We start from the raw sequence: 144179 nt of genomic DNA, 5'->3' as shown, positions 1-144179 counted from the left end.
GATGGTGACTGCAGCCATGAAATTAAAAGACATTTGCTCCTTGGAAGAAAAGCTATGACCAACCTAGACAGCATATTAAAAAGCAGAGACATTATTTTACCAACAAAGGTCTGTCTAGTCAAAGCTATGGTTTTTCTAATAGTCATGTATGGAATATATGTTGGAATATAAAGAAAGCTGAGCGCCGAAGAATTGATGCTTTTGAACTGTGGTGTTGGAGAAGACTCTTGAGAATCCCTTGGACTGCAGGAGATCCAACAAGTCCATCCTAAAAGAGATCAGTCCTGAATATTCATTGGAAGAACTGATGCTGAAGCTGAAACTCCAACACTTTGGCCACCTGATGTAAAAAATGGACTCATTGTAAGAGACCCTGATGCTGGGAAAGATTGAAGGCAGGAGGAGAAGGGGAGGACAGAGGATGAGATGGTTGGATGGCATCACCAACATGATGGACAGGAGTTTGAATAGGCTCCAGGAATTGGTGATGGACAGGGAAGCCTGGTGCGTGTGGTACATGGGGTCGCAGAGTCAGACATGTCTGAGCGACTGAACTGAACCGAACTGAAAACTGCATTTTCTTCACTCAATAACTCATCATGGTTATCTCCCCATATCATTGAATATAGACATTCAGTCTTTAACAGCGGCCAAATATCCCATTGTACAGATATCTCTATTTATTTATCCAACCTCCTATTGCTGAACATTTAGATATTTTCCAGTTATTTGCTATTGATTATAAAGTTTTTCTTGAACATTTTTGTATATACATCTTCTCAAAAGATGTCCAGCTATCTTTAGGATGAATTCGTAGAATGGCTCGATCAAAGGACACTGCCCTCCAGAAAAGTGGTGACAATTTACATTCCCACTTCAAGTACTGAGAAAATCCCCAAATCCAGCTGTCTCAGTTCAAACTCATGATGATCAAACTCAGAGGGACAGGCAGCACTACAATCCTTCTACACATCCCTATAGTTTGCTCTTCTGCTTTTTTAAGACAATTTTTAAAAATCTCATGTCTCCTTAAGCTTTCCACATCCCTTTCCTCTCTCACATGCCCAGCTGTTGTCCTGTTTTATGTATGTCCAGTTTCATACCTAAAAAATTAGAAGCTATCTAGGGCAATGGACTTTCCTGGTGGCTCAGATAGTAAAGAATCTGCCTGCAATGCGGGAGACCTGGGGTTGATCCCTGGGTTGGGAAGTACCCTGGAGAAGGGAATGGCTACCCACTCCAATATTCTTGCCTGGAGAATCCCATAGACAGAGGAGCTGGGTAGGCTACAGTCAAGGCACATGAGATCACAAGTATCAGACATGACTGAGCAATTAACACACACTAGGGCAACACTCCCCCACCGCCTTTTTTTTGAGCCACGCTGTGCAGCTCGAAGGATCTTAGTTCCCCAGTCAGAGATCCAGATATTGAACTCAGGCCCATAGAAGCGGAAGTGCAGAGTCCTAGCCACTGGACTGCCAGGGAATTCCTGAGGGCAACAAGCTTATCTGTCTACCCCAGATCAATACAAGCACACACACACACACACACACACACACACACACACACACACCACCATGCACTCTATACTGGAACTTGCTTTCTCTGTCTTCCTCCTTCACCGTGGCAAAGGGTCTACGTGCCTAGCAATGGTTAACACTTTCCTTGAACCACATCAACATAACTACAAGGACTTCTTTCCTGCAATATTTTCTTTCTCTGTTACATCCTCGTTATCATCTCTTTCTTCTCTCTCCTGGATCATTCTCAAAAGCATAAAAAAAATCTTCTCATCCCCCATCTTAAAATACAAACAAGTCAAAAATAATAAAATGAAGGAAACACTCTCTGTTGAGCCCATGTTTCCTTCAGCCTTCACACCATTCTCTCGGGTTCCCTTCACAACAACCTAGAAAGAAAAATAGATACAGATCAATGTCTTACTCATTCAGTAAGTATTCACTGAACATCTACTATTTGCCCAGCACTGACAGAAGAGAAAGGTGCATGAGATAGACAAGGTCTCTATTCTCAGGAAACTTGAAATCCAGTGGCAGAAACAGATAAAACCAGGCAGATTGCAATGGAAGCCAGTTAGAGAGACAGTGATGGGCTTGAGAGCAAGGGAGCTCGGATGGGCCCCTGCTCTAGAGAGGGGGTCAAAGAATGGTGCTCTTAAACAACATATCTGATGCAGCCAACCATGCAAAGATCAAGGAGGAACTTTCCAGGCAGAAAAGAAGAGTGAGCCCTGAAACTGTGAGGCAAGAAAGAACTCTGACATTTGAGGCACTGCAAGGGGACCACGGAGCAAGAGCAGTGCATGAAGGCAGGCGAGAAGGGTCCAGAGGGGCTAAGTGGCAGTTTGGGGTGGGAATGTATTATAAATTCTCTGGGAAAACATTAAAGTGTTTCAAGCAACATGCTTAGAACTTAGTGTTTTGTTTTGTTTTTAATTTTCTTGAGCTAACCTGTAGAAATTGAGTTTTATGGGAATTCAAACAACCAGCTGGAAAATCATCTTTTTTAAAATTGAGTCAATTGAAACTCCAAAAATACAATGGTGTATTCATTTTTAAAAGATCTATCTCAAAATGCAAAAATTCCATACTCATAGCAGAGGTGAGTCTATCATCAAAGTCCTTGAATGGGTTGTTGCATGCGAAGCGTACTTTTTTTTTTTTTAAACAATTTAACTTTATGAGAGTTTTTTTTTTTTTTTTTTTTTTTTAAGGGAAAGGGAAAATCAGGTTTGTGCCTCTGGAAAAAAATTTGGCCTGGGTTCTAAACAAACACACGAAAGATTCTCTAATCTTCTTAGATTCATAAATGAGCTATTTCCTTAAGCACAATTAGGAATGGCTTATTTTCTCAATTTTAAGTGAGTTTCTGAAATATATCACGTGACACAGAGGATACGTGGAAACTAGAAGCTGCTCTTTCTAGGTCATGAATCATACCATCTTGCCTTTCTTCTATAATTTGCTGCTATTAATGTCTGAAATCTAAGACCACCGCCACAAATTGACTTACAATTCCTTACACATGAAAAGGACACAAGGCGACTCAGTACTATGGGTGACTGTTCACATCAATCGCATGGTGATCAGTTGGGAAATGCTTTGTGTATTTAAGATCGTCCTTTCAGAACTTTTGGATATCCATGTAATATACCTTTAGGATAAAAAAAATCTGGGGGTAGGAGCTGATCTGGATTTGTTTTCAGATAGCTCAGTCAGGAAAGAGTCTGCCTGCAATGCAGGAGACCTGGATTCGATTCCTGGGTTGGGAAGATCCCCTGGAAAAGGAAATGGCAATCCACTCCAGTATTCTTGCCTGGAAAATCCCATGGACAGAGGAGCCTGTTGGGCTACAGTCCATGGGGTCGCAAGAGTCGGACATGACTTAGCGACTAAACCACCACCACCACAGCTTAATACACGTTTGTACTAAATGTGTAAAAATATGTCACATAGTCACATGCATAGATGATTGCAACCCGCCTCCCCCAAACAACCACAGGTGAGGAATGTTTTTCATGTATACACACACATTCTACTGGCCTTCTGGCTTCATCTTTCCCTTCCCTTCAGATTTTGTAGAGCTGTTTTGACTCCTGCATTTTCTAGGCTAATTATTCCAGAGGATTTAAACCTTTGGCCATTGAGGTTGTGGCTGGTGCTACTACGATTCCAAGATAAACCTTTTCTCTCATTTCACAATGCTCAAGAGTTTCAAGGAAAAGTTTTAAATCCAAAGAAGTGTCACCAGGGCCCTCGGAACTCAGGGAAGACACTGCTTCTCCCTGTGTGACAAACACCTTGCAAATCATGGAATTCTGCCACCAACTTCTGCTCCTGTTGATGAACAGACATCTTTAGAGCAGACGTGAAGGGGTACCTATGTACTTGGTGTCACAATCATTACAGAAATTGTTGGAGGAGTTTGGGGAGAACAGATACATGTATACATATGGCAGAGTCCCCTTGCTGTCCACCGGAAACTATCACAACATTATTAACTTGTTATACTCCAATAGAAAATAAAAAGTTTTTTAAAAAAGAAATTGTTTGGGGGAGATTATGAGGTCAGCTATCATATAGCCTCCCCACATTTCTGGCTCTTTCCTCTCTTTCATCCCTACCCTTCCTGGACTTGAAAGGTCCCTTCTCAATTCAGAAAGGAAAACGACTGGCTGGCGTTTCCCCAAAGGTGTTCTTTTGCACTTTCATTTCTCTGCTTTGGTCTATTGACCTAAACGCTGGAGACACTTTCCTCTACCACCCACCAGCTTCTAACCACCACTGCCTTCCTTGGTCCCTGGCTTATCTGTGAGAATCAGCTTTGCCTTGTTCATGGTCATTTCTGAGATGTTTTATTAAAAAGTAAAAACCCCTCAACCCTTCTTTTTTCTCTAAGCCAGCATTCCAACTGGGCTGGGAGGGCAAAGGTCAGCATTTAGCCACCTCTCCCCTCTGAGACCTGAGGTTTCATTCCTTTTCCCCCTGGTTCAGGAATGCTGCTCCCCCATGGCACTTGTGGCAGCAAGCAGGTTTTATCTGCTTCGTTTCTCAAGTGTTTATTTAACTTGTCTCAGCCTTCTCTCTCTTCTTACTCGGTGAGAATGTCTTGTAAATTTGCATGGGTCATGCTTATCCCAGTGTTAAAGAAAAAGGACACTAACCACCCTCCAGTGAATTCCCAACCTACTGCCCTCTTGGTCACCAGAAATGACCTCTCCTCCTCTTCTGGCTTTTAGTGAGCTGGGGTCCACTAAAAGTGACTGTGTGCACCAACCACGCAGATTTTTCAAATATCTTTGGTGAGATAATTCACATATTTTAAGAAAAAGGTACCTCTGAGAACACAGTTATCTTGACCTTTGGTTCTTTCACTAGTTTTAAATTTTTAGCAAGATGCTGAGCCTTTTCAATGAACTTGATCCTTTTTTGAAGAAATTGCTCAAAATGTGCAGAATCTTTCCCCGGAAGCACTAAAATCAAAGGTGGATCTCAGAGCCTGTTTCTTTGTTATGTCACTCTTCATGACAGAATTTCTCTGTTTTGATTGTAAAACCTCTGTTGAACTTAAAATCACCTTTCCAACAACATGGCTTTTCCATTTCTCTACTACTATGCTTAAGGCTTCTCTGGTGGCTCAGCAGTAAAGAATCTGCCTACAATGCAGGAGATGCAGATTTGATCCCTGATCCAGGAAGATCCCCTGGAGAAGGAAATGGCAACCCGCTCCAGTATTCTTGCCTGGGAAATCCCAAGAACAGAAGAGCCTGGAGGGCTACAGTCCATGGAGTCGCAAAGAGTCGGACATGACTTAGCGAACTAACCACCACCACCACTGTGTGTAAAGGCTCTGAACCTAAACTTTCTTTCATTAGGTTAATGTTTTGAATCCTCATTCATTTAAAAATGAGAATTTTGTTTTCTGCAAAATCTCTACCTAGTAAAAGAGTAAGGAATTTGTTTTAAATTAGAATTCACGTTTAGTGAGAAAAGACAAATCACACAGAACTTGATGTCTTCAAACAAGACTTTACACCAAAGGCAGCAAAGACCTAGATGCATTCCAGGGTAGGGCAAGTGGAAATGTTCAAAGGAAGTTATGGGGACCTCCCTGGTGGTCCAGTGGTTAAGATTTTGTGCTTCCAATTCAGGGGCATGGGTACTGAGCCCTGGTCAGGGAACTAAGATCCCACATGCTGTGCAGCACGGCCACAAAATTAAATATGTAAGTAAACTGGAGGGGAAAGTAAATTTAAAAAAATAGGAATTTACCATATAAGGGAAGAAGGAGGAGTATAAGCAAATATAGCTAAACCACAATTTTTGTTTTTTAAAGTTTCAGAAGAGCTCCCAAGCAACCTGAGTTGGGTCCTATTTACAAAACAAGCAGACAGGAGGGTCATTCGGCTGGTTCTAAGCCTGGCAAAGGATAAGGGCGTATGTGGCCCCTTTTACCAAGTGAGGCTAGACCAACTTTGCCCATCACCCAAAAGCCAGCTTTCTCCTGGGACCTCCAAGCATCACCCTCAGTCCACAGCCTCCCTCTTTTCACCAGCCTATGTGAGCTTTCATCGGGGTGCGGGTGGGGATCTGCACTGCTCAACCCTGGCTGGCTGTGAACTTCTAACCCAAGGAGCATTCTTATCCCATTAGGATGAAATCCACAGGGTTCAACAACTTAATTCCTCTACGAACACTGAATGTATACCAGGTGCCAGGGGAAGGGAGAGGACAGTGGGGAGGCTGGGCTATACACGTGACCAAGTTCCCGATGATTTCCAGGTCCTGAGGGTCTAGCTGAGCAAAGATATGCTGGATAGGAAACCAAAAATAACACCAGATAGAATAATGTCAATGCAATCACTGTGCAAATAGCTCAAGGGATCCAGAGGGGAAAACAATTCATTCCATGATGGGGAGGGGAGGAAAAGGAAAGAGAATTTTCACAGCAGCAAATGGGAGGGGGCACTTTTGGCTGAGAGAACCGCCTTGTAATGGAGCCTGTGTTTAGAGACCACTTTTTAATAGTCTGGTGTGGCTGTGGGGGAAATTTGATAATTCAATGGAGCATGAGACAGACGCAGAGCCTCCATATGAAATCCTATAGTCGGGAGAGAGGGCAGTAAAGTATCCTCCATAATTTAGGCAAATAAAAGTATTAAAAAAAAAAAGTAAAACAAGATTTTCCTGGCTAGTGAAATCTTTGGAATTATAGAAGGGAATCAGATACTAATAATAATTATAATAATAATGGTGATTATTTTGTCAAGCTGGAAGTGGTTTAGGACATACATAGTCTTTTAGAGCTGAAGAAACTGTAAAGACCGTCGCTGCCAATTCCCTTATTTTAAAAAACAGATGAGGAAATTGATGACCAGAGAAAAGTGCGTGCATGCTCAGTTGTGTCTGACCCTGCGACACCATGGACTGCTGTCCACCAGGCTTCCCTGTCCATGTTATTTTCCGGGCAAGAATACTGGGGTGGATTGACACTTCCTACCACGGGATCGAACCTGCATCTCTTGTGTCTCCTGCATTGGCAGGCAGATTCTTTAACCACTGCACCACCTGAGAAGCCTACAGAAAAGTCCCTTGTCTCAAATCCACAGCTACTTAGGGGTAAAGCAGGGTTGGAACACAGATCTCTTTCTTTCTAGACCTGGTCACTTTCCACTAAAACGTGTCAACCTGCACCCTCCTGGCTATTTTTCAGAGAAGGGAAAACAGTGAAACAGCGGTTGGAGTTTAAGAGGTTTCCTGAAGTCCCATAACCAGTGGTGGCTCAGAGGGAACTCAGACCGAAGACATCTGAGACATCAAGCCAACACTCTCCTGTAAACATTCCTACTAAAATTAAACCCATTCACGAGGGGTGAAGCACAAGACAGAAGAGTGAGTGTGGTGATTAAAGCCCAAGAATGCATGTTTCTCCAATCATGACCTGGGTAAGAAACACAGGGGCTGCAGGAGTCTGCTTTGCCTCAGCTGCCATCCGGCCCCACCACGCACAAGCCAAGCTGCAGGGAGCTCTCTTTCTCCACTGAGAGCTTAGCTGCAATATGGTTTAAATTAGACATTTCTTGCCTGAGTAGAACAAATCACTTAGGTTATACGCTGACACAAAAGGAACAGTCTGCATGCTTGGAAAGCTTAGGGGGAATTAAATTATGCGCTGTCACTTCAGAGTTGTTCCTCTGTCCTCTCCACCACCACCTCTCAATTGCCTGCGGGAGTCCTAGAGCCTTGCGTGCAAGCCGAGCCCTAACCCAGGGCTTAACATAAACTTCGGGCTCTCAGGTCATTGGGAAATAACAGGTATATCCGGTTGGGTCTTTTGTGCTTGTCTGCACGCAAATTAAAAGCTCGTGCAAAGCTGAATTCCTTGGAGCCTCTGGTTAGGGAGAAGGTATGATGCCTTGGAAGAGAATTCTCACACGATCTCTGTTTGCTTTTTCAGGGAATGGGGGTGGAGGGTTGAGCTTGCTTATGAGAAATTCACACCTCTGGGCAGCTGAGCTCAGAAGAGGCGGGATGTGGAGGTGGCCTTGTGCCAGCTGGTCTGCCGGGAGCAGGAGTCAGAAGGACCCCATGTCGGAGCTTTGAAAGGGGGTACATCTTGTAGATTTCAGGCGGGGAATAGAGGTGGCTGGGCCAATGCCTGCGCTTCCTGGCTGGTGTCAACAGTGGCAGGACTCTTGGAAGGCCAGAGTTGTGTGGGGAGGGGCACAGGAGGGGCCCTGTAACTAAGCGAAGGACCCATGCACCAAAAGCTGTCACCACAGCACCCCACCTCCCTCACTGTTGAAGACCCCATTACAGTTCAGTTTTTTAAAAAAGAAAAAAAAAAGATTTTAAAAATGTGGGCCATTTTTCAAGTCTTTATTGAATTTTTTATAATATTGCTTCTGTTCTATGTTTTGTTTTTTTGCTGTTGTTGTTTTTGACTGAGAGGCACGTGGGATCCCATCTCCCCAACCAGGGAACAAACCCCTGAATTGGAAGGTAAAGTCTTGACCACTGGACCACCAGGAAATCCCTACAATTCAGCTCTGAAGCCTCCAAAAGGCTGGTTGGAGTGGGAGAAGGTGTCCACTCTGTCCCTGTGCTTCATCTGATAGGAACCAGTGATGCTCATGTCTCCGGCTCTTATGGTTTTGCTTACCTGGCCTGGAGTGGAGGTTGCAGGGTGCCTCTGGGATCTGGTAGACCAGAATTCACATTTCAGCTCAGCTACCACAGAAGTTGCGTGGCCTTGGTTGATAACGCCAACTCCTCCTGTCTTACTTTATTTGTCTGTAAGAAGGGGATTACAGGTAATAGTTACCTTAGCGGGTTTGTTGTGAAGGATTAATAAAATGATTCATGTCAAGTGCTTGGCACTCCGCCTGGCTCAGAGTGCTCAAGAAATGGTAGTTCTTCCATTATTAGTAGTACATCATTACTATTACCATTGTTATTACTGGCAGAGCTGCTAACGAAAGAGCTGCTGTGATCTCAGGATGTGGCTCGGATGCCCTTCTGGCCCCACAACTGAGCAGGAGCTCCCCACCCCCTTCGTCTGAGCCACACTCTCCCAGTCGCTGACTCAGACATCACCTGGGCTCCGGGCAGCAGAGATGTGGGTACCACTCTGCCTCTTCCTTCTGGCCCTGCTTGGGGGTTAAGCTACACCATCCCCACTAGACCCATCATTTGGGGGTGGTACCTCTGTGATAGCCCAGCTGTTTAGAAGTGCCCACACGTGTCTCAGGGGCTTTCCTCCGAAAATCAGTCACTGGGACATGTTTGCCTCTGAAGTCTACCCTCACTGCCACCAAGTTCCTACATCAAGACCATAGTTCTTTAGATATTAATACTTCTGGATGGATTTTTCTCACAAGAAAAATCATACATTTGAACTGAGACAGTGATTCTCAAAGTGTGGCCCAGAGACTTCTTGGGAGGGTGGGTGGTCCCTGAAATGCTTTCAGGAAATCCACAAGGTTAAAACTATGGTCATAAGGTAGTCTGTGCCCTTCTCCCCATTCTTCTCTAGCAAGATCACCAGGGGTCTTTCAGGGGCTACCTGACATTCGATATCACTACAGATTGGTTACAGCATCAGATATGAGTATTCATCTGTCTTCTATTAAATCAGAAATTAAAGAGATTTGTAAAATATGTAAAACAATGCCACTCCTACTAAATATTTTTTGTTTTAGAAAACAGATACTTTCAAATATGCTATTTCTGTAAACATGTTTTAAGTTTATTATTTTTTAATGAATAAATTTCATTTCTAAAATTGTACATGCGTGCTCAGATGCTCAGACATGTCCGACTCTTTGCAACCCCATGGACTATAGCCCACTAGGCTCCACTATCCATGGAATTTAGATAAAGCTTAGATGAAGCAATAGCTCTTTGGTTTCTGTAACATTTTTTTAAGAGTAGAAAGAGGTCCTGAACACAAAACATTTGAGAAACACTGAGCTAAGATTTTGGCATTGGGACCAATGAAGTCATCACTTTGCTCACTTACTTCTAAATAAAGCTGTCATTTCTGGGAGTCTGGAATAGTGTGAATTTTATAGTAAGTTCAATATAATGCATTTGAATGTAGCAGATCTAGTCGTGAAGCCCATGTGGAGGCTGCATTCCAGCCACTGTTTTAAAGGAAATTTTTTCAAAACCCTCCCAAGACTGGGTTGTAAATTACAGAGACTGAACTGTGCAGGACAGATGGCAATTTTCTCTACTAGGAGAGGAGAAGGCAGGTCTGAATTGCATCTCACACGGGAACCAAGATGGCTTTTCCTATTGGGGTCCTGGCCTCCTGGAGGATGTCGCCTCTCCTGGGGGAGTGGGGAGAGGCTTGGGATCACCCAGGTCATTCACGGGCATGTGGGTGCCAGGGAAATGTATACGCACAGTGTAGAGTCAGAAAGGAGGGGCTGCTGCACAGTTCATGACATTGGCAATCAGTTAACGAGTGTTGACCGCTATGTCCGGGTGGGCTTTGGAGCCTGTAGACCCGAGTACAGATCATGACCCCTACAGACTGTCATACTGAGTGAGTAAGGGAGACAGAGAAAGAGAAATATCATGTGATATCCCTTATATGTGGAATCTAAAAAAAAAATCGATACAAATGAACTTATTTACAAAATAGACTCATAGAGAATGAATTTACGGTTACCAGAGAGGAAGGAAAAGGGGAAGGGATACTTAGGGAGTTTCAGATGGACAGGTACACACTGCTATAGTTAAAGTGGATAACGAACAAGGACATTATTGTATGGCACAGGGACCTCTGCTCAATGTTATGTGGCAGCCTGGATAGGAGGGGAGAATGGATACATGTATATGTATGGTTGAGTCCCTTTCCTGCTCATCTGAAACTATCACAGCACTGTTAACCGGCTATACTCCAACAAAAAATTAAAAAATCACTTGCAACGTGTAAGACTTTTGGCAAATAGTCCATCGTGTCTGAACCTTAATCCTCTTATATGTTAAGAAGGCTAATGATGGCTATACATTCAGGATGATCGGGAGAAGTAAATGAAGTTGTCAAGCACTGAATACAGTGCCCGGCACTTGGAGGGAAAATTAACTCCTTTCCTCTCTCTGTCCTGACTTGCTTTGTGGTGTTCAGCACTCTAACAGACCAGAGGAGAGTGAGCCCTGGCCTGACCTCACAGCTACAACATCGGAGAGGAAGATGATCCTCTCATTTCACTGGGCACAGAGTTCTGCATGTGGCACTCAAAATTACTGTAGTGGTTATTCCGTGTTAAATGAAATGACACTTGTAATCTGATTTTCACCTCTCTGAGCTGCTTCCGGGAGCTGCATGTATGATACCCAGAGCCCAGCAGGAGAAGGGCACAAGGATTCCCACTGGTTCAGAGCCCGTCATGTGTTCTTAAATGGGATGGAGATTTTCATTTTACCCCAGAGCCCCAGGTATTCCATGAGGTAACCCGGCAACCCAGGAGCTCAGGTGAGGGTATCAGACGCTCCCTGAAACCGCGGACGGAGCCCTGGGGGCCTGGTTAGAGGCACCAGCTGCACCTGAAAACAGGTGATGGTGCGTGCTGCCAAGGCTCAGAATCTGAGAAGTCCTGACTTCCTTATGCAATCCAGCCCGTAAGACAAATAAGCCACAGGCTGACTCAGCACAATAGTTCAAGGAAAGAAGGTTAGTCACCATCACAGTACAGATGGCTGAATTCGACTTTCCACTGTGGCCAGGGGAGCGTTTCCTCCCTGGCAGTTAGCAAGGAGGGGTGGAGAGACTCCTTGCCCAGCCTTCTGGTCCGGGCTCCCCAGACGGCCTGAGCTTCTTCAGTGCAGCTGCTCGATGTTCTGGGTGCCGCAGGTCTGAGCCACAGCCCACTTTCACCCAGACCTGTACTGGAAGGAATGTAGGCGGTCTCTTCTGGGGAGCCAGGGAGCATGGCTTCACTCATGCCAATCCCTGGAGGTCCCATGGGTCCTCTCCGGTGTGCACCACATGGACTGTCGTTTTCTTAACTCTGCCTGTCAGTGACGGCCCGAGTGCTGTCCCAGATTCTCCGCTCTGTGGGAGGGACTGGCCCAGAGCCTGGCTTGGAGGAAGGCACCTGGCTCAGCCTCGTCCGGGATTTTTTGGGAGCATGGCATCCTCCTGCCTAAAGAACTGCCTCTGTTCTGAGGGTCCTGAAGTGGAGCGTGTCCATCCGGGCGGGGTGAAACAAGGTGAGGAAGAAGTACTGCATGGCTCCATGTGGGAGCTGGAGGAAAACGCAAATTGGCTGTTGATGCTGAGCCCTTCTGCCAAGAGCAGATGGCTCTGAGGTTGGCCTTTTCAGGCAGCAGCAAATGGCTTCCCTCAGAGTAATGATCATAACTGAGGCATCTGAGCCCCTCCCTGGTACCGGGCACTGTTCTTCTAAAAGCTGTACATGTGTTAGCTCGTTTAGTCCTGAAGTAGGTACTGGCATGGTCTCTGTTTTACCCAAATGTGAACTGGACCCAGAGCGATTTGCAGCAGCTACAGTCACTTGGTTATGAGTGGTGGAGGCAGACTCAGACCCTGGCTGGCTCTGGAGTGGGGGGCTGCTGACCGCTCATGTGCTGCCTCAGAAAGAAAAGGAGGCCGTTGTTGTTGTCACCTTAGGCTTCCAGGAGGTTGCAGGCGGTTGGGTGAGGGTGTGTCACCCCAAAGCGTCACGCTGAACCAAGCAGGCTATGTTTATCTCTGTGAGGTCCAAGTCCTTGCGTGACTCTGATTTTATTGGACAGGAATAAGGGCATAGTACTAGTGGTAACAATAATAAATAACGGCTAACTTTTATTGAGAACTCACTCTTTGCCATCAGCTATGCTGATTGGTATCCTCACAATATCTCATTTAATCCTCACAGTGACCCCCTGTGGTTGGGATATTATGATCCCTCTTGTACAAATGAGGATACTTGGGCTAAGAAGAGTTAACCACCATGGCCAAGGCCACTGCTTATAAGTCAGAGAGCTGGGCCTTACACCCGAGAGTGCCTGGCTCCAGAAGCCAAACTCCGAATGATGTGTTATGCTGGCTTTACTGCTTTTAATCTCCTCTGGAGGATTAGACAAGCCCAGAAGGCTTTTTGGGCCTGTGCCCAGGGGCCTGTAAAGAACTGTCATCATCTTGGAGGGGACATCGAGGCACGCTGAGGTCACTCTCCCACCCTGGCTTCTGTGATATCTTCCATAGAGATATGGAAATCCAGAATGCTCCCCGCTAATGTCTTATCAGCTTTAATCTGGGGATTTCCCTCATGCGTCAAGAAGAGGAGGTGATCTGAGCACAAGCATACCAATTCTTTAAAGTAAAGAATAGGTCTGAAAGACAAGTAATCCTTTTGTTTTGTTTTCATTCTACATTTGCAAAGCTAAATTAAAGCAATCACTCTTTATAGAAGGAAAAGTTTTTTGGCACATGCTACTGGGTACAAAAGAGCCTCTTGATGAAAGTGAAAGAGGAGAGTGAAAAAGTTGGCTTTCAGAAAACTAAGATCATGGCATCTGGTCCCATCACTTCATGGCAAATAGATGGGGAAACAGTGGAAACAGTGGCAGACTTCATTTTTTGGGGCTCCAAAATCACTGCAGATGGTGATTGCAGCCATGAAATTAAAAGACACTTACTCCTTGGAAGGAAAGTTATGACCAACCTAGATAGCATATTAGAAAGCAGAGATATTACTTTGCCAACAAAGGTCCATCTAGTCAAGGTTATGGTTTTTCCAGTGGTCATGTATGGATGTGAGAGTTGGACTGTGAAGAAAGCTGAGTGCCGAAGAATTGATACTTTTGAACTGTGGTGTTGGAGAAGACTCTTGAGAGTCCCTTGGACTGCAAGGAGATCCAACCAGTCCATTCTAAAGGAGATCAGCCCTGGGTGTTCTTTGGAAGGAATGATGCTAAAGCTGATGGAAAAGACCCTGATGCTGGGAGGGATTGGGGGCAGGAGGAGAAGGGGACGACAGAGGATAAGTTGGCTGGATGGCATCACCGACTCGACGGACGTGAGTTTGAGTGAACTCCAGGAGTTGGTGATGGACAGGGAGGCCTGGCGTGCTGCGATTCATGGGGTTGCAAAGAGTTGGACATGACTGAGCGACTGAACTGAACTGAACTGGGTACAAAATCCCAGGTTCCAGATGCAAACTGGCCGTCTTTGTGGAAGACAAGGAGGTGGTAGCAAGACCCTTTAAAATGCATATCCCTTTGGTTCAAGATTCTCTACTGGGAAAACATTTGTGAATGTATAGAGAATAGCACAGAAAAGTGAAGTCACCGCAATGGAGTCTCAAATAAGTTGGAAAGAACACAAATGGTCTTCGAAGAGAAATGGCTAAATAAATTATGTTACAGTCATGTTACACAGTAGTTTAGAAGCATGTGGTAGGTAGATCTATACCTTCTGTTGAAGTTGCCAAGACAATTGCTAAGTTGAAAAAAATCACTGAACAGTAATTTTAGTATGATCTCATTTGTATTAAAAATACATACATATGTACAAGCATATGCTATACATAAGTGGAAGACACACGATTCTTGTGGCTGCATCTGAGAGGGGGTAGTATGGGCTTTCCGATTTCTCTGCATATTCTTATATACTGATTGAATCTTTTGCAACAAGAGCCTATTTATATACTATGCGTGTGTGTTTTAAGAATTTATATTGGTCAAAACTGAAAAACAATATATACAAATTGTATAATATTATAACATGCATGAGTGCTAAGTCGCTTCAGTCGTGTCTGGCTCTGTGTGACCCTATGGACTGCACTGGTCCAGGCTCCTCTGTCCATGGAATATTCCAGGCAAGAATACTGGAATGGGTTGCCATTTCCTACTCCAGGAGATCTTCCCAACACAGAGATTGAACCTGCATCTCTTAAGTCTCCTACATTGGCAGGTGGGTTCTTTACCAATAGTGCCACTTGGGAATCCTTAATATTGTAACATGATATATTAAATATTTATATGTATAAATATATAATATTGTGTATACATAATAATGTAAATATATAATATAAACCAAAGTCCAAAGATTTTTGTCATAGAAGTAGTCCAGAGTGGGCCAGGGGTCACCTGGCCACTAGACTTGCTTTCCCCATATTACTTTCCAGCTTTTGTTCTGATCTCTGGGCCTCAGACGCCATAAGAGTATCAACATGGCCTCCATGGGCTGGAAGCTTCAAAATGTATTTAATGGAAATAAATGTAAAATCTCATTTTTTTTTTAAATCAATTGCACAAGTGCAATGAAAGACTCAGAATGGTATTAAGTCTTAAGATAAAAGATAAAGACCTTAATCTATCACAAGCTTAGATACTTTAAAATAGCCCTAAAACTTAGTTTGCATTAAAAAGAAACACTGCATGATTGGTGGGAAGTAACCACAGCTCTCTGGGTTGGACAAGATCTCATCTTTGGGGTATTGTGTTTAGTTTAAGTACATACCTAGCCATACTGAAGAGCTGCTAAAGCAAAATCCCATGAAGAAAACCAACTTCTATACTGATGACATAAGGGCTGAGCATTCTTGGCTATGGGTTCCAGACAAGAAGCATGTATCTGGGGGCTTCCCTGGTGGCTCAGTGGTAAAGAATCTGCCTGCCAGTGCAGGAGACACAGGTTTGATCCCTAACCCAGGAAGATCCCACATGCCTTGGAGCAACTAAGCCTGTGCACCAGCCACAACTTCTGAACCCACGTGCTGTAACTACTGAAGCCTGGAGCCAGTGTTCTGCAACAAGTCTAGAACCAGGGCTCTGCAATAAGAGAAGCCACAGCAATGAGAAGCCTGTGCATTGCAAGTAGAGAGTCGTCCCTACTTGTTCCAACTAGAGAAAGCACACATAGCAATGAAGACCCAGCACTGCAAAAAATAAATAATTTTTTTTAAAAAAGCATCTATCTCAGTTGCTGATTTATTATTATTATTATTTTGGGTTATCCTTCAACCCAAAATGAAGTGAAGGACAAAAGCAGGATACCTGAGGACAGAAGGGCCTCTTATCTTTTGTTTCCCAGCAGGTTCTCCCTACCCCCATCTCTCTTTTTCTGAAAAGAGACTTACCTCTTTGGCCACAGGGGTGGCCTGATGCCAAGCTGGCACAATGGAGTCCTTCCAGGGGCCTGAATAATGACCCTGAAAAGGACATGTTCTCTTTTTTGGGGGGTGGTAGTTAATTTGAGGCTGCCCATGGCCAGCTTTCCTGCTACATGAACAGAGTATATGGGACGAAGCCCAAGCAGAGACTAGCATACTACACAGTGGGAGAGCAGCCCCAGGTCCTTCCATCCTGTGAGGTATCACCTTTATCCTTTCCTTCATGTAAGCCAGTGCCTTTCTGTCCTGCTTAAACAAACCTAAGCTGGATTTCTCTTCTATGGAATCAATACAATACAAGGTATTTTAAATCTCTTCTTTGAACTATCTCTCTAGCTTCGTTGTTCTTTTGAAAGTTATCTGTACCAAACAATTCAAATGTGAGTTTAGGGGTGGGCAAAATCCCCATATTGTGTCTCATTGACTGAAAGGAGATCCCTGGGCCTTAGACACTGGCTTTAAGAAACTGATAACTTAAGAGTCTGGTATGGATATTCACTAGAGTGAGGGCTCCACCATGAGCTGCGTCAAGGGTACCCGCAGGCTTCTCTGGATTTACCCTGAGTCTTCATCAGGTATTTGATGGGCCTTCCAACAGAGGTCTACACCCAAAAGCCTGGGAGAAGCCAAAGCCCAGTGTTGCCACAGCCAGTCTTTTTGGCTTGTCCTAACTGATAAAGCCCATCTTTCTGACAGCATTTACCCAGCTGGTTCCTCTGCCTTTTAAAGCCTTGTCCTGCAACAGAGCTGAGTCCAGGGCATCATGGTTTGAAGGGTACGTTGAACTATATTCTGTGGCAGGCAGGTATGTATCTAGTTTATCTAAAAGCTATATAGGAGGTCTTAGAAACAGCTCTGTTTTGTAGTTTTTAAGATAGGTATTTAATTGGTTTAAAAGCACCTCCATTCCTCTGATTCTGGTAGAAATACTGTGATAAAAGCTTTCAGGAACGTTGCCAGCTCAAAATTGGTAGTAGCCCAAACACAATTCTTGTCTACTAAGTTTAAGTCTGATGAGAGACTGATACCTGCAGCAGTCTTCAATTATTAGACAAGGGTCTTGCTAAACCTAGATATTATAAGGTTGCTACGAAATTCATTTCAAATGATATATATGCCAGCAGAGCCCTGGGAAACCATCCTATTTACTCAGTTGCTCAAAAACTAATTTTATTACACAACTGAGTACCCCATAATAAAGTGTGAATTCATTTCCAGAGAACCTCTCAAAAGCTACTGAATGGAGAATTTTACAAAAAGGCATTTTGTTATCAAGTAAGATATTTTAATGTTGGTTTCAACCTTTCAAAAAGTCAAACTCTTAGGAAGTCTCTTTATTTTTCTTTAGAATTTAACCAGTTATTTCAAAGTCAGCTATGAAGCACAGTCCACAGGCATCCTTCATTCAAAACCAATTTACCTGCAAAAGATGAGCATACTATTTCTTTAGAATCCTCAAGATTCAGTTCTCTAAAACAAATCTCCCTGCCCTACCCCCGCCAAAAACCCCAGGAATTACTTTTAAAAATTCTTCCAGCTGATTTTTTTTTAAGGCAAGCAGGAAAGAATGCATTTGTGCCTTTTATCTGAGGCTTTTCTTCAGCGTAAATGAGTATGATGGAGCTGGAGTGCAACTTTGCGGGTTCCAATCCTGGGTCCACCTCTTATTAGCTAATAAGAGGGAGAATGGGGGAGTAGAGAACCACCTCACTTTGACCAGGGAAGCATTTCAATCATTTACTTGGAGAAAGAAATTATTTAAGGTTATATCGTATGATTGTAAATGTATGCGTGTGAACTTGGGTAAATCATATAACCTTTCTGAACCCGTTTCCTCATCTGTAAACTGGCGCACAGTAGAGATTTGCCGCGCCGGTAAACCTCAAAGCACACGGCTGTTACTTGGTAAGCGCCCAACCTCTTTACTTATTCCTGATAACCCTCGAGGCTCGGAAGCACACTTCCTACCTGAATAACTACCATTCATCCCCCGGGCTCGCCCTTTCCCCAACCTTTCGGAAAAGATCTTTTCTCTCCAGGGTCTTTAAAATGCTTTGTACCAGCCGGCAGGAAAGGGTGCTGCGCTTTAGGGCTTCCCCCTGGATAGGAGAGTCCCCGTTCAGAGCGCGCGCGCGCGCGCCCAGACCCGGCCTTAAAGTGGTGGCCCGGGAGGGCGCGGTTGTGCGTGCGCCGCGGAGGGTGGTGGCGGTCGGCATCTCGCCCTCGGCCGCCGCCCCCGCCGCCGCCTCGGCGTGTCAGGTGCCGTGAGAAGCGCCGAGGGATATGACTAGAGCCGACTTTCCAGAAGCAGCGCACGCAAGGCACAGCTCCGCACGCAAGGGGGAGGCGACAGCAGAAGAAACTTTTCAACCCAATAAAGTTCGCAGGCTCTCGGAGATTGGCCTCCTCCTTCCCCACCCCCCCCCCTCCCCGCTCCAGGAATCTTCAGAGCGCCCTCCCTCCCCTGCTCTCCGCAGGGTTCGTCCCAGCTCGGCTCTCCGACGCGGCCAGTTTTGCCCCGCGTTCTCCAGTGGGCGGCGCCACCTGGAGGAGTTTCTACGCGGGAAACCTCCAGGCAGCTGCGGCCCGCCAGCGCTGGCCTTTGTATGCCAAGGAAGTCGGGGTTCCGGGGCGGGGGAGCTGTGTCCTTCAGGGCTTCTTGATCTCGCCGCCCAAGGTGGAAGGAGAACTTTGCTCGCCAAAGGGCCTGACCTGATGGGTCGACATGCTTGCGAGAACGTTAAAATACAAATAAAGCAACTCGGGATGCAGTAAAGGCAAACCTTCACCACAACCCAGTTTTCTTTTCCAAGCTGACAGGTTTCCTTTCCCAGTTAGGGCGCCCGAGGATCTCAAGCGATTTTCTCTCGGGGAAGGAAGCCCAGGCCACGGAGAGGGTAGAGAGGTTGTGTTCTCGGGGCGTGGAGCGCGCTCCCACCGAAAGCGCAGGAGTGGTGCGCAGGTGGTGTCCCGAACGCGCGTCCAGAGAAACTGCGGCCTCGATCGGGAGTGGCTGTGAGGAAGGGTGATTTGGGGGAAACGAAAAGTTCTCGCCGCCGCTTCCAGGAAAGCCACCAGCGACTGCTCCAAGGCCGTCGGTGCGCGCAGGGACCTGCTCGCGTGACCACCAGCGCGCGGTGACCCCAGTCGTAGTCCGAGAGGCCTGTTCCAGGGCGCCCCGCCCCCCTGCAAGCCCCGCCCCCGCCAGGTCCGGTTGCCTCCTCCCCACTTACAGACCTTAAAAAAGAGAGGCGGGATGGCGCGCTTTACTTTCCAGAGTGACTGTGCAAACCGACCACGCCTCTGCGACGCCAGCTGTCAGAGCCTTGCAGGGGGGCGTGAGGGCTGGCAATTGACTCCATTCATCGACCCTCAATAGCAACTCTCACGCGGTGAGAAAACCCTGACTTTGCCGAGGCTCAGGTGCAGCGAGGCTCGGCAAAGAAAACTCCTTTCTGCGTCCCTATCCCAGACCGAGCGCCCCCGGCTCTGACGACCCCTAGAGACTCCAGAGTGGGCGCTGAAGTTCCCAGAGCTGGCAACAGGTGTCCAGGGCCGGCTTCCGATTTTCTGGAGACACTGAGATTGCGGTCTTGAACCCCACAAGGGTCCCAGTCCGTTCTCCCAGCCGGCCGTCTGGCGCTGCTCGAAACCGCGCCTCCTGGCAGGTCAGTGTGTCAGCTGAGCCGCTTTCCTGTGGCCTCTTGTGATGCATGGGTTCTCGCAGGTCAGAAGTGGCGGGGGTCGCAGGGGCCGGGGTGGTAGGCATTTAGAGGGAACTGAGCGCCACTCCTTGATGCCCGCTGTGTTGTCCTTGAATTGCGGGAACCGTTACGCGGCTGGGGCGGGGTCGGGGGAATCGGGTCATAGAGAGGCGGAAACAAGACCCTTCCTCTCACTTTTGGGGAATGGGTTTGGGATGGCAAGAGGCGTGTTCAACTGCTTCTTCAGTGAGCTAGCCCTGATCTGACCTACGCGCTACCTCCTGCCTGCCCAACAGTGCACGGTGGCCCGAGGCAGGTGGGTAGGAGCTTGGGGCGCCCTCGTCTTTCTCTGCCTACCCGAGTATCACGCCTTCGCCCTTCTCTCCCCAGCATGGCCACCGGCCTCAGCCCGGACGATCATCTGTCGCCGACCTTTCTGTCAGCCCAGCAGACCATGCTCCTGCTGCTGCTCTCGGTGCTGGCCGCAGTGCACGTGGGCCAATGGCTGTTGAGGCAGCGGCGGCGGCAGCCGGGCTCCGCGCCCCCAGGTCCCTTTGCTTGGCCGCTGATCGGAAATGCGGCATCAATGGGCTCGGCGCCGCACCTCTTGTTCGCACGCCTGGCGCGGCGCTACGGCGACGTCTTCCAGATCCGTCTCGGCAGCTGCCGGGTGGTGGTGCTGAACGGCGAGAGCGCCATCCGCCAGGCGCTGGTGCACCAGAGCGCGGCCTTCGCCGACCGGCCGCCCTTCGCCTCTTTCCGCGTGGTGTCCGGTGGCCGCAGCCTGGCTTTCGGCCAGTACTCGGAGAGCTGGAAGGCGCAGCGGCGCGCGGCGCACAGCACGATGCGAACCTTCTCCACGCGCCAGCAGCGCGGCCGCCAGGTCCTCGAGGGCCACGTGGTAGGCGAGGTGCGGGAGTTGGTAGAGCTGCTGGTGCGCCGCAGCGCGGGCGGCGCCTTCCTAGACCCGCGGCCGCTGACCCTGGTGGCCGTGGCCAACGTCATGAGCGCTGTGTGCTTCGGCTGCCGCTACAGCCACGACGACGCCGAGTTCCTCGAACTGCTCAGCCACAACGAGGAGTTCGGGCGCACTGTGGGCTCGGGCAGCCTGGTGGACGTGCTACCCTGGCTGCAGCGCTTTCCTAACCCGGTGCGCACTGCCTTCCGTGAATTCGAGCAGCTCAATCGCAACTTCAGCAACTTCGTCCTAGACAAGTTCCTGAGGCACCGCGAAAGCCTCCGGCCCGGGGCCGCCCCGCGCGACATGATGGACGCTTTCATCCACTCGGCGGGGGCTGACCCGGGCGATGGTGGCCCGCGCCTGGACGTAGACTACGTGCCGGCCACGATCACAGACATCTTCGGCGCCAGCCAGGATACTCTCTCCACCGCGCTGCAGTGGCTGCTCGTTCTCTTCACCAGGTAAAGCCTCCAGGAGGCTTGGGTCGGCCTTCCTCCCTCCCTCTGTAAAAGGTGGAGTGGAATTAGAATATGCTGAGGTCGCGACTAGCGCTAAAGGAGGGTTTGGGGTTTCGCTGCAGGTCCCCACCTGCCAAAGCTGAGACCGAGCCCAGAAAGCGCGTCTCTGGAAGGCACCGTGCTGGCTGGGATGCGTTGTGCACTCTCAACCCAACCGCGCCGGGACGGCCGGCATCGCTGATCTTGGAGCTCACCGCTCCGAGGGGGGATAAATTTGTGTGAAACCACTTGGAATAGCAAGATTAAGTACCCAAGATCATCCCCCGATCTCCCACATTGGCACGGAAAAGCAAAATTGGAAACGGTCCGAAGGAAAGGTCAGCGTAGTAAAAACTATGTTAAGTAAGCGCGCCTAATCGGCTCGGCTGGTCTTCAGCGCTGACTGGAGGCCGCCTGGCCCCGGAGCCAAAAGCGCGCCCTTCGAGGCTTTGTATCGCGACATAGCTAGTGTTCGCGGCGGAGCCTCAAGGACGGTAATCCAAAGCTTTAGGAAAGCGACCAGAAACCAGCGGATTGTGCTGGGCGTATAAAACCGCAGCTCTAGGCGTAGAGGTGTCGGCGTAAAGAATAGGAGAAGCCGTAACTTTAGCAAATGCTGAGCTGCGTCTCTTATAGAAAGGGAAGCTGAGTATCTGCGAGGCACCTGCTAGCCTCTCGGATCCCTGGGCTCAGCTGGTTTAGTTGATCCTCAGCCGCGGACCTCTGCTAAATTTGTATACGCACGAACTGAACATGTCTCGGTATCCCCAGATTAAGCAAATATAACATAAATTTTACATAGGTCATAGTTATATTAAAAGACAAGCCGTTGATTTACACGGGCGGCCGGTATTTTATCTGGTATCCTTACCCCAGGGGCAAATGTCTCATTCAAGGCAAGTCTTGATTGCTTTGAGAGACCAGAAATCCTGGTTATGCAATCTGGCGCACAGGTAAGGGAAGCTGGAAAGTAAAAACTTCTTTTGTTAGAATCCACTGCATCAGAATCCTGTATTTCCTTAGATACTGCTTTCACAATTGGGGGGGGTGTATTTTTAAAATCACTTTTCAGTATTAATATCATGGAAACACATATGGAGGAGGGGCAGAAATCGCATAATGAGAGTCAATAATAGATCAGGAGGAAGACAATTCCAAAATGGAATCAATAAATCCTTTGCTTCCCCAGATGAGCATGTTATCTTTTGAAACTGCCTTTCCTTTTTTTCACCAGAAACCGAATTGTAAATCGTTTTCCGTGTACTCCTTTGTTGGCAATGAACTGAACTGAACTTTCCGTGTACTCCAATTGGGCAGCAAAAGGGAATAAAACAATTTGGGGGTCACTTTCAGTTCACTATAGCTGATGAAAAGTTCTTCTTTTTAGTGAAAAGACAATATGATGGGGTTGGCAAATTGCATTTCCTACTTTTTATGTAACATATGGAAATACAGCTACACCCATTCATTTATGTATTGTCTATAGCTGCTTCCACCCCATAGCACAAGCTGGGAGGTAAGAGAGCTTGATCCACAAAGCCTAAAATATTTACTATCTGACCCTTTATGAAAAAAGTTTGCAAATCTCTGAAAAATTACCAATAATGTCATCACAGGCACACTTAAATTTTTTTTTCAAAGTTGCAATAATTACACATTTTTTTACTTCTGACATTTCCACTTACTATAATGGCCATTTCCCTGTCTTTTAAACTTTATTTTTGTAATTTTTACTACATAATTTTAGTAATTTTTATGGCTATATAATATTTTGCTATAGTAACAGATCATTATATACAGTCATTTCTCATGTTTGTTTAAACATTTCTTTAAAGACTGAACTATTTTAAATGTTTCTGCTATATTTTAATGTTTCAGCTATATTTAAAATTTTATCTATAATGGTTACTTTTTTTATACCTGCTAAGTTATTGATTTCCTGAAAATAAATTTCCAAACATAGATCACTGGCTTTTAAAAGAATGGGGAGGAATTACCCTTATAGATCTTGCTTTGTAATAAGATTTTGTTTTCCAAAAGGATTATACTAGTTCTATCGGCAACAGTGAATAAATATTGCAGTCTGTACCATAATCTCATGAACATTAGGGATTTGCTTTTAAAGTTAGAAGATATGTACCTTTATCTATCAGGATACCAATGATCTTTGTATAAAATGAGAACATTGTGTTCTCTGGAATTGTCTAGGGAGATGAAGAAGAAAAGAATTCACTTTCAGGGTTACATTTTAATTTTTGTGGGCCCCAAGTGCTTTTGCCTTTGTAGACACCTTACTCCATAAATTTTTTTAAATTAACCTTTATAACTATATTGGTATAAAGATTAGCATGTTAAAATTATAAAACATTTTCACTGGCCTAAAAGCTTTTATTCTTCTGATTTTAAAAGAAATGAGTTTTCATGAGTTCCTAAAAAGTATTGTACTTTCTGCTGTATCCAGTGGAGAGAAGTCGTCTTTACCCTTGTCGTGCTTTTTCAGTCTGAGAAAACTTAGACCCTTTTCTTGATTTATGATGGGGAAGAGAGTTTGAGCTGTGTGAGACTTATTATAGGAAATATAACTGTTATACTCCATCTTGCAATACAGTGATAAATTAGGAAACTTTTAGATTTTTTTTCCTGGAAATGTTAATTCAATTACTGATTCAGGTAGCCAGTTTAAAGAACGGTGGTATAAAAATAAATTGTAATGGGCTTTCCAGATGAAAGAAGGATCAGTGTTCCTCACTGATTTTCTCTCTCTGCCATTAATACCAAACAGGTATTCGGAAGTGCAGGCGCGGGTACAGGCAGAACTGGATCAAGTGGTGGGTAGGCACCGGCTGCCCACCCTGGAGGACCAGCCCCGCTTGCCCTACGTCATGGCCTTTCTTTATGAAGCCATGCGCTTCTCCAGCTTTGTGCCCCTCACCATTCCGCACGCCACCACGGCCAGCGCTTCCGTCTTGGGCTACCACATCCCCAAGGACACGGTGGTGTTTGTTAACCAGTGGTCGGTGAATCATGACCCGGTAAAGTGGTCGAACCCAGAGGACTTTGACCCAACCCGATTCTTGGACAAGGATGGCCTCATCAACAAGGACTTGGCGAGCAGCGTGATGATTTTTTCTGTGGGCAAACGGCGGTGCATCGGGGAAGAGATTTCTAAGATGCAGCTGTTTCTCTTCATCTCCATCCTGGCTCACCAATGCAATTTCAAGGCCAATCCAGACGAGCCTTCGAAAATGGATTTTAATTACGGCCTAACCATTAAACCCAAATCATTTAAAATCAATGTGACTCTCAGAGAGTCTATGGAGCTCCTTGATAGTGCTGTCCAAAAGTTACAAGCGGAGAAAGAGTGCCAGTGAGAAGCAGAAATTTTATAATTATGCAAGTCGGGGGATGGGAGTAAAATTACAGTCCCCCCCACCCCCCCGCCCGCCGCCCCGATCCTCCGCGCCACTTTCTCAATTAGTCTCTAAAATGAGCGTAAACCAACTGACCCACAGATGATGTGCTTTGCACACGTGTCTTCAGAATAGTACCTCATGAGCCCTGGGCTGTGTAGGGGCTCCAGGAGATGTTTTGAGTGAAAGAGCTAAAGGGCCCAAATAATTTTTTTACATATATTGAATGTTGCCAATAATACTTTCTTGAGGGAGCTTTCTTTGGAGTTAAAACACACATGTACATATACACAGAACTACCTAATAAAGAGGCATTTCAGTAACCATGCCTTGCTGGGTGGGATCCAAGGTTATGTTCTGTATGCTCTATAGAAAATTGTATTAAGCAGTTTTAGGAAATATTGTTGCATATGCAAAGATGAATAATTTCAGTGTAAGATTGGATGTGATCTGGGGTCATAAGGGAAAAAATAAAGACCAGAAATTCTCTTCTCACTTTTTCAATAAAATAGCTTAGTTAGGCTCTAATAACTATGGGTGGATTTATCTTTTTTTGCCCACTGATGTGCTTCCTCTTACTTTATGGGATGAGTCATAAAGTTATTTGCTCAGAAGGAAATCAACTGTAGTTGATTTAGTGGGGTTCAGTGATTTCATGAATTTAAAACTATAAATTGTTAAATTGTAAAAAATTCCAAGCTGAAGACATACCTTGTTTGGTTACTAAAGTACAGAATTTCAATTATGAAGAAAAAAATTTATCAGCTCAGCTGAACTTAAAGTTTTGTGATTATAACATACTTACTTCAATAAATCTCATAGGTTAAAAAAAATCACCAAATAGTGTTCAAGATGTATATATATATTACATAATTATTCAGTACCAATATGTATTAGTTATTTTATCACTAAATGGTATTAGTTATTTTGGTCAAGGAAAGGTTCACAATGTCTTTTATAATGTCACAGCAGATAGAAAAGTACAACCAATTTAACCAATTTTGATCCAAATACATAGTATGAGCTTAATTAAATCAACTATGTGTTTTTGACATCATGAAAACCAATTTGAAGCAAAGTCTCCTCTCTCATTGGAAATTTGAATTGAAAAATCTCAAAATTGGATCTGAAAGATGTGTTCCTTTTCACTTTATAGCATGTTTATTAAACTTATATTCACAGTACAGAATATCTTTTCCAAACTGATTTAGTTCATATGTTATACTTCTAAACTCTTGTTGTGCTTAAAATTTTAGTTTAATTTTAAAGCCATTTTGATTATTGAGTTCCAGGAAGTTATTGGAAATCTGGCCATTAGCCTGTGGAAGGCAGGGAGACTGAATCTGTGTCTGCCTGGTGAACAGTGAAAAATGCCACGAAATATCTTGATGGTCTTTATTAAATAACATCGTGGGGAAGTCCCATTATAATGGACCTAGTTTTATTTTTAAATAATTTTTTAGATGGCAGCAGTGTTTGTGTTTTGGAAAGTCAGAATTAGTCTTGGGAGGTTGTTTTGAGGATTGCATTGGATTTCAGTGGTGGCAATCAGATCGGCTGTGCTATTTAAGCCAGCCTAGTGATCTTAAGCAGGAGGTCACTTTGGTAACTGTGAAGACCTAAAGCTTGAACAAAATATATATGTTCAGTTTATGTAAATAACCTGAAAACCTTTTTTCAAAAAGTGATGGAAGGTCGCAAAAGTACAAAGTGAAGTTTAGAGTTTTAACTTTCATTGCTCATAAATGAACAAAGGAAGTTGTGAAGTGTCCTAAAAGCTTACTGCTTGTTACATTTCATTAAGCTTTTTGGAATCTTTTTATCAAAATTATAAAAGAAAGAGTGTATGATCGTTGTATGTGTGTGTGTGGGGGGCGGTGCCGGGGTAGGAGAAAGGCGTGAAAAATACAAAAAGGAAGAAAGATGGCTAAACATTCTCCCATTCATTCAGAATTAATTAATTTGTAGTATGAATATTTAGGAAAAAAAAAAGTGTTTCATGGGATAGTGTTGGATCCCAGGTAGATTTTTAAAAAAATCCACAGCATAGTAGCGCTATTATAATTTGGAATTCTTATTAATAAACATTTTATATAATTTTAATTAATAAAATCTCACAGATGTACCTCTTGAATAAGAAAAAATCTGTGCCAGTATTTCTAAAGGCCCCAAAGTCAACAGTAGAAATCAGGCTTACCCAATACGTTTCAATTTTTTTGGCACTGGCTATTCCAAAACATTGTTATCTACCCTTTCCTGTGCCCTGAGCAGGGCTGAGAGTGTAATTTGGGGCTGCCCTAGCTTACTTACTCTGAGAGACTTGTGGCAGCAGAAGTAATCGTGTACCAATCTGGATGCCTCATTAAGTCAACCAGATCCAGAAGCTCTGTAATCTGTTTTTATGTACGTAGGCTCAATTCATCTGGCGCTTTCAGCGATGAGAGAGCCAGGTTTATGAAGAAGACAGTGAGGTGAGTGCTGGGAGATTTCCTGGTTTATTTAATATGTTTGTAACCCAGTTCAAGGAAGGAAAGCAAAACCAAAAACAGACAAATAAAAATAACCAAATTTGAGGGCTGCCGTAATTAGGTGACAGGCTCAATCAGAAAATCTAATTTTATTTCTGCCAGAGAAAGAATGTATTTGCTGGTCACCATTTCAGTCAGAACGTCTACTCCAGGTTATTGCAATAGTTTAATATACTGTTTATTAAATGCTTCATTTATATATTAAAGCTTTGACTCAGTAAGAAAATTGCTTTTCTTTTTCTTTCCAAAACAAGAGGAAGATATCTCAGGTTTGTTTTATGGATTATCTAGAAGCTTTCATGTCTCAGAACTTAGCCTTTATCTGTGAAATGCTATTACTGCCTTAACACTTTCATGTTAGATCTATATTAGATCAAATAGTTGCATAGCATTATGTATGGATTTGTATGCTTTTTAGCTTTGACACAACTGTATAATACAAAGATATACTTTAGTAGATGTTATAATTCAAGGATAACCTCTTATTTAACCTTTTCTTGCTTTTATATTTTATCATGTATGCTTTCCATCGGTACACAGCAACTATGATACTTGGTTGTAACGAAATAGATTTGTGGGGACATAACATTTGTTTGCTATACCAAATTTTTAAAATTCTATATCTGTAATTACCTATAATAGGACACCACTGCCAAAATAATAAAAATCACTTTCATAATCTTGTCGGGAAGTTTTACTTTATGTTGTAGCAAATACAATCTAATGTGTTTATTCATTTTAACTACTATTTAAAAGTGCTTGACTTAAAATATTGCATTGTAAATATTTTCTTTGGCCTTTTTACATTTTAGGCGGCTTGCCTTTTTCTTTTTAATAGGTTTTCAACATCCAGTTCCCTACCAAATTTTTGTTCTGTCTCTAGTTTTTAGTTGAAATACAGTCGATTTACAATATTATGTAAGTTTCAGGAATATAGCATAGTTCGTAGATTCATTGTTCTTATAGATTCTGCTCCATTTTAAGTTATTACAAAATAATAGCTATATTCCCTGTGTTGTACAATATATCCTTGTAGCTTATTTATTTTATACACAGTAATTTGTACCTCTTAATCTCCAGCCCCTATTTTGGACCCCTTTCCCACTTCCCACTGGTAACCACTAGTTTGTTCTCTGTATCTATCAGTCTGTTTCTATTTTGTTACAATATTCACTTGTTTTATTTTTTTAAATCCTACATATATGACACAAATTTTGAATTTATAAGAACCAACTCAGCAGTTAAATGTTAATGGCAAACACTTGGCAAAGTAGGAATTAATTTCTGATTTTGAGAGGTTGAATAGATTGAGATTTTAAGACTCTGACCTTGTATTTCTACTTCATCTAAAAAATTTGGGACATTTTTCCCCTTCAACAGCACACTGGTCCTTTTCCTTGAGTATTTCATTCATTCATTTTGTTTTCTTTTGTCATGAAAACTTTTGTTTTTAATTTAGATGGTAAACATTCATTCATTCATTTTGTAAGGGACATGTGCATTATTTAATACATGCAATTAATGTCCAATAAAATGGAACAGATGAGAGTTTTCTGTAATATGCTATCTGGAAATATTTTTCTGCCAACTTTTTTACCTGGTAAAGATTTGACTTCCTAGGGCCCTGCTGGAGTTCTCCAGGCTTTCCCTACCCTACCCTCACAGATGGCAGGGTCATGCAATGCCAAGGCCCCTTATTTCTTTCAGACTTAACTCCCATTATTGTGAAATCAGGAAAATTAATTATGAGGTATAATTGCACACAATGTCATTGAACCTTTGACTTGAGAACATCACTTTAGCAGCCCAAAGATATGGTTAGAAGTTGGTTTAAGAGAATACTCGCTTGTTTTCCAGATGTATTAATCTAAGATCATGGAAATTGTCCTAAAGGTTCAGGACAAGTGAAATAAATATTTTCATAGGAAAAAAAAGTCTTTAACAAAGTTGTAAATGGGGTCAGGTGTTTGCAGCAATGTCAAGCAGAGTTGTATTCCACCTAATCAATCTGGCAGAATATAAGACTAGAATGCAGGGTGGGAAATGAATACAGTTTTGGACATAAAGCAGGCATAGTTCTTGCAAACTCATAGAGATTGTTTCTATGACTTCAAAGTCAGTTTTTCTGCACAAGTGCTACAGAAGTTTTGGCTGTTACCTTGCCGTTATTTTGGTTTAGTGACTCATATACTCTCTGCTTTGAAGTTTTAATCTATTATAATTCTTAGAGAAGGAAAGAGAAAGAAAAGAAATTAATATATTCAAAAATATTTGGAAGCAATTATTTTTACTGGGTTTTTTCTTTGGCTGCACTGGGTCTCCATAGAGGTGCATGGACCCTCTCTAGTTGAGGTGCACGGGCTTCTCTTGTCGTGGTACACCGGCTTAGCTGCCCTGCAGCACGTAGAGTCTTAGTTCTCCAACCAGGGATTGAACCAGCGTCCCTTGCATTGGAAGATGGGTTTGTAACCACTGGTCCACTAGGGAAGCCCCTGGAAGCAGTTATTTTTCATGGGAATGATCAGAGGAAAATAATCTAGCTCAAACAGGTAGACACAAGCTGTAGGTAAATAGCAGCTTTGTTTGTTGAGCCTTGATTCACTCACACATAGGCTGTGTGGTCTTCAGTAACACTTTTCAACCAGAGCCAAGTATAGGGAGAAAAAATGAAACTAAAATATGGTGTGAGGGAGACGGTAATGTCATGGGCCAAAATTCTATGTTGAAAAGTGTCAGTGTGCAGATGTTCCCTGGAGATGAACTGACCCAAGAGCTCACTGTCTTTCAACAGGCATGCTTGTCACTTTCCAGCTCCCCCGTGTTTGGGCATACAAGCCAGTCTATTCATTTTTCTGCCCCTGTGATCCTGGGTTTTCACCAGCACTGCTCCTCCTTTGTCTCAGCCACATGCCACACTGACAGTATCCTGTGCTGAGAAGACTCACAACAATCCTCCCTTCTAAGAGAAGCTTCCTCAAGCAAGGAAACTTTAAAAAGGCGAAGGGGGAGGTCATATTTTGTTTTCTAATATTAAAACTTCTTTCCCATAATCTGTGGTCAGGAATTTTTGCCTGAAGTTCATCCATAGGTTGGACTGTGAAGTGGCCTGATTTGAGAACTCTCCCTGATAGGAGTGGAAGGGTGCACCACACTCCACATTGGCTCTTATGACCGATCAGAACCTTTCCTGCTCTCAGAGACATTGGATAGGATTCAAGAGGATAGCAAGACTCTCCAGCCAGAGAAAGTGTGCAAAACCAAGGCATGATTGAGACAGGCATGTTAACAGGAAGCCTGCTTTTGAAGAGTGTGGCTGGAGCGAATGGAATCGGTTTTAGACTGCTTGAGATCCCTTTAAGTGATAAAAAGGCTAAATAAACTAATTAAACATATTATGCTAAATAAACAACACGACATTATACAAATTGCGCAATATTCACACGCACACCTAACAGCCCCTGAGAGGCCTGCTGGTCAGGGCTCAGAGTCTCTACACCAGACTGAAAAATCTTCCAGCTTCTTTAAAAAATGTTTAATTCTGCTTCTATTCCTAGGTGCCTACATTTGTTCCTTTCCCTTTCCATCTCAATACTGTTTAATATGCATTTTTTGTTTGTATGTGTTCCAACAAAGTGTGTGATTGCTTTGTATACATGTGTGCATGCTAAGTCGCTTCAGTGGTGTCCAGCTCTGTGCGACCCTATGGACTGTAGCTCGCCAGGCTCCTCCGCCCATGGAATTTCCCAGGCAAGAGTACTGGAGTGATTTCAGGGACGCTTCCTGACCCAGGGGTTGAACTCGAGTCTTTTAAGTCTCCTGCATTGGCAGGCAGGTCCTTTACCACTAGTGCCACCTGAGAAGTATACATGTGTTTTTAAGGTATACATGTGTTTGTGTGAATTCTGTTCCTATCTTATCCTGTTGCTTAATCTTCTCTTAGCACATCATTTTAAAGACCCATCTCTGCTCTCATGGTTTAACTGCTACCTAAGATTCCGTGGTATTCATCCATCATGTTTTCTCTAGCCACTTTCTTGAGAATGGGCACCTAGATGGCCCCCAAACCCATGCTGCTGCTGCTAAGTCGCTTCAGTCGTGTCCGACTCTGTGCGACCCCGTGGACTGCAGCCTACCAGGGTCCTCCATCCATGGGATTTTCCAGGCAGGAGTACTGGAGTGGGGTGCCATTGCATCCCCAACTAAAGCTTCAAGGGATGAGTTAGTGAAAGGTGTGGAGAAGGAAATGGCAACCCACTCCAGTGTTCTTGCTTGGAGAATCCCAGGGACAGTGAAGCCTGATGGGCTGCCATCTATGGGGTCACACAGAGTCGGACATGACTGAAGTGACTTAGCAGCAGCAGCAGCAGCATACTTATATAGGGGCTTCCCTGTGGCTCAAATGGTAAAGAACCCACCTGCATTGTGGGAGACCTGGGTTCGATCCCTTTGTTGGGAAGATCCCTTGGAAGAAGGCATGGAAACTCATTCCAGTATTCTTGCCTGAAGAATCCCCACGGATAGAGGAGTCTGGTGGGCTACAGTCCATGGGATCGCAAAGAGTTGGACACAGCTGAGTGAATAAGCACAGCATATAGGGCTTCTCAGGTGGTACTAGTGGTAGAGAACCAACCTGCCAGTGCAGGTAGATGTAAGAGATGCAAGTTCGATCCCTGGGTTGGGAAGATCTCTTGGAGATCAGGCATGACAACCCATTCCAGTATTCTTGCCTGGAGAATCCCATGGACAGAGGAGCCTGGCAGGTTGTAGTCCATAGGGTTGCACAGAGTCGGACATGACTGAAGCAACTTAGCATGCATGCATACTTATATAAGATCAGTTTCTAACACTGCTTGCTGTGATGCAGTCTATTTTCAAATCTATTTTATTATTTTTCCTTAAAAAATGCACCACAATGAGATACCACTATAAACCTATTAGAGTGGCTGCTGCTGCTGCTGCTAAGTCACTTCAGTCGTGTCCAACTCTGTGTGACCCCATAGATGGCAGCCCACCAGGCTCTCCCGTCCCTGGGATTCTCCAGGCAAGAACACTGGAGTGGGTTGCCATTTCCTTCTCCAATGCATGAAAGTGAAAAGTAAAAGTGAAGTCACTCAGTCGTGCCCAACTCTTAGCGACCCCTTGGACTGCAGCCCACCAGGCTCCTCCGTCCATGGGATTTTCCAGGCAAGAGTACTGGAGTGGCTAAATTAAAAATAAAAAAATTAAAAAAACACCCGATAATAATAAGTGCTAGAGAAAATGTGTAGCTACTGGAACTTTCAAACATTGCTGGGATTAGTAAGGGTGGGGAATACAAAACAGTACAGAATGACCCAACAATACCAGTCTTAGATAGTCATCCCAGGGAAATGAAAACTTGTTCACATAAAAGCTTTACATAAATATTTGTAGCAATTCTGTTCATAATCACCAAAAACTGGAAGCAACCTAAATGTTCTTCAACAAGTGATTGGCTAAACACATCACGAATATCTTGCATGATTGGCTAAAACATGCATATCCATGCAATGGAATGATACTCAGCAATAAAAGGAATGACATGTTGATCCATGTAGCAACTTAGATGAATCTCAGGAGAGTAATACTGAGTGAAAAAAGCAAAAAACAAAAACCAACCTTGAACAGTTATATGCTATATGAATTCAGTTATATGGCAATCTCAAAAAGTCAAGATTAAAGCAGTTAGAGCAAAAAGTCAAGATTAAAGGCAGATCACTGGTTGCCAAGGGTTAAGGGTGGGAGGAGGGAAGCATGATGGAATTTTGGGGGGTTTTCTGATTGTGATGGTGGTTAGAGGGATGTATACTGAGTTAATATTTATAAAACCTTTTGTTAAAATAGATTGAAAAAATACTTTAAAAGGATAGTTGGTGCAAGTGAGCTTAAATGAAGTTGTTGAGGTTGACAAATCGCACCGAAACTGCTGGCAGACAAAGAAGTACTGAACCAATCAGCTCAAGACCAGATGTGTGAACCACGATGATGGCTGAGGTTGAGTTCCTGTAGGCTGGGAGAGAAGGATGGCACCAGGTTCTCAGGGCAGGACAGGAAAGTAGAATACCAGCCTATGGGATAATGCAGCAAAAGGGGAATTTTAATTCATGCCACAAGTGTTAGTTGCGCACCTCCTAGGTGGAAGGCACTGTAATTAGCACTGGGGATATGCCAATAAAGACACCCAGTCCCTGAGCTCTTGGAGCTGATATTCTAGTAAGGTGGTGTTTTATTTTAGTTGCTAAGTCATGTCCTCTTCTGTTCATGGGATTATCGAGGTAAAAATACTGGAGTGAATTGCCATTTCCTTCTCTGGGGGATCTTCCTGACCCAGGGATTGAAACCGAGCCTTCTGCATTGGCAGGGGGATTCTTCACCACTGAGCCAGCAGGGAAGCCCCTAGAAGGGTGAGTGGAGGGGAAATAAAGATATACGATTGAGTCAATTGAAAGTGCTGTAAACAATAGAAGAGAGAGAGAGAGTGTTTGTGTGTGTTGGGGAAACACTTTAGAATGAGTAGTTAGGGAAGCCTTTTTGAAGGAGCTACCATGAAGGGGTAGGCATTTTGGTCAAGCACCCTATACGCCAAAAAAAAAAAAAAAAAAAAGGCCTGAGTGTGGTATAGACTATTTCCTGCCTCGGACTCTCAAGCTCACGCTCAATCATGTTCCCCTGGAAGCACTAAAACAATGCCTGCAGAATTTACCAGAGAGCAGGCTCTCTGTGTATGTAAGTATGTTGGAACTCACAGACTTGCCAGTGATGCTTTGAACAATACAAGTTATAATGGCCTGCTGATTCTTCAACTTGATGGTCACCAAAGGACTTCCAATTGATTCTTTGGAGCACTCAATGGATCTTCTTCTGGGATATTTCTACCTCTGACCTTTGTGTGAAATTTCTATTATATCTGATCGAGGAGGATTTCCACCCTAATTCCAGTGGACTTGCTGAGAAAAGTGAGAAGCCTCAGGTTACGTTTTCCAGGATCTCACAATCTGATGTTCGGCATGCCCGGTGGTGCTTTCTCTGCTATGCCTGGCTTCACTGTTTAACAACTCTGGCTCATGTCTAAGGCCCAGGAACACCAGGGCTCAGGTCACACCCTGCTGTGAGCGTTCCGTGCGGTTCCCTCCCCACACTTGGAGAAAGCGGCCAGTGTTCCCTGGGTCTGGCAGGCTCTCCACTGGCCCTGCCAATGTCTCCACTGGTGCTCACCTCGCTGTTCGCATTTCACTGCTGCTCCCCTTCTGTAGGGACCTCGGGCTCCCACTTCCCTTCCCAGCAATCACTACTTCAATCTTTAGCCTCTGCCGTTTCCACAGCCCCCAAGCAGATCCAGTTGGCACTCTGGTTTCCTAGCACTTGACCTTGACATTGAGGGTAAAAGTAGGAAAACACAGGCTGGACAAAGAGGTGAAAGAACAAGGCTGAATTTTTACTGCTGCATTTTCCAACATGGTTTCCAGAAACTTATTGCAATGAAGAGCAGAATGAGCCTGCCTGCCACTTAGTTTTAATTCCTTTGGTTCTGGAAACTTCTATGGAGGCTTGGTTAATACAAATCAACAACAAAAAAACTTGTTTTCCTTCCTCTTTGCCCCACTAGGCTCATTTTCTTTGTGACAACGTGTTCAGTTCATAATATAGATCCACTGTTTGCTCTGCAGAGTTTAGTTCCTTTTTCACTTTTTTTTTTTTTTTGCACTCGAACCTCCCATCATCTCCCTGTAGTCAGAGCTCAGATTTCATCTTAATGAAGCCTGTCTGGATCTCTCTGTTTAAAACTCAGTCTGGCCCAGGCACTCAATTCCCTGACTTTGCTCTGCTTTTTTTCTGCTTTTCTTTTTCATAGGACTTATTTCCTGTTAACAGAACATAAAATTAGTCTTTTAATTTCTTTCCTGGTTCATGGTTTATTGTCTCTCTTCACCAGACCCCACTCTCCAGGATGTAAATGCCACAGAGCTGGGCATCTTTATGTTGTTTGAAAAGTGGAATATTCAATCATTCTGCTGCATTTCTTATACAATATTCCCAATGAATGATTTGCATTATATTTTAAATTCAGATGGTGTGATCACTGCCTAAATAATCCACTCACAAAAAGAAATTACTTTTTGTTGTATAGACCTGTGCTACCCAATTAGGTAGCCATTAGTCACATCTGGCAATTTAAATTAAGATTAAATAAAATTAAAAGTTCAGTTCCTCGTTTCCAGCAGCCATATTTCTGGAGCTCAGTAGTCACATGTAGTTAGTGGCTGCTTGTGGACAACACAGATGAAAAACAGGTCCATCAGCAGAAAGTTCTATTGGACTTTCTACTCCTCTATAGCAGTGCTGTGGAGGAATCAATTTGCCAACTTATTTGATTCTTACTTTCACGTAGTTTGTAACTATATATTTAATATCTCCACTGAGTAAGGCACCATGATAACTGCACAGGAACGATTCAGAGACCTTGCTTCTTTCAGCAAGTGAGTCTGAAGATAAATATAATATGAAGATACATATCAAGAGCCTTGAGAAGACACAGATGAAGTGCTGCAGAAATTCAAAGGAGGGAGAGACCTGTATTTTCCAGCTGAGGGTAGAAAATCAAGGAAAGCTTCTTGGAGGAAGTGGGTCTGAAACAGAAAAGTGCCCATTGCCTCAGTCCTGAAGCACAGCACGCTCAACACCACAAAACAGCTAGAGGAGAGAACTCGTACCCAGGAACGTTCTGGTGGAAAAGTTATCACCAAACAAGGAGATTTTTTTTTTAAAGTTTTATTTATTTATTGTATTTATTGCCTGCACTGGGTTTTTGTTGCTGGGCGTAGGCTTTCTCTAACACTGGTGTATACTTCTCTGGTGGTGCAGAGGCTTCCATCGTTGCAGCACGTGGGCGCAGTAGCTGCAGCCCTCAGGCTTTACAGCACGGCTCAGTAGCTGTGACACATGGACTTAGTCGCCCCAAAGCATGTGGAATCTTCCCATACCAGGGGTTGAACCCATGTTCCCTGCAGTGGCAGGCAGATTCTTAACTGCTGGACCACCAGGGAAGTCCCAAACAAGGAGATGAATGACTATGGCTCCAAGACTTTGGAACTCCATTTTTACTTCTCCCTCATCTTCACCTTGGAACAACAAGCCCGCACATTTACAGAAACCTCGACTTCTGGTCCTGATGTCCTCTGCTTGTGCAGAGCTGAGACCAGCTGGTAAGAACTAAAACAATTTGGATGGTTGCTTCTCTAATTTTCCCTTCTGTCTGGTCATTCCAATCCAAAGAGACTCTCCTCAAGCTGCTTCTCCTTGTAGGATGAAGCTCGACATCTTGATCTAAAGAGCTATATTAAGAGGCGATGAATGGTAGATGTGATTTTCACATACCTGAGATTCTCCACTAGGGCTCATGTATCCCTCTCTTTGAACCCATAGGAGCTGACTTGTCTTAACTTGACCTTCACCCATAGTTGGAGAACCCAATACTCCCAGTGGAAAATAAACTCAGGTCAAGGAAACAAGGCATGTGAAAAGCACAATTATTTCTGTAAAAAGACACTGCGTTCCTGAGAGCTGTGAGGCTTTCCAGTGCCACTAATAAAAGTTTAGGATCTCTTGAATGTTTGTTCTGACTGCTCAGATAGCTCCTCCATTGGCCACTGGCCATCTTGGTAATAACTCTTTCGTGGTTCACAGCACAGGCTGCGAACTATGGCCCATAAGCCAAATCTGGCCCCCTGCCTGTTTTTGTGCAGCTGTGTGAGAAGGCAATGGCGCCCCACTCCAGTACTCTTGCCTGAAAAATCCCATGGACGGAGGAGCCTGGTGGGCTGCAGTCCATGGGGTCACTAAGAGTCGGACACTACCTAGCGACTTCACTTTCACTTTTCACTTTCATGCATTGGAGAAGGAAATGGAAACCCACTCTAGTGTTCTTGCCTGGAGAATCCCAGGGACAGGGGAGCCTGGTAGGCTGCCGTCTATGGGATCGCACAGAGTTGGACACGACTGAAGTGGCTTAGCAGCAGCAGCAGCAGCAGTGAGCTATGAATAGTTCCTACATTTTTTAAATTGTTGGCAAAAATCAGAAGACTGATATTTTGTGATACATGAACATGGTATTCAAAGTTCAGGATCCAGAAATAAAGTTACGTAGGAGCACAGCCATGTTTATTTACTGATTGTCTATGGGGTTTCCTGCTGCAATGGCAAAGCTGAGCAGTTGTGACAGAGACTACAGGGCTTGCAAAGCGAAAAATATTTACTCTCTGGCTTTTTACAAGAAAAGTTGGCTAACTTTGGCCTATACCCTCAGCTTCTCAAGCATCAACTAATAGTGATAATAAACTCCTGGCAGGCTGATCCTACCTCACAGAGAGACATGAACTCACAAAACTGAAACCTCAAGTGAAGTCATTAGGGGGTAGAAACAGGTCAGAGGCATCTTTCACGAAGGCAATATTCCAGATTGTTTGGAAATGGAAGCATTTTCTCACAGACTAGAGACACTATAACAAAATCAAAAAACAGGTTGTGGCTTCAAGTGTTGAAGTCTTGACTCAGTTATTTTCTTCTTCCTGAACTATTGGGTCTCTGTAATTTTATATTGTTTGAGAGTGTGCCATAGGGTCACAATTCTTCTGCACAGCCTAAGATAATGCAACAATCAAATAAACAAATTCATCCTCTCAGATAGCCACAGGGAACACTCTGAAATGTGTTTTTGAAGAGTTCTTATACGTTATTAAATGCAGGACACCATAAATCAAGTATAATTTTATATCATTCAGATCAGCCAGATCATCATTTATTCAGCATCTGATTTATGTTTCTTAAACACCGTTTAAGCACTGTTAGGTTGTTATAAAATAAAACTGTTATAAAAACAGACACATTTCCTGATTCAGAGGTGTTCATTTGAGGAAAAACACTTAACTCCCCTGACCCCATGTGACAGACGCTGTAACAGAGATACCTGTCAAGTGCTATGGGAATAAAGATTAGGAAACCCCTGATTCTTCTAGGGAATGTGAGGAGATGAGGATCAGGAAAGGCTCCTCAGAGGAGAAGCCATGTGAGCTGAGCCTAGGCAGGTGATTAGGCATTGATCAGAGAGACAGAGACCTGCAAGAGGGGATGAGAGGATCCCAGAGAAGGCCCTGAGGTACAGAAAGGTGTGGCCATCTGCTTTGTTCCTGCTGGACACCCACGCATGGTCCAGTGCTGCCATCGTATGCTTCTTCCATATGCTTCTTACCAGTCATTCATTATTTCAGATAATGAATGACTGTGATGCAGATGTAAAGAACAGACTTTTGGACTCAGAGGGAGAGGGAGAGGGTGGGATGATTTGGGAGAATGGCATTGAAACATGTATACTATCATGTAAGAAACGAATCGCCAGTCTAGGTTTGATACAGGATACAGGATGCTTGGGGCTGGTGCACGGGGATGACCCAGAGAGATGATATGGGGAGGATGGTGGGGAGGAGGGTTCAGGGTTGGGAACTCATGTACACCTGTGGTGGATTCATGTCAATGTATGGCAAAACCAATACAGTATTGTAAAGTAAAAAAGTAAAATTTAAATAAATTAAAAAAAATTAACTCAAAAAAAAAAAGAATGACTGTGATGTGTTTGGTGATCACTGAGGTAGAGTTGAGGGAGCATGTGTATGTATGCTCTGTATACTCACTGACATGCTATTGGGGAACCATTTCAGGGACTAGACGAGATCGACTTTTAATATTTCATGTATCTGTGGGGATATAAATGGCATTTCTTGGAGCCCCTGGAAATAGCTTGTAGTCTTTCTTAGCAGCATTTCTGAAGCTCTCTCCTGCTCTGGTAGACAATGTGCACATGTTTGACATTCTTGTGAAACCTCTGAAAACTTACCAGGAAATTTCAACTCACAGTTGAAGTGCCCAACTGTTAATGATATGCCATAGTAGCCATTTGCTGTTGAATGTTTGGTCTTAGGTAAGACAGGCTATGGGCCTTTGGCAGTTGGAAGGCATGACTTTTTCTCACACTCAAAAAAGGTATATATCAATTCATGGGGTCACCTTAAATCAGTCACTCTCATTTATTTTTAAGGTACATTATTTGCACTTGTTAGTTCTTTATTTTTGGTAGCAAATGACTTTCAGTCTCACAATTAATTACAATATAAGAACTGGGGTTTAAAAACACTGCTTTGATTCTGTTTTATAAACAAGTTCATTTGTATCTCTTTTTTTGAAGACTCCACATATAAGTGAAATCATACAATATTTCCCTTTCTCTGTCGGATTCACCTTACTCAGCATGGCAATTTCTAGGCCCATCCACGTTGCTGCAAGTGGTGTTATTTAATTCATTTTAATGGCTGAGTAGTATTCCATTATACATATGTACCACACCTTCTTTATCCACTCCTCTGTCGACGGATGGATAACTAACAAGGACCTATTGTATAGCACAGAGAAGTCTGCTAAATACTATGTAACAGCCTAAAAGGGAAAAGAATTTGAAAAAGAATAGATACACGTATGGGTATAACTGAATTACTGTGCTGTATACTTGAAACTAATATAATATTGTTAATCAACTATATTCCAGTATAAAATAAAAAGTTCAAAAACAGAAGCACTGCTTTGAACTAAAACACCTTGACATTTGCGGATTTGGCAACTGCCGGGTTAGTGACTTGGGATCCACCCACATAGTAAATCACTGAGGCACAAATTCGAATCCTGTAGATAACCAAGCCAGAGCACGGGAAGGCAGCCAAGGCAGAGTTAAAGTTTTCTACTTGACTTCAGAGACCCGGTGATTCTTAAGCACAAGTTTTTAAAAAGTTTGTAGAAAATGGTCACAGGGTAAAAAAAGCAACCGCTGGCCATGACCGTAAAAAGGAGTCGTTTCAGAAAGAAGGACCTTATTAGGCAGGCTCGGAGATGCCTGTGGGATCGTTAGGAATATGGAGATCACTGAAATCTTTCACCTCCACTTGACTGCCTTGGAAAGGGGGAATTCACAGTCTCATCAGCATTCACAAGCCCCCGCGGACATATCCCTGTTGTCTATGAAGGGTTGACTGTCTTGAGCACTCCTACAGTTTGGATTTCTCCTGTGAATTTGCATGACCCAGAAAAAAAGGACTGGCAAATCCAAGATAAACATCAAACCAGACTCAGTCTCATGGCATAAACTCCAGGTTAATGAAGCCTGAGCTAATGAGGTTTCATGCCCTCAAGTAAGTCTTAATCCTTGTCACCAGCACTGCTGATGTCTTCCCTGAAGAGACTTGCTCCTGGGGCCAAGCCAGCCGCACGAGGCCACGTTACAGTAGCTTCTCCCCCCTCCACAGCTCTGATCCCGGCACTTAGAAATCATGTGCCCTTCTTGATACTTTCTAGGTAATTTTTTCAGGTGGAAGGTTCTTGAAAGCAAAGGATTACTCACGAGCCTTCTCTGATTGGTGCTTCCCTTTCTCATTTCCTTCTGGTTCTCAGGCATCAACCGCATGGGGCGAGGAGATGGAGGGGGAGCCCAACTTGAGTTTCCAAACTCAGTGAATCTCTCTCATAGCCAGGAAACTAGATACATAAAAGAATTACTAATCAATTTCATTGAGTTCGTTGTAGTGAGGTGGATGAACCTAGAGTCTATCACCATACAGGCTGAAGTAACCCAGAAAGAGAAAGACAAATACCAGATATTAACACATATATAGGGAATCTAGAAAAATAGTACTGAGGAAGCTATTTGCAGGAAAGGAATCTCTATTCCCACAGATACAGAGACTGGACTTGCGGACACAATGGGGGAAGGAGAGGGTGGGACACACTGAGAGAATATCATTGACATATATACACTACCATGTGTAAAAGAGACAGTTAATGGGAAGCTGCTGTACAACACAAGAAGCTCAGCTCAGTGCTCTGTGATGACCTAGAGGGGTAGGATGGGTTGGCTCTATCTTGAGCACTTCCCTACAATTTGGATTTCTCCAAATTGGGGTGGGGGTGTGGGAGACTCAAGATGGAGGGGATATACGTAGACATATGGCTAATTCATGTTGTTGTACAGCAGAAGCCAACATATCATTGTAAAGCAGTTATCCTCCAATTTTTAAAAATGGGGAAAAAAAGAATTACTAATGAATTTCAAGTTGCGATGCTTCTCTTAAAGCACATGAGGAGCAACTCATAAATAAAAATCAGAGGAATAATCATCCCACGTGAAATAAGAACTTATTTCAGTTTCTTAAGCGCATGTCTTTTAAGTAGTATCTTGCCTTCATAGAGTGCTCCCAGATTTTTAGGGTCTTTTTACTTTTATTGCCTGGTTTTCTATTTATGTAGATCCTACAGATAATAACATGTATGCGTGCATGCCAAGTTGCTTCAGTTGCATCCAACTCTTTGCGACCCTATGGACCGTAGCCCACCATGCTCCTCTGTCCATTGGAGTCTCCAGGCAAGAATACTGGAGTGGCTTGCCATGCCTTCCTCCAGACAGATAATAACATTAATCATCATAATCCAACAAAATAACACGTTATTACACCAATTGGATAGATGCGGAGGTTGAAGCAATCATTCAGAGCCGTACTGTGAAATGATTCTTTGTTCTAACATTAAGAAATAAATGTGGATTTCATACAAAATCATGTTTTCTTTTGATCCCAAGTTCTTAATGAGATGATCAGGAGATGATCAATTTTTAGAAATTGATCCGTGGTAGGATATCCTGGGTCAGCTTTTTGCCCAACTGAAAACTAGCTTGCATTTCAGGCAGGCAAGGCATAAGCACTATGGACTTTTTAAGATTCCACAAAAACATCTGAGATCTGAAAATAATGTGCTGGGTGGGTTACATTGCTGGCTTTTTCAGGAACATTCGAGGGGAATCACAGAGATTTGGGCTATGTGAGTGGATACATTTTAGGAGGTGTACAGTCGAGGGAGACATTTTTTCAAAGCAGGTGATTCTTAGGGATGTGTGTTTGCAGGACGCAGGGGTCCAACAGGGAGTGAGGAGAGTGTGAAGCAGGGCAGAAAGGAGCTGGTGTAGGAGTCACTCCCTGAGAAGGCACTGGGAGTTAGGGTGCACGGGACCAGGGATGCTGTGCTAAGTACACAAGGGGGTGTGAGGTGAAGAGGTTTCTTCAAATCTTTTCTCTACCAGTTTGTAGAAATGTGTGGAATCAATGCAAGTTAACATTTGTCAGTGGCTGTTCCCAGATGTGTAAGATGGAAGGAATAAGCTTTCAAATTCAATGAATGTGAATATTCAAGTAAATAATGCAGGCAACCCGTTTAGCACAGTCTTTGGAATAAGGTACCATGTGTAGATGTTAGCTCCAATAGGAAGAGTAGCTATTCTTATTGCTAATATGAGGCTGGGGAAGCAAGACAACAAGATGTATAAATCATGGTGTCTGCCACAAGGAATTAAAATGTTGTGAGAGTTGTGAGAAAAATATACAAACCATGGTAATACAGAGCAGAATTAAGTCATTGTTGCCACAGCCTTCACATTTTGCTCTCATCAGGGATGCAGAGGCCAGGGAGGACTGTGGGGGGGGGCCCGGGTGTCATTCCTGAGGACCCAGGACTGAGTCCTTAGGTGCCCACTTGTTATTCCTCTCCTCTCCTTTGCAGCAGGAGGGGTTGGTCCACTGTTCGGGCTTCATGGCTCTCGCCAGCCTCTAGCCTATGACCCTACCTCGCCCTCTCCCAACCCTTCTTTCCACTACTCTCCGCTTCCTTCCCCACAGAGGGAGAGGGCAGCTGCTCCTAAGAGGCTGACTTTCCAGGTCTGATTTGCTCAAGTCCAGGGCACCAAGTCATAAGCAACAACCCTTCCTGCTGTGAAGGAACTGGCTCCGTTTGATAAGCAGGTTTCTGGATAAGAAGATGAGTCTGTGTTCTCTATATTCCACAGTCTAGGGGAAAAAAAACAAAACACCCGCAAGGTACTCAATGTCAACAAGCAAGCTACTCAAGATCATCTGCTAAATTTTAGTTATTTTATATCCTCCTCACCTAACATCAGACTTCCCTGATAGCTCAGCTGGTAAAGAATCCGCCTGCAATGCAGGAGACCTCAGTTTGATTCCTGGGTCGGGAAGAGCTGCTGGAGAAGGGGTAGGCTACCCACCCCAGTATTCTTAGGCATCCCTTGTGGCTCATCTGGTAAAGAATCTGCTTGCAATGTGGGAGACCTGGGTTTGATCCCTGGGTTGGGAAGATCCCCTGGAGAAGGGAATGGCTACCCATTCCAGTATTCTGGCCTAGAGAATTCCATGGACTGCACAGTCCATGGGGTTGCATAGAGTTGGACATAACTGAGCGACTTTCACTTTCTTCTAACATCATGCCTGAGAGGAAGCAGGTCCTCACTACCTGTTTAATCAGAATGAGTGAATTAATCTTTGTGTTCAGTCGCTGAGTCATGTCTGACTCTCTGACTCCACGGACTGCAGCACGCCAGGTTTCCCTGTCCTTCACTATCTCTCAGAGCTTGCTCAAACTCATGTCCACTGAGTCAGTGATGCCATTCAGCCGTCTCATCTTCTGTTGTCCCCTTCTCCTCCTGCCCTCAATCTTTCCCAGCATCAGGGCCTTTTCTAATGAGCTGGCTCTTTGCATCAGGTGGCCAAAGTATTAGAGCTTCAGCTTCAGCATCAGTCCTTCCAATGAATATTCAGGACTGATTTCCTTTAGGATTGACTGGTTGGATCTCCTTGCTGTCCAAGGGACTCTCAAGAGTCTTCTCCACAGTTCAAAAGCATCAGTTCTTTGGCACTCAGCTTTCTTTATAGTCCAACTCTCACATCCATACATGACTACTGGAAAAACTATAGCTTTGACTAGATGGACCTTTGTTGGCAAAGTAATGTCTCTGCTTTTTAATACGGTGTCCGGGTTTAAGGCCATATATTAAAATTTACCATTGCGCTGCAAATTGATCTCAGGCTCCCAACTCATAGCTTTGTACTTGCCCTTGAATCTTAAGTTGCAATAGATTTGGTGCTAACAAGTTAATATATAACATTTTCTTACATTTTTGTGAAAATTAAATAGCGTAGTACATAAAACATTCTCATTATGAAGCTTTTGACATAGTATGCAATCATAATGGTTACACTAGCTGTGTGACTTCAGCCAATCTGTTCATTAACAAAATGAGAATAATAATACCTCTCTCACAACTGTAAAGCATAAGATCATACAGGCCTAGTGAATTTAAATGAATGGTTCAAGGTCACACAGATGGTTATTAACGGGCCAGAACTCAAGCCCAGACTTAGATTATAAGTGTTCAAAACATGATGACTGTTAATTATAGCTATTATTTCTCTCTCTGTCTCTTCCCACTCACCCACCGGAATCATACACACACACACACACACACACACACACACACACACACACACACACAGAGTTATTCACATGCAGGGAAAAACTAGATCCTCACTCTTCCTACCAGCTTGCCTTCCCATCCCTGGGCTTTAGGACTGGCCTTCTTTGTCTTCCCAGCCGACATTGCCTTTCCCCCAACTTGAAACTGCTTCTTGCTCTTTGTCCACTGGGTGCCAGAGGGCAGGAGTCTTCCTGCTGTCTGGAACATAATTCTGCAGTGAAGAGAAGGGAGCCTGATGGGGAGAATGGCAGGAAGGTCTAGCAGAGAGAGACAAATGCTAAGAAATTGAAAGGGGGACACATGGGGATTGCAGTCTGTGTGATCAGGCACTGTGCTGGGTACCCTCCTGTTCCATTTACTCCTCATAGCAAGGCCTGACCTTTGACATCCTGGGGCGCATGGTGACACTGGAGATGTTAGGTCTGTGGGAGAACAGGACCAGTCCAGCATCCTTTCTTGCTGTCCTTCCTGACCCCTCAGGGAACCTACAGGTCTGCCTCAGACACAGGATGATTTTCTGGCAATGGAGGAAGAGGAAGTCTTCCCTAATCTGTCCTCAAACTTAATTCCTCCCTGCGTGGAGGCCAGGCCTTTTAGTTAACAACAAAAGTAAAAGGGAGGGTGGATGCTTCCATCAAAATGGAAATAGTAATGATATATCAGAGGAGCAGAGCATGTAGATAGGAGGGACGGTGTCTCTTAGAAAAGGAAGTTGTCAGGGCTTCCATCGAAGAAGTGAGAACACGCAGTGCCCCCAGGGGTGCTCAAGAACAACTTAAAAGACCTCATGCCAGCCTCCATATATGGCCAGTCAATGGACTTTGGAACCAGACAGGTCTGAATAAGAATCGCATTTCTGTGATTCTCTTGCTGTGTGACGTTAGGTCAGTTAACTATCCACTCTGGGCAATAGTTTTCTCATTTGTATGATGAGGACATTCTCAAATGACTAAAATTCTAAAAGGCAACTCTAAAATGAAGACTGTCCTTTGCAGGATTAAAGTGATACATATAAAACATTGAATAGCATCTGGCTTTTAACCATTGCAGAAAAAATATAATTATTTCATCATCACTTACGAAGGAAAGTTACACGGCTCAAAATAGCCTGGAGTTAAAACTCCCCTCCAGGGCCTCCCCACCATTTTTTGCAAAACAAAGAACTCTCTCACCCGAAGATAAAAAATGGACATTAAGGTTGATTACACCCAGCTCCCAGCTAGTCCCAGCCTCTGGCCAATTTCCCGAATTCCTTGCCCCAGCCATTTAAGAGATAACTACTCCGAATTACCTTGGAGAAGAACAGGCCCCCTTAAGACAGTAGATTTCCACATATATGCCTATATATACATACTATTTTCTTGTTAGTGCAGCAGCTCACTAATCTAACTGCTGCCCCTTCTCACCTCATTAAAGGTCATCTGTTCCTGTAAAATGCCAGTCTTGTTCTTTTTCTGAACCTCGCCTTCTCTAACTCCCTTACCCTATAACTTATGAAACTGAAGTCAAGCTGAGCTCAGAGGAACTCATGTTCTGTTTGGCATCCAGGGGCTTACCTCAATGGGACCCACGGGCCTGGCCATCCTAGTGCTGAGAAGGGCAGGGTGGGTATGCAAGATGCCAAGGAATGTCCTCAGACATGGACTCTAGAATCTGATTAGGCAAGACCAAGGTGCCTCTGCTTCCACCTGTTCATAGTGTACCTACTGGTACCAACCCTGTGGGCTTATGAGAATCCCACGTGTAATGAACTGCCCCTCCGTACCGATTCCAGAGGACTTGAGGCGCCTGCTATACGGCAGGTTTAATTCTAGAGGCTGTGGGTACAAAGACGTGTGGCTTCTGCTTGGCAGCACCACAGCTCAGGAAGATGAAAGGTGGACACAGACCCTGCTCCCAAACGCTGAGGCTCTGGCACTAAAGGCACAGGCGGCCCTGCAGTACAGACAGTGGTGAGCAGCCCTGAGCCACGCAGGAGACAGCCCGAATTTTCCAGAAAACAGCGTACACAATGCGGGCATCAGTTTTCTTCTCGACTCTTTACCCTAGGTACCGAGACCACTGAACCGGTAACACTGAACTGGGCTTACTTGATTGTTGGGAGACACCAAAAACATCCTGAAGGAGAGAGGGGCAGAGAGCCTCGTGCAAAGAAAGACTCGAATTAGCAACCGCCCTGCCTTGCCTGATGCTCCTGGGGCTGCTGAAGGGTGCCCACCACTAAGGCAGACCCGGCTGAGGCAAGTCCCTAGGGTCCTCCCCTGGGCTTGGGGGCAGGGGTTGAGGGAGAGCAGAGATGGGAAGGAGAGCAGGGAGGCAAAGAGAGTCCTGGGCTATACTTTACTCGGACATGCAAGTAAAGGCAACAGCTGCCAGGTTTCAGGGGCTTCTGAAGCTTACAAACACCTGAAGGCAATACATTTTTAACTTTTCTTAAAATTCCCCTTCTCTCATCATCTCCTGAAAGTGCCGGATGTGACTCTCAGCTTGGGCAGTTCCTATAGCCGTCAGACTGCCTGGGTTATTGACCCTCAGGGCACTCGAGTCTCATCACCTATAAAATGGGCATAGTGATCCCATGCGAGGATGATACAAGCCAAGGGCTGGAAAGCATTTCACCCAGCATCTTCTCCCAGAAACTTCCTTGAGTTTCTGCCAAGCTCTCCAGACCCAACAGGAAATGGAAAACACTATCAGATAAAACAATGTGAATTCAGGAACATCTCACTTGGGTTTGGAACGATCTTTTAAGATCCAGTGAAACCAAGACAACTGGCATGGGTTCACCATCCAGTGTGTGTGCAGCACAGTCCTGGGCCAATAGAACATGTGAAGAAATGGGAAACAGCTCTTCTCCCAGGACTCACAAAACGTCCCCTGCGTGCTGCCATGCACTTCTCTGGGGATTCCGGGCAGTGAGCTCAGGGCTGGGCCTGTTTCTGGAGACAGTCATTAAACAACCAGAATCTTCAGCCAGCACTTAACCAAATTCTTATCTGTGGGCAGTATCAGTGGTGTAACAGGGATGCAGGGATAAAAAGCAATGTGGAAATATCTAGGGAAGATATAGAGAGCTGGAAGATTCCCCCCAGGAGGGAAGCTGAGAGATATTCTCCATTTCTACATGCTTGTTATTTTATGCACATTTATTTAATCTTCCTAACAAAATCCTGCATAGTAGGAATTTTTATCACCATTTTACAACAAAGAAACTAAGGCTCAAAGAGCTTAAGTCACTTGCCAAAGCCTGGATTTGAATCTGAGTCTGAACACAGGACTTTTTTCTCTCTCTTGCTACCTTTCCCAAGAAGCCTGTATTTCTGGGAAATAAATGAACTCCAGGGATAAGGCAGCACTTTCCCCATGTTTTGTTTTGTTTTGTTTGTGCATGACCTCTTCCTCCTTTTTCTCTAGAAATAGATAACAAGGCCACCAGAATCCTAGAGGCAGCCCTTGTCACCCTTGCACTTGGGTCAGCACAGTGGATTTTTGGCTGAGCTGCTTTCCCATCACGCTTTTTCCAGAAAGAGTCTGCATCTGACAGCTCAGTACAAAACATCTCTCAGGCTCTGTTTTCTCCCTACAGGAACCTGAGACTCTATCTCTGTGTGTGTTATCAGACCGCTAAAGAGTTACATATGTCAGCAGAGAAGAGCGTGTGATGTGAGCTCGGCTTCCAGGAAAGCCCTCTCTGCTGCCAGGAAAGCCCTCTCTGCTGCCCTGTTCTGGCTTGAGCTTTGTGTCTTTCATCAAGTTCCGCAGGACACCTCGCTGCCTGCCAAGATCAAGGCAAATGAAGCAGGCTCCTTTCCAGGACCTGAATTTGGACAGCAGCAAAAGATGCTGATTATTCCATGGCCCTTACCCCTCACTTCCTTTGGGAGAGGGTATCTGAATTCTTGCTGGGTCTGATAGTCTGCGGCTCCTTTGGAAATAAAAGGTGACAATCATCACAAGTACCAACGTGAACGATTACCTCCCATCAAAGTTTGCAAACTGTACTCACACTTGCCATTTTACCTCCTTCTTATGTGAACCCTATGAGCTGGGGACAGCAGGCAGAAATGCCCCCTGCAACAGATACTTGGCTTAATCAAGGTCAGGTGGGAGTCACACTGGGCTCCTGGCATGGAGGCCCTAAAGGAGATGAGTGGTGCCGGATGACATAGCAGATCTCTCTGTGATGAGATCTCCACGGTCCTTTAGCATAGACACCTCTCTATCTTCAAGTCGGGTGTCCATCAACAAGGGTCCCCTGGGTGTGTGCCCTGCTAGGCTATTCTTTGCCTCCCTTTTCCTGTCATTTTCTACCTGTCCTTTTCAATTCAGAGCCTTGGTTTCCTTCCTGGTTGGTATATCTTTCTCGGCTGTGGTATTCAGAGCCAAAGAGCATGTGGGCTTTTCACGAAGAGTTACAGTATGTAGCTGCAGATGCCGCTGTGCACACTTGGAAGGTAAGCCTCTGTATAACACAGCTGGTACCCTGAACAGGCTCTGAGTATCATGCTGCTGCGCAAGGGCAGATCTCAAGATGCTGCTGTCTCCTGCAGGTTAAACGAGTTCTAAACCAGCCGCTTAATTTTACAGTCTATCTTCACATCCTCCCTTTTCTTCTGGGGACTCTTTTTTTTTTTTTTTAATTGAGGTAACATTGATTAATAACATAATATTTCTACTTCTGTATACCCTACCACGTGCTTACCACCCAGTGTTTATTTTCCATCCATCACCATGCAGTTGACCCTTTTTACTCAATTTGCTCTCCCTTCCCCTGTCCCTTCACCTCTGGTCACCATCGCTCTGTTCTCTGGGTCGACACGTTTTTGTTCGGCTTGTTCATTTCTTTTATTTATTAGTTTTAAAATATTCAACATATTAGTGAGATCAGGTGGTCTTTCTCCATCTGACTGGTTTCACTTAGCATAACATGTTTAAGGCCCATCTGTGCTGTTGTGAATGCAAGACTGAGTCATTGTTATGGCTGAGCAGTATTCCAGCTTCTTTATCCACTCATCTGCTGATGGCCTGGTGGTCATTTTTGAATGATTCATTTTACACACCACTTTTATCACATGTTAAATTTGAATGTGTATTTGGATGTATTTATGACCTTTCACTTCTGTTTCACTGATCTGTTTACCTATTCATTCACAATATTGCATTAATTATCATAGATTTATAGTACATTTTTCACATCTGCACGGTATGGTTGCCTTTCCTTGACTGTTTCAGAATTTGCACAAAGATGCTTGCTATTTGTTTTTCCATTTGAATCTTAGAACACAAAAAAGAGTCTTGTTGGTGCTTTAATTGGAATTACACTAAATTTGTAGATTTACTGAGGAACCTTTGTTGACTCTTAGGATGCTGTCTCCTTAGTCAAAATACATTCAAACCCTTGGAATGCTTAGACTTTTGCTTATGTGAAAGTGAAAGTCATTCAGTCATGTCCGACTCTTTGTGACTCCATGAACTCTACAGGCCATAGAATTTTCCAGGACAGTATACTGGAGTGGGTGGATAGGTGGTCCCTTCTCCAGGAGATCTTCCCAACCCAGGGATCAAATCCAGGTCTCCCACACTGCAGGCGGAGTCTTTGCTTATGTATCAGGTATGAAACTTATTTATTCCTAGTTATTTGATTTACTGTGGTACTGGTAAATGAGATATTACCTTTTATTCCATCTTCTATCTGCTTTTTATTTGTATTGGTAATGGCTATTGCCTTCTATACCTTAATGTTTTACTGCACTAGTTCAGTAAATTCTCTTATTACTGAAAATACTTTTGAACTTCATTTTCTCACATTTCTCATGCACAAAAGTTTATTTACCTACATAAAGGATGATATTTATTATTCCTTGTTAATATATTAATTTCAAATGTTGTATTATAATTAAAGTATCTTTTCTAATTAGAGATAGTGCTTCCAAAACAATATTAAATAACGTAGTGATAATGTCACCCTTATTTTGGTTGTGGCTTCTGTACAAATGCTTCTAAATTCTGTGTTCATAAGCACGATGTGCTGAGATAACAATCTTTCATCCTGCTAAGAAAGTATTCCTATATTTATGCTTTGCTAACAATTTCTCTTTTAATCAAGAAAGGAGGTAATCTTACCCTTTAAAATGTCCTGTATGCTATGTGCTTTATCATGAACATTTCAGTAGAGCATATATTACATAATTAATTAATTACATAATTCAGTTCAGTTCAGTTGCTTAGTCGTGTCTGACTCTTTGTGACTCCATGGGCTGCAGCACACTATGCTTCCCTGTCCATCACCAACTCCCAGAGCTTGCTCAAACTCATGTCCATCGAGTCGGTGATGTCATTCAGCCATCTCATTCTCTGTCGTCCCGTTCTCCTCCCACCGTCAATCTTTCCCAGCATCAGGGTCTTTTCCAAGCAGTCAGTTCTTCACACCAGATGGTGAAAGTATTGGAGTTTCAGGTTCAGCATCAGTCCTTCCAATGCATATTCAGGACTGATTTCCTTTAGGATGGACTGGTTGGATCTCTTTGCAGTCCAAGAGACTCTCAAGAGTCTTCTCCAGTACCACAGTTCAAAAGCATCAATTCTTCAGTGCTCAACTTTCTTTAGAGTCCAACTCTCACATCCATGCATGACTACTGGCAAAACCATAGCTCTGATTAGACGGGCCTTTGTTGGCAAAGTAATGTCTCTGCTTTTTAATATGTTGTCTAGGTTGGTCATAGCTTTTCTTCCAAGGAGCAAGCGTCTTTTAATTTCACGGCTGCAGTCACCATCTGCAGTGATTTTAGGGCCCCTCAAAATAAAGTCCGTCACTATTTCCACTGTTTCCCCATCTATTTCCCATGAAGGGATGGGCCCATATGCCATGATCTTAGTTTTCTGAATGTCGAGTTTTAAGCCAACTTTTTCACTCTCCTCTTTCACTTTCATCAAGAGATTCTTTAGTTCTTCACTTTCTGCCATAAAGGTGGTGTCATCTGCATATCTAAGGTTACTGATATTTCTCCCAGCAATCTTGATTCCAGCTTGTGCTTCATCCAGTCCAGTATTTCACATAATGTACTCTGCATATAAGTTAAATAAGCAGGGTGACACTATACAGCCTTGACATATTCCTTTCCCAATTTGGAACCAATCCGTTGTTCCATGTCCAGTTCTAACTGTTGCTGCTTGACCTGCATACCGATTTCTGAGGAGGCAAGTCAGGTGGTCTGGTATTCCCATCTCTTTCAGAATTTTCCACAGTTCATTGTGATCTACACAGTCAAAGGCTTTGGGGTAGTCAATAAAGCAGAAATGGATGTTTTTCTGGAACTCTCTTGCTTTTTTGATGATCCAGAGGATGTCAGCAATTTGATCTCTGGTCCCTCTGCCTTTTCTAAATCCAGCTTGAACATCTGAAAGTTCATGGTTCACATACTGTTGAAACCTAGCTTGGAGAATTAGTGTAATTCTTGGAGAATTAATGTAATTTTAAATTATAATTTATATTATATAAGTATACATTAGAAATTATATTTATGTATTTTATATATGGTATAAATAAATGCAAGTATATTGGGAGATGTCAATTTTTAAAAATGTTTCAAACATGATTTTCATTATGCAAGCTTTTATATTAAAATATTAACATTTAACACATATGATTTACTCTTTTATTTACTCTTTCCCTTTTTTTTTTCAGTCTCATCACACAATTTGTGGGATCTTAGTTCCCTGACCAGGGATTGAACTTGGACCCTCAGCAGTGAAAACTCGAGTTCTAATCACTGGACTGCCAGAGAATAAAATATTAACATTTAGCATATATAATTTACTCTTTTATTTACTCTTTTCTCTTTTTTTTTTTTTTTGCCTCAGCACACAAATTGTGAGATCTTAGTTCTCTGACTGGGGACTGAACTTGGACCCTCAGCAGTGAAAGCTCAGAGTCCAAATTCCTGGACTCCCAGTAGTCCAGGGATCACTGGACTACTTTTTCCTTTTAAATGCAGAAGGCACTTCAAGATCTTGAAGGCTTTTTGGATCATTATGGATATTGATGGAGAAGGCGATGGCACCCCACTCCAGTACTCTTGCCTGGAAAATCCCATGGATGGAGGAGCCTGGTAGGCTGCAGTCCATGGGGTTGAGAAGAGTCAGACACGACTGAGCGACTTCCCTTTCATGCTTCACTTTCATGCACTGGAGAAGGAAATGGCAACCCACTCCAGCGTTCTTGCCTGGAGAATCCCAGGGACGGGGGAGCTTGCTGGGCTGCCATCTATGGGATCACACAGAGTCAGACACGACTGAAGTGACTTAGCAGCTTGGATATTGATTATCTTATTGGTTGATGGAAAATCAGTTAACTGAGGCTCAGTGTTTGAAAAGCCTTAGTTCTCCTGTGAAAAAGTCTGATTTTTGTGGCCCTCTCAATGTCCTCCTCTATGTCAGACAGTAACACTATGCCCAAAATCCTTCAAGCTAGGCTTCAGTGGTATGTGAACCAAGAACTTCCAGATGTACAAGCTGGGTTTAGGAAAGGCAGAGGAACCAGAGATCAAATTGCCAGCATTTGTTGGATCATAGAGAAAGCAAGGGAATTTCAGAAAAATATCCACTTCTGTTTCATTAAACTATGAAACTATGCTAAAGCTTTTGACTGTGTGGATCACAACAAACTGTGGAAAATTCTTAAAGAGATGGGAATACCAGACCACCTTTCCTGTCTCTTGAGAAACCTATATGTGGGTCAAAAAGTAACAGTTAGAACTGGACATGTAACAACAGACTGGTTCAAAATTGGGAAAGGAATACAAAAAAGCTGTATATTTTCACTCTGTTTATTTCACTTCTATGCAGAGTACATCATGTGAAATGCTGAGCTAGGTGAATCATGAGCTGGAATCGATATCACCCGGGGAAATAGCAACAATCTTCTATTTGTAGATGATACCCCTCTAATGGTAGAAAGTGAAGAGGAACTAAAGAGCTTCTTGATGAAGGTGAAAGAGGAGAGTGAAACAGCTGGCTTAAAATTCAACATTCAACAAACGAAGATCATGGCATCCAGTCCCATTGCTTCATGGCAAATAGAAGGGGAAAAAGTGGAGACAGTGACAGATTGGATTTTCTTGGGCTTTGAAATCACTGCAGACCATGACTGCAGCCATGAAATTGAAAGATACTTGCTCCTTGGAAGGAAAGCTGACAAACCTAGACAGCGTATTAAAAAGCAGAGACATCACTCTGCTGACAAAGGTCCGTACAGTCAAAGCTATGGTTTTTCCAGTGGTCACCTATGGTTGTTGAGAGTAGGACCATAAAGAAGGCTGAGGGCCAAAGAATGGATGCTTTTGAACTGCAGTGCTGGAGAAGACTCTTGAGAGTCCCCTGGACAGCAAGGAGATCAATCCAGTCAATCCTAAAAGAAATCAGTCCTGAATATTCATTGGAAGGACTGATGCTGAAGCTGAAACTCCAATACTTTGGCCATCTGATGTGAAGAGCCAGCTCCTTGGAAAAGACCCTGATGTTGGGTAAGATCGAGGGCAAGAGGAGAAGGGGGCGACAGAGGACGAGATGGTTAAATGGCATCACCAACTCAATGGACATGAATTTGAGCATACTCCAGGAGATAGTGGAGGACAGAGGAGCCTGGGGTGCTGCAGTCCATGGGGTCACAAAAGGTCAGACATGACTTAGTGACTAAACAATGACAACAAAATGTCAGATGGTGGTCGTGAAGCAGCAGCACACTGGGCCCCCCGGACCCACAGCCCCCATTGTGTAGGCACCACAGAATGACAGAGGCCAGTTTAGAGGGTGAGCTGTGTCTAGGCCCAGCCTCTCTGGCTCACGTGGGACACAGTAATGTTCCAGCTGAAAGATGCTCTTTCTGGCAGCATCTGGGTGGGAGCTGATACACCTATGTGCAGACTGAAGAGTGGGAAGGAATCAGGTCTCAGAATGACCCACAGCTTTAGCACAGCAGGACTTCCTGTCGGAGCCACTGCTAGAAGTCTTCCTGAACAGACGATTCTGAAAAGTAAAGAAACGCTAGTGTTCTCTGTGGTCATAAAAAGGAAAAAGATAGCTGGAGGGATAAACATCTCAACCAACAAATTCTTTTTTATGGGATGTCTGGCTTTCTGCAAATTGTTACTGAACCAAGACATATGTTCTTTTTGAATTAATACATGTGGGGCAAAAACTCAAAACAATATGCTGATTTATTTCATAAAGATAATTTCCAGGCTAACTGGTTTGTTTTACACTGTCAACAAGGGAAGGGAGTGGGTGGGGAGGAATCTCATAAAGTGCTGGAGATAAAAAGCTTGGGTTCACATGAAATCTAGAGTAAGTTCAATCTCTCTGTCTCTCTGTCTCACTCTCTGATGAAAATCTCCAGGGGATCCTCCTGACCCAGGGATTGAACCTGAGTCTCTCGCACTGTAGGTAGATTCTTTACCATCTAAGCCACCAGGGAAGCCCCATGAAAATCTAGTTTACTTTTGAAAGTATTTATTGAGCACCATGGAAACACAAGGGCTTCCCTTGTAGCTCAGTCGGTAAAGAATCTGCCTGCAATGGGCTTGATTCCTGGATTGGGAAGATTCCTAGGAGAAGGAAATGGCAACTCACTCCAGTATTCTTGCCTGGAGAATCCCATGGGCAGAGGAGCCTGGCAGGCTATAGTCCATGGGGTTACAAGGGTCGGACATGACTTACCGGCTAAACCACCACCATGGAAACACAGAAGCAAGATAAGATGTTCATTTCAGTTCAGTCGTTCAGTTGTGTCTGAATCTTTGTGACCCCATGGACTGCAGCATGCCAAGCCTCCTTGTCCATCACCAGCTCCCAGAGTTTGCTCAAACTCACGTCCATTCAGTCAGTGATGCCATCCAACCATCTCATCCTCTGTTGTCCCATTCTCCTTCTGCTTTCAATCTTTCCCAGCATCAGGGTCTTTTCTAAGGAGTCAGTTCTTCATATTAGGTGGCCAAAGTATTGGAGTTTCAGCTTCAACATTAGTCCTTCCAATGCATATTCAGGACTGATTTCCTTCAGGATTGAATGGTTGGATCTCCTTGCAGTCCAAGGGACTCTCAAGAGTCTTCTCCAACACCGAAGTTCAAAAGCATCAATTCTTTGGTGCTCAGCTTTCTTTATAGTCCAACTTTCACATCCATACATGACTACTGGAAAAACTATAGCTTTGACTATACGGACCTTTGTTGGCAAAGTAATGTCTCTGTTTCTTAGTATGCTGTCTTGGTTTGATCATAGCTTTTCTTCCAAGAAGCAAGCATCTTTTAATTTCATGGCTGCAGTCACCATCTGTAGTGATTTTGGAGCCCAAGAAAATAAAGTATCTCACTGTTTCCACTGTTTCTCCATCTATTTGCCATGAAGTGATGGGACCGGATGCCATGATCTTAGTTTTTTGAATGTTGAATTTTAAGCCAACTTTTTCACTTTCATCAAGAGGCTCTTTAGTTCTTCTTCACTTTCTGCCATAAGGGTGGTTTCATCTGCATATCTGAGGATATTGATACTTCTCCCAGCAATCTGGATTCCAGCTTGTGTTTCATCCAGCCTGGCATTTTGCATGATGTACTCTGCATTTAAGTTAAATAAGCAGGGTGACACTATACAGCCTTGACATACTCCTTTCCCAATTTGGAAGCAATCTGTTGTTCCATGTCCAGTTCTAACTGTTGGTTCTTGACCTGCATACAGATTTCTGAGGAGGCAAGTCAGATGGTCTGGTATTCCCATCTGTTTCAGAATTTTCCACAGTTTGTTGTGATCCACACAGTCAAAGGCTTTGGCATAGTCAATAAACGGAAATAGATATTTTTCTGGAACTCTCTTGCTTTTTTAATGACCCCACAGATGTTGGAAATTTTATCTCTGGTTCCCCTGCCTTTTTTTAAATCCAGCTTGAACATCTGAAAGTTTATGGTTCATGCACTGTTGAAGCCTGGCTTGGAGAATTTTGAGCATTACTCTGCTAGCATGTGAGATGAGTGCAATTGTGTGGTCGTTTGAACATTCTTTGGCATTTCCTTTCTTTGGGATTGGAATGAAAACTGACCTTTTCCAGTCCTGTGGCCACTGCTGAGTTTTCCACATTTGCTGGCATATTGAGTGTAGAGCACTTTTACAGCACCATCTTTTAGGATTTGAACTAGCTCAACAGGAATTCCATTACCTCCACTAGCTTTGTTTGTAGTGATGCTTCCTAAGGCCCTCTTGACTTCACATTCCAGGATGTCTGGCCAAACTCCTTATTGCCAAATTCAGACTTAAATTTAAGAAAGTAGGGAAAACCACTAGACCATTCAGGTATGACTAAATCAAATCCCTTATGATTATATAAAGTGGAAGTGACAGATTCAATGGATTAGCTCTGATAGAGAGAGTGCCCAAAGAACTATGGATAGAGGTTCGTGACATTGTACAAGAGGCAGTGATCAAGACCATCCCCAAGGAAAAATGCAAAAAGGCAAAACGATTGTCTGAGGAGGCCTTACAAATAGCTGAGAAAAGAAGAGAAGCTAAAGGCAAAGGAGAAAAGGAAGATATACCCATTTGAATGCAGAGTTTGAAAGAATAGCAAGGAGAGATAAGAAAGCCTTTCTCAGTGATCAATGCAAAGAAATAGAGAAAATAATAGAATGGGAAAGACTAGAGATCTCTTCAAGAAAATTAGAGATACCAAGGGAACATTTCATGCAAAGATGGGCTCAATAATGGACAGAGACGGTATGGACCTAACAGAAACAGAAGATATTAAGAAGAGGTGGCAAGAACACACAAAAAATAAGATGAGGTATATTTTAATTTATTTAGGGAATGAATACATGTGCATATGGAATAGGTAACAATTCAAAAAAATTTAAAATTGAATAACACTATAAGTGGCATAGAGTGTATTGTGAGAGGTCACAGAAATCAGGAGTAGTCATGAGCTTGTATCAACAGTGGTTCCTATAAGCAGAGAAGAGCAATGGAGGAAGAGGGATGAACACATGGTTTATATTTCCCTTTTCCCAGCAACGTTTCAATGCCATAGGCTCAATCTACCTGCTCAATGTTCAATGCAGGGGATTTCTGAAAGTCTGCTTGAATGGTCTCACCCTGGGACAAGAGGGAAATCACAGCTTCTGTCAGATTTATTATGTATTGCCAGCATTAAGGCAAGAAAGAAAAAGTAACAACCTGCCAGCAACTTACAAGGATGCTTTTGGCTACGGTATTATTGAATTTAGTATCATGGAGCTAGTCAGAGTGATTGAGTCACAGAAGGAGATACCCAGTGAGCACAGAATTGCTGCTCAACTCCCTAGTCATAATTAAAACCACAATGAGATGTTGCCACACATCCATTAGAACAGCTAAAATGCCAAGTATTGGTGAGGATGTAGATAACTGGAACTTTCAGATATTTCAATGGGGAATGCAAAATGGTGCAAGTGTCTGAAAAACAGCACAGCAGTCTCCTTTAAAGCTAACACAATGATTCCTATTCTAGCTTTTTACCCCCACCCTCCAACCTAAAACTTCTCTGGTGGCTCAGGCAGTAAAACGTCTGCCTACAATGCGGGAGGCCCAGTTTCTATCCCTGGGTCGGGAAGATTCCCTGGAGAAGGAAATGGCAACCCACTCCAGTACTCTTGCCTGGAGAATCCCATGGACGGAGGAGCCTGGTAGGCTGTAGTTCCTGGGGTTGCAAAGAGTCGGACACGACTGAGCGACTTCACTTTCCAAATAAAAACACATCCTTAGGACTTCTACATGAATATTCAGATCAGGTTCATTCATAATAACCCCAAACTACAAACAACCCCAGACAGGCTACCCACTCCAGTACTCTTGGGTTTCCCTTGTGGCTCACCTGGTAAAGAATCTGCTTGCAATGCAGGAGACCTGGGTTCCATTCCTGGGTTGGGAAGATCCCCTGGAGAAGGGAAAGGCAACCCATTCCAGTATTCAGGCCTGGAGAATTCCATGGACCGTATAGTCCATGGGGTCACAAAGAGTCAGACACAATGGAGTGACTTTCACTTTCAGACCAGTGAATTGATAAACAATTTGCTGCATATTCAAGCTATGCAATATTACAGCAACAAAATGGAATGAACTACTGATATATTCACCCCCCAAAAATATTATAGATGAATCTCAAAAATGTGCTCGATGAAAGAATGAGCTCATTTACTCATTCATTGTTAAGAATAAGTAACCTGTAGTGACAGGAAGCAGATTTGAGGTTCCCTAGTTCTGGGGCAGGTGAGATTGAGTGAGATGGGACACAAGGGAACTGTCTGGAGTGATGCACATATTTTATACTTTGCTTGTGGTAGGAATGACACTTTGTCTAAACTCAGCAAACTGTGCACTTGAAAGACTGCATCTGGTTGTATGTAACTTATACCTCAATAAAGGACTGCAGCTGAATCAGAGGCTGGCAGCAGCAGGGTCACTGTGAGCTTCGTTAGATGATTCTGTTGAGACCTGGCTCCATCCACTGGCTCTTCCCTTGATCTAGAAACTTCAGGTGTGGTCTAGCTAATCAAGTTCAGAAGAGCATTCTCTCCCAGGGCCTGTACATCCCCAAGAGGGTCCCTGCTCTGAGAGCACACCTAGCCCGAGAAGGACGGGGAAGGTTGGGGGGGGATGTGCCCGTAGTCTCTTCCACATCCCAGCGAGCTGGTCTCTTTATAAAGGAACCCAGTGTTAATGGTATCTATCTGAGTTTGGGAAAAATCCAAATAAACTTACCCCTCACATTGAGATTTCTTGGCCATCTCAGTGAGCCAAATAAAGCGGTCCATGTTTAGGGGGGGTTTGCAACTGTGAGATAGGTCATAATCTCCATTAAGTAAGCTATGAAATGTAAATTACAGTTATGGAACAGTGAAAAATCACATATTGACATCAAAATTAAAAGGGAAACAAAGTATGACTATGAGCATCATCTTTTGGAGAAATGACCACAACCAGATGTAAGTAAATTATACCCTAAGGAAAAGAAGGCATCTTTCCAGGCCACTGCCATGAATTTATCTTAGACATTCCCTAAACTCCCTATCCAAAGCCCATCTTAAATAACTGTTTTCCCATCCAATGAACCATCTCCTTCACTGTGGGAAATTCGTGTACATTTTTGGCAAGTTAGCAATTATACAAATTTTAAGAAGTCTATCTTTGTAGACATCTATCTTTTTAGCTGCTTTAATCACTTGGTTGGTAAATGCAAACAAAAGGAAACAGAGTTAGTTCCTGAAGGATGTTAAATCGTACGTGGTTTAAGATGGATTGCATGGCTCCAATTATGATGTCTTTCATCGCTGCACAGGCCCAGGCTGAGGGTCAGGACAGAGGGTTCTGGCCACTGCTCACTCTTGAACTTGGTATGTGACCTCCAGCAAATCTAACCTTTGTTCCAGTTTCTTCTATGGTCAGAGGAGGATGGCAGCATTTTCTCGACAAGTAAAAAGCTTTCATTGAAATATTAGGCATGAGAACACTTAGAAAAATTAAAAGTTTAATATGACTATAAAGCATGGCTTGTTTTGCATTTAAAAGAAAACTTTTAAAATGTTATAAACATGATACGTGTGCTATCATTATACATATATAAGACCAGGTCTCTCAAGCAATAAAAATAATAGGTCATCTTTTTATTTTTCCAATCCATTAGCAACGAGCCCAGGGGCCAAACAGCCTGCAAAACAATAGGTACTTCTGCCCTGCTGTCAGGGATGGTCCTTTAAATCATTTTAAGCTTCACATTGGGGTACTGCAGGAGTCACTTTATTGCTAAAACAACAGACCAGAAACTGAAGTCTAGAAAAAAAATTAAAATAAAAAAAATAATTGGGTCAGAGAAATGCCACAATGCCTAGATCCTAGTATGTGGTCTGTAACTGAATGAAGGTTATGGCAACCAAAAAAAAAAAAGCACTAAAATTAAAAAAAATTCTGTATTGCCTTCAGGGAAGTAAGAGAGCACCTTAAATTTGCAGCAGAAAGGCTGGTCTTGGCATTGCCTCAGGCTTGCTGCCTCTTGTCTGGTCCTTGACCTGCCTCCTCTCTTTGCTGGCTTCTTCTCTCTTTCCCTGCTCTCTCTATGTCACTTCATATCTGAAGGCAGAAATTTTTTCTCTTTTGGGAGCACTTTCTTAACCCATCTCAGCAAGTAAAAAGCTTTCATTGAAATATTAGGCATGAGAACGCTGTGATGGATGTGGTGGGCGGGAGGGTCAATGGGCAAATTTCAGCCTGCACGTCAGTGGCCTCAGTGACAGCTCGCTCCTGGGACCTGCACTGAGCTTTAGACCCTGACTTGGACTCCAAGGAGAAGGATGTGAACAAGGTGCTGCTTGGTCTCCTGCTTAGGGCCCACCATGATCTGGGTTTCAAGGCTTCCTGGGACCCCCTCATGGCTGGGGTGTCATGGGACTGGGACCTGGAGGCACCGAGGCTGGGCGGAGATGGACCAACCACTGCCACAGGGCCCCCCAGGCCAGCTCACAGTGCTCCAGGGGTGGGAGTCCTCCCAAGGCTCACTCACCCTGGGGAAGCTGTGCCGTGGAGGAAGTCATCGCATGCTGTTTGTAACAAGAAAGGAGGCTGAGAGGGGCATTTCTAAACTATCCAAAATGAAAAATATTCATACATGTTAATCTCTCATGCTAGGCGAGAGACCAGTGTCACTATCCTATATCCTTTTAATAGACAATGACATTAAAAATTAACATGACGAAAAGAACAGAGTATGTGACAAAGTACAGGAAACAATATCCTACAGTTAATAAATAATAATGACATGTTATTTTTCTCAGTTTTTTTATATTTGTGGCATTTATCAGCTTTTAAAACTTCATATTTGTTGTGATGTCTCTTTCATTCTAAATAAAGTTACTTTCATACCTAATTTTGTATTTTTCAATTCTTTTTCTTGGGCTTCCCAGGTAGCGTTAGAGGTAGACTCCACATTGTGTAAACTTGAGGCACACAAACTTGGATCAGCCTTTGGATAATTCCATGTTAGCTCAATATACATGTGATTAATTACGATTATTTGGGTAACTCGAGCTCCTAGGGCTGAAAAACGTTAAGGAAATAAATGCATTTCAAAGAGACAAAATAAACAACTAAATGGTAGGCTGGCTGGAAAATCACTATCTTCATACTGGTACCTTTTCAAAATGAGAACAGACCGTGTTAGGCACCAGATGATTTTCACACTACACCACGGTCTGCCAGATTGGAAGGCGCTGGTTGTCCAATGAGGGCTCTGCCAGAGGCAGAGTTATGTGGCATTAATAATTTCTAATGAATGCCATTTCTACCTGCCATTTCAGCAGACTATTTTCCCAATCAGGTTTCCCAATTTAAATTAGAAAATATAAATATAAAGTATTTAAGAAGGAGGAAAGAGACAATTTAATTCTTCATATGCAAACTTCATGACCAAAATTTAAGAATGCTATATAAAAACAAAAAAAATTATCTCAGGGTTCTAACCAAAGTCCAATTAATTAATTTCATAGTGAAATTGCTCAATTTGCTTTATTTCATAGAATGTTATAGAAACTTCTTTAAAAAAATAAGGTCAATATGTTAGAGTCTGGAAAGTGCCACAGTTACAACTTGCCAAATTAACAATTTCTGTCTTTCAAAATCCAAAATATGGACAATGGATATGAATCAGTTGTTTTCAAGATATTGGTCAGCAGGAAAAAAAGGACAGTGGTTCCCGAGACACAGGTAATAAAGTTAAGCCCTACAATTGCCCCAGGTCACTGTCTGGAGAGAGTTTCCAGGCAATGGTGCATAGTGGGTGCATCTCCTTGAGTTGAGGAGACAAATTATTTGACACAATGTCAATCAAAATCCAAGGTAGATTTTTTTGTAGAAACAAAAAAAAAAAAAAAAAAAAGAATTCTAAAATTCATATGTAAATATAAAGAACTTAGAGTAGTCAAAAAGAGTTAGCAAAGGAACAAGCTTGGAGGAATATCTGATTTCAAGACAATAGAAAACTAAAGTAACTAACTGAGGGTGCTATTGGCATTATTACTGATACTAGATCAGTGGAACAAAATGGAAAGTACATAAATAGACCCACATATATACGAAAAACTGATTTTTGACAAAGGAGCAAAAGCAGTTCAGTGGAGAAACAGTAACTTTCTTAGCAGATGGTGATGGAACAATTGCAAATCCATTCACACAACAAATGAACTTCAATCCATAACTCAGATCGTATACAAAAATTAACCTAGAATAGGTCACAGATTTAAATGTAAAACCAAATATTAAAAAACTTTTAGAAGAAAATGTAGGAGAAAATCTTTATGACCTTGGATTAGGCAAAATATTTAGATACAGCACCAAGAACAAGATACATTAACATATAAATGTTTTATCAAAATGAAACACATTTGTCTTGTGAAAGACACTATTAGGGAAGACAAGCCACAGGGAGAGAAAACATTGGCAAAATCTGTATCTAATAAAAGACTTCTACCCAGAATACCTAAAAAACTCTCAAAATTCAACAAAAAAGAAAACCAGCAACTCAGTTAAAATAATGGGCAAAAAAAATTGAATGATATTTCATCAAAGAAGATATACGAATGGCAAATAAGCACATGAAAAAAAGCTCAGTATAACTTGTCATTAGGGAAATGGAAATTAAAATCCCAAGTAGAGGTTACTATGTACCTAGAGTAGCAGCTAAAATGCAAAAGACTGACTCTATTGTACAACACAGGGAACTGTATTCAATATCCTGTAATAATCTATAATGGAAACTATGTAACTGAATTACTGTTGAATACCTGACACTAATATAATATTGTAAATCAACTATACTTCAGTAAAAAAAAAAAAAAAAAAAAAAGACTGACCATACCAAGTGTTGTCAAGAAGCTAGAGAAAGTGGAACTTTCATACACTGCTGGTGAGACTGTAAAATGATACTTTGGAAAACAGTTTGACAGTTTTTAAAAATGCTAGATATAAATCTACCATATAATTCAGCCACTCTCTGCCTAAATATTTATCCAAGAGAAACAAAAGCATATGTCCATTTTAATAATTTATATGAAGATTCGCAGGTATATTTCTAATAATCAAATACTGGCAACTGCCCAAATGTTCATTAACAGGTGAATGGAGAAAAACAACAACAGTACTGTGGCATACGTAACCAAATGCCAGTCAGGAATAAAAAGGGATAAACTACTGTTACACACACCTGGTACTGGAGAAGACTCTTGAGGGTCCCTTGGACTGAAAGGAGATCCAACCAGTCCATACTAAAGGAGATCAGCCCCGGGTGTTCTTTGGAAGGACTGATGCTGAAGCTGAAACTCCAGTACTTTGGCCACCTCATGCGAAGAGTTGACTCATTGGGAAAGACTCTGATGCTGGGAGGGATTGGGGGCAGGAGGAGAAGGGGACGACAGAGGATGAGATGGCTGGATGGCATCACTGACTCGATGGATGTGAGTCTGAGTGAACTCCGGGAGTTGGTGATGGACAGGGAGGCCTGGCGTGCTGTGATTCATGGGGTTGCAGAGTCGGACATGACTGAGCGACTGAACTGAACTGAACTGAACACACACCTAGACAGCATATTAAAAAGAAGAGACATTACTTTGCCAACAAAGGTCCATCTAGTCAGTTTAGTTCAGTTCAGTCGCTCAGTCATGTCCGACTCTTTGCGACCCCATGGACTGCAGCACACCAGGCCTCCCTGTCCATGACCATCTCCTGGAGTCCACCCAAACCCCTGTCCATTGTGTCGGTGATGCCAACCAACCATCTCATCCTCTGTCGTCCCCTTCTCCTCCTGTCCTCAATCTTTCCCAGCGTCAGGATCTTTTCAAATGAGTCAGCTCTCTGCATTAGGTGGCCAAAGAATTGGAGTTCCAGTTTCAACATCTAGTCAAGGCTATGGTTTTTCCAGTAGTCATGTATGGATGTGAGAGTTGGACAATAAAGCTGAGCACTGAAGAATTGATGCTTTTGAACTGTGGTGTTGGAGAAGACTCTTGAGAGTTCCTTGGACTGCAAGGAGATCCAACCAGTCCATCCTAAAGGAGATCAGTCCTGAGTGTTCATTGGAAGGCCTGATGTTGAAGCTGAAACTCCAATACTTTGGCCACATGATGTGAAGAGCTGACTCATTTGAAAAGACCCTGATGCTGGGAAAGATTGAAGGCAGGATGAGAAGGGGACAACAGAGGATGAGATGGTTGGATGGCATCACCAACTCAATGGACATGAATTTTGGTAAACTCCAGGAGTTGGTGATGGACAGGGAGGCCTGGTGTGCTGCAGTCCATGGGGTCGCAAAGAGTTGGACATGACTGAGCAACTGAACTGAACTGAATGACATCAATGAATCTCAAAATAATTATGTTGAGTAAAAGAAACCAGACAAAAATGAGTACATAATATACAATCCAGTTATATGAAAGCCTAGAAAATGCAATTGCTAGTGACAGAAAACAGGTATGTGGCTGGGGATTGGGAGGTTGGTTAGGGAGAGTCAGGAGAGAAGGGCTGCATATCTTGCAGTGATGGTTTCACAGTGGTATATACATATATCTCAAAACATATCAAATTACACACTTTGTGCATTTTTTGTATATCAATTATACTTCAACAAAGCTATTTTTAAAACATGATTTGACTTTAGATGTGTAGAGCAAAATATAGGTTTGGGAGCTGTAAAAAAATCATAGAACATCAAGATATTAACCATATTTGGTTCTACAATATGACCTTATCTTTAACTGTGAAGTGAAATATTCTTGTTAACTGCCCAATCAGTAGTTCATGTAGTCCATAAGGAGGCTCTCCCCCTACATCCAGAGCAAGTGGAATGAACCATTTAAAATAAGTTTCACCACTCCCCACCTCTTTCTCTTTCCTTATCTTGTGGGGAGAAAGTGGAAATATAAAAAACAGATTTAATATAAGTCAGGATGCACAATGGGCTTCCCAGGTGGCTCAGTGGTAAGGAATCAGCCTGTCCATGCAGAAGATGTGGGTTCAATACTTTGGTCGGGAAGATCCCCTGGAGAAGGAAATGGCAACCCACTTTGGTATTCTTGCCTGGGAAATCCCACGGACAGAGGAGCCTGGCGGGCTACAGTCCATGGGGTTGCAAAAGAGTCAGATATGATTGACCAATTAAACAACAATATGCACAATAGGTTGTTGGGTACTTAATAATGATACCAGAAGATGGGTATCAATACCCAAAAAGTAAGTACAAGGAAAGATTTTTCCTTGCTCTCTTCTTTTCCTTCTTTTTTTTACTTTTACCATCCCTCTCTACCATCCTTTTTTAAATATCCCCTTTTTCCTGCCCCCCCCTTTTTTCTGTTCTCCTTCTACCTTCTTTTATTCCCACATCCCGTTTGTTGGCAGGATTGCACGGTGGTTCAGACCACTGGTCGGACTCTGAAGCTGGCTGCCCAGTTTGGATCTAGTACTGTGTCAGGCATGGTATCTAGAAAAACAGTACTGATGAACCTATCTGTAGGGCAGGAATAGAGACCCAGACTTGTGGACACAGTGGGGGAAGGAGAGGGTGGGGCAAACTGAGAGAGTAGCATTAACATATATACGCTACACTGTGTAGAATAGATCGCTAACAGGAAGCAACTGTATGGCACAGGAGCTCAGCTCGGGGCTCTGTGATGACCTAGAGAGTGGGAGAGAGGCCCAAGAGGGAGGCTATATATGTAACCTTACAGCTGATTCACGTTGTTGCAAAGCAGAAACCAACACAACACTGTAAAGCAATTATCCTTCAATAATACCCCATGCTTCAGATCCCCCATCTGTAAATGGGCTGTGTTTAAAACTGTTTTTAGTAGGGCTGCTGTGAGGATGAAATGAACTAACACAGGGAAAACACTCAGAACAGGTAAAACCATGCAAGTGTTACCATTTTCAGAACTCTTTCCCTCCCTCCCACTTCCCTCTTCCCACCGTCAACACCAAACACACTGGACTCCACTCAGTTCAATGGAAAAGGCCCTGAGCTCAAAGAAGTGTGCAGAAGGCATGAGATTCCGAGACCTGGAACCTGGTCCTGACTCAGCCACTCACCAATTTTCTGACCCTGTCCGTGTTGCTTATGCATCAGAGCTAAAACTGTTCACTGGTAAAATGAAAAAGCAGGTCCAGAAGATCTACGGTCCCATCCACCTAACACAGCTTTTTATAATTTAAAAGTATGAAAAGATGAAGTGAAAACCTTTTTGACAACTTTCAGGCACAACAAAGATTTTCATTTACCGTGAAGGGTATTTAGTACTTAGTAAGAAAGATAATGTGGCAGATTACCCAGACATGACAGTTGTTAAAATTTTAGCAGAACACTGAGTTACATGAATGTTTTATGAGAAATTATGCCTATTATATGCAGAAATTGAACACACTCAAATTTCTGGATTGGAACTCCCCCTTTCCAAAGCTGTACATGAAGTCTCTTGAAAGTATAGGAGTTCGTGCACTTCGTGGTGGAGGGTATACCAAGGCCTTGGCCTTAGTGACCCACTAGGAGAAATCATTTCAAAAACTCTCTGCAGCTAGTCTGTCTACTCCAAGGTCAGTAGAATGAGTGGTGAGCAACTACAGAGAGGAAAGAGTTGATAATGGTTCACTTTGTATGAAATTCACTGGAGTTTAAGTGTAATAATCTACATATAATGCCGCCATCCAAAAATACCACTCAGCTTTTAAAAGTGGGGGGAGGGTGGATTTAATGTGGAAATTGTCCTTAGCTGGTTTCACACATACATGCTTTGATTATAAACCTGATGAAGACTAGCCATGATCAGGCAGCAGGGCTCTGATGTTAATTGGAAGAGGATATGGTATTACCACAATAAGGACAGAGATTTCCTCCATCAACATCCTGCTGAGAAATCTGTCAAATGTGGCAGAAATTCACAATATTTTCAAGATTCAAATAACTTTCAGAAAAGTTACACTCCTGTTGGGTCAAGTCCTTATTCAGAAACATCACTCAATTGAGACATCAATTTGTCCAATGAAGGCATTATGGACTACAGGGACCAAACAGGACTTTCGTTAAAACAAGTGAGATTGATTAGGCTTTATGTTTCAATTATGATCCCAAGTCCTACCATTACTAAAGAGTGTTCTTGTAGTTTCTCATAATTCTTAGCCGAAGTCTCTGTACCACTTTCTGCTAGCTTCCCAGGTGGCGCTAGTGGTAAAGATCCCACCTGCCAATGCAGGAGACATAAGAGACACAGGTTCAATCCCTGGGTTGGAAAGAGCCCCTGGAGGAGGGCATGGCAACCCACTCCAGTATTCTTGCCTGGGAAATCCCATGGACCGAGGAGCCTGGCAGGCTACAGTCCGTAGGGTCGCAGAGTTGGACATGACTAAAGCAACTTGCACGCACTGCTTGAATGAGCTGCTCCAGCAAAGCTTACAATGTGACTGAGTCTACATTATTTTCTGCTGCTAGAATCAATCACCTGTCTCAACTTCTGCATTCTCCTAGCTGTATAGGGATAGCCAGAGGTAGGCTTTGTGGACATAAGTGTACCTGCAAAGCTCTTGTCTCTTCACCTAGTACCTTCAGTGTTAAACTAGTTGTCAGAGTTTGGACACGAATCAGTTGGACTGATTTAGGTATCTTGATGGGCTGTTATAAAAGATGAAAGGGAGAAACTAGCTCAGTTTGATGAACTGGTATTACTAGAACAAGGCTTGAAATTTAGTGTACAAGTGTGCATGTGTGTCCATGCATTTGGGACAGCAAACCAGGAATTTTTTACCTGATTTCCAGGATAAAGCTGGTTAAAGGGTAGTGGGGAATCTATAGATCACTGCTAGTTAAGTTCAACTGAAAAATCCTTCTAACTATTAAAAATTGGGGAATATTAGAAACAAAACACAACTCCACAGAAATATCAACATTTTCAATAGATGAATTTCTATGCACATTTTCATAGAGTTGAGATCATGTGTATATATTGTCTTGTACTTGAACTTAAGATGCTCTGTGCATTTCCCGATATGTCATCTTTGAAATTATTTTTAATCTCAAAAATATTCTATTGTAGTTATATTCTAATATGGTTAACTGCTTTATTACTGTTCAGTTCAGTTGCTCAGTTGTGTCCAACTCTTTGTGACTCCATGGACTGCAGCACGCCAGGTTTCCTTGTCCATCACCAACCCTCGGAGCTTGCTCAAACTCATGTTCATCAAGTTGGTGATGCCATCCAATCATCTCATTCTCTGTCATCCCCTTCTCCTCTTGCTTTCAATCCTTCCCAGCATCAGAGTCTTTTCCAAGGAGTCAGTTCTTCACATCAGATGGCGAAAGTATTGGAGTTTCAGCTTCAGCATCAGTCCTTCAATGAATATTCAGGACTGATTTCCTTTAGGATTGACTGATTACTGTTACCCATAGGGTTTTACTGTAAAAAAGAATGCTATTATGAACATTTGTGCATAAGTGTACTTTTTCACTTTAAGATTTTTTCTGTAAAATAAAATGATGAGATAAAGAGTTTATATATTTTTAAGGCTCTGGTTAAATTTTACCAAATATTTGGTCAAAATGCTCTCCCAGCAGCAGTGTATGATAACGGTCCACCTTGCGGCATCATTGTCAGTACTGAATGTTTCTTTAAAGGAAAAAGTCCTTGCTATTTTGATGGTAAAACAGTATTCTAATTTTCTTCACATTTTAAAAATTACTAGTTATAGTTCCCCTTTTGTTTTCTCTTATCAACAACTTGTTTATGTCCTTTGCCTTTCCCCCCTTTTTCTACCACATTAATAAAATTATTTTGTTTTGTAAAGTCTCCATTAACGCAGCAATAAAACACTCACTAGAGTTCATTTTATTGAATTGATCTTAATATTTTATTTAAGGAAATATTCTGAAGACTACAGTTCATTATTTATAGGAAAAATATAAAGCATACATGTTTAAAGATCATTTTGTAGTGACATTATAGGAAATAGATTTCTCCAAATAACATAATTAGTTTTGTAGTGCTACCAGCGGAATGCATCCTGCAGAAACATGGTTTTACCTTCAGATCTGAGCACACTGCCCTTACATCAAAAAGGAAAACAGGATAATAAAAAAAACACAACTTTGACTAGATTGTTAGTAGACCACATCTGATTTGTTGAAGAGCAAGTTCTTTTATTTACCTCTTCAAGGAAGTGCTTATTTTTTTCACCTCTTTCTGAGCATCTTCATCCTTTAAAAATACAAATACACAATAAAATTTCACACTTCACCCTGATACTCTAGGTACTTTGAAACAGACTTGTTGAACAAGGGTTACTTTTTGAAAGACCATCACAAAGAAAACTGCGCATGTCTTAGCACCAGGCATGATTTGGATCTCTGAGAATGTAAGTGATACAGAGAGCTATTTCCAGGCTCTTTCTCCAGGTGGTCTGGGGTGGTAGATACAGGAAGCAGAGCCCCTTCTGCGTAAGCTGACACACTGGATCCATCACGGTGTTAATGATAACATTGTTTTCTTCTTCAACTATAAGATGTGGAAAAGGTCTGAGTCCTACCTAGCAGCAGAATTTGAACAACTCTGAGATTCCTCTGTAAGATCCAGACAAGATTCCATGGTAAGATCCAAACTACCTATTTTTTATCAGGTAATTTAAGATTTAAAATCTGGAGATCCAACTAGTCCATCCTAAAGGAGACCAGTCCTGGGTGTTCATTGGAAGGACTGATGCTGAAGCTGAAACTCCAGTACTTTGGCCACCTCATGCGAAGAGTTGACTCATTGGAAAAGACCCTAATGCTGGGAGGGATTGGGGGCAGGAGGAGAAGGGGACGACAGAGGATGAAATGGCTGGATGGCATCACCTACTCGATGGACATGAGTTTGAGTGAACTCCGGGGGCTGGTGATGGACAGGGAGGCCTGGCGTGCTGCGATTCATGGGGTCGCAAAGAGTCGGACATGACTGAGCGACTGAACTGAACTGAATTGTGTTTTATAGGGCTCTATGTGTGTTATTATTTCCTTAAAACAAGTGTGGAAGTTATGAAGAGTGGAAATAAATTCAGATGGTAGGGTGCTCCTATGCATTTTTTGTGTTTGACAGACACTTACCAACCACCTATCAGAAAGGGTTTAAGGTGTTTAACATATTTAAAGAAAACAGAGGAGGAAAAACTGGACAGTTTTTGGAAGCAGTTGTTGGCTATATTTTTTTTAACAAACTGGAAGTTCTTCAATAGTTTTAATCACAAGCTTTAATACAGTGATTCTATTGCAGTGACTGATGAAGTCTACCTTCCATCAAATCAGTATTTTTGAAGACTGTGAGAAAATATGGCTAACAAATCTAGGTGAGTGATGCGTTATTAAAAAGAACTTACAGAAAAGCCACAATTCAAGGTTAACTCTGTAATCCTAGGGCTAGCTCAGTGCCTGGCACCTAGAAGATTCTAAATAAGTGCCCATTAAATAGGCAGTTGGCTACCAGAGCTCAGTAACATTTTCTCAAATCTAGGAACCAATTTCTTACAGACAAATGATGGAGATGAAAGAACTGTTTCAATTAAATGCCTAAAGAAATAAATATACTCAAACTACAATAAAAGGTTTAAAATTAAGATCATGGCTTAGCAATATCTGCCCTCTGGAGGCACCACAAAGAATTCCTCTAATTCCTACCCAATCCAACTGGTAACACCACACACACACCTTCCTTTTTTTACCTTCTTCCCAGGGCTTCTACCCCAGTCTTTAATTAATTTACCTTTTTTTTTTTTTAATGGATAGAGGACACTGGCAGTGCCTTTCAGCTAAAACAAACAACAAAACAAAACAAAACAAAACAAAACACCAGCTAAAACCACCACCTCCAGTCATGCTTGTCACTGCCTAAAATGCACCCCATTCAGACCATTAATCCTCTTTGGTACTCACCCTAATACTGCTCTTCTCTGCTCTCTCTTCCCTGACTCAACCTCTCACTTCTCCCCCTTTTCCCAGACAAAGATCCCTGGAACTCCTGTTAGGAGACTTGTTTTGAAGTCATATTTGCATAACCAGCAAGGTACTTGCTAAGAGAATATTTCTGAGGGGGGCTCAGGAAGAGAATGAGGGAGTGGTTAGGGCCAATGGCAGAGGGTAATTGCGCTCGACCGTTCCTCATATTTGTTAACAAACTCCTGATCACTCTCTTTTATTTTTGATGACTTTGGCACCTTGGTCACTCTCTCCGAGTTCTACCACCACTGTTGGAGACTTCACTGTTCCCATGGTCTGTGTATCCCAGCCTTGCAGAAGGGTCCTCTTCATCTTTCCTTCCTCCCCCATGAGCACACCCTGGGATGTGTCAGACCTAAAACTGCTCTCTGAGACAGGGATCTTGTTCTCTAAACACTGCTTATCCTTGAGAGTCATTTACCTATCCATCTCTTCTCTCTCTCAAGAATTCAACATTTCAGCCATACTATACTTGCTGAAGCTGAAGTTCCAGTACTTTGATGTGAAGAGCCGACTCACTGAAAAAGACCCTGATGCTGGGAAAGACTGAGGACAGGAGGAGAAGGGCATGACAGAGGATGAGATGGTTGGATGGCATCACCAACTCAATGGACATAAGTTTGAGCAGACTCTGAGAGATGGTGAAGGAAGGACAGGGAAACCTGGTGTGCTGCAGTCCATGGGATCGCAAAGAGTCAGACACGAATGAGTGACTGGAAAACAACAATACACTTGATAGAGTGCTTTTTCACATCATATTTACCAGTTCCAAGCCTTTGTTAGTTCTCTAGTATTTCATAAAATACGGTGTGTATACCACCCACATTGGTATCACCTGGGATATTTGAATTACTTATAAAGTATGCATATTTGTCCATGTTTTCATTCACCCTTGCCAAGTAGGTATGTATTTCAACAATAGAGTAATGAGAACACATTTTTTATATGTTTCATTTTTTCAGTCATATTAAAAGGTGTTGTCTGATTAAGCAAAGTCTTTGTAAATATGTTTAGAGCTGTATAAAAAATGGAAACTGATTAATCGATTAACAGTGATGTAACAAAGGAAAACACCTCAATTACTCAGCATAATGTTTCGTGACCTTTTAAAAATGTATTCTTTATTTTTTGGCTGTGCTGGTCTCTTCGTTGCTGCACAGGCTTTTGTCTAATCACAGAGAGTGGGGGCTGCTCTCTAGCTGCGGTGCACGGTCTTCTCATTGCAGTGGCGTCTCTTGTTGGAGAGCTTGGGCTCTAGGGCCCAGGGACTTCAGTAGTTGAGGCTCCAGGATTCAGGAGCACAGGCTCAGTAATTGCGGAGCACAGGATTAACTGTTCCATGGCATGTGAGATTTTCCTCAACCAGCGATCAAACCGATGTCTCCTGTACTGGCAGGCAGATTCTTTATCACTGAGCCACCAGGGAAGCCCCCATTTCATGATTTTTAAAAGACAAATACCCATGTATTAGATTTTTCATCAACAAATCTTATTAATCTCATTGTTTATTACATCTCACCAAAATCTATATTCACCATTTCTAAGAATGCATCATAGTTTTACATCTTTACATGGCATTATTTTCAGTAATATATTTGGCAAAAGTCTAATTATATGTTGAATTTTGTACTAAAGGGTTCTTGATAGGTTCCCCCCCCAACCCCAAGTATGAATTTTCTTATATAAAATCCAGATGAAGGCATTTCTACATTGACTTGAGGCCTGAGGAATTCTGAAGTGTAAGAACTTGAAGGCTGACCAAAGCATCATCACTTCATTCATAACACTAGAGTGTCTGATACAGTGAAAATCTTTGCATGTCCTGGAGCGTTGCTTTATGAGCAATGGGTTTCCCATGTTTATTTCACTTAATTGCTTCTCCAACATGAACTGTCTTGTAGTTTCCAAATGGCTTCCTCCTCCTGGTAAAGACTTGCTGCTTCCCTTCCTGTTTGACTCTGAGTTTTCTGTAAGGCTTGAGCGCTGGCTGACGGCTGCAGGGTTTCTCCCCTCTATGAGCTCTCTGCTGTTTACAAACGTTGGTGCTGAGACTGAAGATTCCTCCACACTCTCCAGGGTTCCTCTCTGGTGTACGTTGTTTCATGATAGCTAAGGTTAGAGCATCAACTAAAGGCGTTACCACATAGATGATATTCATAGTTTCTCTGCAATGTGAATTCACTCATATCATTTCAAAGACAGACTTATTACTGGAGGCGTTTCCATAATGATCACAAAGGGATTCTCTCTGGTGTGAGTTCTCTGGTATGAAGAAAAGGTAACTCTCTGGCCAAAGTGTTCCCCACGTTTGTTATAGGGTTTCTCCTCAGTGTGAGCTAACGTGTTAAGTTATTGCTGAGCTGTGAGTGAATACTTCCCCATTCTCATTATGTTCAAAGAACTCCTTTCCAGTGTGAAATTTCTGCTACTGATGAGAGGCTGTAAAAGGTTGGCCCACATCCATTCACCAACTCATTGATTTACATATGAATTCTATGCTGATCATTCAGTGATAACCTTTAGTTAAAAGTCTTTGCCACACTGGTTACATTCAAAAGGTGTGTTATTCTCCTGCAGGTACACACGTCTCCTCCTTTGTATTGAAGCATGTTCACTGCACAGCTACCTGATTAATTCTGAGGCCTTCATTATGCTTCAAGCACTTGATATTTGCCCATGTTTATGCAAATGTCCTCTTATAAGAACCCAGGTTATTGTTTTGAGTTCAGGTTACTCCTTTCTTTCTCAAATTCAAACTATTTACTCTGACAGTGGAGGTGAAAAATATCTTTAAGGGACTAGATCTGATAGAGTGCCTGAAGAACTAAGGACAGATTCCTGACATTATACAGGAGACAGGTATCAAGACCATTCCCAAGAAAAAGAAATACAAAAAAGCAAAATGGCTGTCTGAGGAGGCCTTACAAATAGCTGAGAAAAGAAGAGAAGCAAAAAGCAAAGGAGAAAAGGAAAGATATATCCATTTGAATGCAGAGTTCTAAAGAATAGCAAGGAAAGATAAGACAGCCTTTTTCAGTGATCAGTGCAAAGAAATAGGGAAAAACAATAGATGGGGAAAGACCAGAGATCTCTTCAAGAAAGTTAGAGATACCAAGGGAACATTTCATGCAAAGATGGGCTCAATAAAGGACAGAAATGGTATGGACCTAACAGAAGTAGAAGATATTAAGAAGAGGTGGTAAGAATACATGGAAAAACTGTACAAAAAAGATCTTCACGACCCAGATAATCATGATGGTGTGATCACTCACCTAGAGCCAGACATCCTGGAATGTGAAGTCAAGTGGGCCTTAGGGAGCATCTCTACAAACAAAGCTAGTGGAGGTGATGGAATCCCAGCTGAGCTATTTCAAATCCTAAAAGATGATGCTGTGAAAGTGCTGCACTCGATATGCCAGCAAATCTGGAAAACTCAGCAGTGGCCACAGGACTGGAAAAGGTCCATTTTCATTCCAATCCCAAAGAAAGGCAATGCCAAAGAATGCTCAAACTACCAGACAATTGCACTCATCTCACACACTAGCAAAGTAATGTTCAAAATTCTCCAAGCCAAGCTTCAGCAGTACGTGAACTGTGAAATTCCACACGTTCAAGCTGGTTTTAGAAAAGGCAGGGGAGCCAGAGATCAAATTGCCAACATCTGCTGGATCATCAAAAAAGCAAGAGAGTCCCAGAAAAACATCTATTTCTGCTTTATTGACTATGCCAAAGCATTTGACTGTGTGGATTATAATAAACTGTGGAAAATTCTTAAAGAGATGGGAATACCAGCACACCTGACCTGCCTCTTGAGAAATCTGTACGCAAGTCAGGAAGCAACAGTTAGAACTGGACATGGAACAATAGACTGGTTCCAAATAGGAAAAGGAGTACGTCAAACTTGTATATTGTCACCATGCTTATTTAACTTATATGCAGAATACATCATGAGAAATGCTGGGCTGGAGGAAGCACAAGCTGGAATCAAGATTGCTGGGAGAAATATCAATAACCTCAGATATGCAATTGACATCACCTTTATGGCAGAAAGTGAAGAAGAACTAAAGCCCCTCTTGATGAAAGTGAAAGAGGAGAGTGAAAAAGTTGGCTTAAACTCAACATTCAGAAAACAAAGATCACGGCATCTGGTCCCATCCCTTTATGGCAAATAGATGCGGAAACAGTGGCAGACTTTATTTGGTGGGGGGGGGGCTCCAAAATCACTACAGATGGTGATCGCAGCCATGAAATTAGAAGACGCTTGCTCCTTGGAAGGAAAGTTATGACCAACCTAGACAGCATATTCAAAAGCAGAGACATTATTTTGCCAACAAAGGTCCGTCTAGTCAAGGCTATGGTTTTTCCAGCAGTCATGTATGGATGTGAGAGTTGGACTATAAAGAAAGCTGAGTGCTGAAGAATTTGATGCTTTTGAACTGTGGTGTTGGAGAAGACTCTTGAGAGTCCTTTGGACTGCAAGGAGTTCCAACCAGTCCATCCTGAAGGAGATCAGTCCTGAGTGTTCACTGGAAGGCATGATGTTGAAGCTGAAACTTTAATACTCTGGCCACCTGATGCAAAGAGCTGACTCATTTGAAAAGACCCTGATGTTGGGAAAGATTGAAGGTGGGAGGAGAAGGGGACAACAGAGGATGAGATGGTTGGATGGCATCACTGACTCAATGGACATGAGTTTATGTAAACTCCGGGAGTTGGTGATGGACAGGGAGGCCTGGCGTGCTGCAGTCCAGGAGGTGGCAAAGAGTCGGATACAACTGAGCGACTGAACTGAACTGAACCCTGACACTAGGTGGCTTCTTCCTACAGATATTCTGCATGGAAGTTAGGTCCTAGCTTTTACGACTTTTCAGCCTAGACTCTGGCCTTGGGCAAGTCCTCTCCCTCCCCAGCCCTAGCTCTTCCCCTTGAACCAAGTGGGCAGGCACATCTGATTTTCAGAGCTCAACCCCCAGGCAGATCCTACGACTGATGTTTTCCATCAGTCATGTCTCTGTATGGTTTCCTCTGAGATGGGTCCAGCAGGCCCACTCTCCCTAAGTCCACAGTCTTGTCCTCAAAGGTCCTCATCTCCTGTGGCTGCAATGCCACCACGTGCCTTCCTCTGTTCTCTCACCCAGGGACCATCGGAGCGCTAGGCCCACAGAGCAGACCCCAGTGGACAGAGCGAGGCTGTTGTCACCACCCTCTGCAGCTCGGCACTTTTTTCTCTCTATTAAAAGGCCAGGAACTCATATTTTTAACAAGCCTCCCACATTCAAGAAAGTTTTAAAGATTTAAACGACTGGGTTTAAATTCTAATTTCCTCAGAATCTCAGTTACCCGTCAGAACCTCAAGAAGGCTTTTCTTAGCCCCTGGTTCGGGGTGCAGTCCCAGTTTTATTTTCTCATAAACTGTGCTTTCATCTCCATTACCCTCATGATACTTTATTGCTATTACTTGGTCAGTGCCTGCCTTCAGACTGTAGGATTCATGGTGGCGAAGACAGGATCTGCTTTATTTCTCACTGTATCCCAAGCCTCTGACAGAGCAGCACCGTATTTGCAATATAAACGAGTAAAGGTGATTTTTTTCACTTACTCAAGCACACACATTTAAAAATACAGATTTATTCGATCTGAAAGTGTCGGAAAATATTACATTTTGAGAAAATACATCAATACTGTCCACTAAAGACTTCAGATAAATAAGAGAGAGACTTATATTAAGCCATTATACTCTGGGCATTTGAATAATGATTTATCAGACATCAACTTTACTAGACTGCATACTGGTTAAAAATGACTGATCCCAACTGATGCTATATGCTATATACAGTTATTTTAAGAAAATTAAGTTAATTACAGTTAAGTTCAGTTGCTCAGTTGTGTCTGACTCTTTGTGACCCCATGGACGGCAGCACACCAGGCTTCCTTGTCCATCACCAACTTCCAGAGCTTACTCAAACTCATGTCCATCGAGTCATGAGTTTCCTTTTTTTTTTTTTTTTTAGACATCATATTAAAAAAATTAATTACAAGGAAGGCTAAAAAACTTCTTTAAGGTGTTTTTTATATAGCTAAGGCCATTAGATACTGAGAAAGCATAAGAAATAATATATATATGTATATTTTAGAAATAATATATTTTGAACGCAGATAAACAGAAGGTAAGAGACAAGGAGTGCAAATTGGAGTATGTAAACAGAGTAACACTTCCTACCTACAATTCAGGAAATGTCCGTTCAGAGAGTGGGAAAGTATCCACTCCAAAATGGCTTTATCAAAAAAAATTTCTTAGTGTACAGGAAGAATATATTCTCCAGGCAAGAACAGCACAGAAGATAATGTACAAGAAATACATTTAAATGAGAAAAAAATAGGCAAATACAAATTTCTAACAAATGAGACCCTGGACAACATTGCTGGATTCCCTACAACAGGAAGATAGGTTAAGAGCTGGGGACTGACTATACTTTCTAAACTTATCTGAAAAATGGATAGTCTTAACTAGGACAATCAAATATGAGATCTTAATTAAAACAGAACTTAGAACTGAAGATATTTAAAGTAGAATTAGGATTTTAGGGAAGTCTCTGATGGCCCAGTGGTTAGAATCAGTGCTTCCACTGCCAGGGCTCTGGGTTCAATCCCTGGTTGGGGAACTAAGATCCCACAAGCTGAGTGGTGCAGCCAAAAACAAAATAAATTTAGAATTTTTTTTTTTTTACTAAGAGTGGTTACCAAGGAAAGTGATGATTATCAATCTGTAGAACAGGTTGTAAATAAAGCCCAGGACTTTAAACTACAAGTAATTTCAAAGACAACAATATCACTTGCTTTGATTTCTACACTCCCAGAGGCATATTCTTTCTGTAGTTGTTTCTGGTACATTGTATTTATCGTCCAAAGAGAGTTTGTCTTAGAGGAGCAATGAATGTCATTTCAAAGTTTTATAACATTTTTAAAGTAGTTTTTTTTTCTTTACTGAATTAGCACATCCCTCACTGAAACACAAAATCTTACACAATGTTTTTTCACATTTGAGCTTTCTCAGGTTGCTCTGAGCCAATAACCTGGACACTTCCTCTGGGCAAACAACTTTCAGGCCACTGAGGTCATCATTATTTCACTCAGTGATCATTCTCACATTGTCTCAGACACAGGAATCACTTCTATTTTAAAAGAAGGAATGCTTCCCAGGACCTGACATTACCTTTCTAGGGTCAAGAAAAGTCCACATGAATAATAAAATACCATAATTTCAGATTCTGGAAACATAAAGCAGCTTACATGCACAAATCTGGGCTCTAGAGGCCCAAGGGCTGACAGTCCCAACATTAAGTGCTGTGTGACGAGCTCCAGGCTCCTTGATAAGGACAGAAGTCATTTCACAATAACTGTGATGCCAAGAAGAGGGTACGAGTGCCGTGGAAAGAAGCACAGATGCTATGCAAGTTCACAAAAGGGAGAGAAAACCAACAGCTGAGCTGCCTTTGTTGTAATGAATGCCAAAGCCAGATATGTTGGAAGGAAATAACTGGGTCAGCAAAATCACTGATGTGATATACTTCAACTTAGAAAACCTTTACAGAAAGTGGATACTACAGATAACTTGCCTCATTCGAGTTTCTAACTGAGAAAGAAATTGAGATATTCCTGACAGTATCTGAACAACGTTTAAAAAAAAAACAACTAGGAATATAAATTATTAGAAAAAATAAGTAATGTGGGAAATATTTGCTAATACTATTTTGCTTATTACATAAATAGTTCCACATGGCCCAGCTTTCTTAGCTACATGTATTACTAGCTCAGCTGGTAAAGAATCTACCTGCAATGCAGGAGACCCTGGTTTGATTCCTGGATGGAGAAGATTCCCTGGAGAAGGAATAGGCCACCCACTCCAGTACTCTTGGGCTTCCCTGGTGGCTTAGATGGTAAAGAATCTGCCTGCAATGTGGAAGACCTGGGTTCGATTCCTGGGTAGGGAAGCTCCCCTGGAGAAGGGATAGGCTACCCATTCCAGTATTCTTGGACTTCTCTGGTGGCTCAGAAAGGAAAGAATCCGCCTGCAATGTGAAAGACTTGGGTTCGATTCCTGGGTTGGGAAGATCCTCTGGAGGAGGGCATGGCAACCCATTCCAGTGTTCTTGCCTGGAGAATCCCCATGGACAGAGAAGCCTGGGAGGCTACAGTCCATGGGGTCGCAAAGAGTCGGACAAAACTGAGTGACTCAGCACAGCGTAGCTATTTAGTATTACTTATTAGCACTATTCTTTTTCTTTTGTATGGTATTAGTCTTTGGAGGCTTCCTACCAATACTTATGGAGTCCTTGTTATATGCCGGGCGCTATATTTGGCACCAGGAAGACAGTGATGAATGAAAACCACCTAGTTGCTACTTTCATGGAACAACCACGCAAATAACTACAGAATCACAACTGTCCCAAATGACAAGAAGGAAAAGCACGAGGTACCTTCTTGCCTGAGAGTGCCAGGGGAATCTTGCCTGAAGAAATGCCGTTTATGGTGAGGCTTGAAGGATGAAGGGAGTGGGGGGTGGTTCGTAAGGGAGTGTTTCAGAAAGAGGGAACATCATATGACAAGGGCGCAAGGCGGAAGGAGCACAGCGCAGAGGAGAGACGGGAACTATGAAGCCTGAGAGGCTGGGTGGCGCCAGCCCTGAAAGGCGTGCTAAAAATTCTGAACTACATCCTAAAAGCAAAGTGTGTTCAAGCAAGGAAGTGACATGTGAGGCTTATGCTTAATCTATGGCTTTGGCTGACACTGAGAGCCAGCAATGACTGAGCAGGGGCAAGAGGCCAGCTGGGAGGTTTACAATATTGCAGCTCGGGTGAAAGAGGATGGTGCCCTGCTTGGAGGGCTGGCTGGAGACTGAGATGGGGAGAGAGAGAGGGAGCACGCACGCATGCCTGGATGACTCAAGGCATGTTTTAGAACAACTCTGAGAACTTGGTGGCTGGGGAGACATCTGGTTTGGGGGTGCTGAGAGACAAGGAAGAGTCAAAGAGCATTCCCAGCTTTCCTAGTTATGGGGATGGAGGTGCCATTTACTAAGAGGGGCAGATGGAGGAAGAGTGGATGCAAAGGACTAACGATGAGTTGAGTCTGAGATGTCTGTGAGTCATCCAAACGGAGATGTCAAGCAGAACATTGGATAATCAGGTCTAGACCCAGAGGAGAGGTCTAGAGACACACATTTGAGGATCCCTGGTAGGTATGTAGCATTTGAAGCCATGGAGGGTAGGTTTGGCTGGCAGGGAGAAAGAAAGGGAGATAAGACTTAGCAACCAAGGATCAAACCCTAAAGCTCATCAATTTGGCCTTCTTGTGAGAGCCCTAAATGTCATGCATAGATACTTGCATTTCACACCAAGTATTATCATATTAAATTATCATATTGCATTTTAATCTTGTACTCTAATAAGAATGCATAGGCTTCCCTGGTGGCTTAGTTGGTAAAGAATCGCCGCAATGTGGGGGACTTGGGTTTGATCCCTGGGTTGGGAAGATTCCCCTGGAGAAGGGAATGGCTACCCACTCTAGTATTCTGGCCAGGAGAATTCCATGGACTGTATAATCCATGGGGTTGCAAAGAGTCGGACATGACTGAGCAACTTTCATTTTAACTTTCTAATAGGAATGCATAGACACTTAGTTTAAAATGACTGCATGTAACCCAAACTGGCATTGCTCAGGAGAGATGTGAAAGACAATAGGGTCCTGACCACTAAAAAGGAGCAGGCAACCTGGGGGTACAAAACCTGTTTTCTGCTGAAAAAGTTACACAACCTGTCTTCTGGAGAAGGAGGGCTGTTTCCTTTCCAGGTGGCTCAGTGGTAAAGAATCCGCCTGCCCATGCAGGAGACACAAAAGGCACAAGTTTGATCCCTGGGTCAGGAAGATTCCCCTAGAGAAGGAAATGGCAACCCACGCCAGTATTCTTGCCTGAAAAATCCCACGGACAGAGGAGCCTGGCCAAAGGGTCACAAAGAGTTCAATGAGCCCAGCACAGCACATGAGATGGGAACAGGAAAACATTTATCTATTTCTTTTTGTTCCCACAATACCTGTATACAGGAACACAGACTGCGCTGTTAACACTGTGAAATTCTTAAAACTTAGAGCACATCCAGAATTCTGAATTAGTGGGAAAAGAGGCAAGAAGTAATACGACTGCTTCTTTTTCATTAACGGGGTTCAAAGACCGAGAAAATGTTAGTATGTATTTTCAGTCCTCTCCACGGCCTTGGACAGTCACAGCCTGCTGTGCACTGGGGACTGATGGTGGCCACTGCACGGACCCTCCTCCTGCTGTCGGGGGGGTGGCCTGTCTAGCTTGCTTGCTGCCTCGCCCAGTGTAATCACCAGCTCTGCAGAATTACACCTTCCTCCATCCTTCCTCTGGGACTTGTCTTACTCCCTGCTGTGTAACACCCAACGAGCATCACCATATCTTAACTGCTAGCTCACAGCTGATTTTCATGGCTATTAAAGATACAAGGGGTCTCCTAGTGAAGGGTTATCTATAGCAGCTTTTAAAACTTCATAGTACATGTTAAATCCAAGTTAAAATCTTTTAGGATAGAGGAAAAACTCCAGATGTATCTAAGCCACTTGCTCGTAGTTGAGGCTGGAATTGTACTAATAAAATAAATAGTGCTCCTGGTTACTGTGTGGACTTACCTCTTTGGTAATACACGGAAGCAACATCGCCAAATTACAGAACTTCACAGCATTGTCGATTTGATTAAGATCGACATAACACTAGAAATGAAAACAATATTATGAAGGGCAGCGCATCTTTGTGCAACGGATTCAAAGTGATCTTAGAAAAGTGGTCTTCATTACCTTGGCCATGAACATGTAATTGGACTTAGAAAACCCAGGCTGTAGTTCTTCAACCTGATTTTAAGAGAAAACAGAAAAGAGACTATCAGGGAAATATGAGAACACCAAGTAAAGGAGATATATTTCAATAAATCAGACATGAACCACGTTACCCTAAGAATTTAGGTTGGTTGTGTCACATTGGAATCATTTTATCAGCTCAAGCATCTTTTGGGTGGAAATACAGCTTTTGAGCTTACCCATTAAAATGGGATTGTTACTGTGGTCATAAAGCTTACAGAGCAATGAGATACTTTAAGATTTGGGGATCACCTTGTATAACCATCTTCCTCACTTCCCCTTCTCTATCCTTTCTTTTTTTTCTTCCAGGGACAAAACAACTGGTGGTACAGGCCCCTCAGGACAAGTCCCTACAATCTCCTTAGGAAGCAGGAGTGGAGTGTGACTTGCATTCCACGGCAAGCATCTTCCACTACATTAATGTTTGATTTCTGATGATTTCAACACATTCTGTACGAGCTGAATAATAACTGAGGCCCATGATGTCAAGTTCTTTTAAATAAAAGGCAGATGCTGAAAATAACTAGTCAAAGTGGCAAACTACCTTGCAGATTTTAGTTAGTGGGTATGATAAAGTTCTTTATGCCTCATCTGCTAGTGTCTCATGTACCACTTCCTTTTCTTTACCTCTGGTAAATAAGAATTTCGCCAGATATGTGGTGTTGCTACTAGAGAACTCTTCTTAGAACCTAAGTCTGTCTTTGCATTGGAGCCAGATTTTGAAGCTCCCAGGTTGGGACCCCGATCCCCAACACAGAAGGAGGCAGAAGCCAAAAGGAGGATGCTTTAAAAAAATTTACAAATATATGCTTGTTTTACAACTTATCAGACATATTCAAAATTAAAAAGTGAAAGCTTCTCTGTTTCAATTTTATTCTCAATTATGATCTATTTCCCCAGGGGCAACCACTCTTAACAGTTTGACAAATGCATCCTATAGACCTTTAAGCAGAGGAACTCCCTGCCTCCCACTTCCTACCTCCCCACTACTCAAGATGACTCATTTCTGAAAAAAAATTTAAATAGGAGCATTTCCTACTTATTGGTCCCACACTCTTTTTTCCCCTCAACATATCACAGGCATGAACACAAATCTACCCCTTAGTTTCTAGGAGCTGTATTTCATACTACATAGACACTACGATTGAATTAAGCATCGCCGTTAGACATTTACACTTATTTTTCACGATTACTAACAATGATCAATGTACACCCTTGCTCCTACATGCCCGTGTGATGTGTGCAGGAGAGATTCCCAGAAGTTGGATTTCGGAGTCAAAAGATACCTACATTTTAAGGATGAACAGAGGGGAAAGCAAGAGCTAGGGTTCTGAGGAATGTTCCAACGCCTTATGAGAGCACATCCCTTGTAAAGGCCACTTATTCTCTGCAGAATCCAAGAGAAGGGTCCTGGGAGGAGGAGGAGGAGGACAAAGTCTCTTGGGCTAGGAAGCCAGACGAGGTGTAACTCTTTAAGACTGAGTGGATGCACAACGTGTGGATCTGGCCTAGAACCTGTTAGCGAAACACCGGAGCTGCCGACAGACTGAAGGAAGTTGCTGTTCAGTCCTGGCCAAAGCCTTGAAAGTCCAACAGAGCCATCCATGGTGCCAGTGGGTTCTGGTCCTCCCGGCTCCTTCTCTCTTGTCCAATTATTTCCATTTTAACTCTTTGAGTTAAAAAATTTTAAATTTCTTTAATGTTGTTCCCACATGGAGATGATGAATGCTCACTAAACTTATTGTGATAATCATTTCATGATGTATATAAGTCAAATCGTTATTCTGTACACTTTAAACTTATACAGTGCTACATGTCCATTATACTTCAATAAAAGCAGAAGAAAAAAAAAGGACCTGGATTAAACTTTATTTGATTGATGTCCAGTAGTTGCCCTCATTCTGTCCAAATCCTATCTAGATAACTTGTCCCAACAGAGGCACATCAGCAGCTTAATTCTTTAATGTTGGCATTTTAATTTCACATATATACTTTAATACTTATGTCTAATTAACCAGAAAGATCATAAGTCAGAGCACCTCTTTTTGTGCTTATGGTTAAAAAAAAAGAAATCCAAAGGAACAAAATCACTGAGCACAGTGCAGCCATGAAATTAAAAGATGCTTACTCCTCAGAAGGAAAACCCTGACAAACCTAGACAGTGTATTAAAAAGCAGAGACATCACTGCTGACAAAGGTCCGTACAGTCAAAGTTTTTTGGTTTTGCCATCTGAGCCACCCTATGGCTAATTCATGTCGATGTTTAGCAGAAAACAACAAAATTATGTAAAGCATTTATCCTTCAGTTAATAAATAAACAAATAAATATCTTTAAAAGCTATGGTTTTTCCAGTAGTCATGCATGGATGTGAGAGGTGGACCACAGGGAAGGCTGAGCGTTAACGAATTGATGTTTTTGAATTGTAGTATTGGAGAAGACTCTTGAGAGTCTCTTGGGCAGTAAGGAGATCAAACCAGTCAATTCCAAAGGAAATCAAGCCTGAATATTCATTGGAAGGACTGATGCTGAAGCTGAAGCTCCAATACTCCGGCCATCTGAAGGGAAGAGCCGACTCACTGAAAAGATCCTGATGCTGGGAAAGATCGAAAGCAGGATGAGAGGGTGCAGGACAGGGAAGCCTGGTCTGCTGCAGCCATGGGGTGGCAAAGAGCTGGACACGGCTTAGTGACTGAACAACAACAAAGGAACAGAGGCAGGCTGCTAACAACACTTACATAGTAAAATGGAGCAGATTCTGACCTTTGCCAAAGGCATTAGCTGCATAACAAGGAAGGTTGGGCTATTCAATAGAATGTTTTAATTAACAGGCAGTTTCTATGATGTTCTTCAAACTATCCCATAACATCTGGTAGAAAATACTGTACTTGCTTACTTCATCTTGGTCATCCAAGTTCCCCAAAGGCAGGAGCTGTTACGGTCATTTCTGTGTTCCCTTCATTTGGTATTAGGTGTACGCTTAAAAAACACTGCTGAATAAATTAGCTTTGTTTTAAAACATCTCATGAACTCATGCAGCAGCCCTCTGTCATATCAAGTCACAGAAGGCAGCTTAGCAGCTGGTGAAACCACTAAGGAAGATTCGGGGATCTTGTGACTGCTAACAGTGAGTGACATCAGGATGGTCAAAATTGCCACACCTGTCTTCTACTACACACACCCATCCAGGAGTGCTCCAACATGTCACGGGCTGCACATGAAGGACCTTGAGATCTATAAAAACAGGTCAAGCTTTAAAACTGCGTTGTACCACAATTCCAATCATAGGTATTTACCTAAGAAAATTTAAAACATGTCTACATGAAAGCTTGCCTATGAATGATCATAAACACTTTATTCATAATAGCTCCAAGCCGGGAACAACTCAAATGTCCATCAATAGGTAAATGCATAAGTAAATTGTTGTAAATCCATGTGATGGAATATTATGAGGCAATCACAAATACATTCAATAAATTGACTGCCTCTCAAAACATGCAGAGCAAAGGAAGCCAGATATACAAAGTATCAAAGCTATGATTCCATTTATACAAAACTTTAAAATAGGCAAAGTGGTGGTAGTTACATAAGTATACCAACTTGTCAAATTTCACAGAACTGTACACATAAAATGGGTGTATATAATTGTACATAAACTATATCTTAATATATTCAGATATTCTGAAATAATTAGTCTGGGTTGTAGCCTGGGTTAGCATTTTTTAAAGCTCTCCAGACAATTCAAATGTATCAGTTCTGTTCAGTTCGCATAGACAAGGTTAAAAACCACTGACTGAGGGAATCAGGCCATAATTTTGGATGAAGTGGGAAGCATGCTATATCTTAAAAGAATCCCATTTGCAGATGTCTTGGTCTCAAACCACCTCCCTAGATGTTTTGAGGCTGTGGAGAACTAGATTTCACTGGTTATATAAAAAAAATAACAGCAATATCAGCAATGTTTCTTTTTAGTTAGAGCACTTAGTGTGTGAGACCATGGGCCAAGAAAACTACATGTATTATTTCATGTAATTTTCACAAAAACAAAATTAGGTATTATTATGCCTACCTTACTGATAAAGAATTTAAGGTTAGGGGAAATAAACAAACAGGTCCATGTCATATTAACAGTAAGTCTCAGCTCTTAAACTGTCTGATTCTAAAACTAGAGCTCTCTCTCTACAGGAGAGAACGGCATGGCTCTGGAGCTGTATTCCTGTGAACCTCTTTGGAGGCAATGGAGTGGGGCAGGACTTCCAGTCTGGGTTCTGACAACATGACTTCCTGTTAGGACCAGCGGGGGTGCAGAAACATGGAGTGTGGGAGCCACGGTATGTGCTGTTTCTTTTTCCTTGCTTGTCCCCTCAGGCTTCTCAGTTCCTCCACAGCCCTCAGCCCTCAGCACTCTAGGCTGCTCGGTACCCTCGTGTGCTGCAGTAAATATGGGGTGAAGCATTCCTGATGCCTTCTCATCCTCTTGACAAACACTGTGGAATGCATTTCAGACAATATCTAAGTCGTAACGGAATGGTGAGGTCCTCAAGATGGTTCGACGAGGTGTTTACAATGAGGGTTTCCCTGCTGGCTCAGACAGTGAAGAAACTGCCTGCAATGCAGGAGACTCAGGTTCAATCCCTGGGTGGGGAAGATCCCCTGGAGAAGGGAATGGCTACCCACCCCAGTATTCCTTCCTGGAGAATTCCATGGTCAGAGGAGCCTGGTGGGCTAGAGTCCATGGGCTCTCAGACAGACAGACACAACTGAGCGACTAACTTTCTTTCTTTTCTTTTACATTTTAATGAAGTTAAAATTCTTTGAGCCTTTATTGAGCACTTATGAGGTCCTGGGCACTCTCTAAGCAATTTGATTGGATTAACTTATTTAACCTTCACAACAATACTATCACCTCCATGTTATTGATTAAACTGAGACAGAAAGATATTAAGCAACTTGCCCACTGTCAGTCAGCCAGTAAAAAGCAGAACTGGGATTTAACCAGGTGGTCTGGTTTCAGAGTTTGTACCTCTATATCACTGTGCTTCTTACTTACTTTTGATTTTATCTGTGTAATACTTCAGGTGCAGAAGCACCTTAAGAACTTTTGTTCCATGTCCTGAAAACCTGACCCTCTAATTATAACTTTGATACCATCAAAAATGGGTTTAAAGTTCAAATGAGATTTTTGCTAATGAACATGTGATTAGTCACTTAGTTGTGTTCGAGTCTTTGTGACCCCATGGAGTGGAGCCCGCCAGGCTCCTCAGTCCATGGGGATTCTCCAGGCAAGAATACTGGAGTGGGTAGCTGTTACCTTCTCCAGGGAATCTTCCCAACCCAGGAATTGGACCCAGGTCTCCCACATTGCAGGCAGATTCTTTACCAGCTGGGCTACCAGGGAAGCCCAAGAACACTGGAGTGGGTAGCCTATCCCTTCTCCAGGGAAACTTCCCAACCCAGCAATTGAACCAGGGTCTCCTGCATTGCAGGCTGATTCTTTACCAGCTGGGCTACCAGGGAAGCCCCATGAACACAGCAACTTTTATAAATCATTTTAAATGCACGATGATCTATATCCTTATAAAATTTAACAAGGGAAAACTAACTCTTGATGTTAGAAAGAAGCTGAAGGGTTAATACAGTATCAGACTTCACTCATGTCTTTGACCTGCTATTGTGTGACACTGGAAAAAGTTACATTCCTGATGTCTTGATTCCCTTTCTTACAAAACAAAAAACACCACACTAAATAAAAAAGAAGAAACATACAGCCCTTGTACTTATATATCCATACTTTATCCCACTGGGTACAGGCTTGATTTCAGAATACTTATTTCTTCAAAAAGCTACTAGCCATTGTTCAGAGAAGTGAAGTATATTTGCTATCTTAGAATATGATTTTTAAACTCCCTCTAGGTTCTACAAAATCGAGCCCTAAAATATACCAAAAAATACTAGCCTTTAAAATATATTTGACAATACTGTTCAGAGCCTGATTTTCTCTATATTGTTACAAATCTGAAGTAGGCAGGAGGGAAAAGAAAAATCAGTATCTGTAAGATTCCATAATTGGTTCCAGAGAAAAATGAAGAGATTAGCCCAACAGCAAGTTGGTTAAATGTGTGGATATATTACACATTCTCATGTGTGCACACACACATATTACTATTTAGAGTTTATCAGCAGAGCAATTGTACATTTTAGGATGGAAATGAAAATCCTGGTTTGGTCTGATGCCCCACGAATCCATAGGACCGTCTGCAATTCAAAGAGTAACTTTTAAAATAACTCATCTTCTTGGCAACTTTTATATTTAAGATTAAACTGGTTCTATGTTAGGATAATCAGGAGTATTTTGGACCAAGTCTAATAATCAGGAGGGTTTCCCAGGTGGGCCGAGTGGTAAAGAATCCATCTGCCAATGCAGGAGAAGCAGGAGACACGGGTTCGATCCCACGGACGGGAAGATCCCCTGGAGGAGGAAATGGAAACCTATGCCAGCATTCTTGATGGGAAAATCCCATGGACAGAGGAGCCTGGCAGGCTTCAGACCATGGGGTGCCAAAGAGTTGGACATGACTGAGCAACTGAGCATGCACGCTTTCTAAAAATTAGGCCGTGAATGCTTTTGTACATAAACCGTCTGGAGAGCTATACTGGATTTGGCAGTAAGGGCTGCCACACCTAGGACTTAGCACAGAACTATCCTCTAAGAAGTAGTTTGAACATGCCAAAATGAGGACACAATCTGGGGCTTCAGTTACAGGTCTACACATGGACAAGAGAAAGATTTCCTTGACAGCAATGGTAGCTGGGCCTGATGAAGACAGGAGCCAGACTGACATTGAAATAATGGATAGGCAAAACATACCTTAAGGAAATTTTGCAAAGCTTCTTGTACAGTTGAGGATGGTATACTTCCAAACAGAGTAGCAGCCATTTTTCTCTCAATCCAGCTCAGTTTTGAGACCTGCAAATATACAGCAACATCACTCAGACAGCTGACCACCTTTTGAATGAACAATCTCTCCTCAGATGCACGCGTGTATGCACATATGTAGGGGATGCACACAATATCAGGCTGTCAGTTTCAGTTTAGTCATTCAGTCGTGTCTGACCCTTTGCGACCCCATGGACTGCAGCATGCCAGGCTTCCCTGTCCTTCACCACCTCCTGGTGCTTGCTCAAACTCATGTCCATAGAGTTGGTGATGCCATCCAAACATCTTATCCTTTGTTGTCCCCTTCTCCTGCCTTCAATCTTGCCCAGCATCAGTCTTTTCAAATGAGTCTGTTTTTCGCATCAGGTAGCCAAAGTATTGGAGGTTCAGCTTCAGCATCAGTCCTTCCAATGAATATTCAGGACTGATTTCCTTTAGGATGGACTGTTTGGATCTCCTTGCTGTCCAAGGGACTCTCAAGAGACTTCTCCAACACCACAGTTCAAAAGCATCAATTCTTTGGCTCCCAGCTTTCTTTATAGTCCAGTTCTCAAATCCATGTACGACTACTGGAAAAACCATCACTTTGACTAGACAAACCCTTGTTGGCAAAGTACTGTCTCTGCTTTTTAATATGCTGTCTAGGTTGGCCATAGCCTTTCTTCCAAGGAGCAAGCATCTTTTAATTTCATGGCTGAAGTCACCATCTGCAGTGATTTTGGAGATCCCCCCAAAATAAAGTCTCCTACTATTTGCATTGTTTCTCCATCTATTTGCCAAGAAGTGATGGGACCAGATGCCATGATCTTGGATTTTTGAATGTTGAGTTTTAAATCAACTTTTTCACTCTCCTCTTTGACTTTCATCAAGAGGCTCTTTAGTTCTTCTTCAATTTCTGCAATAAGGGTGGTGTCATCTGCATATCTGAGATATTGATATTTCTCCTGGCAGTCTTGATTTCAGCTTGTGCTTCATTCAGTCTGGCATTTCACATGATATACTCTGCATGTAAGTTAAATAAGCAGGGTGACAATATACAGCCTTGACGTACTCCTTTCCTGATTTGGAACCAGTCTGTTGTTCCATGTCCAGTTCTAACTGTTGCTTCCTGACCTGCATACAGATTTCTCAGGAGGCAGGTCAGGTGGTCTTGTATTCCCATCTCTCTCAGAATTTTCCACAGTTTGTTGTGATCCACACAGTCAAAGGCTTTGGCATAGTCAACAAAGCAGAAATAGATGTCTTTCTGGAACTCTCTTTCTTTTTCAGTGATCCAGCAGATGTTAGCAATTTGATCTCTGGTTCCTCTGCCTTTTTTAAATCCAGCTTGAACATGTGGAAGTTCACAGTTCACGTACTGTTGAAGCCTGGCTTGGAGAATTTTGAGCATTACTTTACTAGTGTGTGAGATGAGTACAATCGTGCAGTAGTTTGAGCATTCCTTGGCATTGCCTTTCTTTGGGACTGGAATGAAAATTGACCTTTTCCAGTCCTGTGGCCACTGCTGAGTTTTCCAAATGTGCTGGCATATTGAGTGTAGCACTTTCACAGCATAATCTTTTAGGATTTGAAAGAGCTCAACTGGAATTCCATCACCTCCACTAGCTTTGTTCGTAGTGATGCTTCCTAAGGCCCACTTGACTTCACATTCCAGGATGTCTGGCTCTAGGTGAGTGATCACACCATCGTGATTATCTTGGTTGTGAAGATCTTTTTTGTACAGTTTTTCTGTGTATTCTTGCCACCTCTTCTTAATATCTTCTGCTTCTGTTAGGTCCATACCATCTCTTTTCTTTCCTTTTTTTTTTTTTACTTTATGTTACTTTACAATATTGTATTGGTTTTGCCATACGTCAACATGAATCCACCATGGGTGTACAGGAGTTCCCAATCCTGAACCCTCCTCCCACCTCCCTCCCCATACCATCTCTCTGGGTCATCCCAGTGCACCAGCCCCAAGCATCCTGTATCCTGCATCGAACCTAGACTGGCAATTTGTTTCTTACATGATATTATACCTGTTTCAACGCCATTCCCCCAAATCATCCCACCCTCTCCCTCTCCCACAGAGTCCAAAAGTCTGTTCTATACATCTGTGTCTCTTTTGCTGTCTCGCATACAGGGTTATCGTTACCATCTTTCTAAACTCCATATATATGCGTTAGTATACTGTATTGGTGTTTTTCTTTCTGGCTTACTTCACTCTGTATAATCGGCTCCAGTTTCATCCACCTCATGAGAACTGATTCAAATGTATTCTTTTTAATGGCTGAGTAATACTCCATTGTGTATATGTACCACAGCTTTCTTATCCATTCATCTGCTGAGGTCTATACCATTTCTGTCCTTTATTGAGCCCATCTTTGCATGAAATGTTCCCTTAGTATCTCTAATTTTCTTTAAGAGATCTCTAGTCTTTCCCCTTCTAGTGTTTTCCTCTATTTCTTTGCACTGGTCACTGGAGAAGGCTTTCTTATCTCTCCTTGCTATTCTTTGGAACTTTGCATTCAAAGGGGTATATCTTTCCTTTTCTCCTTTTCCTTTCACTTCTCTTTTCTCAGCTATTTGTAAGGCCTCCTCAGACAATCATTTTGCCTTTTTGCATTTCTTCTTCTTGGGGATGGTCTTGATCACTGCCTCCTGTACAATGTCATGAACACCCGTCCATAGTTCTTCAGGCACTCTGTCTATCAGATCTAATCCCTTGAATCTATTTGTCACTTCCACTGTATAATCATAAGGGATTTGATTCCGATCATGCCTGAATGGTCTAGCGGTTTTCCCTACTTTCTTCAATTTAAGTCTGATTTTGGCAAGAAGGAGTTCATGATCTGAGCCACAATCAGCTCCCAGTCTTGTTTTTGCTGACTGTATGGAGCTTCTCCATCTTTGGCTGCAAAGAATATAATCAATCTGATTTCGGTATTGACTATCTGGTGATGTCCATGTGTAGAGTCTTCTCTTGTGTTGTTGGAAGGTGTCTGCTATGACCAGTTTGATCTATTGGCAAAACTCTGTTGGCCTTTGCCCTTCTTCATTTTGTACTCCAAGGCCAAATTTGCCTATTACTCCAGGTATCTCTTGACTTCCTACTTTTGCATTCCTGTCCCCTATAATGAAAGGACATCTTTTTTGGGTGTTCTAGAAGGTCTTATAGGTCTTCATAGAACCGTTCAACTTCAGCTTCTTCAGCATTACTAGTTAGGGCATAGACTTGGATTACTGTGATATTGAATGGTTTGCCTTGGAAATGAATAGAGATCATTCTGTTCTATTCTCATCATGAATCAAGGTAAATTGGAAGTGGTCAAGCAGCAGACGGCAAGAGTGAACATCAACATTTTAGGAATCAGTGAACTAAAATGGACTGGAATGGCGAATTTAATTCAGATGACCATTATATCTACTACTGTGGGCAAGAATCCCTTAGAAGAAATGGAGTAGCCCTCACAGTCAACAAAAGAGTCCGAAATGCATACAATACAATATATATAAATATACATCCATGTTATATACACTAGAAATATAACCTTTATGGTATTAGTATCTTGCCTTCCTTTTTCATAACTCTAACAAACCATGAGCTCGAAAAGCACTGGTTACCAAACCAATCTAAAATACTCTTAAGCAGGCTTGTGTCCAAAGAAAGGGGTTGGGGGTGGGGAATGATGCTGATTCTGTTTGTTCACGTGATTCTTGATTGTGAGATGGTGAATAGTATTTCCTTGTATAGAATACAGTAGCTACAGGACTCTGCCTTTGCCATGTTCCCAACCTGACCAGAATGCAGCAGCTCAGAAACGTAAACAGGCCAAGGTTCCTCAATCCAGAAGGAGTGTGCCATGAGGGCCCGGTGTGTGTATTTATAATTCAGGGGAATTTTTTAAAAAGCAACAACCACCAAAATTAAATCTCATATTGTCATTTGTTTTTTGCTTTCTTTTTAAATTTTTTCACTTTTAACGAATATGAATAGTAAATATATAATATAAAAGATTAAAGGGATTCAGAAATGAGTACTTAAAAGGGGAACTATGCTTTCCACAACCCCATCAAATGTCTTCCTTCTCAATGCCATTTTCAAGGGTTCTAGGTAGCCATTGTTTTGTTGTTGTTCAGTTGCCCAGTTGTGTCCAGCTCTTTGCGACCCTATGGAATGCAGCATGCTAGCCCTCTGAGGTAGCCATTCAGTTCAGTTCAGTTCAGTCACTCAGTCGTGTCTGACTCTTTGCAACCCCATGGTCTGCAGCACACCAGGCCTCCCTGTCCATCACCAACTCCCGGAGTTTACTCAAACTCACGTCCATTGAGTCAGTAATGCCATCCAGCCATCTCATCCCCTGTCAGCCCCTTCTCTTCCTGCCTCCAATCTTCCCAGCATCAGGGTCTTTTCAAAGAGTCAGTTCTTTGCAGTAGGTGGCCAAAGTATTGGAGTTTCAGCTTCAGCATCAGTCCTTCCAAAGAATATTCAGGACTGACTTCCTTTAAGAAGGTAGCCATTAACCCCTATTTAAAAAAACTATTCTATAAATATTTTATAATAACTTCAAATGGACTGTAACCTTTAAGAAGTGTGAATTACTGTGTTGTACACCTGAAACTTACATAATATTGTACATCAACTATAGCTCAGTTAAAAAGAAAAGAGGTACTAACTATTGATATTATGTAACTATTAACATCGGAGAAGGCAATGGCACCCCACTCCAATACTCTTGCCTGGAAAATCCCATGGATGGAGGAGCCTGATAGGCTGCAGTCTATGGGGTTGCTAAGGGTTGGACATGACTGAGTGAATTTATTTTCACTTTTCACGTTCATGCATTGGAGAAGGAAATGGCAACCCACTCCAGTGTTCTTGCCTATAGAATCCCAGGGACGGGGGAGCCTGGTGGGCTGCCGTCTATGAGGTCGCACAGAGTTGGACACGACTGAAGCGACTTAGCAGCAGCAGCAGCAGCAGCAGCAATTAACTTATGTAAGCTATAAGGATACACCATATAGCACAGGGAATATAACCAACATTTTATGATAACTTTAAATGTAGTATCATCTATATAAGCGGCTTCCCAGGTGGCCCTGGTGGTAAAGAACTTGTCTACCAATGCAAGAGACGTAAGAGACTCTGGTTAAATCCCTGGGTCAGGAAGATCCCCTGGAGGAGGGCATGACAACCCACTCCAGTATTCTTGCCTGGGAAATCCTATGGACAGAAGATCCTGGTGGGCCACAGTCCCTGGCGTCACAAGGAGTCTGACATGAACCAACTGAACACACACGCACAATCTGTAAAAACTACATTCACCACGTTCTACACCTGAAACTAAGATGATAACCATAAGTCAACCATACTTCAAAAAGAATACTGCTGCTGCTATGTCGCTTCAGTCGTGTCTGACTCTGTGCGACCCCAGAGACGGCAGCCCACCAGGCTCCCCTGTCCCTGGGATTCTCCAGAGTCAGTATCCCCCCAAAATTATCCTCTGGCTTTTCTACATAATGTTACTTTATTGCTATGCTTATTTTTTCTTTTTTGAACTAGAAAAAGAAGATATCTTGTTCATCTCCTTCTTTGACTTGTTTTCTCTTAACATTATAGGTTTTAAGAGTTCATCTAGAGTAACTGAAGTTCAGTCATTTAAACAGCTCTGAGACATCCATCATTTAAACATATATCAGTGATTTTTCATCCACTCTTTTTTTCAGTGGACATTTGGGCCTCTTTCCATTTTTTTGCTCTTAGAAACAAGGCTGCTACAGCCGTTCTTATATATCCTTCTAATGCACATTTGCAAGAGTTTCTATAGGGTAGGTACCAGTGTCATACAGTAAACAAACAATCAAATTCAAGAGATAATACCCAATTGTTTCTAAGATGGTTACATCGATTTGTACTCCCACAACAATGTAAGAATTTCTGTTATTCCATATTTTTGAAACATCTCATATTAATAATTTAAACTTGTATCAAATGGGAATAAAATGGCATCTCCTTATTTAATGATCATTTCCTATTATTTCTAATTCAAGATTTATGGTTTTTAAGCTGTTTTGTTTCTGAATTTCTAATACTGATATAATTGCTTTATGATCAGAAAATCCATATGATATCAATTCTGACTTGCTTCATGATCTCATGTATGGTCAATTTTGTAAACATTCTGCGTATGCTTGAAAAAATGTATGGTCTCTTTGGCTAGCTACATGTTTTCAACTATGTTTATTAGATCAAAATTATTAAATGTGAGGCTCCAATCAATGTTTTAGATACTTACTAGCACTTTTTTGTCTCTTGTTCTTATTATCAAAGGAGGGGGTGAAAATCCACCACTATGTAGTATCCTTGCTTCCTTTCTGTGTCTTTTGATCTCCCCTTCATATTTTGTCTGTTCCTCTGTGCTGCTTCCTGGCAACGCTTTCAGATTTATTCTGCTGCTGCTGCTGCTAAGTCGCTTCAGTCGTGTCTGACTCTGCGCGACCCCGTAGACGGCAGCCCACCAGGCTCCCCCGTCCCTGGGATCCTCCAGGCAAGAACACTGGAGTGGGTTGCCATTTCCTTCTCCAATGCATGAAAGTGAAAAGTGAAAGTGAAGTCGCTCAGTCGTGTCCGACTCTTCGTGACCCCATGGACTACAGCCCACCAGGCTCCTCCATCCATGGGATTTTCCAGGCAAGAGTACTGGACTGGGGTGCCATTGCCTTCTCCATCACATTTATCCTACAGGTCGTTAATTCTCTCTTTAGCAGTGCCTATCTACTACTAAATCCTTCCACTGAATTTTCTTTTAATCACAAATAATATACTTCTTTTTAAAATCTATTTTTAATTGGAGGATAATTGCTTTACAATGTTGTATTGGTTATTGCTGTACAATAGTGCGGATCAGCCATATGTATACATGTATCCACTCCCTCTTGAACCTCCCTCCCACCCCTCTGGCTGTCACAGAGCACTGGGTTGAGCTGCCTGTGTTATACAGCAATTTCCCACTAGCTCTCTATTTTACATATGGCAATGTATATTAAAAACTGTATATACAGTTGTATATAAAAATGTTATATGCAAAAATATACATTAAAATTGTTTCTTTTTTTTCATATCTACCTGATCATTTTTGTAGTCTCATGTTCTTTATCCATTTTCCCCTGATTCATTTTATTTTTAGGAACACATTATATGGGGCTTCCCTGGTAGCTCAGCTGGTAAACAATCCGCCTGCAATGCAGGAGACCCCGGTTTGACTCCTGGGTTGGGAAGATCCTCTGGAGAAAGGGTAGGCTACCCACTCCAGTATTCTTGGGCTTCCCTGGTGGCTCAGATGGTAAGGAATCCACCTGCAATGTGAGAGACCTGGGTCCGATCCCTGGGTTGGGAAGATCCCCTGGAGAAGGGAATAGCTACTCACTCTAGTATTTTTGATATACCTAGATCTATCAGAAATTGTTCTATCTTTTTCATATCGATCTGATCATTTTTGTAGTCTCATGCTCCTTATCCATTTTCCCCTAATTCATTTTATTTTTAGGAACACAATACGTAGATAGCTGTTTAAAACTCTGTTTAATACTCTGTATTCCATGTTTGCAAAATCTGAAGTCCTTTCAGATGTACTTCTATTCTTTCTGTTTGTTTGTTCTACTGACTTCCATTTATGATGTTTCCTTGTATGTATTCTGTTATTTTTGACTATGATATGAGCTCAACTCTGTAAGAATGTTCTAAGGCTTGTGTGTGAAGGTACAATCCTCCAGGGAGGATTAGCATCAGCTTCTGCCATTTGCCTATGGCATGAAGATCAGGTTCCATTTGGAATTAAATTTTCCTTCTTGGGTTTTTGTTTTTTTTTTAAGCCTAATCCAATAGTGTACATTCTAGGTCCAGGCTCCTATGAGTCTGGGTCAACAATTTTTAAATCAGGGGAGTTCCTTACCGTCGTGATACTATTTTTTAAAAAATATTTAAAGCTGGCATAATAAAACTGCTTACTCATAAAAGGATGAAATGTGATAAGAAATATAAAGTATAAAATACACACGTGACATACACAGCAGGTGCTCATTAAAAGTAAAACCTCCTGCTTTATCTCTAATCCTCTATAAGCCACAATTAAAAAAAGCTTCATCTTCTGCCTACCCCAGTTTTCTCATTCAGAAATAACATTTCTCTTTGGGGCAATTTTTCATGCAGCTGTTAAGATACACTTTCACATTCTGTTAACTTTCTGTAAATGAGTGTCATTTAACACACTGGGTCTCAGACTTACCAGCTGCTTTTATTTATTTCTATACATCTTAGGTCCCCATCTAAATTAAGTTCCTTGACAATAAGGATGGTTTTTTATTTACCTTCTGGCCAGTGAGCACATAATTTATGCTCAGTAAACTCGGATAAATGAAAAAATCCTCTCACAAAACAGAGAGCAGTGCATCAATCTAGGGTACACGGGTGTAGGTGGCTGATCACCACCTGAGAAAAGATACATCAAGGGAAACACTGTGACTACTTCTAGGGAAAAGGGAAAGGCGGTAAAGGAAAAGGACATATACATCGATAAAATCAAACAGCGTACGTGGCCCTTCCGACTGGCTCAGCAGTAAAGAATCCGCCAGCAATGCAGGTGATTCAGGAGATGTGGGTTCAATTCCTGAGTCAGGAAGATCTCCTGGAGGAGGGCAAGGCAACCCACTCCAGTATTCTTGCCTTGAGAATCCCATGGACAGAGGACCCTGATGGACTACAGGGCGTGGTGTCACGAAGAGCCAGACGCAAATAAAGCAACTGACCATATTGTATGGTAATGCAACATATATTGATATAATATGTTAAATTTATAAACTCATAAAATATGCACTGATTTCACAATTTTCTCTATAGCAGGCACTAGGTAAAACAAGAGTAAGCCACTGAACATCTATCATATAATCATAATATATTCAAGTAAGATTTATAGATAGAAGCATTCAACTTACAGAATAACAGTATCTTCCCTTGAGGTAATACAAAAAGGGTTCTTCAGGTAAAAATTCGATTGCTTTATCTAGATGTTCCTGAAAGACAATTCAAAAGAAAATGTCATCTCCCAAGTTTCAGGCAGTGGTGAATGGAACTCTGCCTAGCAATTTCAAAGGGACTTTATGATATTGTTTCTTCCTTCTCTTTATCATTAATACAATTAAGCTTATCAATAATCCAGTCATCAAAATGCTCACAACTAGAAGTATGATTATGATTTAATAAGGCTACAGAGGATGTCATTTTAAAAAGAGAAAACATCCAAGTCGCATTTTTGTCTGCCCATGACTTGCTACCTCATACTTCCTGATTGTCAAATGATGTGGGTACAATGGAGAAAAAGAAGGGCAGAACCAGGTGATAGAGGAATCTACCCACCTGACATTGTCAAATGGTTATAGGGAGCTGGAAAACAAAGAACTCTTTGCCCATCCTTACAATTATTGACCCCGAGGGGCTATTTACTGAGTGACTATAACTGTTTATTGTTGCTGTTCAGTTGCTAAGTCATATCTATGCTTTGTGGCCCCATGGACTATAGCATGCCGGGCTCCTCTGTCCTACATTGTCTCCTGGAGTTTGCTCAAATTCATGTCCACTGAGTTAGAGATGCTATCTAACCAACTCATCCTGGGCTGCCCTCTTCTCCTTTTGCCTTCAATCTTGCCAGGCATCAGAGGCTTTTCCAATGAGTTAATTCTTTGCATCAGGTAGCCAAAGTACTGGAGCTTCAGCTCCAGCATCAGCCCTTCCAGTGAATATTCAGGTTTGATCTCATTTAGGATTGACTGGTTGGATCTCCTTGCAGTCCAAGAGACTCTCAAGAGTCTTCTCCAACACCGCAATTCAAAAGTATCAATTCTTCAGCACTCAGCCTTCTTTATGGTCCAACTCTCACAACCACACATGACTACTGGAAAAACCATAGCTTTGCCTTTACAGACCTTTGCTGGCAGTGTGGCGTCTGCTTTTTAATATGCTGTCTAGGTTTGTCTTAGCTTTTCTTCCAAGCAGCAAGCATCTTTTCATTTCACGGCTGCAGTCACCATCTGCAGTGAGCCCATTTAGAGCCCATCTGCATTTAGAGCCCAAGAAAATAAAACCTGTCACTGTTTCCACTTTTTCCCCATCTATTTGCCATGAAGTAATGAGATTGGGTGCCATGATCTTAGTTTTTTGAATGGTGAGTTTCAAGCCAGCTTTTTCACTCTCCTCTTTCACCCTTATCAAGAGGCTCTTTAGAGTCTCTTCACTTTCATTGGAGCAGTATCATCATATCAGAGCTTGTAGATATTTGTCCCAGAAATCTTGATTCCAGCTGGTGAGTCAATCAGTCCAGTATTTCACATGATGTACTTTACAAAGAAGTTAAATAACCAGGGTGACAATATACAGTCTTGAGGTACTCCTTTCCCAATTTTGAACCAGTCAGTTGTTCCATGTCTAATTCTAACTGTTGCTTCTTGACCCACGAACAGGCGCTTCTTAGGAGACAGGTAAGGTGGTCTGGTACTCCCATCTCTTTGAAAATTTTCCAGTTGCTGAACCACACAGTCAAAGGCTTTAGCATAGTCAATGGAGCAGAAGTAGATATTTTTCTGGATCTCCCTTGCTTTCTCCATGACGTAACAAACATTGGCAATTTGGTCTCTAGTTCCTCTGCCTCTTTGAAATCCAGCTTGTACATCTGGAAGTTCTCGGTTCATGTACTGCTGAAGCCTAAATTGAAGGAGTCTAAACATAACTTTGCTAGCATGTGAGTGCAATTGTATGGTAGCTTGAACATTCTTTGCCATTGCACTTCTTGGATTGGAATGAAAATTGATCTTTTCCAGTCCGGTAACCACTGTGACTAAAACTACAGGCACATTATAAATAATGAGTATGTTCAGTACTCATTTTACTCATCCATTATGGCAAATTTAAGCCCTCCATTGAATTCTACTCCTCCTAACAAATTAATTTGTAGAAAATGTTAATGAATTAATTCCAGCCATGTTTATGATGTAGGTGAACTCACGACCAAAAGGCTAAGACTCTGTCTTTAGAAAAACAATACTCATTTACTGTGTGACTTCTTTCAGGTTCTATAATAATAATAATAATTTTTAATCAACCAAAGAGCTTGATTCTTTTTGGCATAGTACTTTTAAAGACTGACATTTCATTTAAGTAAAAAAGATGAAGTCCTAGAGATAAATTGGTTGAATAATTTGATTTATACTTGTTAATGGAACATTACAAGCTACATTAAAACGTTTTTAATATCAAGAAATACCTTGAAGCGATATCCGTAGTTAATTTTGTTTTGTAAGCCCTCAAACTCAGATACATAGCCACACAAAACTGCATACCTGAAAAGGATAAAAACAGTGGACACTGGGTAAGTTTTTAATGAAATATCATGAAATTTAACATTTAAAAAACATATCTAAACTATTCATTAATATTTAACAAAAGTATTCATATAGATGCAAGGACCCTAAAAATAATAAATACTTGACATAAACATGAGGCCAGTTTCCTCATCTATAACTGGGGATACTAATACCTTATATCTTGTATATATGCTGTGAGATAAAATATCTAAAATGTAATTGCTTAGAATAGTGCCTGGCATGAGTGAGTTTCATGAAAGATGAGATGCTGCTATCACAATCACCAACATCAAAGTCACTAAGAGACTCTCAGGAAAGTCTAATCAAATTAAAAGTATTAAACTGAAAAATATACTGCATCAACAGATTCCTGTTTCTTTTTCGTAAAATAAAAAGGTCATGGTTCCCTTTAATGTCATTTGAAAATTAAAATAAATATCATCACTAAAAACAAAAACCAATAAAAAATTTTTTTAAATACTAAAATCAAAGATAATTTTAGACGATGTTTTTTCAAAAATTCCCCAGGCCCTTCAATCCTTCGCTGGAAACACACTACTACAATATTGCATCTCATGAATTCTTTACCTTTTTTCCATTAGGAATATAAAATTTACATCAGTGCAACCATGAAATTAAAAGACGCTTACTCCTTGGAAGAGAAGTTATGACCAACCTAGATAGTATATTCAAAAGCAGAGATATTACTTTGCCGACTAAGGTCCGTCTAGTCAAGGCTATGGTTTTTCCTGTGGTCATGCATGGATGTGACAGTTGGACTGTGAAGAAGGCTGAGCACCGAAGAATTGATGCTTTTGAACTGTGGTGTTGGAGAAAACTCTTGAGAATCCCTTGGACTGCGAGGAGATGCAACCAGTCCATTCTGAAGGAGATCAACCCTGGGATTTCTTTGGAAGGAATGATGCTAAAGCTGAAACTCCAGTACTTTGGCCACCTCATGCGAAGAGTTGACTCATTGGAAAAGACTCTGATGCTGGGAGGGATTGGGGGCAGGAGGAGAGGGGGACAACCGAGGATGAGATGGCTAGATGGCATCATGGACTTGATGGACGTGAGTCTGAGTGAACTCCGGGAGTTGGTGATGGACAGGGAGGCCTGGCGTGCTGCGATTCATGGGGTCGCAAAGAGTTGGACACGACTGAGCAACTAAACTGAACCGAACTGAATTACTTGACTATAAATTGGATACAATATTTGTTCAGCAAACTGCTTCCTCTAAAAATTGGGCATATATTACTTTTTATATTCAGACTATTTCTGTACAAAAGTATTTAGAGTTTTTCTGTCTGAGGCTGTATATTGTCACCCTGCTTATTTAACTTATATGCAAATATCAGTATTTCAAAAGTAGGTCCTAATTTTCTCTTGCATTGTCATAACTGAAGAGGAAAATGCAATTTTGGGTGTTATTTATCTTGATTGTTTCTGTGGATACACATATGAACGTTCAAATAAGAAGTTAAAGAGAAAAATTTTCTTAATTTGGAATACTCAGCCCATTCCTGGACACAGAAGATCACACAATTCACAAAAACTTCTGCACAATCAATAAAATGACCCCTTTTCAGTTATAACTTTTTTGACCTCTTAATTTTCATTAGAAAATCAATAATCTCCTAACAGTAAAAGCAAGAGTTACGACAAAAGCAACCTATTAAAGGTGAGCCGAGAACTTACCTATATTAGGAGATACTACTTAAATTACTATATTTAAGTACTACCTTAAATTACGATAATACATTTATCATAACTGTTGTTGTTTAGTCACTCAGCCATGCCTGACTCTTTTGTGACCCCATGGCTCCTCTGTCCATGGGATTTCCCAGGCAAGAACGCTGGAGTGGGTTACCATTTCCTTCTCCAGGGGATCTTCCCAACCCAGGGATTGAACCTGAATCTCCTGCGTTGGCAGGCACATTCTTCACCACTAAGCCACCTGGGAAGCCCATCACAACTGTAGCAATATTGATACAAAATATTGAAAAATTTTATAATGAACCAATATTAATACATTATTGTTAACTACGCTCATGCTTCCTTCTAATTTCCATCTGTTTTTCCCTCATGTCCTTAAGTTCTGACATTTTTCTCTCCACCCCTCCTTTCATATTTATCCCTGTTAATTCATATCTTTTTTAGTATTTCTTTCCCATGTGAAAATCTTTTAATTACTCCTGTCATCCATTATCCATCCTGTTTCTCCTAATTTTGTGCCAGTTGCAACCTTTATAAGAATACCTTCCATATCTTCACCCACTGAAAAAATGACTGAACACACTAGTGTCTAAGATTCAGATCTGGAATGATAGAATAATGATATTGTCAACAGATATTCTGTTCAATAATTGAGGCTCAAACCATTCTCACAGCACAGGTAACCCAGAATCTTGCCTGTATTTTAACATCATCTCCAAGAAGATTACAGGTGAACTTGTCTTCATGCTTTCCTTAAATCCAGATAATTAGCTTAATTTCTCTACTCTATCCACTAGCAAAGAAAAAACAGATCATGTCACATTTTTAGAAAAATCTATGTTGGATCTACTTGAACTTCATCATTCACAGAAAACCCAACCAACTATTTGTGCTGGAGTCAAAGGAAAAGATTTGATGTTCACTGATCTATAGTGGTGGAATAAATCTTCTGTTTTATGAAAAATCAAAAAAGCTTATGTACATCTGATCTAGCTTTTACAGAGTTCTTTCAGCACATTCTTTACAAGTTACTCTAACTGAAGGGGAAAAAAAGGAAAAAACACGACTTATGAAAACCATAATATGAAATATGTGCATTTTCCCTTATAAATAATCTGTCACCAGAGTCTTACTTTTCTTTAAGTCTGTTTCTTTAAAGTCTAAAGTATTATTTATCTTCTTACAAACCATAAATTCAAAGTTCACCTGGCCACTTTTCCCAAAAGAATCATCATTTCTTTTCTGGCAATCAATCTCACCTATATCTACATGTATGTGGTATATGGGTTGTTCTTTTTGATACTGTTTGTCTTGAAAAATGTAGTTTAAAATTTTACTTTGTAAACTCTTAGGTTGATGGGAACAAGTAAGAAACTATATACAATGTGGTCTATGACCTCCATCTAGAGGTTGTTCTAACTACATTTGCTTTAACAAAAATTCTGTATTTTGTTTTCATCTATAGCAAATGTTTCAATAATTCTCAAGCAGCCCTGTCTCAACAACTAGTAAGCAACTATTAAATCAACTCCAAGCACTTTTGATTTAGTACCAATGCTATTTATGCTGTGAAAAAGCAGAGGAAGAGTAATGTAAAAGATGAAATACTGAGTATATACAAATATAAGATCTGGCTTTTATTTTCCCCACTTATTGTGTGACCCTTGGTTACTAATTACAACACTACACGACACACACATATACCAGCCCCCACACACAAACACCATCCACACAGACTGCCTTGCTCACACTTGCCATAAAATGGAAACATGTTGTTCTGCGAAACACATGCATGTGGATATAATTTGTGAACAGTAGAGCACAATGAATATGTAAGACATTATTTATAACTAAGGTCAGGCCTGATTAGCTAACAAACTGCGAATCCACTGGTAATTTTGCTGTCTTGATTCGAGAGGTATTTTAGACCGGTACAACAAAAACAACAGAATTTTACAGAAAGCTTATGTAGCTTTAAAGTCACAAGGCAATTTAACTTGGAAAATACAAAGATGAAAAACAAGTTTTTAAATAACATTTGTTTTTCAATTATTCCCTTGATATCAATCCTTTATGAAATTATTTCTAATGATTGCTCTTTTATTTCAAATTGAAGGCTTATAAACCATCACAGCACCCTGTAAACCGTGAGTCAACAAACTTATGCTTCAGGGTTAGGTGGTAAACATTTTAGGTTGTGGGATCAGAGAGTCTGTTACAACTATTCAACATCATTGCTATGCACAAATGCACAGGGATGGCTGTGTTCCAATCAAATTTTACTTACAAAAGCAGGCAGTTGCATTTGGCCTGGTGGCCATGGTTTGTCATTTATGCTGAATGAATGAGAAAAAGTCTTAACAAATTGAGGAAAATTCCAGCAGAATAAGACATTTTCATGATATTTTATTACAATTGACTATGGAATCAGTCAACCTAAATTTCACCCATTGCTTCTCAAATCAAAGTTTTAATTTTTCTTTCCCATCAGCCTAAACCTCTATTACTATATTTAACTGAATGAGGATTCTTAAATCTAGGAGGTACATCATAATAAATTCTAAAAATTAAGATAAAATTGACTTTTGAATTCATTAAATTTTATTAACTGACCAGATTTTAAATGTTTTTTAATTTAAATGTTTTTTACTGAATAAAAAATAACGTGAACCACAAATGGATCAGTGCTCTGTGTGTTTCTGTGTGCATATGGACCAGATTTCCCGCATGGTCAAATATCATGGTTATAAATAAGGTAGTTGTGTGCCAGCTAAGTCGCTTTAGTCTTGTTCATCTCTTTGTGACCCCATGGGCTGTAGCCTGCCAGGCTCTTTTGTCTGTGGGGATTCTCCAGGCAAGAATACTGGAGTGAATCACCTCCAGGGCATGGACAGAGGAGCCTGGTGGGCTACAATCCATAGGGTGGCAAAGAGTTGGCCATGACTGAAGCGACTTTGCACACAGACACACACACAACAAAAGTGAAAATAGATGAACAAAGGAGAAGTAGCCAGATTAGTGGAAGACAAGCTGGGAAATACGCTAAGGAAGAGTTAAGCATCATCTGTCCTCACACAGTGAATTTTAAAGTGTTTATGATGCCTTCAGGGAAGATTCAGGATTGTTCTTGTATGGAAATTTGGAAGTTCACACTGATAAGTGTCCTCAAGTTGAGGATTAACATCAAACGTACCTTTCGTAATGTGATTCTTCACTGACACAGATGCATGTATGGGAGGAGGGCTTCCCTGGTGGTCTAGACAGTAAAGAATCCACCCCCAGTGCGGGAGACCTAGGTTCAATCCCTGGGTTGGGAAGATGTTCTGGAGGAGGGCATGGCAACCCACTCTAGTATTCTTGCCTGGAGAATCCCCATGGACAGAGGAGCCTGGTGGGCTACAATCCATGGGGTTGCAAAGAGTCAGACATGACTGAGCGAATAAGCACACACAGCACATAGGAAAAGGCAGAGGACACCAGAGAAAGAGGAAGCTGTCTAAGAGAAGGCAAAGAATTCTCTGTAGCAGAAGAGAGCTGCAAATAGAATTGCTTAGGGTACCTGGAGTCTTGTCCCACCTTCTCATGGGAGAGGGAATAGGGTAGGCTTGTATCTCATTTTAAGCCATGTGATGGCAGCTTCAAAAGATTTGCTCTTATTTTGGTATGTCCCTTAGAGTCTGTCCTTTAGTGTTTGGGGCACATAAAAAATGTTCTGATTCCTGCCCAGGGAATTTTAAAATGAGAGTTTGTGAGTGGTGCTCCCCCTGCTGGTAGCAATATAAAGAAACAGGTCTGCTTTGAGAAAATGAATTGCAATTTTGAGTTGGAGGAAATACGAATTTCCTGGAGAATAAACGTGAACCTGCAGGAAAAAAGCCATTTTAAGAGAGATTTTGCCTAAAGCATCTCTGAATAATAAAATAATCCCAAAGAGGTGTGGATTTCTGAAAACCTAGGTCTGAGAGAAGGGTCATAGATAAATTTATTACTAGCACCTAACATATCTATATTGCTGGGGAAAAAAAATAATTAAGGAACTGAGAAATGTTGCAAAAATGCAACTGTGAGTAAAATGAAATATTAATTAAAAACAATATATTTATTCTTGTGTTTTATAATTCTAAATATACAAAGGATCCAAAACAAAACAATACTCTCAAGAATAAATTTCTTGTCCCAAGGATACCCACCTACAACCATCCAACTAATTAAATTTCCTTTGTCTGAGTTTTCTTATATTAGAAATGGCTTTTCTTTCACTTATGGAGTGTGTATACCTTGTCATCAAGGTATAATGGCTGATGTGCTTTTATTCTTTGAAGCATTCCCCCTACATTTAGAAACATGGCTTCATTTTAGCATTTGTTTCCAAGCAAAATCTTTTACAAATATAATTTAATTAGAATTTATCATATTCAAAGTTATTGGACTTGGTAGATTCAGTTATGAAATATTCAATGAAAGTTTATCTTAAAAACATTTAAAATATACATACTGAAAAATACATGAGAATAAACAGAACAATTATTGCATAAATTTTATGTACTCACCATAGATGACAATATCCATTCTTGGGTGCTCTCATAATAGCTTTTTCACCTAATGTCTTTCCTGAAAGATAAATGTACTTACAGTTTGGTACCTTCATGTGAGTTGGTAGGAGGTAAATTATTGAATTAAGCCAGTAGTTCCCAACAGTATGGTCCTAATACCATAAGTCATTACCTAGAATCTTGTTATAAAAGCAAATTTGGGGCCACATAGAAGACTTACTCGATCATAACCTCTGAGACAGCTATCTGCATTAACTGGCCTTTAGTGGGTTAATGGCCTTTATTTCTGATACAAATTCAAGTGTAGACTCATTGGACTAAGTGATTTAACCAAATGCAAAAGTCATTCGATCATTATTAATACATACTGCTTTATAATTAACTCAACCAACATTTACTGAGTACTTTCTAAATGTCATATTGTGTGAGCCCCTGGGAATAAAAAGTCAAATAAAACACAATTCTTGACCTCTAAGAATTCATTGTTCAGTAGGCAGCAGGTACATAAACCAAGAAATTATGTATAAAGATAAAGGTTAAAAAGAGCATAGCAGAGAATGGAGAGAGCAACTCAATCTAAAGGAGTAAGGGAAAGTGTCCCAGAGAAGCTCTTATCTAACCATTCATGATAGTGAACACACTCAGTGCATAAATAATTCCCCTAAATAATTTTACTTCATTTTAGAATAACTTTTAATAATCTGTTAATTTCTGGATAGAGGTTTGTCTAAACCACATTCTCAAAATCTTTCTCAAAAAGCCGCTGTTTTATTTCATACACTCTCCTTTTCTCTGCTCTTTTTCTTTTGCTTGAAGAGCAATGATGCAATCCAATGATTTGAAAAATGCTCTTCTAAATAAGTAGTTTAGATAATCTTTACAAATAAAGATCTTTTATTCTTAAATCATTCTCCTATTTGTTAAGGTGGTATTCTATAGCTCTCTCCATTAAGAGAACTATGCAGTGTAGAAATCTACACAAACTGGAAAAAAATTAAAAAGCAGTCTCTTAAAACGACAACTGATATTACATTGTGGGCATATATTAGAAGAGTTAATAATTTGATAATGAGTGCTTGAAAAACATAAATATTTTTAATGTATAAACATTAAAACTACATCAACATCTTACCTACATTACCAAGTGAACAAAAATAGCTTTGAGGGCACTGCCTAAAATAGAGGTGATTCCATCGCTCTGAGAATATAAAAGGGAGCCAGGTAGTATATATACTGGTTTTGTACCCTCACTGATGCAGCTTCAGCCTGAAAAGAAACCTATTTCCCCTAAAAAAATTTTTGTTTTGTGGTCTATTTGTGTCCATCATTTAATCTTGAAAGTTACAAATATGTTCTTTTTGATATGATTCATATTTGATTTGCAAGACAAGTGTGATCAGTCATAGGACTTCAACAGATGTACTGCAAAAATGGGACACCACAGTTAGCAGGTTAGGAAAGAATTTTATACTCTCCAGGGATCCAATCTTCCCTCCACATAACAAGTTCAAATATACTGTCAGGAGGAGCAAGAGTCAGCAAACTCTTCCTCCTTCATACTGAGTGCCCATGCCCTTCAGCTCCAGTCTCCAATTTCCTGGCTTCTCTGCCAGGCACTTATTACCTGCGCACTGAATTACAATTGCCTGTCTCTGTACTGATCTTGTCAGATCATTTAGCATTCTGGCTGTTATTCTTTTGTTGTTACTTTAGAAAACAGGATGATATAATGAACAATCATGGACTCATCACTCTGCTTAAACAATTGTCAACTCAAGGCTTACCTTGTTTTACTGAGATGAATTTTGAAAAAACATTAAAGTCTGAGTAGTTATTTCTTTGTGGTACCTGGAGTTCTATGTTATAGGAAGTAAGAAGGGTTATTTTAATTTTGGTGAAAGACTACTATTATTATTACTTCTCAAATTATTACCACTTAATGTATCATCTTTCTACGATTTTATAAATTTTGAAAGCTGGAATTTGAGTTTTTCAGTTGCCTATTCTAATATACTCAAATATTTTTAAAGACCATATACTTTTATCTAAAAATTCATTTGTGGTTTACTATAATAATGATTACTACCTGAGAATAATATTCACAAAATACTTACCAATATTAGCATAATGCTTCTTTTCTTGTGTATTTGTAGATAGCTCATACATGTCTCCATAAGCACGAGCAAACCGCCAAATAAACTCTATTTCATCTCTAAACTGAACACACAGAACTGCCCATTAGATAAACTTAGTAATGTGACTAAACTACTGCAACCTTTTAAAAAAATTAGGTAGGTAAACTGGTACTTAGAAATGACTGCATTCATGTGCATATCACACTTTAAATTCAAATATTCATGGCTATAAAGTGTGATCTAGTGTAGTGTTACATTTGGGTCTTAGAAACCAATGAATATTATGCAGACACCAGTTCCGCACCTATGAAGAAGAGAAAACTAAGTGTTAGAATTTATGAATTCTCTCTGGGTGGTAGTATCCTCTCCTTGCTTTCCTTTCTAACTTAACTACTGTCAATATGATGCCTCAATGGGCATTTCACATAATATCTGTAAGTTATTAGAGATTATATATATTCAAAAGAGCAGTCACATTTTTTTTACCTAAATTACCCAAAGAACAATGCTAGAGATTTAAAAACTTTTGAGTTCATGTATTTAGAGTTTCTAAATCCTCAAAAGTTAGCCTTAAATTTCTCATGGGAAAGAAGATTTATTGATCTTTGTGATATTGCAAAATCCTTTTTTCCCCTTTGGTGGTGGTGGTGGTGGTGGTGGTGGGAAGGATGAGCTTTGTCAATTTAGTCCAACATTAAACACTGAAAAATGACTACTAGTAGAAACACAGTGAGATACTAATGGCTGGTACATTAATAACTGAAAGATAGTGAGCTTAAAGTGTAGCTTTTCCTCCCTCGAGAAGCAGTACATCTTGCCCTTTATCTGTTATAAAATATTTAAGAAATATATCAAATTGATAAAATCAATGTCAATCTGTATAATCAACCAGATCTCTGGTTCTCATTTTTATGACCTTTGAGCCTAATAAACCCTTTGTTGTTGTTGTGTCTGACTCCAAGTTGAGACCAACCCTTTGCTACTCCATGGGACTGCAGCACGCCAGGTTCCTCTGTTCTCTACTATCTCCAGGAGTTTGCACAAATTCATGTCCATCGTGTCGACGATGCCATCCAACCATCTCATCCTCTGTTGCCCTCTTCTCCTCCTTCCTTCAATCTTTTCCAACATCAAGGTTTTTTCCAATGAGTCAGCTTTTCCCACCAGGTGGCCAAAATACATACTGGAGCTTCAGCTTCAGCATCAGTCCTTCCAATGAATATTCAGGGTTGATTTACTTTAGGATTGACTGATTTGATCTCCTTGCTGTCTAAGGGACTCTCAAGAGTTTTCTTCACAAGTTTGAAAACATCAGTTCCTCGATGTTCAGTTTTCTTTACAGCCCAACTCTCGCATCTATACGTGACTACTGTAAAAACTATAGCTTTGGCTATATGAACTTTTGTCAGCAAAGTGATATCTCAGCTTTTTAATATGCTGTCTAGGTTTGTCATACCTTTTCTTCCAAAGAGCAAGTATCTTTCAATTTCATGGCTGCAGTCACCATCTGCAGTGATTTGTTAGCCCAAGAAAATAAAATCTGTCACTGTTTCCACTTTTTCCCCATCTATAGGCCATGAAGGGATGGGACTGAATGCCATGACCTTGGTTTTTTGAATAAACTTTTTTATTTAGTTTAAAAAATTTTTTAGTAATATTATTAAAAAAATTTACACCAGTCATTTAGCTTTTGTAAACTGTGACACAATTGCTGTGGTCATAACATGAATGGAAAAGTAAATTAAATAAAAATTAAAACTATACAAACAAGTTATTATCACATATATCTCACCTTTTCTTTGTGGTCACAAAGCAGCTCAAAACTCTCCACTTTTTTGCCCTCATTCACTCGTAAATTATCAGCCATCTGAATAAGGGCATCTAAATTTAATTCCTCCACATGAGTGTTAAACGCCTTAGGGACTGGAAAACTCTGTTCTTCGGTGTCAGTATTAGCTGTAACATACCTAAAATTGCAGAAATAATCATCAACTCTCTGGAAAGTTATACTTTAATGGCCAGAGAGATCCTTTTAAAATGCAAGTCAAGTCATTCTGCTCTTAGGCTTGAAATCCTGCCTCCTTCCACAGAGAAAGCTCATGTACTAATCCCCGGAGGAGGGCATGACAACCCACCCCAGTATTCTTGCCTGGAGAATCCCCATGGACACAGCAGCCTGTGCAGTCTGTGGGGTCACAAAGAGTCAGACACGACTGAGCGACTAATCACGTTTCCTAATAACCATCTACAAAACTGGATGAGATTTGCCTCCCACCTCAATCGACTCTCTGACCTTATCTCCCAGCTTGTTTCTCATTCAGTCAATTGCATGCTGGCTGCCCAGCTACTCCTTAAACAAACCAGGACATTCCTACATCAAGACCTTTGCTTTCTGTTCCCACTGATGGGATGGCTCTTCCTTCAGTGCTGTGCTGCACTTAGTCACTCAGTCGTGTCCAGCTCTTTGCAACCCCATGGACAGTAGCCCACCAGGCTCCTCTGTCCAAGGGGATTCTCCAGGCAAGAATACTGGAGTGGGTTAGCATGCCCTTCTCCAGGGAATCTTCCTAACCCAGGGATCAAACCCAGGTCTCCTGCACTGCAGGCGGATTCTTTACCATCTGAGCCATAACTCACACCTTCACCTCCTTCAAGTCTCTGTTGAACGTCATATCTCAATATAGCCCATCCAGATCACTTTATTTCATGTTGCAACCACTACTTCCCAACCCATGTGCATTTCCTTCACCAATCTCCCTTATCGTGCTTGACTTTTTTTTTAATTTTCTGTAGTACATACTGTCTTCTGATACATTGTGTATTCTACTAACCTACTACATGTTATTTTTGTCAGGATCTCTCCCACTAGAATGCATGCTCCCTCACAACATGATCCCTAAAACAATTCTTTGTTTTATTAACTGATGTCATCAAGTGCCTAGAACAGCACCTGACACATACGGGATACTCAATGGATACTGCTGAATGAATGATACAGAGTTGTAGGAACTCGGAGGCAGTCAGGTATATATATAAATTAAATATATATATATATTCATGTATTTATATATACATATGTATATACACACATATATTCACACACACACATATATATGTATAAATTTGTGGTTCAAGATGATGTTCTAACCCTTAGCTTAGTTGTTAAAAATTCATGCTACCTCTCACATTTCCTTTTTGGTGGCATATAATGCAAGAATTTATTTTCATTTATTCACACATTACCTTGTTCTAAAAAAGATCTTAAGGAAGTATATAAGGATATATAACACAGAAGAGAATGAATTAGAAGCGGTGGGAAAAGATAAAAACAAAGTCAAATGTGAATAAGGCCAACAAAAAAGTACATATACTTTAGATACCTATACCCTTGCTAAAAGGCACATAAATGTGATTTCACATCTTCTAATAGCTGAAGCAGTCACAGTCTCCAGCAGATACTAACAAAGAGAAAGGACGCAAGTTCTCGAGGGAAGTACACCTATTTTCAATACTGACTCAAATAAACTTTCTTCAAAGTCCTTATAAAGAAGACACTACATAAATGATACTCAACTTATGTAACAACATTATTAACGGCAACTTCATTCTTCTAATTGCTCAAACCAAAAATTTAGAATCATCCTTGACTTCTTTGTCTAACCTAAGCAACGTTCAGAAATCTCTGTTGTTTCTATCTTCAAAATATATCCAGGATCCAGCTACCTTTACCCACTACTCCCCTGGTCTAGACCACCACCAGGTTACCTGTATTAATGCAATCCTGTCATGTCTCCCTGCTTTAGTCCTTGACCATTATAGTTTATTCTCAACATAGGAGCCACAATGGTCCTCTAAAAAGCTGAATCAGATCATGTAACCCTTTGCTCAAAACCCTCCAATGGGTGACAAAAGCATAGTAAGAATGTTAAGTCCTTAGAGTTATCTATAGGGTCCTTTATAATTGAGTCCAGTACCTCTGACCTCGTCTCCTATCATTCTCCTGCTTGATCAGCACTCCAGGAATACTGGCTTCCTTCCTGCTTTAATATCTTCGTGTTTGCTGGTCTTTCTGCCTGGTATGTTCTCCACTGAGTATCTATGTTAACTTACCTCCTCACCTGTCTGACACCCTTATTCAAACATAATCTTCATATTATGGCAGATGCTATGGTTACCTACATAGTATACATTAGAACCTACAAATTGCGGGACTAACAGAGTTCAGCAAGTTGGCTGCATATAATACTAAAATATGAGTCAGTTTCATTTCTAATATATTAGCAGCAAAAGCCTAAAAAACAAAATTAAATAAAGTATTTCACTTATGATGATCTCAGAGAATGCCAGACACCCAGGAATAAACTGAATAAAACATGTAGAAATTATATGGAGAAGATATAAAAGATATATTAAAAACTGCTCATAAAAGAACCTAAATTCATGAAAAAATATATCATGTTCATGGCTACAAACAACTGATATTATAAATGAATGAATTCTCTCTAGATTACAGATTCAATGTAACTCCAATGTTATAAACCTAAGAAGAAATTTCATACAATTTAATGACATGATTCTAAAAGTTACATGAAAAGGTAAACAGCCTAGAATAGTCAAAGCACTGTTAAGAAAGAGAACAGGGAGAGAAGACTTACCTCACCAGATATTAGACCTATCTTGCAGCTACAATAATTAAAGACAGACTGCAATTGGTAAAAGGATGGATGAGTAACTGAAAACAGAACAGAGTCAAGAAACAACCTCATACACAAATGCAAAGTATGCTACAAGACAGATATGGCATGTCAGATTAGTCTTGCTCTAGCAGGTGGTTTCACAGATGCTTATTATATTGTTTATAATAGCAAACTAAGTAAATGAGTAAAAGTGGCACATGCATGGACCATTAATCAGAGTTTGCTTAAACTAAAGACAGTTTTTAGTACAATTCTATGCACCTGAGATACAGTAAGAAAATAATAACCAAAAGAAAGAAACTAGTTTAATATTAGACACTATTACTTAAACTAAAACCCACCAAACAGTACACTTTAGAAGGGTGAATTTTATGTTATACAAATAATATCTCAATACAGATGCTATTTTTATAAGAAAAAACTGAATATTCTATAGCCATTAAATCAATTAAATCAGAACTTGTATGTCTATTCTAATAGAGAGAGGGAAAACACAGAATAGCTATATAGAGAGTTCCATCAATATATGCGAAGAATTTGAATTATTCAAATTCTAAGGAATTAAAAAAGAGGAAACATTACTTACATCATTTTATGAAGCTAGTAAAACTAATGCCTAAACAAATTAAGTATAGTAAAATAAGTAATAAAAATTATAGGCCAATTTCACATATAAATTTTGACACAAAAATCCTCCAGAATATCACCCAAAAAATTTCAACACACATGAGAGAATGCATTATAACCGAATTGAGTTTATCTCATGAATTACAAGCACAGTGAACATTAGAAAATTTCTCTAGTGTAACAGATAAAATGAGGAAAACTATATGACCTTTATAGTGGTCACCAAAATTTTTTTTTCAATGAATTCAATACCATTTCAAGACAAAAGAAATACCAAACCCATAAACAAGGAACAGAACTTCTTATAATAGAATATAAACCCCAAACCATGATACAGTTCACATATAATGATGAAACTTTATAAGCATTCTCTTTAAAATCAGAAATAGAGAAGGATATCCAATATTGTTGCTTCTATTTAACAGAGCACTGCAGGTTCTGTTAGCACAATATTAAAAGAAAGACAAAAAATAGATAAGAATTGGGAAATAAGAAACAGAACTGGTATTATTTGAAGATTATTCAATAAAAAGAAAATCTAGCTCCCTTCACCCAGCAAGAACACCGCAAGAAGTTGTCTGTGAACCAGAAAGTAGGTTTTCACCAGATACTGAATCTGCTGTAACCTTGATCATGAGCTTCCCAGCCTCCAGAACTGTGAAAAAGAAATTTATGTTGTTTATAAGCTACCCATTCTATGGTACTTGTAGCAGCTCAAACAGACAGACAGTATTCAGTATTTAAATTGAAAGAAAATCTAACAGAATTTACAGATGAGTAAATAAAACTAACATATATGATCAATTATCCCCATGGACAGAGGAGCCTGGCAGGCTACAGTCTATGGGATAGCAAAGAATCAGACATGACTGAGTGACTAGCACACAGGTTCCTATATCTGTAGAACAAGTTACAAAATATAATTTTATAAAATATAGCCTTTTACTATAGGACTATATACAGGAAAAATACACAGTATCCAGGAAAAAATTCCACAAGAAGTTTGTAAGATTTTTCTATAGAAAATTATAAAATATCATCAGAGAACATTAAAACATGTTTAAATAGATAGGAAAAGATGTCATATCCATTGACAGAAAAACTTAACTTTAAACCAGTTTCATATGGTACCAAATTAATAGTTTTAACATAATTCCAGTCAAAACCACAATGGTATTTTCCTATGGAACTTACCTGACTCTACACTTAATATGGAAGCACAAGTGTAAAAAGAACCAAACCACTACTCAAGGAAAGAGACAGATTCAATGCAATCCCAATCAAATTACCAATGACATTTTTTATAGAACTAGAACTTAAAATTATAAAATTTGCACATAAACAGAAAAAACTCCCAATAGCTCAACCAATCTTGAGAAAGAAGAATGAAGCTAGAGGGATCAGGCGTCCTGACTTCAGAGTACACTACAAAGCTACAGTAATCAAAACAGTGTGTTACTGGCACAAAAACAGACATATAAATCAATGGAAAGGAACAGAAAGCCCAGAAATAAGCCACGCACTTATGGGCAATTAATTTACAATGGAGGCAAGAATATAAAATGGACAATAACCAGTCTCTTTAATAAGTAGTGCTAGGAAAACTGGACAGTTACATGTAAAAGAAAGAAGTTATAACATTCTCTAACACCATATACAAAAATTAACTCAGAATGGATTAAAGAAGACCAGATGTAAGATCTAAATGTAAGACCAGATACTATAAAACTCCTAAAAGAAAACACCGGCAGAACACTCTTTGACATAAATTGCAGCAATATTTTTTGGGGGGATGTATCTCCTAAAGTAATGGAAATAAAAACAAAAACAAACAAATGGAACCTAATTAAACTTAAAAGCATTTGCACATCAAAGGAAACCATAAAGAAAAATGAAAAGACAACTGATACTGTGAGAAAATGTTTGCAAACAGTGCTACTGACAAGGGATTAATTTCCAAAATATATAAATAGCTCATACAGCTTAACATAAAAAAATAATAAAAAATGGGCAGAAGACAAGTAGACATTTCTCCAAAAAAGATATAGAGATGACCAACAGACACATGAAAAAATGCTCAATATCACTGATTATTAGAGAAATGCAAACCAAAACTACAATGGGATATCACTTCACACCAGTCAGAATAGCTATCATTAAAGAGTCTATAAGTAATAAGTGCTGGAGATGGTATGGAGAAAAATAAATCCTCCTACACTGTTGGTGGGAATGTAAATTTGTACAACCACTATGGAGAATAGTATGGAAAGTCCTTAAAAAATAAAAAATTGAGTTACCATATGATCCTGCAATCCCACTCTTGAGCATATATCCAGAGAAAACTCTACAGCAAAAAATCATTTTACTGTACACTTGAAACAACCACAAAATTGTAAATTAACTGTACCTCAAAAAAATTTGTTTAAGAGAAAAAAATAAGAAGAGCCAAGACAGTTTTAAAGAATAGATATCAGGACTATAATATAGAGAATAAAGCAATGATAAATCAGTGCGGTATTGGCATGACAATAGACAAACTGGCCAAAAAAACTAAGAAAGAGAACAGCTAGCCTGGTCTCTTCTCCACATTAAAAAAACACCCAAGTGCAAAAAAAATTGTGAAAAGGAATCTTCTACTTATAATTGGGCATTATTAAAAATTATAAGAAAGTTTTAAAAGCAAACTTTAAAAATAGGGCCTGGGAAATAAATATGCCTGGGAAAATATACAACATGCATACTGACTTTGTGTTAGAGCTTAGATTTCTACTGGGGGCAAAACAACAACTACAACAGCATTTCATAGGTTATCTAATATCTAACAGTCTTCCAACACTCTTTCAGCAGGCCTGGAAAAGTCTGCCCTCAAATGTCAAATTTACTTATAAACATTCATCTTCTAATAGGAATTTTCTGGCTTATTTTCTGCTCCAAATTTGACTAAGAATTGTGCCATTTTATGTATCTCTTTATTGTTGCACAATTGATTCCTTGCTTTAACAGAACAACAGCATATCTGCAGGCATAGTTTTATTATTTAAAGAGAAAATGACATTATTTGCTGTGAAAATAGTGTATTTATAGAAATATATCAGTAGTGAGTTGCATCAGAATATGCAAAAACATGTCTGCCTTCAGTACTGTGGCCTCTCTCCATATCAGGCATTCTCATTTAGTTCCTTTTGCCTAACATTACCCACACACACCTAACTGCTCCTACATTAGAGACAGATGTCAGCAAGGAACCTCTAGGCCCTCATTCCTCCATGGAAACACTAAACAACGACAGACAGATTGAAACAGCTTTGTGGGAGATCTAAAAAGTACTCAAGGATTTGCAGCAATCAACAAAAACCCATATTCAAACGGCAGAACACTTCAGTGTTTTCACTCGCCCTTGCTTCACCCTTCCCTGGTATGGCACAGCATGGCTGGGAAAGAGTCATGCAGTTCTCAGCTCCTCCCTTAGGACAGAAGGAAGTGAGTGCATCTGGTTTGCAATGTTCTAGCATGTTGAGGGGCTTCCTAGAAAACTAGTTTCTGTTTAGCTTTCCTTAGAGTTCAGGCAGAAATGAAGGCATAATATGCGCAATCATATTAGAGGCCAGTGAAAGCTGTGGCAATTACTGTGACATGTGAGAGCTACAGAGGAACCATAGACTAATGGATGCCTGGGCACAAGAGATTATGGGGAGAGGAATGTTATAAGACACCTAAGGTGCCAAGAAGAACAGAATGAGATTCTTATTGAAAAGATATTTTAAAATGGTTATGTATTTGGGGGAAAGCACATACTCAGGCCCACAGAAAACTAATGCCTACGAAAGACCTGAAAAGCCCATAAGCCTTTGTATTGGGCTAATTAGTGGGTCTTCCCTGTATACAGCCAATCTGCAAATCTAGAATAGATGGCTATTTTTTTCAAAATGTACAATTTTCAACAAAAGATCACAAAGAATACAAAGTTCAGGGAAAGACTGCCCTTCAAATGAACACAATAAATTTCCAGAACCTGACTCTAAAGAAATACAGCCTTTGTGCTTATTGAGACAACAATTTTTAAAACAACAGCCTTGAATATGTTCCTTTAACATATTTAAGGAAAGGAAAAAAATGGAGAAAGAACAAAAGGAAATTGGGAAAATAAATGAACAAAAAGAGAAAACAAAGAGCTAGAAATTACTAAAAAGAGGACCAACAGAAATTCTGGAACATAAAAAGCAGTAAGTAGAGAAATCCACTGCTGCTGCTGCTGCTGCTGCTGCTGCTAAGTCACTTCAGTCGTGTCCGACTCTGTGCGACCCCATAGACGGCAGCCCACCAGGCTCCCCCGTCCCTGGGGTTCTCCACTAGAAAGGGTCAAGAAAATACTTAAACAAGCAGAAGAAAGAAGCAGGAAATTTGAAGACAAAACACTGAAAACTATTGAGTCTGAAGAGTCAAAAGAAAAAAAGAATGAAGAGATAGAGCCTAGGAGACTTTATGGAACATCATAAATCAGGCCAATATATATATTATAAGAGTCACAGAAGGAGAAGAAAGAAAGATGCAGAGAGCTTATTTTGAAGAATAAGGGCCAAAAACTCCCCAAATTTGAGGAAAGACATGGATATATAAATACAAGAACTTCGATTAACTCCAAACAGGATGAACGCAAAGAGATTCACACCAAGACACATACTCAAACTGAGGGACATTATGACAAATTATAAAAATCTTGAAATCAGCAAAAGAAAAGCAAATCATTAAAAAAGAAGTGAAGTAAAGAAGTAAAGTTGCTCAGTCGTGTCTGACTCTTTGCGACCCCACGGACTGTAGCCTACCAGGCTCTTCCCATGGGATATTCTAGGCAAGAGTACTGGAGTGCGTTGCCATTTCCAAAGTGATCCTCAATAAAATCACCACCAGGCTTCTCAGAAGAAACCTTGCAAACCTAAAGACAACAGGATGATATATTTAAAGGGCTGAAAGAAAAAAACTATCAGCCAAGAGGTATAGATCCTTAAAGGAAAACTGTTCTTGAAAACATGATAGAGAAATTACGGCATTCCCAAATAAACAAAAAAATGAGGGTGCTCATTACCTCTAGACCTGCCTTACAAGAAATGGTAAAGGGAGTTCTTCAAGTTAAAACAAAGGCTATTAGGCAGTACTAACTTGAAGTCATATGAAAATACAGTTTTCTGGTAACAGTAAATAAAAATGTGGTTAAATATAAAAATTAGCATTATTGTAATTCTGGCTCATAATTCCATTTTTATTCTCTTACAGTATCTAAAAGAGAAAAGTATTAATGTAAAAAAAGGAGTATAAAAATAATAATAAATCTAGCTAACAGCTATACAACTATATAGACGTAATATGTGATATCAATAACATAAATAGGGGAGTCAAGTTGTAAAGGAGAAAGCTTTTATATACAGTTGAAGTTAAGTTGGTATCAGTTTAAAATAGATTGCTATTACTTTAGGATGTTATTCATAATGCCCACGCTAAACACACAAAAATATCTGTAGAATATACACAAAAGTAAATGAGAAAGGAATAAAAAAATGTATCACTATAAAAAAATTAAGTCAACACAAAGGAACGGAGTAAGGGGGGAATGAAGGCCAACAGGGTATAAGATACATGGAAAAGAAATAACAAGAAGGCAACTACTAGTAATTGGATTTAAATGTAAATGGATTAAATTCTCCAATCAAAAGACTCAGGCTGGTAGTATGGATGAAATATCAGGATCAACTGTATGGAGTCTATAAAAGACTCACTTTAGAACTGAGGACACATAGGTAGAAAGTAAAAGGATGAAAAAAGATATTCAATGTAAAATAATATCCAAAAGAGAACAGGGGTGGCTATATTAATATCAGATAAAATCAACTAAGTCTAAAACTTATGAGACAAAGAAGAACATTTTATAATTATAAAAGATTCAATTTAACAAGCATATATAACAATAACAAACATATATATAATAAACATTAGAGCTTCTAAATATATGAAGCAAACACTGGCATAATTGAAGCGAGAAATAGCAACATAAAAATATAAAACTCTTTATAGAGAGAACAGAGGAAAAGCTTCATGGCATTGCATTTGGCAATGACTTCTCGGATATGACATCAAAAGCACAAACAAAATAAAAAATAGATAAACAACTTCAAAATGTGTCAAAGGACACAATCAATAGTGAAAAGCAATCCACACAATGGGAGAAAATGCAAATCAAAACCATAAAGAGATACACCTCACCCTCATTAGGATAGCTATTATCAAAAAACCAAAATAACAACTATTGACAGGGATGTGAAGAAACTTGAGTCCTTTTGTGTTCTTAGAGGAATATAAAATGGTGCAGTTACTATGGAAAAAAGTATGATAGTTCTTTAGAAAATTAAAATAGATTTATCATATGATCTAGTAATTCCGTTTCTAGGTGTAAATCAAAAGAACTGAAAGTAGGGTCTAGAGGAGATAATTTATATACCCATGTTCACAGCAGCATTATTCATTATTCAAAAGGTAGAAGCAACCAAAGTAAACATCAACAGAGAGTGAATGAGAAAAATGTGGTATATATATACAATGGAATACTATTCTGCCTTTAAAAGGGAAATGCTGACACATGCTACAGTATGGATGAAACTTGGGAACACTATGCCAAGTGAAACAAGCCGATCACAAAAAGACAAATACTGTATAACTCCACTTATAGGAGTTACCTAGAGTTATCAAATTTACAGAGACAGCAAGTAGAATAGCAGCTGTCAAGAAGCTAGGGGAAGAGAGGACTGGGGAGCTATTACTTATTGGGTATGCTACTGCTGCTACTGCTAAGTCGCTTCAGTCGTGTCCGACTCTGTGCGACCCCATAGACGGCAGCCCACCAGGCTCCCCCGTCCCTGGGATTCTCCTGGAGTGGGGTGCCATTTCCTTCTCCAATGCATGAAAGTGAAAAGTGAAAGTGAAGTCGCTCGGCTATGTCCGACTCATGACAGATAGTGATGGTTGCACAACAGTATGAAGGTACTTAATGCCACCAACCTTAAAAGTGGCTATAATAATGAACTTTTGTGTGTGCATTTCACACAACAAAAAAATTAAAATAGAAAAGGAAGTATGACACACTAAAAGGAAAAAAAACATGAGAGTAGAATTATCTTAGTACAAATGATATTAACTTAGGGGGCATTTTATTAGGACAAATAATTGAAAATAATTCAAATTTGTTCCCTCTACAGAAACCAATTATTTTCTAAATATTTTTAATTCTTATATGACTTTCCATGTTATTCTGATAAACATATTTATAAACTTTATTAATAGAATGGAAAAAACTAAATATTCACTTCAAAATTAAAATTTTGGAGACATGTTTTAAAATAAAAATTTTATTAAAATTTTTTTTAAAATAAAAATTTTGGAAAAAATCTAAAAATTTTCGCTTTAAAAAAGTCATAAAAATCTCTGATTTCAGAGTCTTCTGAATTCTCATATACATACACAAATGTGTATTAAAACTATTTAATTAATATATCTGGTTTCAATATATTCTATTTCTGACAGTATGTTTTTATTTATGATTTGATCCTTGTGTAGTATAAAAACATTGTCTATCAGTGGGATGTCTGGCATGAGAAATAGGGCTAGCAAGACTGATATAAATAGGAATTAGTAAACTAATATAGATCTATAGATTATATGGGAATACTATTTTAATGACTAGAGTAAAAGAAGATGTTAAACTCTCTAAGAATGTAACACATTTAGAAGACCTATTTATCAAAACTTGATGTTATTTTCAGACCACAAAAGCATTACAACAGTAACTCAGAAATTTGGGACTAAGCAATCGGTAAGCAGTAAATCTGTTAAAAGCCAGAAACAGATGAATAATCGTTGACTTCCATATTCCAATGTTAATAAACTATCTTTAAAAAATACAGAAATTAACATTAAATTTAGACTGTAATGTAGAAATCCTTTTCAGAAAGTGCAATCAAGCTTAGCAACGGAGACTTCTTGAAACCTGAGCAGTGATTTCTATAGCCTATATACTACGCCTGCAGGGAGAGCTTCTTGTTTGAGCTGCCCTTCCAAGAGAGGGTAAAGTCTAAGGTTGACCTTATTTTAGGAATTTCATTAAGTGAAGATTTGTCTTCATCTTTAAATGAGAGAGCATTGTTTTTGTCTTCAAAGGGATCTGAGGTAACCATTTTGAGGTAAGGCAAAGCCACTAGCATTTTTACAAAATGAAGTAAACTCAACATTATGGAGAATAGGGAAAGTTACACTTTGAGAGGGAGAAGTGTTTCTACTGTGACTTTGAGAAGAGGGATAAACAGAACTGCTTCTTAACTGGTCTCCTTCTTGATTATCATTGTCAATTCCATGTTGTTCAGAGGAACAGGAAATAAAACTTGGAGGAGTAAGCACGGTTGCTGTGCTTTGACACAAGGTAGCAACAGTGTCCGGACAGGCAGAGGAATTCCTTTTTGATTTAGAGCTCATAAAATATGTAGTGTTATATTCAGGAGAATAGGAGTGTATATATTTTTCAGCACCAGTAATATTCGAGTTTTTGGAAATGATTTCAACTTCATTTGGATTAAATATGCATGAACGACTTGCATCAAAAGTACTAGCAGTCTCATAACAGGAAATTATACTTAATTTTGGGGCAGAGAAAACACTTCTGGATCTAAAGTGAAAATGTTCTGAGGCCGACTTTAAATCACTGAAGCTTGTTTTTTCTTCAGAATCAAAGTTAGCTCTACTTTGTACACAATGAAGGGACGTACTGCTTTTCCGAAATTTAGGAAATAAAGAATGTCTTCTTTCAAGGAAAGCTGAGTAAAAAGACATGCTTGATGAAGATGAGGAAATTTTACTTCCTTTACGTGAACTGCCTTTAAGCATCAGAGAAGGATGAGCCGCTTTAAAATCAAGAAATTTTGTTGGCTGAATAACAGAAGAGGCTCCACGATGCCGGAGGTCTGAAGTAAGTTGATCTGCCGGACGTTTTGGTTGGCAGTTCTGCTCCTCTTTGCAGCAACTGGAGTGAGAAAAGTGTCAAATGAGGAAAAAAGAACAGGGAGCACAGGTGGAAACCTGCCAAGCGTCCTGAAGAATAATAGCTACCTTATCAATATGGAAACAGGGAATAAGAAATTAAGACAGGTGAAGTTGATGGTTACCCAGATGTACCCCCAAAGAATGCCTAAGTCTAAAAGATTATTTCTAACTACCTACACAGTACCTGCCCACTCTACTAAACCTTGGGGAGATAAATTGAAAGACTCAGGGTGGTAGGCAGAAAGAAAGGTCAGGGGAAAATAGAATAGAGGGCACCAAAACAAACGGGTTCCCTGTAGGTAAAGGGGGAACTTCCTGTTTTTAAAATAATTAAGTCATAATATCTGTTTCAGACTAGTGAACTAACAGATTTGAAGGAGATGATAAGTACAATAAACGTATACCCCACTGGCTAATGCTATTTTAAAATATTAATCATGGATAAAGCAGAAGCTCTCTGGAGAGAATAGTTCAGATAAATATCCAGATATTCAGTTACTGTGGGAAACTAAAGGAAGCCTTAAAGCTTGGTTTATGAACATTTCAATGTTCTTTAGCACATGAAACATACGGAGACGTGTTTTGTTTTCTTTTTAAAGGCTTACCTTAAGCATTTTCCCATATTGAATTTAATACAAAGCAAATCTTTCCCTTCCTTTCTAAGCCATCATCCTTAGCCATAAAAATGTCCTGTGTAGGTGGAACAGGTTAGATGCTGAATGCTTAAGCTGCATATAGAATTAACATGGCAATAACATAGAATATGATGATAGCAGATTCTAGAATCTAATGACATCAGTTTAAAATAAAATTGTTCTATGGCTCATCTTTCTGAAAAACTGCAATTCATGTGACTGTGGAATGTGTATTCTAACTTCAAAGCTAAATTTATCTTGGCAATTAAGCATGGCATCCAATTACATGGGCCACATGCACAGATTATGGAGGTCTACTGTTATACTGTAACCCATTTAAAGGCAAGATTAACAAAACTATTAGAATACCGTCCTCTTCCTTTTCCACCTATGACATAAGACACTCCCTCAACAAGCTTCTCCATATCCTGCATACTGTAATACTACATCTTGCTTTTGTTCCCTTTCTAACAACCTTCTGTGGGAAACCCTTGAATACATCCCTTTCAAAGCTCTCTAATTCTCACCGTACCATTGTCAGTTTATAGTCTAATTTTATCCAACATTCAAATGAATTAATCTGTTCCTGTTTCATGGTTGCTGGTAGAAGACACATGATTCTTGCATAAGAGACAGAGGACTTTGCTACTCACAGCAAATTAAGCAGTGTGATCACCCGCTTATTTATGTTGGTTTTCCTTGACCTCAGGACCCACAAGGGCAATGCGGAGAGCCCAGAGACTCTTAATATCAAGTGAGCTGCATTTCAAAGAAGGCACACCAAGCTCAGGGAATCCCCCACTTTTAGAGCAAGCAGTAACCAAATCTGTGCAATCTGTTTTTAGTCCAGAAGGGAAACACTGCCTCATTCTTCAGAGTTTCTCATCACAAACCAGAGAATGGCCTGGAGAGAGAGGCTGCACCAACCTTACACCCGTCACAAAAATGAACTCAAAAATGGGCCACAAACTTAAATATAATATGTAAAACTATGAAGCTCCTAGAAGATAACATGGGAGAAAACCTAGATAAATTTGGCAATGACTTTTTAAATCACAATACCAAAGGCATGATCCATGAAAGAAACAGCTGATAAGCTTCTGTTCTGAGAAAGATAATGTCAAGAGAATGAGAAGCTACAGACTAAGAGAAAGTATTTGCAAGATACTTGCAAAGAATAGGGACTTGAAAAGGGACCGTTATCCAAAATATACAATGACCTCTTAAAACTCAACAATATAAAAATGAACAATCTCATTTAAAAAATGGGCCAAAGACCTTAACAGATACCTCACCAAGGATGCACAAATGGTAAACAAGCATATGAAACGATGTTCCACATGATATGTCATTAGAGAAATAGACACTAAAGCAACAAAGTGATGCTATTACATACCTATTAGAATGGTCAAAATCCAACACTGACAACACCAAATGCTTGTGAGGATGTACAGCAGCAGGAGTCCATTGCTTACGGGAATTCAAAATGGTAGAGCCACTTTGGAAAACAGCTGGAGGTTTTCTACATAACTAAGCATATACTTACCATACAATCCAGCAATCATGCTCCTTGGTATTTCCCCAAATGAGATGAAAATTTATGTCTACTCAAAAACCTGTACATGAATGGTTATTGCAGCAGTTTTCATAATTACTAAAACTTGGACCCGACCAAGATGTCCTTCAGTAGGCGAATGGATAAACTGTGGTATATCCAGACAATGGAACATTATTCAGTGCTAAAAAGAAATGTGCTATTAATGCACTATGAAAAAGTATAGAGGGAACTTAAATACACATTACTAAGTAAAAGATGTCAAACTGACTACATACTATATGATTCCAACAATATGACATTCTAGAAAAGGCAAAATAGTAGAGAAAGTATAAACATCAGAGGTTGCCAAGGGTTTAAGGGGAGAGAGGGATAAACTGGCAGAGCACAGAGGATTTTTAGGGCAGCGTAAGACCAGCAAGAACAAATGGTTCTTCTAGAATACATGAGTTTGAAAACCAGATAATTCTATTAACTGAGCAAGGCTGTATGGCCCATGTAGTCTCTTAAAGTCCAAATGAAATGGACAAACAATGAATTTTATTATGGGGTATTACTTTAACCTGAACTTAAATAAAATCTAATTTTTGAAAGGGAGATTTCTAAAGCTTTATATAACACTGTGATACAAATAACACCATTTTTTTGGCCTGGGGTGGGGTGGGGTTTAATGACTGAACAAGACAGACAAGACTGAAGCTTCTGGAAAAACTATTTGTTCTTGCTGGTCTTGTATCTCTCCTCGAACTTGAACTTGGCTTCTCGTCAGGCTTTGCATTTGACAGCAGGGTCTCTGAAGATATTCTTGTTGGCAACAGTTTCGTCCAAGGGGATACCCACAGAGTACGTTGTGGGCCTGAGGTGATTATCATGATAAACTTTCACGAAAGACTTGATCTTTGACCTCTTGGCCATGGCAGCTGTCACTCTGCAGGGAGAGTGATTAGTTCCAGCCACCAGGGCATGGCTGTGGGCTGTGTCTGAGGTGCCGTCTTCAATGCTCTTCACGATGACCACTTTGTGTCCTTAGTAGTGACTGGCCAGGGCCAGCATCGCATTCCCGGGTTTCATGAACTTGCTCATTTCGGCAGCTACCACTCGGGACGACAGCAGAAAACTAAATAATTATTTTAAACCCATGGTTTGATAGAGCAATACAAGTAAAAGATTGACAGCCTGGCATATTGCAGTCCAGGGGGTCACAAAGAGACGGATATGACTCGGGGATTGAACAACAACAAGCATTGACCTCAAAAGACTTGATTAATCATTTGCATTTCTTCATGTATGAAATCACCTTTAAATCCCTTCTCTTTGTTTCCTTTCTCTAGATCCCTCCTCTTTCTCCCAATTCCATATTCAGCAGATCACCTATTAATTTAAGTAATAGTTATTGTCATCTACTCGGCTTTCCTGGCAGCTCAGCAGTAAAGCATCTGCCTGTAATACAGGAGCCACAGAAGACGGAGGGTTTGATTCCTGGGTTGGGAAGATTCCCTGGGGAAGAGAATGGCAATCCATTCCAGTATTCTTGCCTGGAGAATCCAATGGACAGAGGAGCGTGATGGGCTGCAGTCCATAGGGTCACAGAGTCAGACATGACTGAAGTGACTTGGCACATACACATGGTGGTAGGCATAAGAACAGGTGTTAGGAATACGGTGATGAAAACATCCTTGCCCTGATGAATTTCAGGCTATGTTACATTCACTAGTGCATCCTTATTTACTTTCCTATTTTACTCCTTAGAAACACTAGTCAGGCACAATTCCTTTTTTTCATAAATCATTTGTTTTTCCCCCAAAGGATATTATTCATGCCTTGACTTTAGAATCCAATGAATTATCCCATGTAAGGATGAAACTGAGTCACTTGTACATTCTCGACTCTTTTTAGGTCTGTACTGCCCAATTCAGTAGCCACTGCTGCCATGTGACTGTTTAATTTTAAATTAATTACAATAAAATGAGATGAAAACTTTTCAGTTCCTCAGCTGCACAAGCTACACTTCAAGTGCTTAAGAGTTACGCATGGCTTGTGGCTACCATACTGGGCAGACAGATTTAGATGATTTCTACGATCACAGAAAGTTTTATTGGACCACTTATTGGACAGTTCTTAATTACATGAGGGGTCAGAGACTGGCCACATTTAAAATCAGGTTGCACGTGTTGGCAAACGATCACTGTCTTCCTCATACTCATGTGACACCACCAGCACTAGTAAGTTACTTACATTCTCTTTGTCAATGAGCTCTAAACTAAAATACTGACCTCCACTGAATATGGTTTTAATTATAACATAAGCCAAAACAATCACTCCTTTTTAATGCCTTGTTATTAAATAGTAACAGCATATATGACTGGGAATGTATAATGAAAATACCTAAATAATAGCAATACTGCAATAAAGAATCAATTTAACATAGAAAACATCTTAAAGAAACTTACCCTCCCTCACTTTCTGCTTCCTCTGAACTATTACTTGTTGCTGAACTTTGAACTGTGGCAAGCCTTCTTTTTCTAGCTCTGTGCTGAGGACTTATCTTGTGAACAGTTACCTTCCCTCCAAGTTCACCTTGTATATATTCCTCCAGCTTTGGAATGGCTTCTTTAAGAACTCTGATTTCCTCTTTGAGTTCTTCCATATTTGTCAGTAATTCGTTTAACTTCTGCAGTATTTGAAGCTGCCTTCCTTGAAAGATCTCTGTTGTTCCTTGGCCACTAAGCACTTCATCTTGCCAAGTCATCAAATCAAGTGAATTACCCAGAGAAAGAAATTTAGGCAAATCCATTGCTGTCCTTGGTTTACGAACCTTGTGATACCACAAAAGCAGCAAGCTGATTCCGGCAGTTCCCACCACAATGCCAAGTATCATTTCTCTATTTGTGGAATGAGGCATTTCTTAGGTTTTGTTTCTAAAAAAAAAAAAAAAAAAAAAAAGTAAATGAACATTATTTCTGTCTTTGCCCAGGACGAAAATACAGGAGTTTCTTTCCCACCAACAAAAATCAAGTCTGCATCATCACCAAAAATTTAATAACACTTGATAAATCACAAACTAAAATAAATTATGAGTAATTGCCTCTATATGGCAATTACTATCTGAGTTTCCCCAATGGCTCAGCAGTAAAGAATCCACTTCTAATGCAGGAGATGTGGCAGAAACCACGGGTTCAATCCCTGGGTCGGAAAGATCCCCTGGAAAAGGAAATGGCAACTCACTCTAGTATTCCTGCCTGGAAACTCCCATGGATAGAGAAGCCTGGCAGGTCGCAACAGAGGTGGACACGACTTAGCGACTAAATGACAACAAAAAACCAAACTGCCTCTATAATGTATGTGGGTGAGTAGAAATACTACCTTTAAGGATATTACTGACAGCCAATGTAAAGTATCACCTTTAATTCAGAATCTGTATGCTATACATCTGATCTGAAATTTACTCTTTATCATAAATTGTTAAAGGGTATGATAGAGGTAAAAGCATCATTATAAATTTCTGAAAAAAACTATTTCTGAATTCAAATTATGCCTAACTGTATCTGAACCTCTTATTTGTATAAAATTAACTTTGCGACGCTATGGACTGTAGCTAGTGTGCTAATGTCTGGGTTTTACTTTATCTTTCAGGAAAGCCCAAGAGAAAGCTTTTTCTTAGCATCTAGTTCACATTTCATACTCCAATTTAGAGTGATCAACAACATTTTAAAATGGGCTTTGGGATATATAATATAGAGAAAGTTTTGGCTTGTTTGTACCCACTTCATCTTCTGCTTTATTCAATGCAGAAAGCAGAAACTCTAATGTATGTGCAGGCTTCACCTCATTTCTTCTGACCAGGAATTCTTTTGCTTCTTAGTCATAGTTCTACTTCTGTCTGAGGCCTTAATGCTTTTATTTTCTTTCAAATGTTCACTTACTTTAAAGTACCAAAAAACTAATTTCTTTGACTCCTTCCTCCTGAACTTTCACCATTTGCATTAAAGACCTAAGCTCTGGCTCATCTAATTCCACATAACCTCAGCTACCTTGACAAAATACACCATAATCTTTCTTTACTTTATCCCTTCTTCACTAGTTTTATTGCTTATCACTGTTCTTAAAGTCAGAAGGCCACTAAAGGAAAACAATAGTATAAATCTTTCCGCCACATAAAGTTACAGCAAGAAGCTGTCATCTCTAAACCAGGAAGCAGGCCCTCACAAGATACTGAATCTGCCAGTGCCTTGATCTAGGATTTCTTAGACTATAAAATAACGAAAAATAAATTTTTGCTGTATATAAGCCACCCAATCTACAGGATTTTGTTATTGCAGTCTAAATGGCCTAAGACATCATCTCTAAAGCAGGCAGATTTTGAAAAAAAGGACTAAACAAAAAAACCAAGTAGAGCCTATAGGATAGTATCAAGCAGTCTAAAACATATATAGCTAAAAGGAAGTAGGGGTACCAAAAAAAAAAAAAAAAAAACAACACCTTAAAAGGAAAAATGGCCAAAAAAATTCCAAGCTGGACAAAGCCTATAAACCCAAAGATCCAAGAAGATCAACATAATCCAAGAAAAATAAAATCAAACCAAGGCCACACATTATTAAAATGCTGAAAGCTAGTAGGAAATCTTAAAAGCACCCAGTGATGGGGGAAAAAAAGACACTACTTACAGAGAAAGAAGATAAGATTACAGCAGACAGTGTCTCAGAGACGTCACCTTAGAAACTAATCAAGCAAGAAAGCAATGGAGTGACACCTTGAAAGGGCTGAAAGAAACGTTCAACTTGCATTTCTATACCCAGTAAAATATTTTTCAAAAATGAGGGTATTTTAAACAAAGAAGTATTTAAAATACTATTTAAAATATCATTTAAAATACTATTTATTTTAAATATTGAACTATTTTAATATTTTAAAGACTATTTTAAACAAACAAAAGTTGAGAGAATCCTTTACCAGCAGCCATTCACGATAAAAAATGCTAATGGGGTTCATCAGGCAGAAGTAAAGTGATAACCATAGAAACTTGGATCCATGCAAAGGATGAAGAGCATCAGTGGTGGCCAACATGTAGCAAAATATGAAAGTCATTTTTTTCTCATTTTAAGATCGATTCATTAAATACTTGCTTATTACAGCAAAAAAGGACAGTAACATCATGAGGTTTTTATCAGATGTAGAAGTAAGAAAGTAGGATAACAACAGCACAAAGGATAAGGGAAAAAGAAAATCTGCTGTTGTAAGGGTCCTGGGTTATAAAGCAGTGTTATAGTAAGTTCAAGATCCCAGTTGTAAGCCCCAGGGCAACCACTCAAAAGACAAAAACAATAATACCAAAAAAACCCAAAAGCTTCCATAAAAATATAAATAATCAGCCAAAAGTGGCAATAATAATGAGAAAACTGAAGCTATTTCAATTAGTCCAGAAGAAGTTAGGAAAAGAGGGAAAAGAACAAATGGGCAACCAGAAAACTAGAAGAAAAGAAATGTCATGACTATACTGGAGAAAACAGCACCAAAAGATGGAGAAATAACATTTTTGTTTGTCAATGGAAAAGATCCAGTTTTTTTTAAGGAAGATTAAATAAATGACAGTAAAAGAGAGATTAGAGAATCGCTGCAATTAACATGAGAAGGCAAAGAGGATGGATGGTCTCCAGTGCACAAGTACAGAGGCCGACCTCTGATGGGAACACAAACCATTCATTAGAGTAATGAAAGAGAAGACAGATTATGTAAGCAGGTTCAAGAAGGCGGGTAGATGTGATGGTGGAACCTTATGAAAGTTCTCTTCGATTGCTTCACTATTCTAAGTGAAATGGGAACAAAATAAACCACTGAGGGGGAGAATGGGAGGAAGTAGTACGGTAAAGATGCAAATTCTGAATTCAGTTGTATACCTGAAATATGCCTCCCTATGGCTCACAGCCTATGATCTCACATACTGAAGTGAAGCATTACTGGGATTACCTGGCGGTCCAGTGGGTTAGGACTGGGTGCTTCCACTGCAGTGGTCTGGGTTCAGTCCCTGGCTGGGTAACTAAGATACCACAAATTATACAGTGTGGCCAAAAATTGTTTTAATTGAAAAAAAAAAAAGGCATTACTCTTATACTCTAAACCATCAAATAAATATGTTTCAATGATGCCCCATGGAAGAGAAAGACTAAGACTCTATTACCAAGAAGTCTTCCTAAAAGAAACTTTATTATTTATTTTTATTTTATTTGGCTATGCTGCACAGCACACAGAATCCTAGTTTCCTGACCAGGGATCAAACCTGTGCTCCCTGCAGTGAAACCATAGAGTCCTAACCACTGGACTGGCAAGGAAGTCCCAAGAATATCTCTCTTTAGATTCCTCCGTAATATACTAGACTACAAGCATTGAACACATGGATTACCCTATTTGGATGTATTACTGCATCACAGGTTTAAATATAAAAGAACTAATGCTTTTTAAATAATAATTTTCCACAAACTAACTTGCGTATTGGTGAATATTATATCCAAGAGACTTAAGAATTCCTTCTCCTGAAGCCAAAGGTTCCAGTAGCAAGCCTGTGTGCTTAATCTGGCCTACCTGAATTCAGCATATAGTTTGCACTTGTGCTTTGTCGCTCAGTCGTGTTGGACTCTTTGAGAACCCATGGACTGTAGCCTGTCAGGTTCCTCTGTCCATGGGATTCTCCAGGCAAGAATACTACAGTAAACTGCTATGCCCTCCTCCAGGGGGATCTTCCCAACCCAGGGAACCAACCCAGGTCTCCTGCATTGCAGGCAGTCGCTTTAACCTCTGAGCCACCAGGGAAGCCCAGATTAATCAGATGCTAAGTATTATTTCTGCCACATGTTTCAATTTGTAAGGTGCTAATAATAATGTACAATAAGATACAACTTTATTACAAATTATTGGTAGCTAAAATTAATATGTAATACATAATTAAAAGATTATTCGCAGAGATGAGAATTAAGAATTCTGTTGAAATAGTAAATCATCAAAATGTTGATTCTACAGAAACTTCTACATTAAAATTCCTTTGCAGAACATGTCATAAAAAATTAACTTCAGAAAACATTTAATTTTCATGTTCCAGTTTCAATTAAAATTAATTTTCAGATATGGAAAGTATGCTTTACCAAGTTATTTACCAGTGCTTTCAAACAGTATTTAGCATATACATTCACTTAGTTCATCAGCAGATTCGTAGCGGGGAAATACATAAAATACACAACTCTGATAAACTCGGAAGATGGATGAAAACTTGTGTAAATCAGGTAAAAGTACACAGTACGGGTTACAAGTGACCATGAGTTTTAAGCAGAAGGGAATTCCCTGAGACCTTGAATTAGCGATTAGATTCCCCACAGCGACCTGGGTAACTCGATACTTTCTCAGTGAATTCTAATAATACTCTTCTTTCATTCGGTTTTCACTTTTTCCCTCCTACTTAATAATTCTTTATTTCGGGCTCCCTGATGTTTGCCTTATTTGCAAATGTTTGTCGAACTAAAAATCTAGCCTTCATTCTCTGTAAAACAAGTAGAGAATCCGAGTTTGCCAAAACAAAACAAAAAACGTTTGCCGAAAGCTGGAAGGCATGAAAGACCCAGGGAGCTCAAGCGAGAGGATGCCAAGTGTCTCCGGCGGAAACTCAGCTGGGTCTGCTGCCTCCGCCGGGCTGAGGCAACACGCTGCCCGTTCCCCACGCACCCCAAGCCGGGGGCCCGCGCGGAAATACTGGCGACCTCTGGGGTCGAAGGCGGCGCTGGAGGAAGCCGCTGTAAACCCGCTCTGCGGCCCCCAAAATACCCAGCACCGCGGGCCAGCGGGAGGATGCCCAGTAGCAATGCGGCGGCCGACAGGACGCCTGCACGACCCGGAAGTGCGGTGGCCGCCGCCGGAAGTGCCGCCTGGGCCCTCGGCGCTCGGTCCTTGCCCGCGTCCCACCCCGGCCCGCAGAGACGCACACTGCCAACCCGCTCACGCACCTGTTTTCGCGGCGCTGGTCTCTCTGCCGTCGGAGACCTGGGACCTGCCAGCGGGGTGATCGGGAGCGAAGCGGCGGGCAGACAGTAGTCCGGGAGCTTCCGAGTCCCAAGGTCCAGCGCCGCGGTTGCAGCGTCCTGACCCAGCTACCGGAGGCGCCGGGGGAGGGGCCGGCTCCACTCGCCCCGCGGGCTCCCGCCTCTTCCCGCTGGCGGTCAACTCACCGGGGCGGGGGCCCGGCGCATCTTTTACAAAAGGAGACAAGTGCGCCCTACCTGGCGCCTCGACCCGCATCGGACTTTGCCGCCGGGTTGTCGCCTCCCCCAAAGCTCAATTCCCCGCCCTGACCACCGCGCCCTGGCTCAGGGCCATCCGCGGAGGTTCGGCGCGTTCTTGCTGCCTCCGGCGCGCTATCGTCCATCACTGAGGCTCCCCAAACCCACCTCCTTGCCTTAGTATCATTCTTTTTCTCTACCGTTTTCTAGATAATAATCTTGAACCGTCCACATGACAGAGTCAAACGTGATGTCTTGCACGAATTACTGATCAAGTTATCCTGACTTTAACTCACTTTCTTTTTATTTTTAATTGGGAGGTAATTGTTTTGCAGTACTGTGTTGATTTCTGCCATACATCACCATGAATCAGTCACAGGTATGCATATATATTCTGGGTCCTGAACACCCCCCCCCCCCCCACGCCACCCATCTCCCTCCCCATCCTTCCTGTCTAGGTTGTCACAGAGCACTGGGTTGAGCTCCCTGTGTCACACAGAAAATTCCCTCTTGCTATCTATTTTACATATGGTAATTGTATATTTCCAGTTAATTTTCTCAGTTCTTCCTACCCTCTCCTTTGTCCTTCCCCCAACCCCCACCATGGTCCTGAGTTGCCTTTAGGTAAAAACCTTTTTCTTCTCAGATGCTTAACAACAGAGATTTTATCCAGCTTCACCTTGTGTGGTTTGTGTCAACATAAGGAAAATAAGATTCTGTCAAATGAACTATTAAAAAAACTGCACACTCACTCTTTCTGTATTGTCCTTGCTTTGAGCTTTAAATTTAGGCTTGCAGGAAACTTGGTCTTGAGTAGTAGATTTCCTACCAGTGTGTTGAATGGAATTAAAAATGGATGCATTTATCAACCCCTCCTCCCACAAAAACCACCAAAAAGCTGCTCTGAAGAGTCAGAAGACTAATTTCACAGTCCATATGAAGCTATTTACTAAAGGAGCTTCTATAGGACCTTTAAGACTATAAAATGTTTTCTGAGCTTTAGGAAAGCTATATTCAAGAGTAAGTAAGCCTGCTGCTACTGCTGCTAAGTCACTTCAGCCGTGTCCGACTCTGTGCGACCCCATAGACGGCAGCCTAGCCAAGTCATTTTATTAAAACTAAGTTATATTTTGGAAGACAGCAAACTAATGTGTGTGTGCTCAGTCTCTAAGTTGTGTCTGACTCTAACCCCAGGGACTGTAACCCGCTGGACTCTCCATGGGGTATTCTAGGCATGAGTACAGGAGTGGGTTGCCATTTCCTCCTCCACGGGATCTTCCCAACCCAGGGATGGAACCAGCCTCTCCTCTTGAGTCTCCTGCATTGGCAAGTGGATTCTTTACCACTGAGCCACCTGGGAAGCCCCAAAGTCATTTTATTAAAGCAATGTTATATTTTGGAAGACAGCAGACTAATACTTAGCATCTAAGATTTGAAACTGCAAAGCAGTCCCTTCTAAGAACCACTTTTGTTCACATCTTGTGGTTTGCAAGGATATTACAATATGATGCTAATGTTTGCTTTATGTAAACAGAATACAGGTTTCTCTTTTAACAAGATTTTTTTCCTAAAGAAATTCAGCTCTCTTCGATAACAAAAGGTTTAGAAGCGCCTTGAGATGTAAGCTTTTCCAGGAGTCCATTCACTTGTTCACCACTGTTTCCCCAGCATACATCACAGAAGAGGTCTGCAACAAAAATGTGGAATACGGGCTGAGAACAGTGCCTTACCAACCCCCTGCTCCAAAAGAAAGTGCTGACTTGTTCTTCACATTCAGGGAGTAGGGTAAAATAGCCAGATTCTTTCATATGCCTGTGTGGCACCTGTTTCCCCTTGATTATGTTTCTTGAGCAGTAAAAATTATCTGAGACGTATAAACTCAGTGGTAGCCATTGATCTTTGGCAAAGTTAAAACCAAAAAGTAAAACAAGAGGAGCTGTATTTGCCAGGCATTGCAGCAATGCTATGAAAGAGAAGGAATGACTCCACCTGCCTCTACTAGGAATGAGGTCTAAAAGAAATGTCTGATGGGAAAAAGAAAATCACTAGGAATCTCAGTAGACTCAATGGACATGAGTTTGAACAAACTGTAGGAGACAGTGAAGGACAGGGAGGCCTGGCGTGCTACAGTCCGTGGGGTCACAGAGTGGAACAGGACTGAGCAAATGAACAGCAACAACAAAGGAATCTCAGAGACGTTGTTTGTCATGAACTGAATGTTTATTTTCCTCCAAAATTCATTATATTTAATGCTAATCCCCAATGCGGTGGTATTTGGAGGTGAGGCCTTTGGATATAATTAGGTTATGAGACTGGACCTCTCTAGAATGTGATTAATGCCCTCATAAGGAGACATGGGGGCTCTTTCTTATTCTACCATGTGAGGATACAACGAGAAGCCAGCCATGTGCAACCCAGAAGAGGACCTTCACCAGAAACCTTCTGGTGCTATGATCTCTGATATCCCACCTCCAGAATCATGAGAAATAAATCTTGGCTAGTTAAGTCACCCAGTCTATGGTAATTTGTTACAGCAGCCCAAACTAAAGGCATTTTGATTCATCACCACTAGCATGGTATTATAGTCAGCTAACACCTCTGCCATATGGGCCTTCACAATTTGTCCCCACCTACTTTTCCAGCTTTTCTCTACCATTTTCACCAGACATCAATTCTTCACTTCAGCTATAGGCAAACTACCTTATTTTCTTTCCATCAATCACATATTTCCCCAGTCTCTGTGTCCTTTTTAGGCTGCTCTCTGTGTCTGTAATACTCTGCTCTTTGCCACCTGTCAAAAACCAATTTTTCTAATTTAATCTGCTTCCCTTGAGAAGCTACTTCACACATTCTCCTCCTCCCCCAAAGAAGTACTCCTCCACGCCCTGCCAAAACTCTGTGGAAGGGTGAGGAGTTCCTGTGAGCACAAACCCACTCCTGGCTGACTTTCTGCACCCTGCTCTCAGGTACACTGGATTATTATCACCGCTTGCTCAGTCACTGCTGCGTCCTGGAGTCTGAACATATTCAAGGCAAGGATGTATTCATCTTTGTATCCCCAGCACATGGCACAGTGCTCGTATTCTATATTGATAAATATTTGAAAAGCTTTCTTTGAAAATATTATTTACTCTCAAGAGAAAGTGAAGTCAAATCGCTCAGTCGTGTCCGACTCTTTGCGACCCCATGGAATGTAGCCCACCAGGCTCCTCCGTCCATGGGATTTTCCAGGCAAGAATACTGGAGTGGGTTGCCATTTCCTTCTCCAGGGCATCTTCCCCACCCGGTGATTGAAACCGGGTCTCCCGCATTGCAGGCAGACGCTTTACTCTCTGAGCCACCAGGGAAGACTTTTCAAGAGAAAAGTTACGAAATTTGTAGTCCTTTGGATGGTGGAAACATGAGAAGTGTCAAGGGTATGTGGTGCAGGGGGGAGTGTTACATTTTTATTTCTTGAGTTCTACCTACATGGTTTTATTTCCAGGAAGAAACTGAATGACAAAGTTGGTGGATGAAGGAGCCATCCAGGCATAACTGAAGCTCCACGTTCCCCAGCTTAGGTCTGTAAACTGGAGGGAGATCTAATAGCAACTACAGCCACAACAGAAAGTTTGACTGACTCCTACACTCAGTTCCTGCTTTATTCTGTATATGAATCATCTTAGTTCATCTTCCCAACAGTCTTGTGAGGTAGGTTATATTACAGATGAGGCTTTGCTGCCTGTGATGGAACGTTGGAAGGGGACTCTTCATAACACCTTCGGTAAGCACATCATAGCACTTCTCAAGTAATACCGTTCTGTCTCCGTGCCCTGCTTCAGTTACTTGGCGTTCAGCCTTCTCTGCTCCCTCTATGGGGATTGAACCTCCAGATCAGAGCATTTATCCCATGGAAGGCTTCCTCATTAGGGCTCTGCCACTATCTCTAAACCACAGGGTTTAAAGTTATGGCAGGTCTATCATATTCAGTGTAAGCTAGGAATAGAGTTTTGGGGAAAATAATCCTGTGTCTAATATAAACAGTTTGGGGCTTTTTTAAATTATTATTATATCAGGGATCTATAGAACACAAGAAAATTATTCCCAAAATTTCTGGAAAAGTACCTATGACTAAATTGGACTTGCCAAGGGAAAAATGCTTTTATTGAGAAAGGTATAAGGATAAGTTTATCAACTATTTCCATAAGACTAAGCAATTAGTATAATAAATTATCAGTCACATCATACAATAAAATAGTCCAATATTTTCGTACTGAATGAATATTAAATGGTATTTTTAAAAGGCATGTATAAAAAAGAAGCTAGCAACAATATTTATGTAATACAATGTAGCAATTCAATATTAATCAATTTGTTAAAAATATAACCACCTCATTAAAGTATAGAATTCTTATAAGAAAATTTTTGTTGTGTTAGAAAAATCAAGTTTTTGTTCAATGCCATATAAGTTGCCTGATTGATGCTAACCTTGGTCAATGATTATCAGCTGTTTTTCCATGACAGATAAAGATGGGGATGAAGATTCTTCAGATATTGCAGGAGTTTTGTAAGTCACGTTCTTAACACTGAGTTTCTGAGTACAGCCTGTTCAAACAACCACTTTGGATATACTCTAAAATGGAATTCAACCAATGCAGAGCAAAAAGTCAACTTGTCCCTCCCTTCTGCATTCTTTCTTCATCTTGAGAGCAAGTGTTATGGGACATCTTTGACAGTATGTACGTCAACTTTATACGTCAAGGTCAGTTTCATTGTTTGTGGCAGATTGCAAAGAAGCCAAATGTTCGTCAGTTAGACAAAATATTGTTACAATATATGTATGTATAAATTAGGCAAAATAACAGAATAGTTTTAATTATATATAAAACTAGAACAAACGATATCATTTAGGACATGGATAGCAAGTCAATTTTGTGTATGGTTCTCCTGGGAAAAATTGGGGTTAGCAATTTTCCAGACCTACTGTCCTCAGACAATCCAAAGAAAACTTATTTTCCCTTTAGGAAAAATATCTCATTCAGGAAATCATTCAGTAGACAGAGGCAGCCTCTTGGTGTGCAAATCAGCGTATAGAGACAGTTACTTTCCTAATGCAATAGAGACACATTAACTAGTCTTCCACTTTTAAAACTTTTTCCATTTTATAAAAGTTGTGTTCCTATCTTTATAATTAAGGTGTGTATTTGGACTCTCATTCAAAGAAGTGACTCTAGAAAAAGAAGGAAATTCACCACTGTAATGATTTTTAGAAGAAAGCTTGTCTCATTAAGCAAGTGACCAAGTTATTTGTATTGTAATCAAAAATAATTGTAGTTTGACTGCTTAGAACTGGAACCATACTGTAAAAGTCATGCTATAGAAATTGTGGTTTGTTACTTAAGTAACCCCATAAAATCCTTTTAATCCATACAATAATATGCTCAGTGGTTTTCAGCTGAATTCTAACAGAACTGCTGATGTCAGGAAGTTGTCTTCTGTACCATGGCCTTGGCTGCTTCCATTAAAAGAAAAAAGTACCCTTGACTTTACCAGCTGCAGCAGATAGTAACTGTCCAATGAAAGAGAAACACCCATCCTCCAGCTATGACGTCTGCTTACCAGCTAATGCTAATACATCCTACTGCCAGTCAGCCTCTGCAAGGTTTTTAGCAATGAAAGAACTACCTATTCAGTAATGGGGCTCTTTGACTTTCTCACATGAAGCAAAGCAACCCTTCTGATCCTCCCTAAAACAAAAAAGAAATTCTGACAGTAATAACATTTACTCTCTCTCTTACTAATGGAAACCTCCCATTTCTCAAAACAAACAAAAGGGTGCTAAGAGGAGCTTCTCTTCCAGATGTAATGACATCATACAGGGGACATAACTCAGAAGGCACAACTCATTTATATGTTTCATAAATGAAAGACTGCTGACAAAACTAACTCGAATAATTCATTCACATACAGACATTTTGCAGAGTGAAAATAGCTTCAAAACTTTTCATAAACCATTTAATTATGAGAATCCAACTTTAGACGTAAAGGCATTTCCCTTATTTTCCTCTGCTAAGTGTTTGCTGTTATGGAGACGTGACCATAATTATGTACCATGATTTTCTCCTCTTTTTAGGAGGTAGAATCTATAAAGATCTTTCATCAAAATAATTTACTGCCACTGTGGCTTAAGTCATGGCTTTAAAGGCATCAAACATCTAAATAAAAAATGAAAATTTCAGTTGATCCAAATACTTTTAAATATTTTGGTACCACCTATTATCTTTCCTAAAACCCTGCCTCTCCTCTGTGTCAGTACCGTATCTCACAGCTATCACTATCAAACACTTCAAGAGAAAAATTTCCACTCACAGCCTTCACTTCCTGGCTTCTTACTCACATATCATCTTGCTGCAGAAACCGCTAAGGCTGCATTGATACTGCTCTCACAAGAAGGACAAGTTCTCCTCATTTCCCCCAGATAGTGGCTTTTGGTCTCTTTAGAAAGTTTCTCAACTTCAGCGCTATTGATTTCTGTTGTTGTTTTTGGACTGGAGAATTATTTGCTGTAGGGAGAATTCTCTGTTTGGGGATATTTAGCAGCATCCTTGGCCTTGACCCATGAGTTAGTACGAGTATGATCGTGCTCAGTCATGTCTGACTCTTTGCGACCCCATAGGCTGCACCCCACCAGGCTCCTCTGTCCATGGGATTTTCCAGGCAAGTATACTGAATTGGGTTGCCATTTCCTCCTCCAGGGGATCTTCCTGACCCAGGGATCAAACCCATGTCTCTTGCGTCTCCTGTATTGGCAGGTGGGTTCTTTACCACTGCACCACCTAGGAAGCTACCATATAGTAAGTACATTTTCCTAGTGAAATAAACAAAACTTGCTAAGCAATGCCCCAGCATTGAAAGAGGATGCCCTAAACTCTTAATTTCTAAGTTTTGGAGAACGTTTTCTTAAAAGCATGGACCATGCCTTATTTGTTTTTCTACCCTCAGTACCTGAAGTTCAGTGACATAGATTGCAAATGAATAAATAGATTGATGGGCAAAGGAAAATATCTAGGTATCTAAAATTTTCACTTTTCAACCAGAAATTCTGGCAAGTTTGAACTTCTGTGATCAGCCTATGTGATTGCTTTTAAAAAATTATTTTAATTGGCTAATTCCAAGTAAGGTAATATAAAGGGAGAAAGTCCCCTCAGCCATGGAATATGGAAGCGTAAGGAAGCTGAAAGAGGAAATTTCCAAAATTAAATAGAAATTTTTTATTTCACCTCAGATACCTAAATCTTGCCTAAAGTCAGCTCTGTTTATCAAAAAGTCTTTTCTCGTGAGAATTATACTATAGAGAGTTTGGAATTCTTTCAAAATATATGTACTCTTTGAAATGTTTTAGTGTCACTGGTTTCTGGTTTGCAAAGTGCACTAAGTCTTTTAGCTAGCATTTATAACTAAGAAGACAAACTGAAAGACTGGGATATGTAAGTGCATACAAATCAACAACTGAACTGCTTGCTGATTATGTACAGTCTCTGAGGACCAAAGCTCCTGATTCTTATTTCCAAGATGGGATCCAGGAATTTGTATTTCAAAATATTATCCTGAGCTGATGTTGCATAGACCACCCCTCAAGAAACAGAGCATGTAGCTGAATTTCTAAAGTAAAAACAGGATCAGGCAGCCTTATTCTAGAGGAACAACTGTTGAATCTGGTTTTTATTCACTTTTGTTCTTTTATGCAAAAAGGGGTTCAAAGACCATGTTGAAAGGAACCTAATGAAATTCTGGTTTTGGAAACTAAGTATTTCATTAGGAGTATTCTTTACTCTTTCTCCTACCAGAGGGAGAATGGTAAGAAAATAGTCCTTTTTCATTCAGCAGGAGACTAAATGGTCCCTGCTTCTCCAGCCTCTTCTGACAGGTGCACACCCCTGGCTCGGGGCCTGTGGGGCGGCTCTCGGCCATGTGTCCTAGCATGCCTGCAGGAGGTGAGATGCAGCAGCCCTCACGTGAGCAGCACCTGCTCTTTCATTCTTGGCCAGCAGGTTTAGAGCTATCATCCAGATCAATCATTTATGTCACAATCGTTCTCTGCTCTCAAATTCCTTTGCTCCCACCATTTAATTCCCAGAATGTGTATAACCTGTGAACACAGTCAAAGATTTCATACAAGAGGTGTGAGAATGCTTTCTGCCTCCTTTATCAGACACAGGACACTTCACAGTCGTGGGGCACTTGGGAGCATTCAAAGCTTCTACATGTTAGTGTTTGATGGTTATCCCAACGGAGCAGGGATTTTCATTTTCACTTCACAGATGAGGAATCAGCCTCTCAGCGATTAAGTGACACAGTGGAAAACAATAGGCATTTCTCTAGAATAAGGCTGCCCTGATCTCATCTTTACTTTAGAAATTTGGCTACATATGATGTTTCTCAAAGGGTGGCCCATGCAACGTCAACTCATGACCTTATTTTGAAATGCAAACTCCTGGACCCCATCTCAGAACTAAGAATCTGAAGGTTTGGCGCTCAGAGAACCTATGTAATCAGCAAGTAACCTCATTGATTTATATGCACATAAATTTAAAAAGCTCAGTACTCTCGACTTACTATGAAGGGCGCTTTCTTGCCTCTCCTGCTGAAGCCTAGCTGCTAGTGTGCATTTCTGCTCCTTGTTGGCTGAATTGTGAGAGCAAGTTTAGGCCCAGATGATGAGTGAGCAGAAAGGTAAAACTGCGGTAGTTAATTTTTCATGCACAAAATCTGAAGTTCATTAATGTTTCCCACTTGTGCATTACTTATTTTAATCAGCTGGAAAAGAAAACTTTAAAGTGTTAAAGAGTATAAATAGTACCCTTTATTGCTGAGAGACTAGCAATATACTATTCGTTGTTTCATAAAGTTTTTATGAAATGTCTTTCAAATCTTGATCTTAGAGATGATAAAGCATGTTCATTATCTTCATCTAGCACTGATTTCCCATTCCTTAAGATTATTTCCAGTCCAGTGCTTTTGTGGAAAACACAACTTGTTCAGATCTTTGCTACAAGGTTTCATAGTGTGTTTGTAAATTCCTACACTCAGAATTAGAAGGCACTTAGGGAGAGAATCCCAGGGACAGAGGAGCCTGTTAGGAGGCAGTCTATGGGGTCGCACAGAGTCGGACACGACTGAAGCGACTTAGCAGCAGCAGCAGCAGCAGCAGCAGGGAGGTCACTTAGGCGACATCTAAAGGAATATTTCTAGGGTTCTACATATAAAATCAGAGGCCTTGTTGGGGATGACACAAGGTCTTGTGACCTTTACTAGTACAGCATGGGGGAAAATCTGTTGCACTTTACTCAGAAGGAATAAGCAAGTAAACACACTTTCAAATGAAAGCTTGGAATAACTGACAAGGACAGCTTAAATCTGCAGGTTCAAAACACTTGAGCAGTTGGAAATTTACTTTTCCAAATAGTGCCTCAATTTCTAACAACCATCGTCACAAAAAGTAAGAGCCTCCTGAAGTATATCTCAGGAATAAAAGAGTGACAAAATTTGGCAGCTTTTGAGCTCGTGCAGTAACCAGCGAAGATAACACAGACTCGAGTTCATTACATGAATTGCTGAAAAATCATTCTTGTGATTCCACGGAAATGGTGTCTCTCAGTCCTTTTGGTTAATCCTAAACATTATGCTTTTATGAGACTTACTAGATTGGGTTCTAGGGATCATCACTTAGATCACTGAAAGTAAACAGGGAATAAGTTCATGAACAGTTGTGGTAGGAAGAGGGAAAATGTAAAGAATGAAAATCTAGAAGATGGGGTCACAAAATCAAAGTACAGAGGCCACATCCTCTGTCCACATGTATACTCACTTACAATATCTAAATATTCATGGTAGTAAGTCTTTTATTTGATCTGTCATGGTATTATGCAAAAGCCACCTAAAACACTGAAGA

At 41.0% G+C, this 144179-nt stretch overlaps 2 protein-coding genes across 2 annotated transcripts; one reads left to right on the top strand and one right to left on the bottom strand.

The window, feature by feature from the left end:
- Positions 1-20248: 20248 nt before the first annotated feature.
- Positions 20249-24686, top strand: LOC128056850 (cytochrome P450 1B1). The gene is made up of 2 exons (XM_052649669.1): positions 20249-21279; positions 24098-24686. Exons 1-2 carry the CDS (start codon positions 20249-20251, stop codon positions 24684-24686), a joined length of 1620 nt encoding a protein of 539 aa, XP_052505629.1.
- A 45023-nt stretch (positions 24687-69709) lies between these two features.
- RMDN2 (regulator of microtubule dynamics 2) lies at positions 69710-124422 on the bottom strand. Its single transcript, XM_052649341.1, has 11 exons — positions 124406-124422; positions 123085-123780; positions 111191-111365; positions 109378-109480; positions 107261-107321; positions 100895-100970; positions 98574-98651; positions 89535-89633; positions 82609-82662; positions 82444-82524; positions 69710-69967 (listed from the first exon to the last, which is right to left on the bottom strand). The coding sequence occupies exons 1-11, from the start codon at positions 124420-124422 to the stop codon at positions 69914-69916; spliced, it is 1494 nt and encodes a 497-aa protein (XP_052505301.1). The 3' UTR covers positions 69710-69913.
- Between the last annotated feature and the right edge of the window lie 19757 nt (positions 124423-144179).

Source organism: Budorcas taxicolor, chromosome 11, assembly GCF_023091745.1.
Source record: "Budorcas taxicolor isolate Tak-1 chromosome 11, Takin1.1, whole genome shotgun sequence".
NCBI lineage: Eukaryota > Metazoa > Chordata > Mammalia > Artiodactyla > Bovidae > Budorcas > Budorcas taxicolor.
This window is presented reverse-complemented; position numbering and strand designations above follow the sequence as displayed.

Bases quoted from the DNA above. Each gene is read 5' to 3' on its own strand.
- RMDN2 (XM_052649341.1), bottom strand. The intron at 111,366-123,084 runs GTTAAGAAGCAG...CTGCAATTTTAG, and splicing joins GATAATCAAGAAGGAGACCA to GTATGTTACAGCTAATACTG. The intron at 89,634-98,573 runs GTAAGTTGAATG...GTATATTTGCAG, and splicing joins AGGGAAGATACTGTTATTCT to GTCTCAAAACTGAGCTGGAT.
- LOC128056850 (XM_052649669.1), top strand. From the start codon at position 20,249: ATGGCCACCGGCCTCAGCCCGGACGATCATCTGTCGCCGACCTTTCTG. The intron at 21,280-24,097 runs GTAAAGCCTCCA...AATACCAAACAG, and splicing joins CTGCTCGTTCTCTTCACCAG to GTATTCGGAAGTGCAGGCGC.